This window comes from Cetorhinus maximus, chromosome 16, assembly GCF_964194155.1.
Source record: "Cetorhinus maximus chromosome 16, sCetMax3.hap1.1, whole genome shotgun sequence".
In the NCBI taxonomy this organism is placed as follows: Eukaryota; Metazoa; Chordata; class Chondrichthyes; order Lamniformes; family Cetorhinidae; genus Cetorhinus; species Cetorhinus maximus.
The window spans coordinates 87,810,647-87,954,825 of record NC_135894.1 but is presented as its reverse complement, the minus strand read 5'-3'; the positions used below and the strand labels follow the sequence as shown (position 1 = coordinate 87,954,825).

The window sequence follows — 144,179 nt, the reverse complement described above, 5'->3', positions numbered from 1 at the left end:
CTTCATCATTCACTCTACAGTGTGACTAAGTGTATTCTCTTTGCACAGGTGGAGCAGAAAACCTTTTGTGTGACCAGGAGTGCAGGGGGAATGCAGAGTATTTCTCCCTCAACCAATGCTACTTGATCACCAGATAGGGTTCGATGAAGTAGAGCGAAAGAAAGCTCATGTGGAATATAAACACCAGCACAGATCAGTTGGGCTAAATGGTCTACTTCTGTGCTGGGAATTCTATGTAAAAACGGATTAGCTGGCCCTTCAGCTTCTTGTGGTTTATGGAACTGTACTATACACAAAATGGTTGTTCCTTTTGCCAAAATAATATCAGTCACTGCACTTAGAAAAGTAATTAATTGTATGTGAAACACTTCAAAATATTTCAGAGAAACAAGATGAGATCATATTAATGCGAATGTAGGTGATTTTACCAGAAGGGCAATGATCCCCTTTGTTCCCTTGCTTCCCTATAATTTTGTAGCGGTCACAGAATCACAGAATCACACAGTGCAGAAGAGGCTCTTCGGCCCATCGAGTCTGCACCGACACGTGAGAAACACCTGATCTACCTAATCCCATTTACCAGCACCTGGCCCATAGCCTTGAATGTTATGACGTGCCAAGTGCTCATCCAGGTACTTTTTAAAGGATGTGAGGCAACCTGCCTCCACCACCCTCCCAGGCAGTGCATTCCAGACTGTCACCACCCTCTGGGTAAAAAAGTTTTTCCTCACATCCCCCCTAAACCTCCTGCCCCTCACCTTGAACTTGTGTCCTCTCGTGACTGACCCTTCAACTAAGGGGAATAGCTGCTCCCTATCCACCCTGTCCATGCCCCTCATAATCTTGTACACCTCGATCAGGTTGCCCCTCAGACTTCTCTGCGCCAACGAAATCAACCCAAGTCTATCCAACCTCTCTTCATAACTTAAACGTTTCATCCCAGGCAACATCCTGGTGAATCTCCTCTGCACTCCCGCCAGTGCAATCACATCCTTCCTATAATGTGGCGACCAGAACTGCACACAGTACTCCAGCTGTGGCTCACCAAGGTTCTATACAATTTCAACATGACCTCCCTACTTTTGTAATCTAAACCTCGATTGATAAAGGCAAGTGTCCCATATGCCTTTTTCACTACCCCACTAACATGCCCCTCCTCCTTCAGAGATCTATGGACACACACGCCAAGGTCCCTTTGTTCCTCAGAACTTCCTAGTGTCATACCGTTCATTGAATACTTCCTTGTCAAATTACTCCTTCCGAAGTGTATCACCTCACACTTTTCAAGGTTAAATTCTATCTGCCACTTATCTGCCCATTTGACCATCCCGTCTATATCTTCCTGTAGCCCAAGACACTCAACCTCACTGTTAACCACCCGGCCAATCTTTGTGTCATCCACAAACTTACTAATCCTACCCCCCACATAGTCATCTATGTCGTTTACATAAATGACGAATAATAGGGGACCGAGCACAGATCCCTGTGGTACGCCACTGGACACTGGCTTCCAGTCACTTTTGCAAATGATGATTGGATTCTCTCTTGTTGGAGATGGTCATTGCCTGGCACTTGTGTGGCGTGAATGTTTCTTCCTACTTGTCAGCCCCAGCCTGGTTATTGTCCAGGTCTTGCTGCATTTGGACATGGATTGCTTCAGTATCTGAGGAGTCACAAATGGTGCTGAACATTATGCAACCATCAGCGAACATCCCCACTTCTGACCTTATGATGGAAAGAAGATCATTGATGAAGCAGCTGAAGATGGTTGGGCCTAGGACACTACCCTGAGGAACTCCTGCAGTGATGTCCTGGAACTGAGATGATTGACCTCCAACAACCACAACCATCTTCTTTTGTGCTAGGTGTGACTCAAACCAATGGAGAGTTTTCCCCCTGATTCCCTTTGACTCCAGTTTTGCTTGGGCCTCTTGATGCCACACTCAGTCAAATGCTGCCTTGATGTCAAGGTCAGTCACTTTCATCTCATTTGGTGACAATACTTCAGCCTAACCAGTGTTTTGGAAAAGTTTATCAGACCTGCCTTGATGTTTGTACTCTATGCCTTTATTTATAAAGGCAAGGATCCCATATGCCTTTTTAAAAACAATCTTCTCAACTTGTACTGCCACCTTCAAAGTTTTATGTACAGAAACCATCAGTTATCTCCTCCGCCAGTTCTATTTCTCTCTTCTCTGGTTAAAAGGGATGAGCATCAAAGATAATTTGAAAATGGAAAGCTAATTTAAAAGTAAAAACCCCAGGAATGGCTACCTTATGGGTTGTTGTGGGGACCTGACCTGTGGTGTCACAGATTGGCTAATGTTGGACTCTGAATGGTTAGCAGCATCATACAGTTAGCATGTATCAATACTGGAATATTAATAAAAAATATTGCAGTATTATAAACATACAGACACAAAACTTGTCAGACAGATAGACAGACAGACGGAGTACTTAGCCCATGCAAGAAGTAGTGGTTATCCTCATACATCTGATGTAGAAAGAGGCCACGGAGGAAGTTGCAGCTCTCTGACCCTGTCAGGCGTGACACAGATAAATTTTTTACCAGACTGTCCAGCATGCCAGCTGGAATGATTGTCCGCATACGAGGTTGTTGTAGACTTGATTCTGAACACTTATTTGTTATCCTGATAGCTGTTACTTGCATTTTTAAATTCAAAGCTTCTCCATCGATGCGAGCCGTACATGCTCATGAAAACGAGCAGGTTGTTTTCCTTAAAAGGAACTTCATTCCTCCCAATAATTTCATGTTGGTGAGTTGCCTGTCAGGGTGGTAAAGCCATGGTTGTGCTTTTTTCCCCCTCTCCCTGGCAACTTTCATTTTTTGGTAAAGAAACAATGAGGAAAGTCAATTCTGCTCAGCCTCTGATTTTTGGAAGTCTCGCACAAAAGCTAGACTTCCAATAAGTCTGAATTCATGAAATTATATGGTTCAAAAGGCCAAATTGGAGCTGAACAATGCCGTCAATTATCAATGGTTACTACAAATGGGGGCGCCTGTAAGATAGAAGCTGTGGGAAGATGGCCTCTCAACCACTCTGTACCTCGGGAACAAGGTTTGAACAACTTCCAAACACTCATGACGTGCAACCAATAGCTTTGTTTTAGTGGGCCAGAACAGAAGACACCTAATGCAACAGTAGATTGAAAGCTTCAAGAAAATGCAATTAGACCATAATTAGTTTGATTTGTATTTGTAATTTTTGTTTACACCACTGGTTTACTCGTGCTCCTAATTCGTTTGTTCATATGCAAAGTGTCTCTCTTTCTCAGTCTTCTGAACCACTCAATGCCAAGATTCTCAGTGAGGTCACTTTAGACTAAGAAGTGGCTTCTAGATTAATTCCTGGGCTGCATGCCACATGCTTTTATCTGCTTAAAGGGAGCACAATGTTCTATTGTCTGGAGTTTGAATTAACCTTAGCTTTTCCAAAGGCTTAACACTTAACCTGTGGAAGTCAAAAAACCCTCCAGGTTAAAGAGTAATTCTTGGCAGCATATAGGCTGACTTTTTGACACTCCATGCACTTTAATATTGTGAAATAATACAGTTTCCACCCCATTAGCATTTATGTTCTATCAAGCCTGCTGCTTAAATCTATGATTTTTTTAAACAAAAAACCCATTACAAGCATGGAACAAAGACAGTAAATTTATGCAATGAATTAGGGAACTGGCCAACCTCTAACAGCTTCATATTTGATATTATAGTCAACCTGATTCCTGAACAGAATGCAAGTAAAGGCACTTTTCTGTACTTAAAGGACCACAGTATCACATGAACATGTGAAATTGAAGGACATGAAAAGGCCATGGTGCTGGTCCATCAAATCTGTTCCTCACCATAATGGCCAGGTCATCATGACTAAATAGTTCTTTCTACTGTCAGAACCATGTAATCTCCTAGGAGAGGTTAAAAAAGAGAAAAATCCCAGGACCAATAAGGAAAAAAAACCCAGAAAATTCCTCACCAACCCCCTCAGGCCATGGAAATTAGTCCAGGAGATCACATAGGTTAGGTATTACCAATAAAGGTAACTTCTGTAAGGTATGACCTCTGTCCCAAGCAGCAACTGATCCAGCTCCCTCTTGAAAGCATTAAATGAATCAACTCCCACCCCACCACCCAGCAAGGTATTCCCGAGGATTGTTACTCTCTGGGAAAAGAATATCCCCCCAACATTCATACCATCCGCAACTCCTCAGAGACTGAAGCTGTCCATGTCCACAAGCAGCAAGATCTGGACAACATTCAGGCTTGGGCTTATAAGTGACAAGTAAATTTTGTACCACACAAGTGCCAGGCAATGACCATCTGCAACAAAAGAGAATCTGACCATCTCCCCATGACAGTCGTAGGCATTACCATTGCTGAATTCCCCACCGTCAACATCCTGGAGGTTACCATTGACCAGAAGTGTAACCAGACTAGTCATATAAATACTGTGGCTACAAGAGCAGGTGAGAGACTGGGAATTCTGTTGAGAGTAACTCACCTCCTGAATCCCCAGAGCCTATCCACCAGCTGCAAGGCACAAGTCAGGAGTGTGATGGAATACTTTTCACTTGCCTGGATGAGTGCAGCTCCAACAAGAAGCTCAACACCATTCAGGACAAAACAGCCTGCTAGCCTGGCACCCCATCGCTTTAAACATTAACTCCCTTCCCCAATGGCACACAATGGCAGCACTGTGTACCATTGTTAGTAAGAAATGAAATTAAATCGATAGCAAAAACGACGTAGGGTCAGATGATGTAGAATCTGTGTGGGTAGAGTTGAGGAATCGCAAAGGTAGAAAAACCATAATGGGAGTTATGTACAGGCCTCCGAACAGTAGTCAGGATGTGGGGCACAAAATACACCAGAAGATAGAAAAGGCGTGTAAGAAAGGCAAGGTTACAGTGATCATGGGGGATTTCAATATGCAGGTAGACTGGGAAAATCAGGTTGGTAGTGGATCCCAAGAAAAGGAATATGGAATGTCTACGTGATGGCTTTTTGGAGCAGCTTGTGGTGGAGCCCACTAGGGAACAGGCAATTCTAGATTTAGTGATATGTAATGAGGCAGATTTGATAAGGGAGCTTAAGGTGAAGGAACCCTTAGGAGGAAGTGACCATAATATGATAGAATTTACCCTGCAATTTGAGAGGAAAAAGCTGGAATCAGATGTAACGGTATTACAGTTGAATAAAGGCAACTACAGAGGCATGAGGGAGGAGCTGGCCAGAATTGACTGGGAGATGAGCCTAGCAGAAAAGACAGTGGAACAGCAATGGCAGGAGTTTCTGGGAGTAATTTGGGAGACACAGCAAAAATTCATCCCTAGGAAGAAGAAGCATACTAAAGGGAGGACGAGGCAACCATGGCTGACAAGGGAAGTCAGGGATAGCATAAAAGCTAAAGACAAAGCATACAATGCAGTGAAGAGCAGTGGGAAACCAGGGGATTGTGAAGCTTACAAAGACCAACAGAGGACAACTAAAAAAGAAATAAGGAGGGAGAAGATTAAATATGAGGGTAAACTAGCCAGTAATATAAAAGAAGATTGCAAGAGTTTTTTTAGATATTTAAAGGGTAAGCGAGGGGCAAAAGTGGACATTGGGCTGCTGGAAAATGATGCTGGAGAAGTAGTAGTGGGGAACAAAGAAATGGCGGAGGAACTGAATAGATACTTTGCGTCAGTCTTCATGGTGGAAGACACGAGTAACATACCCAAAGTTCAAGAGAGTCGGGGGGCAGAGGTGAGTATGGCGTCCATTACCAAAGAGAAGATGCTAGGAAAACTGAAAGGTCTGAAAGTGGATAAATCACCTGGACCAGATGGATTACACCCCAGAGTTCTGAAGGAGATCGCTGAAGAGATAGTGGAGGCATTAGTGGTGATCTTTCAGGAATCACTGGAGTCAGGGAGGGTCCCAGAGGACTGGAAAATCGCTAATGTAACCCCCCTGTTTAATAAAGGAGTGAGGCAAAAGACGGGAAATTACAGGCCGATTAGCCTGACCTCGGTCGTTGGTAAGATTTTAGAGTCCGTTATTAAGGATGAGATTTCAGAATACTTGGAAGTGCATGGTAAAATAGGGCAAAGTCAGCATGGTTTCATCAAGGGGAGGTCATGCCTGACAAATCTGTTAGAATTCTTTGAGGAGGTAATGAGTAGGTTAGACAAAGGAGAGCCAATGGATGTTATCTACTTGGGCTTCCAGAGGGCCTTTGACAAGGTGCCGCACAGGAGGCTGCTCAGTAAGATAAGAGCCCATGGTGTTAGAGGCAAGGTACTAGCATGGATAGAAGATTGGCTGTCTGGCAGGAGGCAGAGAGTGGGGATAAGGGGGTCCTTCTCAGGATGGCGGCCAGTGACTAGTGGAGTTCCGCAGGGGTCAGTGTTGGGACCACAACTTCACTTTACACATTAATGATCTAGATGAAGGAACTGAGTGCATCCTGGCTAAGTTTACAGATGATACAAAGATAGTTGGAGGGACAGGTAGTATTGAGGAGGCGGGGAGGCTGCAGAAGGATTTGGACAGGTTAGGAGAATGGGCAAAGAAGTGGCAGATGGAATACAACGTGGGAAAGTGTGAGGTCATGCACTTTGGTAGGAAGAATAGAGGCATAGACTATTTTCTAAATGGGGAGAGAATTCAGAAATCTGGAGTGCAAAGGGACTTGGGAGTCCTAGTCCAGGATTCTCTTAAGGTTAACTTGCTGGTTGTGTTGGTAGTTAGGAAGGCAAATGCAATGTTGGCATTTATTTCGAGAGGACTAGAATATAAAAGCAGGGATGTGCTGCTGAGGTTTTATAAGGCTCTGGTCAGACCACATTTAGAATATTGTGAGCAACTTTGGGCCCTGTATCTCAGGAAGGATGTGCTGGCCCTGGAGAGGGTCCAGAGGAGGTTCACGAGAACGATCCCAGGAATGAAAGGCTTAACACATGAGGAACATTTGAGGACTCTGGGTCTATACTCGATGGAGTTTAGAAGGATGAGGGGGGATCTGATTGAAACTTACAGAATACTGAAATGCCTGGATAGAGTGGACGTGGGGAAGATGTTTCCATTAGTAGGAGAGACTAGGACCCAAGGGCACAGCCTCAGAGTAAATGGAAGACCTTTTAGAACAGAGATGAGGAGAAACTTCTTTAGCCAGAGAGTGGTGAATCTATGGAATTCATTGCTTCAGAAGGCTGTGGAGGCCAGATCATTGAGTGTATTTAAGACCGAGATAGATAGGTTCTTGATTGGTAAGGGGATCAAAGGTTACGGGGAGAAGGCGGGAGAACGGGGTTGAGAAACTTATCAGCCATTATTGAATGGCGGAGCAGACTCGATGGGCCGAATGGCCTAATTTCTGCTGCTATGTCTTATGGTACATATACAAATTGCACTGCAGAAACTCAACAAGCCTCCTTCCACAGCCTCTTCCAAATCTGCGACCTCTACCACCAAAAAGAACAGGAGAAGCAGGTGCATGGGAACACTATTACCTTCAAATTCACCTCCAACAGATACACCATCATGACTTGAGACTGTATCAGTTTTCATCACTGCCATTAGGTCTTGCAAGAAGTCGGCATGAACACAACGGGCCAAATGGCCTCCTCCTGTGCTGTACCTGTTCTACGATTCTATGGATAACATTAGCTGCTCTCTGGTTCTACTCACTTTCCTACTGAATTTTTATATTTATATAATAATGCCTCTGCTATCTCTTCCTTAGCTCAATTTAGAGTGCACAGATGTATCCACCTGGACCAGGAGTTTTATCCTTTATTCTTCTGTAGTTTATCAACTATCTTCCTTCTTTCTATCTTAAATATCTTGAACTGTATTTTCTCATGATGCAACCTTGCCCTCACCTCTCCAAGCAGGATTTCAACCTTGACTACACCAACTAATTACAATCTCAGTAATCCACTCCCATACCCGTTCCCCATCAACAAGGTTTCCTTTTCTCAACATGTCCCTCAGCCTATACGCAAGTTTGAATTCATCTTCAAGTTATGTAGAATCCAGAAATATTTCCAAATCTAAACACTTTGGGGAAAGTAGCATCAATAACCAATGTTTATGTTAGTACCTGTGGAAGCGTCAGATGTGACAATGGTTATAAATACCAGTGACTGACACCACAGCTTTCTTGCAAAAGTCTTTAAATTGGGGCCTCACTGATGATGTGAGGCTTCAAGGAATACAATGTCTAACTCCTTCCAGGGATAGCTTGGAATAGTGATTACATTTGCTGCCGATTAGCTATGAATTTCCAGAAAATCTAAACCCATTGCCTTGTTCTAAAACAATAATGTTTGGTAGACTTTTTCTCTCTTTCCCCTATCTCCCCTCACACACACACATCAATAGTTATCTATTGAAACTTAACAACTTGAACTACAATATGACTTCAGGATTTTATGCTTGAAACTTTAAGCATCAAGACATTCAGTACCTGAGAAGTTAAATGTGATCTGTTCTTCTTTACTATTTTAGGTGCATTTTGGGGGACCATATTTTAAATGAAATGTTCATCTGAATGGGCTGGGGTTCTGATTTTCTCACCCTTTCCACTTATCAAATAGTTCAGTGCAAAAACTCCACATACCTTTTGCTTTAGACATTTTACTCTCATTCATAATTGAAAGGGTTACCTCCTTCAAATCCTAAAGAAAAAAAAAACTTGGGTAGTCTCATTACTTATTCTACGATGCCTCCTTTTACAAAAGAATTGAAGTTGATGAAATTAAGACAACAGAGTTGGTCTTGTAAGATTCAGTAAGAGATTGAATGCAGTTTCCAGCTAAAGTACTTCTTACAGGAACCAAGTCCTGCTGATTTTATCAGTTGTATTTTTTTAAGCCTTCTTACATCTTCTCTTCTATAAGCATTGACTACTGTTTGAATTGCAACCCTCTCGCAGTTAACCCAGTTCTCATTCTTCATATGTGAGCATTAGCTGTAGGCATTGGCAGACTATTTGTCAATGGAGGGTTACGGTTATGCCTGATCATGTCCTTACACAGGACAGAGTAGACAGCTCCAGCTAAAGAGACAGCACTGGCATGGGCACAGTGGGTTAAATGGCTTCATTCTATGCTGTCACCTCTCTGTATCACTTTCTAACAAGGGTAACAGAACAACAATCAGAAGTGAGAACCTCAACTGATATTTCCCCTCACCTCCCCTTCTTAGATAGAGATGCTGAGGCCAATTAAGATCAGCTAACTCAACGCAGACTGGAAACATAAGAGCTTTCGGGTCTGCACACTTAATACGATGCAACATAGTAGAATTAGCCACTAATCCAAAAAAAAACATTTTTAATAAAACAACATAATCAAAAACAAGTTCATGGACTACAACAGTTCAAGAAGGCAGCTCACCACCATCTTCTCAAAGGCAATTAGGAATGGGCAATAAATGCTGGCCTAACCAGCGACGCTCACATCCCATGAAAGAATTTTAAAAATGCTAATTAACAAGTTAACCTCCCAATGAAGGTTATTATTTTCACATTGGCGAATGCCTAATCAGGCTTTCATTGTCTGACTTGTCCACTTATGACTTTATATGGAGCCTGTCTCAACTACTGAGGGACACATGGAGGCAGGACAGAACACCTTCAAAACTAGTTTTACTATTAAAAAGGTCAGACTAATAATTTTATAGGAATTTCTTTGGATGTGATTCCCTCCTCACTTTTACATGGAATACATAGAATACACGATTTACAAACAGGCCATTTCGTCCATCTAGTTTGTGCTGGTGTTCATACTCCACATGAGTCTTCCCCCATTCCATCTATCTTAGCTCAGCTTTCCACCAGGTCCTTCTAATCCCTTTTCTCTCATATAGTTTCCTTCTGAAAGTACCTAAGCTATTTCTGTATTCCCCATCCTAACCACTCTGAGGAAAGAAATTTTTACTGATTTCCCTTTTGAATTACTGAATAACTGTTTTGCATTTATTGCGAGAATTTGTTTTAAGAAAATGTTTATTTTCAGCAGTAATTTGTATAAATAGATAGATCCTTGGTAAGGAAAGGGGTGATAGGTTATGCGGGGGTAAGCGGGATGCAGATTTGAGGTTACTATCAGATCAGCCATGATCTTAGTAAATGGTGGGGCAGGCTCGAGGGGCCGAGTGGCCTCCTCCTGCACCTTTTTCATATGTTTGCTGAATTTCGCATCAATCACTTATTTTTATAAATAGGCAAGCTTGAAATGATGATAACTTATAAAGTAATCTGACAAGGATGGAGAGAAGATTCTATCTTAAAAATAGAAATGGATATCTCAGTCTGAAGAACAAACAGTTCTTCAGGGTGTCCAGATTCTGTAACTTTGGATGTTTGACAAAATGAGGAACATTTTGCACAGGTTTTATGAATGTGTACTTTGCAGCTTGTGAACTGCTGCTTGTCCGTCAGCAAAAAGCTGCAGAGCTGGAGAATTTCAAAATCTTCCACTGACCAGAGACGGTTGCTATGGTGTGTGTACTGCAAACAGCTGCAAGGACAGAAAAAGAAAGAGGGATCTGAGAAAAAAGAAGTGATGTAACAGAAGGAAAGAATGAAGGAAAGCAAAAGTTAGCATCAAACATAATAAAAGTATAGATAAGAAAAGTTTTATATATTCTGTGATGCTTGCCCTCCTTTTGATATTTTGGGCACTTTTCCCTTTTGACAAGCTGTGACAGGGATTTGCAAGTTAACCACAGAGGCATTGACCTTGGATATTCCTGATTTTTTTCCGTTCAATGTTGCAGCTGTGAAATGATTGTACTCTTGAACTTTTATAACAGTTGTAAACTTTTGTTTGAGAGAACAAGGGGACAGTGGATTGGGCTTTCAGACAAATAGCATTATTGTTCAAGTTTTGTGAATGTGTCCAGCAAAAGACGTGGTCGCACTTTACTTGGGACTTGGCTTTCAGAGCTTCTGTACAACGCAAGAGACAGTAATTTTTGTGTATGGTTTGAAATTGTGAGCCAGAATGTCAGAATTTATCCGTGACAAATAAAAAATACTTCATATGTGATGTTTTCCTTTTTAAATAAGGGACACATAGAAATCAGGGAAAAATCCAGTCTGAATGAGACTGGGACAGGGACGAACAAAGCATCCACACATATACAAAGCCACAGAACTGAAGAAACACAGAGAGTCAAATGAAACGAACAATGGCAATGTGACAAAGTAAGGAGGAAATCAACAGAGTTCTTTTGAGGCAATAAAAACCAACAAAGAACAGAATAGGGAAGAAAAGAGCAATGAAATATACTCAGAATTGTCCCAACTCTTTTGGCTTCCACGACTACATTAATTCTCCTTCCATTAGTCTCACACTATCAATTTTAATTCTGTCTATACTTTAAATAATTTGATATCTTTTACTAATAATGATTTTAGAAAATCCATTGGGGAACTTTCTGTCGTATTACTAATGCAAAGTATAAGTATATTTTCTAATGTGCTAAAAACACTTGCCTTTAACTATCTCTGCTGAATTACTTTGTGTACATCCTTTTAGAGGATGTTATTTGTTCCTCATCAGTTAAACAATTGTTTCTTTTCCTCTTCAATTTTCCTAATTACCTCCTGAAAGTTTTGACTCCTTGGTGGGGGATGGTGGTGGTTTCACAGGTGTGCCTTGAGTTTTGGGGAGGTTCTTGTTTAACTGGAGGACTTCAAGGCTTTCTTGTTATCATCCAATATCCATGCACTCGCAGGAGAAACCAGACAGTAATCAGAATACGGAATAGTGGACAGTCTTTCTTCTCCAACCCAGGGCTATTGAGGCCAGATGAGGTGTCCCCACTGCACTTGGCTTTTGAATCCTGGAAGCCAGAACTCTTGGGTACTCACCTGAAGTGAAGGATATTTGGGGAATATTGTATTTATGTGCTGGCTTGAAGATCAGTGTCAAAGGTTATGGGGGAGCTGTCAGGTGTAGCCCCTGAGTGTACAGCTTTCATTTGTGGTAAACTTGTTGCAGGCTCAATGAAGAATTAGCAGCTTCATTGGAATCTACTGCAGGCCCATACCTAAATGTCAGCTGTGGCTCAGTTGGTAGCAAACTCACCTCTGAATTACAAGGTTCTGGGTTCAAGTCTTACTTGAGCGCAAAAATCGAAGCTAGTAATTCAGTGCAGTACCAAGGGACTATTGCATGACTAGATGTGCTCTCTTTCTGATGAGAAGTGAAATTGAGGGCCCATCTGCTTAGACGAATGAAAAAGATCCCATGGCACAGTTTCAAAGAGCAGGGTTATTTTCCTGGTGTCCTGGCCAATATTCATCCCTTAATGAACTTCACAAAAAAAACCAGATTATCTGGTCATTATCACATTGCTATTTGTGGGAGTTTGCTCAGTGCAAATTGGCTGCCACGTTTCCTACATTACAACAGTGACTACACTCCAAATGAATACAAGAGCACCTGAAGCAGGAGTAAACCATAAGGCCCATTGAGCCTGCTCTGCCATTTGATTCGATCATAGTTGATCTTGGACTTCAACTCTATTTTTCCACCCCCCTCCCCATGTCCAATGAGAAATAAGTCCAGGTCTGTGTAGGCAAAATGCCAAAAATAATAGCTGCAAAAAGTCACTCCTAGTTGCACAAATCTCATTGAAACTCTTCAGACCCACAAACACCTCACTTCTGTCCATCTCCACTGACCTTGACAAAAAAACCTTTAAAAATTCAGTCTAATTTATCCTGAGTGTTTGATGAGTCTAAAAACAGGATACACTGTACTTTAATAATAATACTTGCTCTTCTAAGCTCCTTAGGTAAACAAGTGCTCACTCTGGACTTGGTTGGCAGAAAAGCCGTAAAATGTGTAGGAATTCAGGAGCATCAATTTTGGGGCAGCACACTGGCAGGAGCAACTTTTCCCCATTTTGTCACCAAAATAAGTTACATTCCCTGTTTATACAATGAAGATAACCGTGCTAGATTTCTAGGTTCTTTAGTGATTGCCTGCCTGCCACAGCATTGGATATACGGAAGCTCCTACCTTCTATATTAATTGCAGGTGGGATCATAGACATTAATAATTTGGAAATCATTTGGCCAGCTAGGTTATTACTACATTGGAATATCAAGTTTTGTCGAACATGTTGATCAGCAGAACATTTTGAGTGATGAGTTCACTCTCATATATGCTGCCTTCCTATAAACGGCCATTGTTACTGTTGCTGTTTTAACTCTGCTTATGATCCTCCAGTGATGCCCATGCCTTGTGAAAGAATTAAAGAAAGGAACAAATTGAACATATATTTAATATAGCATCTGACAATCTGTTTATTGATGTATGTTCAATGCCTCAGATCCTGCAAATGGTCCTACAACATACCTCAGTTGGCTTGATTCCAATCTTTTGAGGCAGTGCTGGCTAACAGGTGACAATGGTCATGGATTGAAATGTTCCCTCAAGTATTCTGTAACTCAGTAATCTCATTAAAGAGAGATAAAATTGGGCATTCTGCTCATTTTTCAGTGTTATTGAAGCACCTGAAAAGTTGTTAAAATTCCTTACAGGCATCTGGAGGAGGTTCTGTACAACAAACAGTTTTGAAGAACTTCAAGTTCCTTGCAATATGTACTTTAGTAGAGGCAATATCTGGTTTCAGACAGCAGCATCACATCTCCTTCTTTCTGTAGAGGCTGTGTTTGCATGAAACAGAAATTCACATACATTGATTCAACAAATCTTCAGCAGACTGGGCTGCATCTCTTTCAATGACAACTAATTGAAGAGGAAAGGTAAATGAAACCTAACATCAACATGTATCATCTGGAGGAAATGAATCCTCTTCCGAATTAATATGTGCCTTCATCCTCTCTGAAGACGAAAAGATGACCTCCACTTGTGTTGGTTCTTCATAGATGAAGTCTGAATGGCGCATGGAATTGTCCTTTTTAGATGTGGTAGGCTACTGGTTGCAGGAAACTCCACTTAACTGGTTACTGGAACTGATGTTGTGCATGATGTTTTTAGAACTTATTTTAGTTTGAATAAACATTGGCAAGAACGTCAATTAAGATGTTAATACCACTTAACTGGTTGCCCAAATGTCTAGCATTATGCTTAAAGTGCTTAGTGCTGAATTTGAGTATCTGAACACCTGACTGGATATCTAAGAACCTACCTATCATGCAGCATACCTCAGGCACGATGGGCCAACTGATTGCAAGTTTTGATAGCACATTGAGTGTCATCTTGGTATCGGGTTCACTCTCATATATGCTGCCTTTCTATAAACGGCCATTTTTACTGCTGTTTTAACTCTACTTATGATCCTTATTAGACTCCACATCTCTCTTAATTTTGCTCAAATTATCATGGGGTACTTGTGTCACTGTTAATAAACCCCGACACCTCATCCCACCAACTCTCCACCTCTGCTTCCTGCAGTTGTATTGAATTGTGGCTGCTTACTTCAGCAAACTATTGTTATGGACAGGAGGGCGGTGGGGGGGTTAATATAAACAGCATTAATTTCTCCTCTTGCCTCCCGTCCATAAACAGAAAGGTGTTTTGATTAGTTTCCCTCTTTATAAGCATTGGTGTATTCTCAACCCCTCAGTTTTGGTGTGATACAATTTTCTATGAATAACCCCACAGCAAACTTGAGATAAGATCAACTCAACAGGTTAGTTTATTTGCACACACTCAACATGCGAAAAGAGGGTTTACAATGTCCCCATGGCCTTCAGATAGTAAAGAGAGGGCTAGAGAAAAGAGAGATTTACAGTATAGAGACTACAGAGAAAAGAAATACTGGGCAGGATTTTCTGGCCCCGTCCATCACCAGGATTGTCCAATCCTGCTGAAAGTCAATGGACTTTTGACTGGGCTACCATATCTCCCACAGCGGGTCCCATGACAACAGGGCTGGAAAATCTTGTGGGTTTCACATGGGTTCCAGAGTCCAGAATCAAAGTACAATTAGATATTTCTTCATGGAAGTTGGCATGCAGAGGTCAATCAATCTTGTAGGTAATGTTACAGAATTTCCAGCAGAAGCAGTGTAAATGGGGCCAGGTGTCCAACCAGGGCCATAACTCCTTTGGTGTGGCCTGCCAGCCTGATGTTAAACAGCAGACTGAGCTTTTCAGTTCAGCAAGGCAATTTTACTTGCTCCACAAGCCAGAGGCTTATGTTACATGACTCCTACCTCTACACTTTATTTGACAAATGATGTGTATCCTGGGTCTGGAATTTGGCTTGGACTTCAGGACTTCCATTCTGGGTCAAAAGGAATGTCTGGGAGACCATTGTCTTAGTAGACATTCCATCTCCGCTGGCAAACTGGGATTATTAAATGCAAAAGGCTTTCGATGTAGCTCCCTTTGACATTGGGCTAGCAGTCCCAAAGTGATCATGAGTAGCTCCTCAGAGATAACGAGGCATGAGGTTTTTTAAACTGCAAAGTAGCTTCTTTTGTTCTGGGGTCATAGATAGACATAAATTTTCCCAGAATTGCACTAAGTACGGTACTGGCGGGTAAAATGGAGTCCTACCCGCCAATGAAAATGGCAGGTTTTCACACTGTATTGTCCCAAGCCCACCTCATTATTTATTCACTCCCACAAAACATGCCGTTTCCATGGTGAGTGGGCTCTCATTCGCCCACACGCCATCATCCCGCTGTTGCATCATGCCGACTGGCATCTTTAAAAGGCAGCCACATGCAAAGCACTCATCACCACAAGCTCACCATTGCTCTGCAAGACATGGCCAGCAAAGGAAAAAAGACTGCAGCCCCCCACTTCAATGATGGGTCCCTTGAGCAACTGCTGGATGCCAAGGAGGCTCGCTGGGATGTGCTCTATCCCCTCGATGGCTGCAGGATGGGCGGCAAAATCACCAACCCAACTTGGGAGGCGGTGGCAGCCATGGTCAGTGCAAATGCCCTGCAGAGGAGGACAGCCACCCAGTGCCGCAAAAAGATGAATGATCTTCTCCGTTCAGCCAGGGTGAGTTACTTTTCATCACTCCCAATTCACACACCCACAAACCCATCACACATCCACAGGGCCCTCACTCACTGCCAGTGCAAGGGACATCACCATTCATTCTTTCACGCACATCGTGATTGCCCTCATCCTGTCCATGGGACAACTCACCACCCACACAGGCCAGGCACATTTACCGTCTGGCCCAGCAGGCATCCTGATACACTCTCCCCATTTCTATACATGCATGAAAAACTGGCACACAACAGGAGGGAAAGGTCGTGGATAGGGGGAGGGATGCCAGAAATCAAAATTCTGACAGAATTCAAAAACAGAACCATCCAGCTGGCTGGCGATGGCCGGGACCGGTCCTGTGCTGAAGGTGAGGTCGGCACTGCTGTACCAAATGAGGATCTAGCAGTGTAACATCCATCAGACAACCATGCTGTGAGTGATGTGTCCTCTTTCACAGGCCACTGCCAAGCACTTATTATCTCCCCTTGCTTTCACAGGCACATCTGCCAAACAGCCGACAGAGTCCATGACCCAGAGCCTCCAATCAAGTCTTGAAGAAACCTCTGAAGTGGAATCTGAAGGCACCCTCCCTGAAGTCCCGTCACAGCGCTCACCCACACCCTCCACAAGCACAGACACACTCCTCGGTGGGACCTAGCTTTAGTAGATCCTCGGGATCACAATCTGGTGAGCACATCGCACTTCCTGATCCACAGCAGGTGGAGGCAGGGATTTCCCAGGTCCCCGGCACTCAGAGAACTGCTGGAGGCCAGAACACTGCTGAGTCTGAGTCAGATGATGAGACCCTGGACTCGGTCATGTTACAGTTGCTGGAGCTGCAAAGGCAAGCTCGGGAACATCAGGAAGAGATGCCCGCTGCATTCCTCAGAATGCAAGCCATGATGGAGGACTCCGTCCATCTTCAGGTTGAGGTGACAGTGCTGGCATTGCAACGCACCGAGGTCAACACTGGCAGGATGGCGGCCGCCATGGAGACCTTGGTCCAGGATGTCACTCCTGCACTGCTGCGCGGGCTTAACTCCATTGCTGATGCCACAGTTGGCCTCCAAAGGTGCATACCCGTTCACTGAGTCAAGCAGACCCTGGGCACAAATAGGGAGGAGAATCAGCAGGTGCACACTCCGGGGCCATCCACCCAGGTGACTCTGGGAGTGACCGGCCCATCTAAATCCCCTCTTCCTGTGACCTCCGCAGCTCCAGCTTCACAGGCCGAGGAGGGTGCCATTGCCACAAAGGAGGACCCTGAAAGCAGGCCGGGGCCCACCAGGTCTTGGCCCTCCAGAGGATGCCCACCAAAGTCATCACAGGCAGGGCGTCACAGTCGACAGGCTGCCTCCACCTCTGCTGTGGATGTCCGAGGAGCACCAAGACATAGCGGCAGTGTTAGGAAAGTTAGGTAAAAGTAGTTGCACAGCCTGACCACGGATGTTGATCACTCGTACACGCTGTTCACCATTGTCAGTAAACTACCAAGAATGTCACCCTGCCTGTGCCTCCTTGTCCTGATGAGCAGTGTTCTTGTCACTCAGATGTGAAACCTTCTTGCACAAGATAAAAGGCAGGTGTCTCAGTCCAGGGCCTCTTCCCTGTGCTCTGTGCAGCCTTCAGACCACAGTGATGGTCCAGCCTCACACTACCTGGAAATATTACTGATGCCTGCACCTCGGTGGTGTTGGTCATTGCTGCCAGAATGTAGTGGGCATGCGCCACAGAGTTCTCTCACACTCTCTGTGTGCTCTCAGTACCCCACCACACCAGCATCTGTGACCAGTGATGCTGTGCACCAGCTCCTGAGGGGCTGAGGTGCTGAAGGCGGACACAGCATCAGATGTATCTAAAGTTTCATGGTGCGTCTCTGAGATGGCCCTGATCATGGAGCGCAAGCGAGCTGCCCTGGGCCAGACAGGAGCCAGACATCCTCAGAGGATATGTGACAATCTATGGAGTGTCCTCACTGCATGTTGTCATCATCCTCCTGCGATTGAGCAACTATTAGGGCCTCCACTGCATCTCCATGACAGGAGCATTCTCACAGAGGGTATTGGCGCTGTCATAAGCCAGACTGGACTCAAACATTCACAACTGCGATGTGAGGATCTATGGGGTCTCCTTACTGCATGTTGTCATCATCCTCCACAAAACTGGCAGCTATGAGGGCATCCTGAGCGCGCCTTCCTCATGTAGCCAGTGCGAGAGCCTCATCCCCGTTATCGTCACCACCGAGGACCCTCTCACCCACATCCCCGTCATTGTCCTCCTCATCCAGGGAGACCTCCAGCTCCTCCATCTCCTCATCTCTCTGTTGGAATGCCAGGTTGTAAATGGCGCAGCAGATGATGATGATGCGTGACACCCTCTGTGGACTGTATTGCAGGGAGCCACCAGGCTGGTCCTGGCACCGGAACTGCATCTTCAGCATCCCAATGGTCTGCTCCACCAAGTTGCGAGCCAATCCTGCAGCCTCTGTGGACCCTGAAAGACTGCAGGATCTGCGAGTAACTCAGGATGTCGGCGTCGTGCACACTCCCTGGAAACCATGCGCACACCTGCAGGATGCATTTCTGGTGGTCGCATACCAGCTGCACATTCAGTGAATGGAACCCCTTGCGGTTGATGAAGTCCACTGAGTGTAGCGACAGAGACCTGAGTGCCACATGAGTGCAGTCAATTGCACCCTGCACCTGTGGGGATCCCGAGATAAGGACGAATCCAATGGATCTTGCATTCTGGCTGTCCCAGTCCCAGGCGAAATGCACAAAGTTGTGTGCCATGGAGAAGATGGCATCCATGACCTCATGGATAAATTTGTGGGTAGCAGCTTGTGAAATCCCACAGAGGTCATCTGTGGAGCCCTGAAAGGAGCCATGGCATAGAAATTGTGCACCACGGTCACTTTCACAGCTACTGGCATTGGATGTCCCCTTGGCGCTAAGTCCTGCAGTAAGTGGCAGATGTGAGTCACGAGGTCCCTCGACATGCACAGTCATTGGCGACACTGATTCTCGGTCATCTGCAGGAATGGTAGGCCGTGTCTATAGACCTTGGGTGTCGCTAGGCACCGACCAGACACGGCTCGCTGTTGCTCCTGGGCAGCTGCCGCTTCTTCATGAGGTTCTGCTCCTGCCTTTGCGCGGCCAAGTGCCTCAGTCACTCTCTCCTCAGCCTTCTACGGTCTCTGTAGGCCATCAGGCATACAGCTAGGTCACGAGGATCCATGATCTAGACATGGTCCTCCTGCAGCATGATAGAGAGAGAGATGTGGTTATTATGGCTGCACTTAGCACCTTTCCTGACCCTGTGTGACCGCCCTTAACGCTTCCCGGAGAGTGCTGGTCACCACTCGGATGGCCAGAGATGAATGTGCTGTATGGCTGCCCTGTCATCCTGTGACATACGGGACACTGGTCCAAACCAGGAAGCTGAGATTGCAAAGGGCTGTGAGCACCTCCAGCAGTGACTATTACATGGCCAGCGTTGGTGAGGAGACTGTACAATGTGTGCAGACCAACTGCTCCGCGGTGGCGGACTTAAAGTCTATGCTGGGAGGGCGGGGCGCGGGGGGTGGTGGTAAGGTATGGAGTGCTTGGTGGCCCTTTGGTGCCTCAGGCTGTGCCTGACCTGTCTCAGTTGTAGAGGCATGGTCAAGTTTTGCAGGTGTCCCGAATGTATTGGCCACTTCGCTCGCTTACACTGACCCCACCACGATTGCCTATGCGCAGGATGCAGTGCCAGGGCAGCACTTGACCGTTCCCCCCCCACCGACAATGGTCACCTCCAAGGCTGGGCAGCACTTGCCCCAAGACAACCCCCACTCAGCAGTCGCCTCTGGGGGCCAGGCATCAGTTGCCCCCGCACCCCCGGCGCCCCTGAGGCCTGTAAACAACAGGCAAGCTGCGGAGAATGCTGGTGCTCACTCACCCCAGTTCACCCAAAATGAAGGCTGCCAAGTGCACATCGGCTGTGTGCTGTTGTGAAACCCATTGGCGTGCTTTCCCGCCAACGTGGACGGACGATACGGCAGGGTTCCAAGAGCCTGGCGGGATGGTCTTTTAATTATATTCTGATGTATTACAATAAGTTCCCCGCTGACCAATGGTGGGAAATGCAGCCCACCGTTGGTGGGCTGAGCAGACGATGGCAACCTGCCTTCGTGCCGTCGTGAAGCAGGTCGCGCCGTATTTTCCGTGCATGCCGCCTATCACGCCTGCCGCCAGCGGGCCCAGAAAATTCCACCCATAGTTTCGGCCACTTTAAGGATCTTTGTTCAGTTTTATAAATTTTAGAAATAGCCATGAGGATATCTATGTATATTTTATAAAAAATATGCAGTGTGAGGCCTTGGTCCCTCACAATATTAAAGAAATACAGAAACACCAAAACACAGAAACTGTAGCTTTTACACTTCCCTTTTTTATTACATAATTTGAGCTGTCATTGCGCAATTAAGCCTTGTTTGACCCTTGGCTTTCACTGAGACTTTATGGTGGTTCCATTGGTGAGGATCACAGCTTGCATCTCATCGGGGAGTACCTGGAGGATGATGACAAATTTCTGTGTGTAGCCAAATTTGAGGAGGATACTCCACAAGCCTCCGTGGCTGACAGGGTCAAAGGCTTTTGTAAGATCAAAAAAGGTCATGTTCAGCGGTTAATCCTCTCCTCCATTTTCCTTGCTGCAATACTCATCTCACCTCCTACAAATTATCCACAGGCATGGAGATAATCTCAGAACAAGTAGGAAACTGTTCAAACAACGCCGCCTTCAAACCAAAACCAAAATTCCAACCTGTCATAGTATTTTCAGCATGTGGATGATGCATGTGCATGAGCTAACTGAGAAACTGAGCTCCAGGTCATTGTCGACTTCTTCTCAAAAGCATATGAAAAAATGGGCCTTTCACAAAACACCCAGAAAGCTAAGATCCTCTTCCAACCAGTTCCCATAGCAAAACACCTCCCCCCATTGATTAAGATCAATGGTGAGATCCTGGAAAATGTGAACCACGTTCCATATCTTGGGAGCCTCCTCCCGACGAAGGCAGACACAGACAAGTAAATTTATCATCACCTCCAATGTGCCAGCTCAGCCTTCAGACGACAGAGGAAGAGTCTTTGAGGACCAGGATCTCAAACCCGAGACTAAGGTCAAAGTATACCAGGCTGCAGTGATCCCTGTGCTTAAATATGCTTCGGAGACTTGGACAACCTAAAGCAGGTAGCTCAAAGCACTGGAGAAGTACCGCCGGCGGTGACTCTTCAAAACCCTCCAAATCCAGTGGCAAAAAAGGACTTTCAACCGCAGCATCCTCCCCCAAGCCAACATGCCCAGCATCAAGGCACCAACTGTTCAAAACCAGCTCCAGTGGGCGGGCGTGTCGTTCCTATGCCTGACACTAGGCTCCCAAAGCAATTGCCCTACTCTGAACTTGGTCACACAGGAGACTCCCAGGACATTGGAACACATTAGTGATATCCTCAAAGCATCCCTGATGAGGCCAAACATTCTGGACTATTGATGGGAGACCTTGGTTTGTGACTGACCAAAATGGAGACATCTCATTCCTGAAGGCACTGGACACATTGAAAGACTTCATTGGGAATGTGTTGAGTCAAGGTCAAGGTGTCAGCATAAACCTCTATTTCCTTCTCCCTCTTACACTTGCCTACCTCCTTAAATGTATCTAGACCATTTGCCTCTACTACTCCCTGTAATAGTGAGTTCCACATACTCACCACCAACTGGGTAAAGAAGTTTCTTCTGAATTACCTATTTGATATCTTGGTGATTATTTTATATTGATGGTCTCTAGTTTTGCTGCTTCTTTCCTGACTCTGCATGTTACTTTACGTATCAGTGAAAATTCAACATCTTAAAGGAGAATTCTGCATTAAGTGTGAATTTTGGTAGAACCCATCAAAATCCACTGGTGAAATGTGTACAGGTGCTACAATTGGTTTCAGTACCCTTAAGCTATGGGGGGACTGAAAAAAATCAGCTACAATTCAACTCCTGACTGTAATTCAGTCACTCCTGCTTGAAAGTGCACATGTGGATGTTGGGTAAAGACAGAAATGGCTTCAAGCTGGAGGAGCTGCCAAGGCAGAATGGCCTCCTGACACTCACTGTATGGGCTAAGGTATGAAAAATGACCATTTGGGTGAGATACTGGGGGGGCTACCCTTGTACTTAGCAGGAGGGGAGAAAATTGGCAATGAATAAGTATAGAGTTGTATTATTTTGCAATATGCGATTATAGACTAAATACAATGACTATTGTGACATATTCAGTCTTTTAGTGAGGACGTCATCGCACATCAGTCAATGAGCTACCCTGACTTTTGATGTTGATCATGATGCTAGTGATCATGATGCATCAGTTATCATCTCATAGATATATTTGAGTTATTATAACACTATGATGTGTGTTAAATAAAAATGATTGTGCGTGATTACAGGGAACATAATTAACCATGGAGTTGAGGCAGGATAAACCGTTTGGGCATTGTTCTTTCGAATTGTGATGTTATCTGAACTGCCTTGTGACAAATTCAACAGTATTGACGCTGTATATAGACAGAAGCAGAACTTGTATGTGTAAATATGTGTAAATAAAATGCGTCATGCTCAATACAACTGTAAAGCAAAGACTCAGGAAAATGTAAGATGGTCACCTGGCTTTGGCATGTCCAGTTTCCAGAGGTAGCCTTCGTCTTCAATTTCTATGCAACATTATTGTGTTAGTTAAATTGGGGAAAGTCTTCTGGTTGTTGCGAACAACATCCTCCAGATCATTCAACGCAGAGATGGGGCTAATGGAGGAAGCATTAACCCATCAATATCCAGTTTTTGTGTATCTACCTGGAATTTGAAATGCTTTCCAGGCAGTTCAAAGACAAATGGGACATTTAGATCTCTGACATGCAGACAAAATGGGAAAGAGAGAAAGAATGAACCACAATGCATGGGAACCAGAGTGGTCCTGGATGAAAGCAAAGCTGACCAAGTTACCAACTGTTGATAAAGCAAACCTCGGCATTGATTGTTCATGAAGCAGGATGGTAGATTTGAGGTAGTTTCTGGTGTCATTGTTCTACTTGTTGAATTTCTACAAATAAATATGGTTGGTTAAATTGGCATGTGAGCCCAGCCCATGTATTGTATGCAGATAATATTATTTCAGAGTGACTTGGAGAGAAATAAAAATGCAATGGCCGCTAACTATCCAGCATTGTGCAATATGAGTCCTAAACAATATGAGATCTTGCAGCAGCAGAACACCACAATGCTGTTGCTTCCAGTTCACATGGAGTGCAAAGTCCTGTTTTAATAATTGTGGATGGGCCACAGGAAGAGGGAAGAGTTCATTAAAATGCGTTTAATTTATACACACTGGTGGCAGTGAGATGCAAGAGGTACCATGACATTTGGTAAAAGCAGTGAGATTTTTGTATGTTTGTTCTTGAGATCTGAGTGATGCTCACAATGTACGATTATTGCCCATTGCTCGTTGCCCTCAGAAGGCAATGGTGATGGTACAGTTGAAGTCAAATGGCCCTGGCAGAATCTGAAGTGAGCACTGCTCGGTTTGTGCTGTTGTATGATATTATTGATGACTCCTTCCATTACTTCACTTTTAATTGACTATAAATCCAGGTATGTAGGTGCCAATGGGCACAAGTCCATTGAGACAGACATTGAAGCTAGTACTCTGCTTAAAAAACTTTCACTGGTTGGTTTTCCAGAGTAATGCCATTGTTAAGTAGCTTTGAACCACTCCATATTAACATAGCCAAATGGATTAGTGGAAAGGTCCAATGGCACAGTGGGAAGTCCCATAAGAGTAGACAAAATTCTCCCCTTTTCAGTTGATGTGCAAGCACAGCGTTTATGGCCCACTGACAGCAATGAAAAGGATGTGTTATAGGAAAATCCCCTGGCCAAGAAGTGTGTTTTGGATTATCTCCTCTGATAGAGATAGGACTTGATCACTCAGGAGAATCTGGAGCCTGCACTAAGCTACGTGTAACCCTGGTAGAGCAAAATTTCAGGAAAATATTGGGTTAGCGAGATTGACATTGACACAGAACAAGCTCTGGGCTCACTTTGAAGGCCTGTACCATGGTAGAAAATTGCAGCAATGTAAATCCCATGGTGGAGATACCATCCCAGTGGTGTCAACATTGACTGCATCGTATAAGTGTGTTGAAAGTTTAGCTCAACCACAAGGCTGAGGCCCTGTATAGCTTTATATGTCCTGTCCACCTTGGAGGATGTCAAGAACAATGGCAGAATTAATTTGGCAATGGAGAGCAGAAGTTAGGTGTCCAGTGGGGAATGTCAATTGCATCTTCTTGCTTGTCATCTGAATGGAAAACTTATTGGAGTTTGTAGCCTTTGCTATTTGGTCATCTTGTTAGTGAGCAGCAGGCTGTGCTGACAGGTTGCAGCTAACAGGATACCAATCCAACAACATGCGTGTCAGCTCCATATAGCACACAGGAATACACAAGAGAAAAAGATGGCAAGAAATGTGAGAGGTGGGAGCTATTGAACAGCATCCCCTGGACTGTGTCAATGTTGATCATGTCAAAGAAGGGTAAAATGGCATGGTTCTGTGTAGGTTATAGGAGATTAAGCAGCTGATGTATATTTTATTTCCTGCACAGAGGATATCCTTGTGAAACCAGAGGCTGCAAGGTACCCGGCCAAGTTTTATTGGCAGGTTTTACAAAGTGAGGAAGCCATATTCTGTTTCACTTTTGCAACATCTACAGGACTGTATCAGTTTGTGGTTATGCTTTCTGGGATAAAGAATAGATCAATCACATTCCAGCAGTTGGTAGATTCCATGTTAACATGAGTTTGTGCACAAAAACAGCAGAGTAATATTTCACTAAAATTGGGATGAACACCTCTACATTGAATATGTACTGGCTCGACTCCAGAAGGCAGTTTATAGTGAAAGCAGAAAAAGGCTTTGTGGGAATAGCTTTTTTTAAAGGCCAACATTTATTGCTCATTTCTTAAATATTCACTCCCTCCACCAGAAGAGTGCCAGCAGTGCGTACAATGCAGAAGGTGCACTGCAGCAACTCATCAAGCCTTCTTCAACAGCACCTTCCAAACCTGCACCCTATACAACCTATAAGGATAAGGGCAGCAGATGCATGGGAACACCACCACCTGCAAATTCCCCTTCAAGACACATACCATCCTGATTTGGAACTACAATGTCATTCCTTCACTGTCGCTGATCAAAATACTGGAACTCCCTCCGTAACAGCACTGTTTGTGTACCTACACCTGATGGACTGCAGTGGTTCCACCTTCTCAAATGCAATTAGGGATGAGTAACAAATGCTGACCCAGCCAGCAATGCCACATCCCATGAAAGAATAAGAAAGAAAAGGACCACTTCAGTCTGTGTGGTGAAGGTACTTTCACAGTGCTGTTATATAGAGAATTTCGGGAGTTTGACCTAGCGATGATGAAGGAATGAGGATATATTTTCAGCCAGGATGGTGTGTAACTTGAAGGGGAACGTAAGGGTGGTGATGTTTCCATGTGCTTGCTTCTCTTGTCCTCCTAGGTGGTAGAAATCATAGATTTTGGGAGGTGGTGTCAAAGAAACCATGGCAACTTGCTGCAGTGCATCTTGCCAATGGTACACACTGCAGCCACTGTGCACCAGTGGTAAAGGAAATGAACATGTTGGTGAATGAGATGCTGATTAAGTGGGCTGCTTTGGCCGGGATGGTGTCAAGCTTCTTGAGTGTTATTGAAGCTGCATGTTAAACTTGTGACAGCCAGATGGTGAAGTAGGAAACCAGACACCAATCTTTTACTTAACAATAGATTTATTTACAGAATGCAACATTACAAATCGCTGCTCTTCCCTTACCAACACACAGCATCCCAGAAGTCTCTTTTTATGAAGCCATTTTTATACATATTTAACCAATCAATGCCTATATAACCTTAGCTTTAATAATACAATTAAAATACAATTAACAGATTCCCCCCTTCTTTAAATCAAACCTTCATAACACAAACAATATTTCAAAACAAATGTAAGAAAAGGGAAGGGGAAAAAAAATGATTTTCCATATTTTGTACACCACAACATAATGCAAGACCCCCTTCTCCAAGGACCTCCCATAATCTCTTTCTGCAAGCATTCCTTTTTGTAAAGCAATCCGCCAATTGATGACTTGCATCAACCAATTTGATCTTGAAGATTTCTTTTCTTTCTAGCATCTCTTTCACATTCGCAAAGTCAATCCTTAACCTTTTTTTTCAGTCACACATTTTGTCATATTGTACGTATCCCACAGGGAACAATTATCTATATAACATTCAATAGAAAAACTATTCTCAGAATGCCCCTGTATAGCATTTCCCCTAAAATATTTGACAAGTAAAACCCCCTATCTATTGCTTCAACAAGTGCCAGTGTTTTTGCAGCTAAAGTACTTTGAGCCACCATTTTTATTTTCTTAGCTTCCCAGGCCAAGGGACAACATTTTCCATTTTCACTCGTCGAGAATATTTTGAAACCAGCTGTACTCGAATGCCCATCAGAAGATTGGCATGAGAAGCATCACTAAAATTGATGAATTTCATGCCCTTCAGGTCTCCCAAGGCTGGAAACTTGAATACACATTTCTCCGTATTTAATTTTTCAATGTTTTATTTGCCCTTAAAAAATCCTCGACTGTAGCATGTTTCGTTACAGGAGTTAGTTCCAATGCATCGAAACTAGCATTCGGTCTTGTGTGAGTGCATAGCCAATTCAACTGTGCAATCAAGCTTCTTAACTGTTCTGTTTCTTCTTTATATGTAACATTATCTGTCTGTGATGACAAAGCACAATTTATTGGAAAACTAGATAAGGTTGTTGGTTCAAGGTTACTCGAGTCCTATTCTGTTTAATGTCTAGATCTAAATATTTAAGGCCACAAAGCCTGGCTTCGAATCCTAAATTCCCCTTCAATCTTATTTATAACAAATTGCTTAAATTCCACAGAACTTCCCCATTGAAAATCATCAACATCCATCATGAAGATGCCTGAGAGTTTCCCTTTATGGTACCAGCAGGACATTGCTGGATCTGCTTTCAGTTGAGTGCAGCCTACTTTCAGCAAGACAGATCTAACAAAGAAATACTCTTGATGCATCATTCAGTCGATATATGTATTTATTTAATTTCCATAGCTTCCCTTCTACATCGTATGCGTCTTTAAGCTGTTTCAAACATACTTCTCTCTGAAATTTTTCTCCCTGAAAAATGTAGCTTTTTTATCGATTGACCTACATTCTTACGAATATGTGGCCAACAGAACTAAGAAAGTTTTCAGGCTTATTTTTCCCACTGCAGGCTAGTCCACTTTAATTTCTTGATCTCCAAGTTGGTCTTCAAAACCCTGAGCCACTATGGCTTTGCTCTTATAAGACCCATCTGGGAGGACTTTTTCCATATGAATCCATCTATGTGATGAGGCTGGCTGTCCCCAAACTAACACTTCAGAGTAGACACCAAATTCCTTCCAACTATCTAAATATTTTTTGTTTTGTCTTTCTTATTAATTTAGCTTCTAATTTGTTGGCAGCCACCAAAACTTTCTGATCATAAGGGCTTCTACTTCTGGTCACATTTCTAGATTGTTCTGTAGTCCTTGTTCTATTGCATAATCTCATCAGCTATGGCCTCTACTTGCAATTCAATGTCTTTCTGGATTACTAATGCAGGATCTCTCCCTCCCATGTTCAGAGATTCTATCGCTGGTATGTGATCATTTTCTAGTGCATGAGTCACTCTCAGATCCACTATGGGGAGTTGCATTTCATTTTCTTGCTTTCCACTCTTTCCCCCATGCTGCAGTCGATAAGACCTTACTTCATGCCCATCATCTTGGACATTTAGCCAATGTTTGAACTTACTGGTAGCTTACCCTGCTCCTCCTACAATAGTCGCATCCCTCCATTCACTGTACCCTTCTGGTATGTACATCACATCCAGGCAGTTGTCCTTTGGATGTGATGGCCCCGTCCTGTGCATCATTCTGCCTATCGCCATCTGGCACTAGAATCTACCATATTCTGGTCCTCTTAACTGTCAAACACATGAGTATATGAGGTATAGGGTCCATTATTGCCTTCTATTAACTGCTCAGATTCTGAAAGTTTGTAATAAATCCCAATTGACCATGATGAATGAAACTTAATAGTTTGACTACCATGTTGGAGAACTACTGTCTTAGCATCGCACCCTATCACCTTACCCAGACATTTCCACTGTTCATGGCCCCCTCTTTTACAGTATACCAAACCCCAGGATTTAAGTTTATTTCAGAAGGTCTTATATGATGCCATAGATGTCTCTGAATTTTCTCTGAGGCTTCAGCCCTGATGATTGCCCTTCTGCCTGCACGTAAAGCATTCAAGTGAGCAGAAAAAATTGTGATCCCTGCTAGGGCAGGGGGGCTATCACACTGCACAGAAGGTAATTTGGGATTCCAGAGACCAACTGATAAGGTCTATAATGCCACTGCCCACTGCCCCCCCCCCCAGCCCCCGCCCCCCCAACTCCCCCCCGCCCCCCCCAACCTGCCCTCCCCGCCCCACCCCCCCAACCAACCAGCACCCCCCCGCAACACCCCCCAGCCCCCTCCCCCCCAACACCCCCCCCCTCCCCGCCCCCCCCCCCCCCCCCCCCCCCCCCCCCGCCCTGTTTTTTGCAGCCCAAGACTTTTCTGGCTTGACTGGGTGGCTGATTCAAACTGCATCTTCTCCCAGCCTAAAGCTGTTTCCAGGATATCTTCCTCACATAGCCAACAGCTAACGACTAAGCTCTCCACAGTAACTCTAAAGTACCTTTTCCCCCCTTTCATTGTTCTCACACCTCTTTGAAACTCAAATCCAGCCAAATATAAAATCCTTCATTGTTCTATTTTGTTTCTGTTTTAGGGTCAATAAAATGTAATATAGTCTCTTCTATTAAACCATGGAACTCCTGTAACATGCTAAAATGTTTCTTGTAACCTCTGACTTCCCTTTGATATTCAACCGAACTCTCAACTTATCTAAAAATGCAAACGTTAGATCCAACCTATTTACTTGTACCTCAAACCACCATAATATCTCATTACAAATGCACAAACCTAACAACCCTATCTTTTTATGTCTTAAACCCTCCAGACAACCTTTCTCTCGTAACCTTTCCCCAACTTAATCAAATAATTTACACACACACACACACACACACACCCAAAGCCTTCCTCATAGAATAACACAATATACCCCAAAAATATTTTTAAAAAAACATCCATTCTCACACAAGTCCATTATCATTGATGTCTTTTTCATGGAAGGCTGGCTCAGCAGCAAGGATATCTCACTGCAGACTACATCAGCACTGATAAAGTGGCTTACTCCGGCTATTTTGCATGGAATCACCACTCTTTTTAGGGACCTCAATATGTTGTCATCCCTGTTCCTGAAACAAGTAGAACTTTCATGCTCCCTGATCTTGCTTCGATGCTCACTACTGAGTAAATCGAAATAACATTTTAAACAATGTGTTCCACACACTGCCGAGGTACAACCTCTATCTAACATGGTACAATTAAACGAGTCCACAACTAATACCCTCATTATCAGGCTAAAGCTTCTTGTGACTCGTACATTTCCCTCAGGCTGATCATTATCATCATCTTCTGAATTCTCTGTGTTATGCATTGCTTCGAAAACCCTACAGTTCCACTTTGAGCAGTTTCTAAGGCACATCTGAAGCACCTGTTACCTGTTCCCCAGCCATTTGTGGGTTTCATTTGTTTATTATTGCTAGTCCAATCCTGTCATCTGCTGTGATATGCAAATCTGCCATGCCCTCCAAAGGGTAGCTTTCTGTAGCAAGAGGCTCTGCTGCACTACCCAACAGGGCGTTCTTCGGGGGACTACTCATGTGAGGCCCTACTAGGTCAACTGGCTTGCCTCACAATCTCCAGCATTCAGCTCTGGAATGGCCTATTTTGTTGCAATGAGAGCACACCAGCCTCTGGGAGCTTTCCTTTTGGGCTGCCTTGGGGCTTCTGACACCCTATTTTGAGTTCTTTTTTTCTGGGTGGGGGCCCTTTCCTATTTAAGTTGCCCTGCTTATCTTTCCAAAATTCATGGGAATACTTTGGAAAGTACCTGGTTCAGTTTTCCAGGACTATGGGCGAGGTTGTAGCTGTCTGCTGTCACTCCTGTACCTCTGGCTGTGAGAATTCTCTGCTCCTCTAGGTGTGTTTGCAGGTTGGAGGGTAGGCAATTTTTGAATTCCTCCAACAGTACTACCTCTAGCAACCCCTCATTGGTGCATGGGATTTTTAGGGATCTTATCCGTTGTTTCAGCCGTTCAAACTCGATGTTGGTTTGGGCTGGCTTCTTACTCATAGGCACTTCAGATGGCAGCCTTAGTCTTCATATAATTCACAGACACATCAGAAGGCAGCATGAAGTAGACCTCTTGGGCTCTCCCTGATAGCTGCCCTTGAATTAAAAATGTCCAGATCTCTGAGGGCCATTTTAACTGTCCTGACATTTTCTCAAAGGTGGTAAAAAATGACTCCACATCACTCTCTTCAAATTTGAGAACGAATCTCACATACTTGAGGGCCTCAGAGAGTAGTTCCAGGTTAGGGGGATAGTCTGCTCTCTCTCTCTCTCTCTCTTCCTTTGAGCTGCTAGCTCCATTTTCAATTTTTGGAGCTAGAATTCTCTTTCCGTTTCGTCTTCCCTTGCTCACTCTTCCCACTCTTTCTCTCTTTTCCTCTCCCGAAATTCTAGCTGCAATTTAAGCTTTTCCAGCTCAAAATTGGCTAGGGGAGGGGATTTGGAGTCATGATTAAGCTCTTCATCTAACTGCTCTATTGTTAACATGAGATCCAAACGTTCTACCAATGACTGGATCAGTTCACTTTGTTTGATCTTGCTGGGCAATTTTAAGTGTACTTCCTAGCTACGGCTTTCAATTGTTCTGTGTTAAGGGCTGCCAAAGATTCACCAATTAAATTCCTTTGCTGAACAAACATCTGGGCATCAAGTTTTGCCATTTTCTAAATGTTAGGGAAAAGGAATTGGCTGTGGTAAGTTACTTTTGTTTTTAAATTTGTTCCAGCCACCAAGTTTCACTCTTTTGGCTTCCAATTGACTCTTATCTCTAACTTGGCTTGTCTCTTAACTTGGACTCTGGTCAAATTCAAATTGTGTTTTTCCCGGACTTGAGCTCTCAATTTCTGTTATGGACAGGAGGGGGTTTAATTTAGAACAGCCCTGATTTCTCCACTCACTGCTTGTCCATAAACAGAAAGGTGTTTTTGATTTTTGATTTCTCCCTTTATAAGTGGTGGTGCATTTTTCCCTAACCCTTCAGTTTTAGAGTGACTGAATTCTCTACTCATAAACCCACAGCAAGCTCGCAATAAGGTAAAATAAGAGCAGTAGTTTATTTTACACGCACGCAAAACATGGAAACATCCGCCCCTTTTTGCATTCATACAATAAAAGAGGGATAAGGGAAAGAAAGGGGTTCAGGACAAAGACCAGGATAAAAATAAGAATTTTGGTTTCATCCCGAGTCCAGAATCAAAAAGTCCAGTGGTGCATTCCTTCATGGGTTAGCAGGCTGAAACTGTTGCAGGGTGATCTGCTTATCCAGAAGCGATGACTTTCATGATGGAAGGAGACACGTGGAGATGAATTAGTCTTCTAGGCACAGATACAGAAGTTCAGATGTTCCAGCAGTACACAGTGTAGACAAAAGCCAGGTAATTTAAAACCTGGACAGAGCACTAGTTCCATTGCTGCTCTGTTAAGTGGTAAATGGCAGACAGAGGCAGGCTACTAGCCTGGAGTCCTGATTCCCTTCTGAGGTTAAACAGTGGCTGAAGATAAATCCCAAAAACTGTATAGTTAAAGAAATGTAAACAGCTCAAGTCTGGGTCATCTGACAGTTTTGGGTCGAGCTATTCAGCTAATGAGGCCCTTGTTAAAGCCCATTGTGTTTTGAGCAGGTAACTGTAGAATCATTAGCACAACTTTGGAGATGAGGTGACACAAATAGCTCTGCCTTTGACCATAGCTGGCTGGTGTAGATGTCTCATCTACTATCCTTTATGTTGGCTTGTCTGGAATGTTTATACAATGCAAGGAATTTTACATTCCAGTGGTTTGATGTCCATTTTTAAAGTGCTCAGAAATTTCCAGAAATACCATCATGTGGTTAGTGGTGACCATTTCATCAGTCCATTTAAAAAATACAGAATTTAAACAGGAGAATATGGAAGAGAAACAAATTTCTTTTAGTTTCTTCCTTCTGCCTGCTTTATTGGCAGGACACTAGCTTTATAGATTTTTTAATTGAATTATATTCCACCAGCTGCCATGGTGGAATTTGAATCCATATCTCCAGAGTATTAGCCTGGGCCTCTCGATTACTAGTCCAGTGATATTACCACTATGCCACCAGCTCCCCCTTCTTCTGTTATACTGTCGCAGCACGTTGTATTTGAACAAGCTCGAAAGGCCATAATCATTGAGTCCTCCATTCTTTGTGACACCACGGATTGTCCATTTGCTCCATCAAGGCTGTTGGAAATGACTGCTTCCCCAGGATTTTTTCTTAAAGCAGCAGACATTTGATCCAAAAGGATGTCTTTTTCTGAGAACCGAATGCCAATTAAGACCAGGAACCTATCCATATGTGACATCTGTAGCACAATCCTGCAATTTAAGAGTGAGCACTGAATAAGGAATCTCCAAATTGAATTTCTGCAATCTTTTATACAGTCTGTTAAAGTCCACGTTATATTTATCAATGGAATGACCGTCCATCCACCTTTCGAAATCTATCAAAGTTTGTCCATGCCTTCAGGTCTTTCTTGTGAATTTCATCCATGAAGCTTAATAGAAGACCCAAATCTTTGTCAGTATCCAACAGATGGGCATCCAGCTCACAAAATGCTTCTAATTTCACTTTTGTTAGGAAGTGACAATGCCAATTAAGACCATACCTTGTTTTCTCTTTGGTATGGACATAAACCGTGTCCACATACCTACTTCACTTTTCCACTAATCAAAAGGTTCCGATTTGGAGAACATTGATGGGTAATCATCCCTTGATAATTTGCACTTGCCTTCAGCCATTCTTCACAGAAGTAATTCAGATTACAATATTCTGTTTAAAAATATTTTTTCTTGTTTAAAAAATATTGTTTCCAACTTTCACCTTTAGGCAACAATTCTCTGCTACGATGTTAAACTTGTGACAGCCAAAAGTGGGAAACCAAACACCAATCTTTTACTTAATACTAGATTTTTTTTAACATAATGCAACATTACAAATGTCTGCCTTCTCCCTAACCCACACCCAGTGTCTCTTTATGTGCCCTTTTGCAAAAGCATAAACAAGTAAAATAAACTAATTAACAAATTAACAAAGGTGACAGCCCCTTAAAGGGGCACTGTAACAAAAAAACAAACTTTGAAAGGAAACTTAAATCAAATTAAAATGTCAATTTGGGGGCTGATGATGCACTCCAGCCTTGCAGTGGCCACTGGTCACGGAAGGCCTCAAGCATACCAGTCGACACCACAGGCTCCCTCTCCAGGGACACCTGGGCATGAATGTAGCTGCAGAATTGGGGCAGACCATGGGGTGTAACAACCCGCTCCATGGCCCACTGCCTGACCTGTTGTTGGCCACTTTGGACTGTCCTGGGAACAGGCTAACAAGGAGGTACTCTGCCCTTCCCGCACCACCCCCTCCCCCACCACTCCCACACCAGGTGGCCAAAGATCAGGAGCGTGGGGCTGAAATGCAGCCAAAATTTGAGAACCAGCCCCCTCAAATAGTTGAATAGCAGTCCCATGCAACCTCACACAATCTACATGTACATGGAACATGGACTCCTCAAGGCCACAGAAAATACAGGTGCACTTCAAGTCTGTGAACCATCTTAACCTGGGACCGTTGTGTGCAACATCCTCCAAGACAAATCTCTGTTGGTAAAGGGGAGAACCCTGAGGGACAAAATATATCTGCACTTGGAGAGACATGGATTAAACAAGGCTGGTCAGCAAGGATTTGTTAAGGGAAGATTGTGTTTGACAAATTTAATTGCATTTTTTGAGGAGGTAATCAGGAGTAGTAATGAGGGTAATGCATTTGATGAGGTCCACATGGACTTTAGCAAGGCTTTTGATAAGGTCCCTCATGGCAGACTGGTCAAGAAAGTAAGAGCCCATGGGATCCAAGGCAAAGTGGAATGTTGGATGCAAAATTGGCTGAGAGGCAGGAAACAGAGGATGATGGTAGAGGGATGTTTCTGTGACTGGAAGTCTGTTTCCAGTGGGGTTCCAAAGGGCTTGGTGCTGGGGCCCTTGCTGTTTGTGGTGTAGATAAATGATTTGGACTTAAATGTAGGGGGTATGATCAAGAAGTTCGCAGATGACACGAAAATTGGTAGGGCGGTTAATAGTGAGGACGATGGCTGTAAACTGCAGGAAGATATCAATGGACTGGTCAGGTGGGCAGAACAGTGGCAAATGGAATGCAAGACAGAAAAAATTGAGGTAATGCATTTGGGGAGGGCTGACAAGGCAAGGGATTACACTATGAATGGTAGGACCCTGGAAAGTACTGAAGATCAGAGGGACCTCGGTGTGCATACCCACACATCCCTGAAGGTAGCAGGGCAGGTAGATAAGGTGGTTAAGAAGGCATATTGGATACTTGACTTTATTAGCCGAGGCATAGAATACGAGAGCAGGGAGGTTATGCTGGAACTGTATAAAACACTGGTTGGGCCACAACTGGAGTACTGCGTGCAGTTCTGGTCACCACATTATAGGAAGGATGTGATTGCACTGGAGAGGGTGCAGTGGAGATTTACCAGGATGCTGTCTGGGCTGGAGGGTCTGAACTATGAGGAAAGATTGGATAGGCTGGGGTTGTTTCCCTTGGAGCAACGAATGTTGAGAAGGGGCCATAAGACCATAAGACATAGGAGCAGAAATTAGGCCATTCGGCCCATCGAGTCTGCTCTGTCATTCAATCATGGCTGATAAGTTTCTCAACCCCATTCTCCCGCCTTCTCCCCGTAACCTTTGATCCCCTTACCAATCAAGAACCTATCTATCTCGGCCTTAAATACACTCAATGACCTGGCCTCCACAGCCTTCTGTGGCAACGAATTCCATAGATTCACCACTCTCTGGCTAAAGAAGTTTCTCCTCATTTCTGTTCTAAAAGGTCTTCCCTTTACTCTGAGGCTGTGCCCTTGGGTCCTAGTCTCTCCTACTAATGGAAACATCTTCCCCATGTCCACTCTATCCAGGCCTTTCAGTATTCTGTATGTTTCAATCAGATCCCCCCCTCGTCCTTCTAAACTCCATCGAGTATAGACCCAGAGTCCTCAAACGTTCCTCATATGTTAAGCCTTTCATTCCTGGGATCATTCTCGTGAACCTCCTCTGGACCCTCTCCAGGGCCAGCACATCCCTCCTGAGATACGGGGCCCAAAATTGCTCACAATATTCTAAATGTGGTCTGACCAGAGCCTTATAAAGCCTCAGCAGCACATCCCTGCTTTTATATTCTAGTCCTCTCAAAATAAATGCCAACATTGCATTTGCCTTCCTAACTACCAACTCAACCTGCAAGTTAACCTTAAGAGAATCCTGGACTAGGACTCCCAAGTCCCTTTGCACTCCAGATTTCTGAATTCTCTCCCCATTTAGAAAATAGTCTTGCCTCTATTCTTCCTACCAAAGTGCATGACCTCACACTTCCCTACGTTGTATTCCATCTGCCACTTTTTTGCCCATTCTCCTAACCTGTCCAAATCCTTCTGCAGCCTCCCCGCCTCCTCAATACTACCTGTCCCTCCACCTAACTTGGTATCATCTGCAAACTTAGCCAGGATGCACTCAGTTCCTTCATCTAGATCATTAACGTATAAAGTGAAAAGTTGTGGTCCCAACACTGACCCCTGCGGAACTCCACTAGTCACTGGCCGCCATCCTGAGAAGGACCCCCTTATCCCCACTCTCTGCATCCTGCCAGACAGCCAATCTTCTATCCATGCTAGTACCTTGCCTCTAACACCATGGGCTCTTATCTTACTGAGCAGCCTCCTGTGCGGCACCTTGTCAAAGGCCTTCTGGAAGTCCAAGTAGATAACATCCATTGGCTCTCCTTTGTCTAACCTACTCATTACCTCCTCAAAGAATTCTAACAGATTTGTCAGGCATGACCTCCCCTTGATGAAACCATGCTGACGTTGCCCTATTTTACCATGCACTTCCAAGTATTCTGAAATCTCATCCTTAATAACGGACTCTAAAATCTTACCAACGACCGAGGTCAGGCTAATCGGCCTGTAATTTCCCGTCTTTTGCCTCACTCCTTTCTTAAACAGGGGGGTTACATTAGCGATTTTTCAGTCCTCTGGGACCCTCCCTGACTCCAGTGATTCCTGAACGATCACCACTAACGCCTCCACTATCTCTTCAGCTATCTCCTTCAGAACTCTGGGGTGTAATCCATCTGGTCCAGGTGATTTATCCACCTTCAGACCTTTCAGTTTTCCTAGCACCTTCTCCTTGGTAATGGCCACCATACTCACCTCAGCCCCCCGACTCTCTTGAACTTTGGGGATGTTACTCATGTCTTCCACTGTGAAGACTGACGCAAATACCTACTCAGTTCCTCCGCCATTTCTTTGTTCCCCACTACTACTTCTCCAGCGTCATTTTCCAGCAGCTCAATGTCCACTTTTGCCTCTCTCTTACCCTTTATATATCTAAAAAAACTTTTACAATCTTCTTTTATATTACTGGCTAGTTTACCCTCCTATTTAATCTTCTCCCTCCTTATTTCTTTTTTAGTTGTCCTCTGTTGGTCTTTGTAGGCTTCCCAATCCCCTGGTTTCCCACTGCTCTTCGCTGCATTGTGTGCCTTCTCTTTAGCTTTTATGCTGTCCCCAACTTCCCTTGTCAGCCATGGTTGCCTCGTCCTCCCTTTAGTATGCTTCTTCTTCCTAAGGATGAATTTTTGCTGCGTCTCCCAAATTACTCCCAGAAACTCCTGCCATTGCTGTTCCACTGTCTTTCCTGCTAGGCTCATCTCCCAGTCAATTCTGGCCAGCTCCTCCCTCATGCCTCTGCAGTTGCCTTTATTCAACTGTCATACCGTTACATCTGATTCCAGCTTTTTCCTCTCAAATTACAGGGTAAATTCTATCATATTATGGTCACTTCCTCCTAAGGGTTCTTTCACCTTAAGCTCCCTTATCAAATCTGCCTCATTACACATCACTAAATCTAGAATTGCCTGTTCCCTAGTGGGCTCCACCACAAGCTGCTCCAAAAAGCCATCGCGTAGACATTCCACAAATTCCTTTTCTTGGGATCCACTACCAACCTGATTTTCCCAGTCTACCTGCATATTGAAATCCCCCATGATCACTGTAACCTTGCCTTTCTTACACACCTTTTCTATCTCCTGGTGTATCTTGTACCCCACATCCTGACTACTGTTCGGAGGCCTGTACATAACTCCCATTATGGTTTTTTTACCTTTGCGATTCCTCAACTCTACCCACACAGATTCTACATCATCTGACCCTACATCATTTCTTGATATCAATTTAATTTCATTTCTTACTAACAAAGCTACCCCACCCCCTCTGCCAACCTGCCTACCTTTTCGATAGGATGTATATCCTTGGATCTTTAGCTCCCAGTCCTGATCCCCTTGCAGCCATGTCTCCGTGATGCCCACCACATCATACCTGCCAATTTCAATCTGCGCTACAAGCTCATTTACCTTATTTCGTATACTGCGTGCATTCAGATACAACACCTTCAGTCCTGTATTTCCCGTTCCCTTTTTCATTGTCGTCCCTTTATCTGATGTGCTTGAAGTTAGATTCCTAGCCCTTTCCAAACACTCTGTCCTATTTTGTGTTCTGGAGACTTTAATAGCCTTTCCTGGGCTCTCTTTTCTTTTCAGTTTTTTCATAATTTTCCATGAAGTTGAATCCACACCCCCACACGCTAACCTGCTGCTTTGTTTCCTATTAGTCATACTTCTTGGAGTTTTACCCTTCCCTCCGCCCCCCCAGTTTCTAGTTTAAAGTCCTGTTGACCACCCTACTTACCCTTTTCGCTAGAACATTGGTCCCAGATCGGTTCAGGTGGAGACCATCCCAACGGTACAGATCCCACCTGTTCCAATACTGATGCCAGTGCCCCACGAAATGGAACCCCTCTTTCCCGCACCACTCCTTTAGCCACATGTTTACTTCCCTTATTCTCGCGTCCCTATGCCAATTTGCACGTGGCTCGAGTAGTAATCCGGAGATTATAACCCTTGAGGACCTGTTCTTTAATTTAGTTCCTAGTTCCTGATAATCCCCAAACAGGTCCTCTTTCCTAGTCTTACCTATGTTATTTGTCCCGACGTGGACCACAACAACTGGATCCTCCCCCTCCCTCTCCAATATCCTTTCAAACCGGTCAGAGATGTCCCTCACCCTGGCACCGGGCAGGCAACATACCATGCGGGACTCTCGATCCTGCTTACAAAGGAAGCTATCAATTCCCCTAATTATAGAATCACCTACAACTACCACTTGTCTTTTTGCTCCCCCCTCTTGAATGGCCTCCTGTGCCATGCCCCATGGTGCCATGGTCAGCTGGCTCATCCTCCCTACAGCCCTCTTCCTCATCCACACAGGGAGCAAGTACGTCGTACCCGTTGGACAAGATCAAGAGCTGAGGCTCCTCTGTTCCTGAACACAGGATCCCGCTATCTGCCTCACTTGCAGTCACACCCTGCTGACCCTGACCACTGACCGGACTTGAGGTACTTAATCTACCGGGTGTGACCGCCTCCTGATACAAAGCATCCAGGTAACTCTCCCCCTCCCGGATGTGCCGCAGCGTCTGGAGCTCGGACTCCAGCTCATCAATTCTGAGCCGGAGTTCCTCCAGCAACCAACACTTGCTGCAGATGTGGTCACTGCGGCTCGCAATGGGATCTGCCAGCTCCCACATCATACAGCTACAGTACATCACCTGCCCAGCCATCTCTATTTAGATAATTAATTTATTAATTAGCTTTGCAGTGCTCCTCCCACCGAGTCTGCTCCCTGGAGACAAGGCCGCGCATCCCCGAGGTAAGCTAGATTTATACTCACTGCTCCTGTGCTCCTCCCTCCGAGTCTGCTCCCAGGATTTACTCACCAAATCAGCTGCTTTTTCTTTAAAATCCACTTTCAGAAGAGTGTCCCTCGCAGGTCTGGTGCACTCCTGAAGGCACTGCCTCTTGCTCTCGCTTTTTTTTTTAGGTTTGAGGAGGGAGGGATGGACACAGATGTATAAGATTATGAGGGGCATAGATAGGGTGGATAGGGAGGCATTTTTTTCCATTAGAAGAGGGGTCAATAACCAGGGGGCATAGATTTAAGGTAAGAGGTAGAAGGCTAAGAGGGAAGTTGAGGAGAATTTTTTTCACCCAGAGGGTGGTGGGAGTCTGGAACTCACTGCCTGAAAGGGTGGTTGAGTCATAAACTCTCATAACATTTAAGAAGTATTTAGATATTCACTTGCATTGCCATAGTCTCCAAGGCTATGGGCCAAGCACTGGAAAATGGGATTAGTGTAATCAGATCTTTGTTGACCAGTGTGGACACAATGGGCCAAATGGCCTCCTTCTGTGCTGTAGACGTTTATGAGTCTATCTATGAGTCTATGATTCTCATATGTAGTGCTCTCTTTATATGTGCTCAAGGTACGTAATCAATCAATGCCCTCCACCGATGTATCCTTAACCTTAATAATACAATTAACATACCATTAACACTGCACTCATCTAGTAAAGTGGAGAATATTCCAGCACAATAATAAAAACAGAAGGTGTTGTAAAAACTCGGCAGGTCTGGCAGCATCTGTGGAGACAGAAACAGAGTTAACATTTTGAGTCCAATATGACTCTTTTTTGGAACAGAAGAGAGGTAGAAATGCGATGGGTTTTATGCTGTCGAAAAAGAGGGAGGGTCAGGTGGGGTAAAGGTGAAGGTCAGGCATAATTTAGAGGAGATTAAACACCAAAGATTTCATGGAACAAAACACAAAGGGAGTGGTAATGGTAGTAAAGAAACTAAGTGTCGGTCCAGTGTTCAGCTTTGTTTCTTTACTGTGACTAATGCTTTGCTTCTTTACCACTACCATAACCACCCCTTTTGCCTTTTGTTCCATGACACCTTTGGTATTTCATCTCCCCCATCCTCTAACCTATGCCTGACCTTCCCTTTTGTTCCACCTGGTCCCCCCTCCCTTTATAGACTTGAAGCAGTCCATGTTCATATGCAGCCAGACTTAGACAACATTCAGGCTTGGGCTGATAAGTGGCAAGCAACATTCATGCCACATAAGTACCAGGCAATGACCATCTCCAACAAGAGAGCATCTAACCCTCCTTGACATTCAATGGCATTATCATCACTGAATCGCCCAATGTGGGTTGTCATTGATCAGAAACTGAGCTGGAACAGCCATATAATTACAGTGGCTACAAGAACAGGTCAGAGGGAATTTTGTGGTGAGTAACTCACCTCCAAACTCCCCAAAGCCTGTCCACCATCTACAAGACACAAGTCAGGAGTGTGATGGAGTACTCTCCACTTGCCTGGATGATTTCAGCTCCAACAACACTCAAGAAGCTTGACACCATGCAGGACAAAGCAGCCCACTTGATTGGCACTCCACCACCACCTTCAACATTCACTCTCTCCACCACTGTCGCACAGTGGTAGCAGTGTGTACCATCGACAAGATGCACTCTGCAACTCACCAAGGCTGTTTCGACAGCACCTCCTGTGACCTAGAAGGACAAGGACAACAGATGCATGGCAACACCAGCACCCGCAAGTCACACACCATCCTGACTTGGAACTATATTGCCATTCCTTCATTGTCATTGGGTCAAGAGCCTGGATTTCCCTTCCTAACAGCACTGTGGGCGTGCCTACATCACATGGACTGCAGCAACTCAAGAAGGCAACTCACCAGCACCTTCTCAAGGACAATTATGGATGTGCAATAAATGCTGGCCTTCCACCAATGGGAACAGTTTCTCTCTGTCTACTCTGTCCCAACCCCTTATTATTTTGAATACCTCTATCAAATATCCTCTTAGCCTCCCTTTCTCCAAGGAAAACAGTCCTAACTTCTCCAATCTATCTTCATAATTGAAGTTCCTCATCTTTGGAACCATTGAATCTTTTCTGCACTCTCTGTTAAAATGCAGCGCCCGGAACTGAATGCAATAATCCAGCTGAACTAGTGTCTTGTACAAGTTCAACATAACTTCCTTGCTCTTGTGCTCTCTGCCCCTATTCATAAAGCCTAAGATACTATGTGCTTTATTAACTGTGCTGTCAACCTATCCTGCAACCTTGAATGCCTTATGCACATATACATACAGGTCCCTCTGCTCCTGCACCCCTTTAGACTTGAACTTTTCATTTTATACTGTCTGTCCATGTTCTTCCTACCAAAATGAATCAACTCACATTTCTCTGCATTGAACATCATCTGCCTCCAGTCCGCCCATTTCACCAACTTGTCTACATCCTTTTGAAGTTCTACACTATCCTCTCAGAGTTTACAATGCCTCCAAGTTTCTTATCATCCACAAATTTTGAAATTGTTCCCTGTACACCAAGGTCTAGGTCATTTTATCTCAGGAAAAGCAAGGGATCCAACACTGAACTCCACTACAAACCTTCCTCCAATTCGAAAAATATCCATTAAACAACTATTATCTGTTTCCTGTCACTCAACCAATTCCGAAACCACGTTGCTACTGTCCCTTTTATTCCATGAGCTACAATTTTACTCACAAGTCTGTTGTGTGTCACTGTATCAATTGCCTTTTGGAAGTCCACATACACCGCATCAACAGCATTGCCCTCATCAACCCTCTCCATTACCTCTTCAAAAAACTACAGCAAATTAGTTAAACACAATTTCCCCTTAAGAAATCCATGCTGGCTTTCCTTAATTAACCCACATTTTTCCATGTGACTATTAATTTTGTCCCAAATTATTGTTTCCAGAAGTTTCCCCACCACTGAAGTTAAACTGACTGGCCTTACCTTAACACCCTTTTCTGAACATCTGCAATTCTTCAGTCCTCTGGCACAACCCCTGAGTCTAAGGAAGACTGAAAAATTATGGCCAGTGCCTCTGCAATTTCCACTCACACTTCTCTCAGTATCCTTGGATGCATCTCATCTGCCCCTGGTGCCTTATCAATTAATTAGTCAGCCAATCCAATACTTTCCCCTTATTAAGTTTAAACTCTTCTAGTTTCTGAATTACCTCCTCTTCCACCATGGCCTGGGTAGCATCTTATTCCTTGGGAAAGACAGATGCAAAGTATTCATTTAATACCTCTGCTATGCCCTCTGCTTCCATGCATAAATCCCCATTTTGGTCCTTAGTTGGCCCTACTTCTCATTTTGCCACCCTTTTACTAATTATATGCTGTTGCTATAATGTTGTAGCTGTTCTAGAACAATGTGGCTTGAGGGGTGTGGCTCGTCTCGAAGCACAAGACCTTAGTACTAATTAGGATGTTGTCAGGATCCATAGCCTTTATTGTATTCAAGCAGTGAGCTGTTTCTTGATAAAATGTGAAGTAAAGTGAATTGGCTCAAAAGAGGCTTCTATTTTGTGGGGACCTTGTTACAACCACGTGAGGAGAGGTAAAAATAACCCTCCATTCTACACTCCATGTATGGCCTAGCAAGGCACTCAGTTCAAGGGGCAATTAGGGATGGGCAATAAATGCTGGCCCAGTCAACAACACCCACATCCCATGAACGAATAAAAAAAAATATAGCAGGGTTTTTTGTGAAGTTAGAGAGGAAGTGCTTTGTCAATACTACAGGAGTATTTATGCTTTCAAATTATAAAGAATTAGCCACACAGGTTTTCTGAATTTAAACAATGAACAAGGTGTTTATTGAAACTACTTACTGAATTAAAACAAAACTAAGTAAATTACGACCACCATTTATACGTTATACACATTCCCTGGGCCCACATACACAGTAGTACAGATGGTAGAATAAGAGGATAGGCTTCATGATTTTTCCAGTTCGTGAGGAAGATGAAACCAAGGAATATACCGCTAGCTGTCCTTTGGCTGGTCTTGATGTGGTGATTCCATGTTCCGGCCGTTTTGTTTGGTTATCTTCCTGAGTGTAGTCGTAAGGAGCAGATTTCTATGTTTTATCCCCCAAAGATCTCGGCTGCAGTAGGATGGTTACTTTATAAAGCTGGGCACAATACTTTCAATAGAGAAAGAGAGAAAGGAAACAGCTTCTTTGCAGCCTTTCAGTACAGCCTTTCTGATCTCTGATATCTCTGGGTTGGGAAACAGTTCTCATATATTCCCGAGGAATTCAACTAATCCATGTCTGCTGCTGTCATTGTTTTTGGAACAGGTAATTGCATTTTGATGTCTCATCTCAGAAACTTTTGAAAAGTTTCAGGTTAGTGAAAAAGCCAACAGGCGATGGAGTCTTTCAAGCTCCCCAGGGGGTTTGAGTCTCTGTTCCTTTTCATCCCGCTTAGTGGAATGCAAGTTTGTATATTGTGGCTGGCTGGCAGTCCTCCATTTTCTTAATACTATTACAGTTTTTTTTTATCCAGTCATAAAAAGAACAATTATAAATTGATTCTTTAAATAAAAACACATCCTCACAATAACCTCTAGAAGAAGCTTATCCACTTGGCTAAAGATGGTCATAATCATTTCAGCCTTGTCTTTTGCAGTCAGGTACTGAGCTCTGCTATCGCTGAGAATGGGGCTGCTCATGGTGCCTCCCCCTCTTGTTCATGGTTTAACTGTCCACCAACATTCATGGCTGAACGCAGCAGGCCTGAAAAACTTTGATCTAATTCATTGGTTGTGGGCGCTTAGCTCTGCCTCGACAGTTTAACATTAGTGGCATCCTGTATTGTAGCTTCAACAGATTGATATCTCCTTTTGGGTATGCCTGGTGCTGCTCCTGGCATGCTCTCCTAAAATCATCATTGAACCAGAGCTGATCTCCTGACTTAGTAGTAATGGTAGAGTGAGGGATATGCTGGGCCATGAGGTTGCAGATTGTGGTTGAGTACAATTCTGCTGCCTCTGGCCTCACAGCACCTCATGACTCTGAAGAAGAGTCATACGGACTCGAAACGTTAACTTCTGTATTTCTCTCCACAGATGCTGTCAGGCCTGTTGAGTTTTTCCAGCATTTTTTGTTTTTGTTTCAGATTTCCAGCCTCCGCAGTATTTTGCCTTTATGCCTGCACCTCATGACTGTTCAGTTTTGAGCTGTCACATTTCTGAATCTATCCAATTTAATAAACGGAGTGGCAATGTCATACAACACAATGAAGAGTGTACTCAGTGTCACAGAAAGGCCAGTCTGGGATCTGAGTGGGCAGACTGGGAGAGTTTCAGATTTAGCAAGGTGAAAGTAGACAGCATTGCTATTTGGCTAGAACAAAATGTCCAACCATTTCTGAAAACAGTAAAATGAAAGAAAAACACTGCAGATGCTGGAAATCTGAAATAAAAACAGAAAGTGCTGGAAAAACTCTGCAGGTCTGGCAACGTCTGTGGAGAGAGAAACAGAGTCAACGTTTCGAGTTCAACATAACTTTTCTTCGGAACTCTTTTTATGGTTTTTTATTTTATTTTTGAAAGCAGTATTACCGGAGCTTCATTCTAAATTATAACAACACGGCTACATCTTTAAGCGATCTAACCTGGGAACAGCATTTAAACCAGATGGGCTGATCAGTAAGTTTAAGTAAGGATACCTTTAACCAGCTGAAAGGAACGCTTTGCGCAAATCCTCTCCCAGTCAATGCATTGGGGAGTTTGTAATCCACATGTACATGTCTGATAGGAGCTGAGCTGGATCAGTGGTCATGGGAAGGAACAGCTTGTTCTTTTTTATCTGAGCTGCAAGATATTCCACTGCGTCTTGGCATAGCCAGTGATTGAAAAAGATTGTATTCGCATACATAGTGTGGGCATTGCAGATAATGCACTGTATCCCTATGCATGCGTTTCACTATATATTCGGATCACAATCCAATGGTTTGTTTGAATTCAATCCCCGACAAACACGCGGGTTTGCTGCTATGGAGCATTGTGCTGCAGGCAGATGACATGCGCGCTGTTCCTTGCAAGGTCAGCAAGCGACGAACGCCTCACCCGTGGGGATAACTCAGGGGAGTACTCCTGAGGTCCTCTTCAAAAGGGGAGCATTCAGGGTGACAAATTCCAGTATCGTGACTGTATCTGGGTGGATAGAGGCAGGACAGGTTATCTGCGTTAACATAAATTAATCTGTTGCGCCGTTACATACATTAAACTAAGGTTGAGAAAGATCCAAGATACCTGCTTGTCTGTGACATGTCGAGTTTCCAGAAGGTCTTTAATTTCCCTTGTTCAAGTCGCCTCAAGTGCGAGCATGGATGGCAGATGTCAGTCATCCATTTGATTCTAAGTCGTATTCCGGCTGAATCTGTCTCTGTTCCACGCTCAGGTAGGAATGCTGAAAATATTTACAATGACTTCTATTGCTGTCCGAGCTGAGGCTGGACAACACCAGAATCTGGGGACTGAACCTGGGACTGTACAGGTATGCGTCATTCATTCAGCATCGCACTGTGTGATTTTTATTACAAATGGGCGATCCAGTTTACCTTTATTCACCTTTTTTTCCAGCCCCCCCTCCCACCCACCCCAAAAAAGATAATTTAACGGAGTGACATGTCTTAAATCAGAATTGCAGGTCATAGATATATTTCAATGCTAGCACGAGCAAATTAACAATGAAGCAGTGTTACCTTGCCACTGTCACCATTCAAAATACAAGCAAGGCTGTGCAAAGTCTGAAGCTTTGCATTCCTGCTCACCTACAGTTTGAGCCCGTCCCCCTACGCAGTGTGTGCCAGACACATAACTCATTAAAACTGTGAATGTCACGCCAGCTGATGAGAATGGAGCGAAGAGCCGGTCGCTTGCCTGATACACAGCACATTAAATCGTCCTTTTGTAACTAAAGGTGGTGCTGGGAATGAAAGCACGTTTTCACTATTCTTGATGGAATATAAAAAGATATACATAAAAAAGAGGATACCTTTAAAGCCAAGTACACGTTCTAATATTATTCTTTGCGTTTTTTTTTGAGGGGGGGGGCGGTTCTATAAGATAAATTGATGCCCCTCCGGCTACAGAAGTGGCTTTTGAGCGTTTAACTTGAATCATTCAAATACTTTTCATCGTTTAACCCAAGCCTGCAGCTCGACAACCATTGAGCAAATGGGAGGGAAGTCCATTCTGTCACATCGTTTATATTTGTGTGTTTGTAGGTCATCTTCAGTCGAGAAATTCTTTTTGGGAAGATGTGAAAATAAAACAAGCGCCTGCAATTTGAAAAAAAAAAATTAACCTTCACTGGCACAATTTTAAAGATTTCAGCCCAGGTCCAAAAAAAATGCACCAATATAGGTCAACGTTCACGGATGCAATGTTAATATTTTATTTTTTTGGGTGAGCGGGTAATTATAAAGTAATAAAGACTTATTAAGTCTTATAGAAAAGTTTTGCATCAATCTTTGCCGAGCAAAAGGCGAATAGAATTAAGACGATGGTTGTTTTAAGGGCAACAACAAGGAAAAAAAACATACACACAGTTGTGTAACCTTGGCACAGAGCAACCATGTTAAATAAAAACACCGCCCAGCAGGTTCCACAGCCGACCACTCCCTTGCAACAAGCCTTCTGTGGCTTTTTTCTTTGGGCCGGGTCTGATTGACGGTTTCCCATGGCAACAGGCCCCGCCCCATTAATCAGTGCGGCATCCGGGCCACTGAGGCCGGCTGGCAACGTCCTCCGCCGGCTCGAGGCCCCACCTTCCCCCCCCCCCCCCCCCCCCGCCCCCCCGGCCCCGGCCCCGGCCCCGCTTGCTGACGTCAGCGCCTCATCCGGGGCATCCGCTGTGATTGACAGTCTCCATAGCAACGCGCTCCGTCTGTCGCCATTTTGTTGTTAACCGGAGAGAGAAGAGAGAGAGAAAATTTTTTTTTTCAGGGCTTTCCCGCCTCGGAATATTTTTTTCTTCCGCGGGGGGGGGAAAATAATTTTTTTTTCAAACTCCACCTTTCCTTCCCCCCCCCCCACTCTCCTCCCCTCCATTCTGAAAAATTTCGAAGGCCAGATCGGGAGATTCGGGAGAGCGGGAGGAGAAAGTTGAATGGTCGGAGCGGCCGGAGAAGTCGGGCTGGCGAGCAGCGCAAGGAGGTGTAAAGCGGGTTTGAAAAAAGGCGGCGCCGAGGAGGTGTTTGCTGTTGCGCAGGTTTGTAGTGCGCGCCATTTTGTGAAATAAAAAAGAGAGAGGGGAAAATAGAAAGGAAGGGGGGGGGGGGGGAGGGGGTGGTGTTGGTGGGAAAGAGCAGAGGCCACAATTTAAACCCAAATAAGAATTGGCTCCGAGGGGACGGGAGACAACCTGGGGTAGGTGGGGATGAGACCATCCTGAACTCCCGCACTGGAGATTTATGTATTATTTTCCTACACTCTTTCCCCCCCCTCAAACCCCCCAGTCTTCCTTTACCAACCTCCCCCCCTCTCCCCTTTAGAAAGGAGGGGACTGTAAACCCAGGTGGCGGCTTCTCAGCAACGAGAGCGGCCTGGCGACAGACAGACAGACACAGAGAGAGAGAGAGGGAGGGAGAGGGATAGAAGAGAAAACGGGAAGAGGTTTGTCTGTTTCATTCTGATTCCTCGCCCAGTTTATTCTGTGTTTCAGTTTCCCCCCCCCCCCCCGCCTTGTCGTTTTACGCCAAAACGGCCTGACGCTTTTTAAAGACATTTCTTTTTTTTTTGGTTTGGTTGGATTGTCTTTTTAAAGCGATGGTTGTTAATTCATAGGTTAGCTCAAGAGTGAGAGGAAGAAGATGGACTCTTTTTGACAGTGCTACTGTAACTGGAAGTGTTACAGTAAATGTTGTGTACCCGAGTGTTTAGCCACAGGGCACAGCAATCAAGTCCTGAATTAGAAATATTCACGTTATTTTCATGTGTATATGACAGTTGTGTTATTTCAGTGATCTGGAGAAATTTGAATCTGAGACATTTGGCTTGTGTTTGGTTAAGGGTTATTTGGCCACTATGCACAGTTGATGTACAGTTTAAGTCAGTATTGACACCCAGCCTATAGTTGTGCATTGTATTTTTTAAAATTTTCCTTTGCCATAGTCATGTCCATTTAACAGAAGATTGTCCTTTTGTAAAACCATGATTGGAGTGATGCCTGCCAAAAATGCTCTTTACATGTTGGACTGTAATACAAGACAAGGGCAAGCCACTTAACATGTTAAACATTTAAAAAAAACCTTTTCAATATGCAAAGCGTGTACAGGTGTTAAAATTAACCTGATGTGTACAGGTGCAAGGTCCTATGGCAAATTGTTAAACATTACGAATTATGACAGTGCACTAATTTCTAGTATGTTGAGATCTGGTACATCTGCAAACAGCAAACTATAACGTCAGTAAACATTTAATGAAACTTGTTTTAATGGTTGAATGTTTATTCAAGAGCTCCTCAATGCCGACTAACTTAATTTTTATTTGACCAAGGAAACATATGGGTTTTGTTTTGATTGTATTGCCAGTGTTATCTTCAATAAGTCAAATGAAAACTGTTCATAATTGTCCATTTTGGGATTAACTTCTGGTGTCCTAAGGCAGGTTCAGACCTGAATCTCAGACTAATTTCAGTTGGTCTCAATAAAGCAGCCCTTCCAAAAATATCTTTTAACATTACTTTGCTTTCTATGCTTAGACCTCTGGTGAAAAAGATATTCTATACAGAACTGATACTTTCACTTCAGCACCACAAAATATCAGTTTGTTGTGATTGGAATTGGATTGTCAGTCACGTGATTTCAACACTTGTAGAGTTGAAATAGGGAAAAGTTGTCTTTGTGACAACATCTGGCTAGCAAAAAAAGCATTGTTGGTAGAATTCTTGCTGTCTTCATCCAGCATCAAAATAAATCAAGCAAAAATCTGTTTCTGGCTCTGTGTACTGTATATTGAGATACTATGCAAGTTGGCTATCTGACTTTTATTTTTATATTTGATTGTGCTAGCTGTTAGCCAGCAGTAACACACTCCCATAAGTCAAAAGTTTGTGTGTTCAAGCACAACTCCAAAGACTTAAGCGGAAAGTATAGGCTGACAGTCCAGTGCAGCTGCATTGTTGGAGGTGCCACCTTTCGGATGAGATGTTAAATCAAGGCCCTATTAATTCTCTCAAATGGATGTGAAAGATTCCATGGCTCGAAGAAGAGCAGGGGAGTTCTCCCTGGTGTCCTGACCAACATTTATCTGTCAACCAATATCTCTCTCAGTTTAGATAAAAACAAAAAGCTAAAAGCTACTGCGGATGATGGAAATCCAAAACAAAAACAGAATTACCTGGAAAAACTCAGCAGGTCTGGCAGCATCGGCGGAGAAGAAATCAGTTAACGTTTCGAGCCTTCATGGCCCTTCGGCAGAACTGAAGCATAGTTAGAAGAAGGGAGAAATATAAATTGGTTTAAGGTGGGTTGGGGGGGGGGGGGTGGTGGTGGGGGGGGGGGAGAGACATTGAGGGTGTGGTGATTGTGGAGATGAGCAGATAATCAAAAGATGTCACAGACAAAAGGGTCAAAGAGGTGTTTTGTCTGAGAAAAGTGCTAATTAAGAATGGAAGACAGGATATTCAAAGTACAGCTCTAGTGGGGGTGGGGTGGAAAGGCTAACAAGGTTTTAGTTTTAGATTTAAAAATAATGGAAATAGGTGGGGAAAGAAGAATCTATATAAATTATTGAAAAAAAAAGCGGGGGGTTGGGGGGGGCGGAGTTTAAGATCTAAAGTTGTTGAATTCAATATTCAGCCTGGAAGGCTGTAAAGTGCCTAGTCGGAAGATGAGGTGCTGTTCCTCCAGTTTGCGTTGGGCTTCTCTCTCAGTTTAATTGTTTGTTTATTTCATTGTCGATTGTGGGATCTTACTCTGTATAAATTGGCTGTCGCATTTCCCTTCAACACTGACTCCACTTCAAAAAAATGGGACACCCCGAGTTAGTGAAAGGTGCTACATAAGTACAAGTTGTTTTATTTTTGTGCACAAGTTTGGCTTAATGCATTGTTGTAATTAACGTGTCCATAAATGCACCACAATAAACTCTGCTGCAACAAGTCTTTAAGCCTGTAAATTGAAGTGATGATTGCTAATTGAGATGACAATATAATTTGATTTTTAAGCATTTCAAAAATGTAGGCTGGTTTAAAAAAAAAATCTAGTTTTCTAAATGATTGGGATTGTTCTGATTAGAAGATGCTGCAGGTGAGATTCATCTGGTTTCAAATGTTAATGAATATGAAGATAATATTGCAGCATGTACCCACTTAATGGAATTTTAACTTCCCCTTGCGTTGTCTGTGTCCTGTGCTCTACTTCTGTATTGGTGTTCTCTCCGAACTTAATTGCCTCCCTGTTCATCTACACATGAATTTCAAAAACCTTTTCCTTGTCAAGTCCCCTCATGAGCGTGCTCCTTCCTAGCCCAATAGCCTCATTCAGTTCTCGTCCTCTGCAAATCCAGTTCTGACCTTGTATTCTCCCATCTCTAAGTTTGGATGAAATGCCTACAGCTATTTTGGCTCCACAATCTGGAACATTGTTACACCCCTCTGCCTTTCCTAACTCCTTCCCCCCCCCACTTTCAAACCCATTCTCAAAACCTCTACCACTTTGATCTTCACCCTGCATTTCTCACTGTTATTTTCACTTGAGTGATGTACTTTAGAACATATATTATTCTAGTGCTAATCCTGCAGCTACAGTGTGGTGAATTATTGGTGGAGATTAGTCCATAATCAGTATGAGTAGTTGAAAAAGTGTTGCTTACAGTGGCTGTGTTCAGGAGAAGTTTACTTTATTCTTTTGCAGTAGCCCTGTCATGATTTGTTAATGAATCTCCATTTGTAGGATATACTATTTTCACAGTAATAGTTTGGCTGTGAAATTGCAAAAGCACTTGTGCAGATATCTCTCATGAGAAATATGCTTATTATTTAGCAGGCCTCCATAAAAAGGTACTTTTAAAAGCACAATTGACTGCAATACTATTTTCAGAAAGGTGTCAGCATATTAGTTTGTGCAATTTGTATATATGTTTTACTGTAGTATTATTGCTGTTACTTTTCCCTGTTGAAATTATTAAGATGAAATAACTTAATTACAGATATCAATAACCTGATATCAATGACCTGACCAACGCACTTTTAAAACTATAAAATTGCTTGTATTTCGAGGAATAAAATTTCTCTTGTCTCTGGACACATACTGCATCTGTAAAACAGTTATGTGCAGTGCTCACTTTCTGACAAAAATATTCTGGCTTTGCATCTGGGCAATCCAATCTCTGAACTAAATCCATGTTCAGTACATAAGTTTGTTATATATAAAATAAAACATATGAAGTACTAAGATACAACGTTAGAATGATGTAGACATCATTGTACTAAAATATCGTCTGTCATAAAAAAGCTGAAGCCTGCTGGATATCCTGGCCCGTCATGTTCATATAGGTGTTTCCCTTAAGTGAGTCAGCAGTACTGATTACGTCACAAAGATATGACGTGAGAGGGGATGTGAATAAGACACATTATGAACAAGTATAGATACTTCATTTGACCTAATCATGTTTAAGATCTTTTTTTCTTCTTTTTCATCTTTGAATCATAGGAACTTATCTCAGAAGGAGGCCGTTTGGCTCATAGCTGCACTGGCTCTTCAAAAGAGCAGCCGTGCTAAGTTCCATACCCCTGCTTTTTGCATGTAACTCTGTAGGCTCCTCATCCTCAAGTACCTATCCAACTCCCTTTTAAAACTATTTATGGATTCATCTTCCACTGCCTTTTCAGTTAGAGCTTTCCAGATCCTACCAACTCTGAAGATATTTCTCCTCTAAATATTTTACTTCTCAAATGTTCTTCCTGCTGCTTCTTCGGGGCAACCCCATTTAGTAATAAGGCAATGTTAAATTGTTAATTTTTATTCCATCTTCAGCACTGTTACAAATTAGAAGGTTCAATTTCTCACTCATCTCACTGAAGATGATTTAACCCAGCTTCATTTTTTTCAAATGGAATTATTTCTATCTTAACATTGTTTGTAGATCTTATTTTATGCCACAAAGCATGCATGGATATATAGTTTGGCCAATGTGAAATTATCCACTTTGGTAGGAAACATGAAAAGCACAAGATTTTTTACATGGTATGAGACTGGGAAAGGTTGGTATTCAGAGGCAGCAAAGTTAACATGCAGGTGTACAGCAAGTAATTAGAAAAGCAAATGGCATGTAAGCTGTTAATACAAAGAGATCGACATAGAATAATAAAGAAGTCTTACTGCAATTGACTATAGGGCCTTGGAGAGGCCACACCTTGAGTACTGTGGACAGCTCTGGTATCCTTACTAAAGGAAGAACATAGTTACCGTGGAGGGAGTACAAGGAAGGCTCATGAGACTGATTCCTCAGATGAGAGAGTTGTCCTGTTAGGAGAAATTGAGCACACTTGGCTTATATTCTCTGGAATGTAGGAGAATAAGGTGTAATCTAATTGAACCATGAGCTTGACGAGAGATGCTCTGAGTATGTTTCCTTTGGCTGGGGGAATCTAGAACTAGGAACCACTGTCTCAAAATAAAGGGTCGGCCATTTGGGATTGAAGTGAGGAGCAATTTTTTCGGTGGAAAATTTGAATTTTTTTTTTTCACTTGGTGTCGATGCTCGCCATTGCACTTAAATAAAGTTTCAGGACAGTTTAGGACGCAAGTATGGTTGTCAGGATTTCACAAATTCTACTTGCAAAATATGTTGCATGAAATTATGTAGCATGAAATAAAGTTATGCACATTTAGTTAAGTTTGTACTTTTTTTAAAAACAAGGCAATATACAATTTTGGGATTGATTTAGAATACCACTTCTTAACAGTTGTCATCCACTTAAATTGCATAATGTTGAGTGTGCTTTACTTCAGTAAGCAAAATGCCCTAATTTGACACCCATAGTAGTAAGGGGCTATGTTAGCATCTTAACTTTTAATAATCACTGTATCTCATCCACTGCATCTTTAGGAGACATCATTCTTGTATGAATTATTCATTTTATAATGCAACGGTAAATTATCAACCTGAAGATTTTTCCTCCTTTGAACATGTTTAGATAAAGTGCAAAATCTGGCTATAATATTTCTGCCTATTAGTGGCCGTAGCTGCCATAAAGTGCCTAACTTTTAAAGTAGCTTTTACTTGATTACTTTTGTAATCGTAACAGGTGATCAGAAACAAACCACCTTTCTGGCTGCATTTAATGTATAATTTTCTTTAATGAATAAATTTTTATTTCACTGAACTTGTCGCACTCACATCACAGATTTCTTTCAATGTGTGTGTAAATTATATGCTCTTAAACTATTGCCAGATAGGAAGTTACTCGAGTTACTCTTATAATAATTTAAGACAAGAAAATGAAATGCTGCTTGCGCCAATCACATTATTAGTAATCCTGTGCTTTTGATCAACCAAGAGAAGCATAATGAGCTTTTATAAAGCACAGGAAACTTGTGCACAACAGCTTTGTCTCACTAAGCCGCATGTACAGCCAAAAAAAGGTCCAGACCGTTTCAGGGAGGACTTCAAAACTGAAATCGAATCTTACGTTCACCCCATTTAGAATTTTGTTGACAATTGGATGTAACCCATACCCTTCTGTTAGATGACTATCTTGTGATTTGTTCCTCCTGTGATTTAGTGTGTAATGCTTATCTGTCAGTTTTCATAAAAATCCTGTTTCTAGAGCGACAACTGACTAATAGTTGATGTTGATCTATGATACTGGCTAATTGCCTCACTGTTTGGAGAACTTGTGGACTCATACTAGATATAAGAAAATTTCTATTAATCTTTTTAATCCTATTTTTTAATTCCCATGTCACCAGTATTTGTGACTAAAGTGAAGCCTATTAATGCATTGTTTATTCACAACCAATTAATTTAATACTTTATTGCATAAAACTAAGAAGTGCCTATATTGACTTTGTTTTTGAGAATTGAATAAAATTATATATCAATGGAGGTGAGGCATTTAGCAGTTGTATAAAACAGCAAGGCCGATTTTTTTGGTTACTCCAGCAAATAGCTCCTTGTTGTAAGGTAAATAATGAATTTTTAACATTTATCTCCCGATGTTAGGATTGGTGAGAGTAGGATGTCACTTATGTTTAATGACGAGCAATTTTTATTTGTGGAAAATCTGCAAGATTGCAATGATGGATTTGGATACAGTGTTTCAAACTTCTATTTTATGTGGACAGTGCATTTTGAACTGTGTAAGACTGGGTTTAAGTATGTTGCTTATAGGTTTTTCAGTAGTGGTCAGAACACTTTGTATTATGGTATAAAGTATATTGCATAATCACAATGCCTTGTGATTTTTGTTTCTCTTGTTCTTCCCTCCCTACACCGCAATCATCCTCGAAAAACTATATTAAATTAACAAATTTCTGTGTCACCTTTGTAAGCCTTTGGGAAATACTTCGGGAAATCCTAATCAATGAGTTATTTTTGAAGTGCATACTGCTACGCAGAGAAGCTCAACAACCAATTTGCACACAAGGCATGCAAACAGAAAATCAGGTAAATGACCAGTTTGAAAAAAGTGAAATCTTTTATATCCACCTGAGAAGGCAAACAGGACCTCGGTTTAAAATCTTATCTGAAATGCAGTACCTCCAACAGTGCAGCAAATTCAGCAGTGCTTTAGTGTCAGTTTGAATTTTTCGCGCAAATCTCTGGAGTGAGAGGGTGAATCCACAACCATCTGAGTTGGAAGAGTTCCACCAACTGAACCAGTATATTTTTATTGCGATACTATAAAATTTACATTTGTAAATGTGGAAAGAAATCATTTATCAGTCGGTATGTCTGTTACTATGTAAGACAAAAGATCTGTTTACTAAAACTTAACAGTTTAAAAATTGTCATTGTAATCTGCCAATTGGGCACATAATGTTATCCCAGCCTTTATCGGCTCCTGTTAGATCTGTGGACAAGTACAGAATCCTGGCATTATTATAAAGAGACATGCATCTGGAGGAGCAGGTAATAGTTGGTGATGGAATGTATTAGCTTGTATTAAGTATGGGTGACTGATAATCGCAGCTCTTGCATATGTGGCTTGCTATATTTTGTTTTATAATGCCCCTGTCAAGCGCCTTGGGACATTTTATTATGTTATAGGCACTAGATAAATATACGTTTCCTTCAGATGTCAGGAGATTTTCAAGAGTTCATTTGCAATGCTGTGTTTTTGACTTTCTTTTAAGAAGTCTAGCCATTATCTCATTTTTATTCTTTTTGCAAAGAAATGGCACTCGTACATAATATGAAGGACCTGTACGCTACTTTGGTGATGTCCAAAAATCTTCCACAGAAATATTTCCATTTCCAGCATTTCACCTGATCTTAAGAGATGCCTCTCTATAATGCTCATAACCCAGTATTATTTAATGAGGTGGCATTTGAATCATTGAAATTGCAACATGAGATTTAAATCTGACATGTCACATTTAATGCCCTTTCAGCTTAGTCTGAATCTTGCAGGGCCAATATACAACCTGAAGCAAAGCATGTGCAGCCTGATTGGGATAAGCCAGAGCGCTGTGAGTATTAACTTGCTTCTGCTTGCCGTGCACATATTAACATTGTTGGTGCTAGTTTGGTCCTCAGGAGGCATTTGGACTTGTACTAGGAACAAGGTTGATGCAATTAATTTTATATTTACTGGCTTGAGCTGTTTACTGTAGATTTGATAGAACATGACAATACATGTACGGCCTATATTTTTTGTTCGGAGGGAAAAAAATTTCCTTAGTTCTGGAGAATTTGGTGCAGTTTGAAACCGACTACTATTTGGCCCCAGAGTGATACTGAAACTTTTGAAGTTGCAATTATGCCAACTGTATATGTTTATAAAATAGAGCTATGAATTGAGTATATAAATTCATCTAAACCAGTTAGATAAATGCAAATTTTTGTTGTTTGATATGAGATTCTACCTTTTTAATTAGGAAGGAATGTAGGAACAGGAGCATGCCATTGTTTACCCTCGCGCTTGTTCCCCCATTCATGGAGGCATGGCTGACCTGTGACCTTGCCCTATATCCCTTAACACTTTTGAGGGACAGGAATCTTTCAATCTCAGTTATATGATTAAGAATTGATGTAGCGTTTGCAGAAGAGAGTTCCAAACTTAAACCACTCTCTGTGTCTAGAAGGGTGGGAGGGGTCCAAACTAACTTAGGGAAATGGAAACCAGGGTGCAACATTATAAAAGGATAAACAAGGTGTACAAAGGATTGAGAGAGATTGATAGCACTAAAGTGAGAAATAATAAGGGATCGTGTGAGGCCAGACTATGAGGGAACGCAATATGGTCTAAATTAGGTTTGTTCATTTATGTGAAAATGCATGGAGAGTGTTAAGTAAGATTTGTGCACTACAAGCACAAATAAGCACACACAAGGAGAGGTTCTGGTGATAATGGTGATCTGGCTCACAGAAGAGCAAGACTTAAGTATTAAATAATCCTGGATACAGGGTGTTCAGGAAAGATAGGGAAGGAAAGGAAGGAGGTGGTGTGACAGTATTGATCAAGGAGAATATCGTAGTGCTGGTGAGAGGGATCAAGGACAGAATCTTAAGATAAAGGTAAGATATTGCAGATCCTGGAAATCTGAAATAAAAACAAAAAATGCTGGAAAAACTCAGCAGGTCTGACAGCATCTGTGGAGAGAAAGACAGAGTTAACGTTTCGAGTCTGTATGACTTTTTCAGAAGGACAGAATCTGTTTGGTTACTTTAAGAAACTAGAGGTATCGTTACACTACCCAGTGAATTCTATAGCCCACCGACTAGAGGGGAAAATATAGAGGAACATATTTGCAAGGAAATTTCAGACAGATGCAGAAACAATAGAGTAGTTAGAACGGAGACCTGTACTGTGCCGGTATATATTGCTGTAGAGAACAGAAGGGGAGGAGTTTTTGAAGTTTGTTCAGGAGAGTTTTCTGGATCAGTATATTTCTGGCTCAGCGAAGGAGGCATTGTTGAATCTGGATCTGAGGAAAATAAGGTGGGATGAGTGGCAAGAGGGAAACATTTTATGGGAAAGTGGTCATAGTATCATAAGGTTTAGGTTAACTATGGAAAAAAGATGAGCAATCCAGAGAAAAATGTAATTAATTGGTGGTGGACCAGTTTCAGTGGGATAAGAACAGATCTGGCCTAGGTGAATTGGAATAAAAAATTGGCAGACAATAATCTTGACGAAACAATGGGATGCCTTTAAAGAGAATATGGTTCATATACAGTCGAGGTACATTTCCATGAAGGGGAAAAGAAAGGACAAAAAAAGCTAGAGAGCTCTGGATGACAAAAAGGATGGAGAGCACCATGAAGCAGATGAAAGAGGTTTATGACAGGTACCAGGTTGAATAATACAACTGAAAACCACACTGAATACATAAAGTTCAGAGGCTATTTACCAATGTTACCCTATTTTAACACGAAAATTAACGTGACCTCAGATACCAGCAAAACAAAGCAGCATAGTAGCATTCACTATATTATTAGTGTATCTATTATAGATCAACATATAACAATACATCATATAAATTTGAAAATCTTTGATTTTTTTCAAGTACTTTATAAAATATTGTTTTGTGTAGATTCCAGCCAATTCCCTTGTGACAGAAAACTCAGTGAGGCCCGTGACCACCCACTCCCAACACCTCACGCATGCCCTTCGTCCCAACCCCCTCTTTTCTGGCCACACGCACGCACATTGTTCCTCTCCACATCCATATGCGCGCACACATACATATCAGCCCCTCTCCTCTTCCACCCTTTTGGTACAGTTGCTGGTGCTTGCAAAGCAGTCACTATATCCTCCGGTAGGGACCCTGTACAACAGACTGACAAAAAGCAGAAACACAGGAAAGTTTGAAGCCACCTTGAACCTTCCTGGCTCAGTTGCATGACCTCCCTGTTTTTCCTGCACTCAGTCTGTGACTGAGTTACACTTGCTTGCCTCTGTCTGCTCCATGGCAGCACACAGACATCTCGGGCCCACTTGAACTCTCTGCTAAATGTGTTCTCTGACATTCAAGGGTGCTTTGGGTTCTCTGCCCCTTGTTGTTTGGCAGCAGTGGTCCAGGGCTGTCCCACAGAGCTTCCAAACGGGGCAGTCTCCTCTCCACAGTCAGCATTGCTGCTTTGGAGAAGGGGCAGCTTGTGACCCCAAATGTGACTTCTCTGACCACATTGGGGTCACGACCCAACAATTTGGGAACCTCTGAAATAAAGGATTGAATTCTAAAAAATGGGTGCAGGAGCAGAGGGACCTGGGGCTATGTGTGGCCAAATCGTTAAATGTGGCAGGGCAGGTTGAGAGTGGTTAATGAGGCATATGCTTGGGATTGAGGCAAAGAGCACAAAATCCCGTTATCTTGAACCTTTATAAAACGCTGGTGTGCCCTCAATTGGAGTGTTGTGTTTAGTTCTGGGTAGCACATTTTTGGAAAGATGTGAGGGTGTTGGAGAGGGTGCACAAAAGGTTTATGAGAATGGTTCCAAGGATGAGAAACTTCAGTTACGTGGATAGATTGGAGAAGTTGGGCCTGTTCTCCTTGGAAGAGAGGAGATTGAAAGGAGATTTGATAGAGGTGCTCAAAATAATGAGGCACCTGAAAAGAGTATATGGAGAGAAACTGTTCGCATTGGTGGAAAGGTTGAAGACTAGAGAACACAGATGAGGTGAATTGCAAAAGAACCAAAGACAACATGAGGAAAAGCTTTATTCAATTGAGTGGTTAGGATCTGGAATGGACTACCTGAAAAGGCGGTGGAGACAGAGAGATTGTGGCTTTGATAGTTATCAGAAGAGGAAATAGCAAGGAGACAAGGCAACTGCAGGGGAGTAGGACTCGCTGAGTTCCACGTCTAGAGAGCTGGCATGAACGTAGGGCCAAATTGCCTCCTGTGCTGTACCCATTCCATAATGCACTAATTTTACTCCTTATAATTTTGGCACTAATTTTTTACATTCCCTAGCCATAGACTCCCCAGCCAGTTTAAATAGTTTCTGTCTGATCTGTTCCCCTTAATTTTTTGAAAATTTCAATTAAATCTGTCATTATCTTCTAAATTCCAGGGAATGGACCTCTTATTTGTGTGATCTCTTCTTTTAATTTTACCTTGGGAGTCAAGGTGTCAATCAGATAAATCTATCCTATGCTTCCTCCAAGGTCATTATATCCTTTCAAAGGTGTGGTACCCTGAACTGCTCACTACTCCAGGTGTGGTCTAACCAGGGCCTTGTATAGCAGAAACATGACTTTACCCCCCTTGTGTTCTTGTCTTCTAGAGAAAAGACCAGTACTCCATTAGCCTTGCTGATTATTTTCTGTACCTGTCCGTGACTTGACCACCAAGTCTCTATGGGCCTCTGCTGTTTCTACCTTTTCGCTCTTTATAAAATATCCTTTTCCATCCTTTTTTTTAGTGATTCAAAAATTTGAAATTACTTAGTCTGTTGGTATCATCAGCTGTTATACTTCAGATTTGTAGGATTTCAATGCACGTTCATTATTTCTATTTGATGTTTGTGTGAGTTTAATAACTAGTTTGGTAACTGCTTTGATATCAAACAGTCAGCTGTGGACTTAATATGGCATTAAGTGCTCATCTAGTTCGATCCTTTGATTATTAATTTTGCTAAAATGTGAACCCCAAGTAAGCTAATGGTATTTAATATCTTAGTGTTACACTAGGATACTGAGCTTGCTGGCATTCTTAGAAATTGCAAGCAGTTATTTGGTGGAACACTGCATTTGTAACCCACTTTTTATATTGCCGAGTTGACCATTTTGAAAGCCACTGTTGAAGATGATTGTGCTATTGGTTGTCCTAATTTTACAGAGAATTGCATAGAATGCACAGCACAAGAACAGACCATTCAACCCAGCTCCACTGGTGTTTATGTTCCAGATAAACCTGCTCCCGCCCCTCTTCATCAAACCTTCTATTCCTTTCTCCGTCCTGTGCTCGTCTAAGTAACCCTTCAACACAACTGTATCATTTACCTTGAGTATTCCTTATGTAGCAAATTCCACATTCTGACCATTCTATGGGCAAAGCACTTTCTCCTGAATTCCCTGTTGGATTTAGTGACCATCTTTTATTTTTATGGCCCTTAGCTTTGGTATTCCCCCACACAAGTGGAAGCATCTTCTTTGTGCCTGCCTATCAAGCGCATTCATAATCTTAATGATCTCTTTCAGGTCTTTCCTTAGCTTTCTGCATTGGAGAGAACAGAGTTCCTTTCAACTTTCCCTGAAAGTTAGAATCTCTGTTCTTGGATGTTCTTGTGATTTTTTTTTTGGGACATCTTTTCCAGTGCTGCTATATCCTTTTTATAATATGGAGACCAAAACTGCTTCATACTCTGTCGTCTAACCTCAGTTCTCTGCAAGTTTGATATAACTTGTTTCTTCTCAATTCTTTCCCTCCACAAGTGGACCCGGTGCTTTGCTTTCATAGTGGCCTTATTAATCTGCGTCACAGCTTTACTGATTTATGCATCTGTACCCCTAGATCCCATTGCTCACCCTGTTTAATTTTTGGAGGAGTATGCACTACCTCATAATTGCTTACATTGAAATTTATTTGACATAACCTGCAAGATTATTAATTTTGTCTTGTGATTTAAGACCATTTGGGCAATTCCTGGTTTACGTTCAGGCTCACAGAAAATCTAAAAATAAATTATTTTCACTCCTTTAAAATGCGCATCATGTTTAAAAATTACTTTAAAACTTAAATGGTAGATTCATTCCAGGTTATATGTAATTGTGAAATAGTGCAATATCATTCTTTCGTTTTTTTTTCATGCTTTGTTCCAATAATCCATTGATAATTCAATTCCAAATTTGAATGTAACTTTGGTTGTGTTGCAGGCTCTCTTTTTAAAATTTGAATTTACTTCTGTGAAGTCATATTTACTCCCACTATATATTTTTAAAATAGATAAATTGTACCAAGCTTTTGTGGAAAATCAAGCTATCTGGCTAATCTTTGTTAATTTAGGTGTGTTTTTAAGGCAGTAGTGGGTTGTTTTAATAAGTGCTCTTGCCCTTAATTCTTTTTAAGAATGTCAAAAGGCCATTCAGCAACTCGCTTGTGTATGTTAGGGCCTTGTCTAGAACCTCGCAGATCAACATTACCTACTGTGTAAGACTAGATTAGGTCTGTCACTTTTTCGATCACATGTGAAGATCTGACACTGTTAGTTCCTTTTAAATAATATGCAGTATTTTTTTTTGTAAGGATAGTTATTAAGATGGTACAAAATGCATCAACTAGTTTTTATTTCAGTGTAGAAGATTAAATCAGGACAAATGAGGAATCCCCTGTCCTCCACACTGGAATTATGTCTAAGCTATTTGGATTTCAGCTGTCAGTTTATTTAGATCCAAGCCCACTTGGTTGAGGAAGCACAGGTAGAGACACAGTTACTGATGAGATTAAGAATGGAACTTCAACAACAACAACAACAACTTATATTTGTACAGTTACCTTCAATGTAATGAAATGTCCCAAGGTGCTTCATAGGAGAGTGATGTAAGGAGATGTTGGGTCAGATTACCAAAACCTTGGTTAAAAAGGTAGGTTTTGATGAATGTCTGAAGGAAGGAAAGTAAGGTAGGTGGAAAGATCAAGGGAGGAATTCCAGACCTTAGGGCCTGACAACTAAGAGCATGGCCAAAAATGGTGGAGCAATTAAAATGAAGGATGCTCAAGAAGCCAAAATTAGAGGAGTGCAGTCATCTGAAGGTTGTGAGGCTGGAGGAGATAGGGAGAGGCAAAGCCATTGGGGGGATTTGAAAACCAAGGATGAGAATTTTAAAATTAAAGGTATTGCTTGACTCGGAGCCGGTGTAGCTCAACAAGCACAGGGGTGAAAGATGAACAGTATTTGACCCCAGGTAAGACACTGGCAGTGGAGATTTGGAGTACTTCAGTTTATTGAGGGGAGAATGTTGAAGACCAGCTAGGAGTACTTTGAAATTGTCAAGGCTAGACGTAACAAAAGGCATTATTGATGGTTTCAGTAGCAGATGAGCTGAGGCAGGAGTGAAGTCTGGCAATGTTACCCAGGTATAGACTGCCTTAGCGATAGCATGAATATATAGTTGGAAGCTCATCTTTGGGTCAAATGTGACACGAAGGTTGTGAGCAAGGTTTATGCTTGTTCTGTTGTTACAGAGAGGAATGGAGTTGGTTGAGTTTGAAGCAGGGACTGAAAATGATGGCTTCAGTCTTTCCAGCATTTAATTGGAGGAAATCTCTGCTCACCCAATACTGGGTGACTGGTAAACAGTCTGATAGAATACCTACAGTAAAGGAGTCCAGAGAGATGGTGGTGAGATAGAGCTGGGTGTTGTCAGTGTAAAAGTGAAAAAGCATTCTCAAGAACTTAAAGTAATTGTGGAAGTTTGTATGTTTTCAGACCCTATGAAGTTGTGTTAACGATGTAGTAATGAAGCTTTGTTGTAGTCCTACTTCAAACAGAATATCTTTGCTATGTTATTGAAATGACAAAGCTTCATTACAGCCATGCTTTTACTTCATTGCATCTGTATATTGTCAAAAGCACAAATTCTAATTGCCCGTGTGTTAGTGGTGGTCTTGGCAAGTAGTGATTGGGAAGCATGTCACAATAGAAAAGCAAAAAATTCCTTAAAAGACAGTACAGATTTTTTTACTCTAGTCATATAAGGTATATTTTTGGGATTCATAGGCTATTTTGCATTTGGGCAGATGGGAATGCTGTGGTTCTGAAACTTAAACCTTCAGAAAACTGATGACTTCTTGGATTAAGGTCTTTTTAGTATGTCAAAGAGGCCAACAATCCAACAGTTTTTAAACGTGTCGATTAGCTCCTGCCAGAAAGAAATAAAGCTGCATGGATTAGAAGTTCTACTGTTTTCCCTCCATAATTTATTCTTGGAGGGGTTGGTGTGGTAAAAGGGGATGTATGTTAAGTCTAGAAGAAGGGTTTGAAATTATCAGTATGTGGTTGTGGGCAGTAAGATGAGGGTAAGTCAGATGAAGAGTTTGCTTAAATTGCTATAATTGTGTCAATCAAGCTTAAATTTATGTTGCACTGAGCTGATATACAGACTTAGTCAGTGTAACCTTGTTAAAGTTTTATTGAGTCAAGAAATGGAACAGTCAGTTGTACCGAGTACAACTGTTATGGAATATTATGTAATTGATTAAAAAAAACTTTCAAAGCTTTGAATTAGATCAATAGTAGCAATAAAGCTCATCTTAAGGCTGCAATGTCTCTTGTATCCCTATCTTCATTTTCCAATTTACTGCTTGCCTTTTGCTCTCGATAGCTCACTCTTATCTTGCCGTCAGTTGCTCCTCACTTATATTGATTTAATGGTGGGAGCACTTGCTTAAAATTGATTTTAAAATGCAGTGCACTAATTAACCTCGGCAATATTTGATATAACAGCTATTATGTTATTGACTTTTTTATTTGACAGTTCAGTTCCAGATATCCAGAACAAGAATATTCCTGTGTTTAGTGAGGAAATGCACCCAACAAAACCTCAAAGCAAATCTGCATATAACTTATTTTTCCAGTAGGCCAATAGCATTTGTAGAAGTGATATATGTGAACTGAGTGCCTTCCATGTGAAATTTAATGACAGGAATAATTTGTCTTATCAATTGCACTTGGGGATAGTTGTACTTTGCATTCATTTATATGTAATTCATTCCATTTTCCCTGATTTTAGATTTGGAGTAAAATGTATTTGGATTGTTGTTGAGGGAAAATTTGTGAACACAACTTTTAGAATTGCTTGTACTTCTCAGTTATTCATTTGATATATCAGTGTCCTGTATGAATCTGAAAATACTTAAATATGATCTTGGATGAGCACTGAACTTTGACTTTGATCTTTGTGCTGTTCTTATTTCCCTTGGACATGATGGGTGTGTCAAGATACAATAGTGAGCTATCACCTTTTCTGAATGCAGGTACAGACTATTGTAAAGTACAACCATGTAATACAACATTGCATTCCTTATCAGTAATATTTGGGGTAGAATGCAATTGTAGACAAACGTACCTTGCCCAATAACCAGTTGAATGGCTGCTTCCTATTTACCTGATGGCTTCCAATGCCACCTGCTTTCTAGCAGTGACTACACTTCAGAAGTAATTCATTGGCTGGAAAGTGCTTTGGGATGTCCGGTGGTCATGAAAGTCACTATATATGTGCAAGCCTTTTTTCTTCTCTTCCTCACATTGTAGGAAGAAATGAATATTGCTTATATTGACTTTCATCTATTTGGCCATAGTCAACAGTCAACCAAGTACACTTTCGTCTATTTTCATGCAAAATTTTCCATTGGTTATTGTAAATTTTCATTAGCTGGAGGAATGTATGCATTGGTGTGTGTTATTCAAACTTGTCACTTAGCCTTTTTTGGAGCTAGTTGAGAGATGTAACTAATTAAAATATAGAAAGTAACCTATATCAAGTCACGAATGCTTTTTATTTGAATGTGCTTCTTGGTGATTTAAAGAGAAAAATCATGCAGGCAACAGATTAATGGGTGTAAGGTTATTGGAAGGGCAGGGAGAAGCCAAATGGCTTCAGTGTATGTGCTTTTATGAATTGAGTTTAATTCAGCCCAAACATGTGAGTAGCCTGTATTTTTAAAAAAAAACTAGGGAATGTATGTAAATAAAGCAGTTAATACTGTAATTTTTCATATTTGGTTGATTGGTGATTCACTGTATGGTACAAAATGTTAATTGTTTCCTAGTGCGGTTGTCATGGCAGTTACAGATTGATGTCATGTTTATCTATGGTGATTAGATTTTAATGTGGCTGGAATTGGCTTGCTCTAGTAATGTGTGTATAAATTATTCTTGGGCATGTGGAATCAATACAGATGTTTCGTGTGCCTAAATATATGCAAAAAGAGGATTTATTTCCTTTCACAATTTTTTGTTCCTTTATCAGCTTTTCTCCTGATATGATTGCTTCTTTGAGGTACTGGGCTATGGACACACATGATGATGGCTTCTCTAGGTCAGGATTTTTCCATTATGCCTTATTGTAAACATTAAGAATTGTTGGGGGCCTTTACAGTCAAGCCTGATCCTGTCTTATTTGTCATGTCCACACATTAGTTTAAGGATGAAACTTCACCACACTTTTTGGCCTGGATAGCTCAGTGCCAGAAATCGGAAATTTTAGCTTGAGCTTTTACATGCATCTGTTTGTGTTAGCCCATTTGTAGCTTAGTGCCAGCTGTAAAATGTTGGCTGTATTAATGATGGACTATGATTTCCCATAGTTATCCTATACAGGATTTTAAATTTCACATTGAAATGTGTGACTTGATAATGCCGACAATCTAATTGCTGCTAAAGGGCACTTGGATCTGTTTTGAGTAACATCTGTGGTTAACTTCTGATATTTTCTCAAAAGTATCCCAATATTTATCACTTCCTAGTTGTAGAAATGAAGGAAAAAAAAATCTCCCTGCCAAGCATAGTCATTTTAGTTTAGCTACATATGGTGATAAATATTTGTTTGACGAATTGAGGAAGCCATTATTGGTTTAGCATTGTTAATGGGTTTGTCTTGAAATACAGTTTGTGTACTTTGATTCACTTTTGAAAATGAGTGAAATGAATGAGAGGAGTTTTCTTTGGGCCACTATATTTCAAAGAATTTCAATCTAATGGTTCATTATACCAAATAGGTTTTCCTACACCAAGAAAAAACCATCACTACCATTGACTGTTCTTTCCATGGCATGGAGACAAAAACTTCTTTTCCAGTTCTTGAGGGATTGAATAAGAACAATCACTCTGCTAAATTTACTCTTACAGTAAGCCTTTGCCACCAGTTGTACCATGATGTTTTTGCAAGTGTACGCATGCAGAAAATTGACATCATAATTAATGTCTGCAGGCAGGTAGTAAGATATCTTTTGTGCCTGGTGACTTCACGACCATCAATGAAACCTGCGTTCTGTTTATTAGCTCTTGTTAGACCAGTAGCAACTAGGAAGATCCAGTGGAAAATGTACATTCCTCGCTCCTGGACTGCAATCTGACACGTTTTGTTTTTATGTGGCCATAGGAAGTACATAATTGTGCAACAGAAACTAGTTGCCGAAAACAGAAGGCACCTTAAAGTATTTCAGATCAAAGTAGCAACAGAAACAACTGGTATGAAATATTAGGTACAATGCGAAGTCAGGCATTAGTCAAAAAGTTAATCTTGAGTGAGATGCATCTTGCATTGTCAGATGTACATTCATTTATATGGAGAAGCTTCATGATTCTAAGTTTACTTTAACACGTCGTTTCAGCAGCACCTTTTGCCAAATGCTTAGTTCATGACTTATTTTTAAACTTGCCAGGGAACACTGTGAAACCAGGATAAGTGAACTTACGACCCATGTTATTAGAATCATTTTCTTTGACCCATGTTTTAGTATTGATTGCTCTATTTGACCTGTATTTCAATATTAAATACTGTCGTAATAAAGCACAAGTTACTATTTATTTCTCCTAACCGCAGAAAGTTGCTGGCCTAATGATATGTAATAAGACCTATATGATGATACCTCAATTTAAATTGTAATGGTGTGGTTGACCATCACACTTGAGCATAAGCTCTAATAACTATTAATTTATTTTAATGGCTTTGATGACAGCTGTAAACTTCACTAAGGAGTTCTTTTGTAAATAATGGTAACAAATTAATGTTTATGGACCTTTTGGGATGGTAGTAAATACACAGCAAGAGCTAATAATGACTAGTGTTATTAAGCTTTGCCATGTCTCTTCCCCTCATTCTTTACATAGTTGTCCTTATTACTAACCATGCTGGTGTGGGTTGCCTGATTTTCAAAAAACAATTGGCAAGAATGTGTGAACCATGTTAGGTTTAAAGCCCCATTCTAAGCTATCACAGTTGAAAGTAAGGATCACCCTGTACTTTGGACACGTGTTGGTTTGTTGTTTCTCTCGACATCCCCATCCAAAGTAAATAACTACATCATGAATGCTCTGTTTACGCTTTGTGACTTGATAAGTATCTACATTGGTTTGAATCCCCTACATCAACATGGAAGCTCAATGCTCTGGCAATGACTTCATATTCGTGTGATAGCAATATTGGTAATAAAATATTTCCATGTTTGCACTGCTGTAAATAGCTGGTTCCCGGCCTGAGACTATTGAAATCATTTTGGGTAGCAATGTAATGGAGCTTTTGTGAAGTGAAAAGGACTAATCTTTGGTTTTATAATTTTAAGAAATATAAATGGGTAAACAAGAGCTTCTTCAATTTGCACACTTGTAATAAAATTTCTAAAGCTTGACTTAGAGTAATGTAGGCAAACACAGCACAAATGTGTTAAATGACCAGTTAAGTGGTGATTTTGATGAAGAGATGAATGCGGGCTGGAATATCTGGAGACTTGTGACACCCTCCAGGTGGTACTGAGGATTTTTTTACATTTAAGTAGGCATATAGTGCCTCCATTGAATATCATTTTTTGAAAAGTAGCATCTCTGATACTGCAGCATTCTTTCAATACTCCACTGAAGTGGTAATTTGGAATACAACACCTGCTTGCATTTACATTAATGTCCTTAACACAGTAAAATGTCCCTAGGCGCTTCACAGGATCGTTATCAAACAAAATGGTGCAGGAGGCCAAAGTTAGAGGAATGCTGATATCCTGGAGGGCTAAAGCAGATTCTGGACAGGGAGAGGTTAAGACCATGGAGATGTTTGAAAACTCTGGATTTTTTGAGGCATTGTATAATCGGGAGCCATTATAGGTCAATGAACGCAGGTGTTGATATGAATTAGGACACAGGCAGCAGAGATTTGATGGCTTCAAGTTTTCAGTGAGTATAATGTGGGAGGCAGGCTAGGATTGTATTTGAGTACTCCTGAAACCATTATATATACCTTTGTTACCTCCAGACTTGAATAATGTAAAGGAGGTAGAAATATGTGGTCTTAGTGACCGTATAAGGAGGAAAACCCTACTTGGGGCCAGATATGCCACCTGGTTGCAAACTGCCTGCAGCAACTTTGTATAGTTACCAGGGAGAATGATGGCGTTGTTGGCTAGGGAATGAACTTTGTGGCAGAGTAGACAATGGCTTTGGTCTTCCTAATATTTAGTTGGAGGGAATTGCTGCTCATCAGTGGAGGGGTCGCAAGAGACAGTACGGGAGAGCTGGGTGTCGTTGGCATACATGTGGAAACCTATGCTGAGTTTTCGGGTGATGTTGTTGAAGCGCAGCATGTAGGTGAGAAATAATAGGGGCCCAAGAAGAGATCTTTGGGAGAGACCAGAGATAAGGGTGGGAGTGGCATGCAAATCCATTGCAGGTGATTCTCTGGCTATGATTGGATAGATAAAATGGGACCAGGTGAGTTCGGTCCACCCAGCTGGACAACAGTGGAGACACGATGGAAGTCAACCTTTTCAAAGTCTGCAGACTGGTTGAGAAAATATGTTGTTTGTGACTTTTGAGAGGGGTTTTGATATAGTGAGTGCAGTGTAAATTTGGTTGGAGGGATTCAAGCATGGTGTTGTAGAAAACATAGGTACAGATTTGGGATTCAACAATCCATTAAAAGACTAGGGAGAGGAGAGGTGGTTGGAGATGGGGCAATAATAAAGGGATGAAGGGTTGCTATGTTTTGAAGAGAAGAGGAATGTTAGCAGATTTTAAGGTGGGGGGAGCAGCACTTGAACAAAGAGAACCATTAACAATAGTTAACAAAGAAGCCAGGAAGTTAGTTAGGTGGTCGACAGTTCAGTGGGAATAGTATTGAAGGAACAGGAGGTGGGTCTCATAACCAAGATAAATTCTGAGAGGATGAGGTGAGCTAGGAGAGAAACTAGGGAAAGATGAGTTCAGGGAAAGGGCAAGGGGGCGTGGGGAGCCTTTCAAGCAAGTTTGGCATAGGGGAAGGGAGGGAAGAAGCAGAAACAGTTGATCGGATTTTATTAGTGACAAGTCCATGAGCTCCTTGCACTTGTACCTGAGTCCTGGTGGTAGGTCTTTCTTGGCAGATGAATAAGGGTGACACTGGGTTGCCGTAGGGTCAGTTTATCTTGGCTAGTGCCCCTTTTAGACCACCATTTATACGAGAAAGATCAAATGGTCCAATCAAGCTAAAAGAAGCCAAAATAAGCAAAAAAAGTCCCAGCAAATTCAGGGTTATCTTCCGAATTAAGTGAGAATGTTATCAGTATCCATAAAGGGGCTTGAATTTATGACTTGACTAAAGCTAGAGTGCTACCAACTGAGCTAAGCTGATTTAATGTATAATTTTAAATTGCAGATCTTTGTAACTGTTTCTTGAAACATGCTCGATTTCGGAATGATACGCAGTTACATCATTTTCATATTATGGTCAAAGCAGCAAAGTTGATATTTATTTTCAAAGCATTACAATGAACTGGAGCACCTCCAGCTGGAGAGAAGGCACACAAATTAGGAAAACCATTTCTTTCTAGCAAAGAGATAAGATAAGGTAATTGAAATGATTGAGAATTGTATTTAAATGTTTGATTTCAGTATTTGAACAGTTCTTTTTTTCAGGAAAAGCATTCTAGTGGGATTTTAGCATGGTACTACGTAATGCTTTTTTCAATGAGGCAGTCACTGGCTTAGACTCGGAATAAACCAGAGATAAAAACAAAAAGCTAAAAGCTACTGCGGATGCTGGAAATCCAAAACAAAAATAGAATTACCTGGAAAAACTCAGCAGGTCTGGCAGCATCGGTGGAGAAGAAATCAGTTAATGTTTCGAGTCTTCATGACCCTGCCGAAGGGTCATGAAGACTCGAAACGTTAACTGATTTCTTCTCCACCGATGCTGCCAGACCTGCTGAGTTTTCCAGGTAATTCTGTTTTTGTCTCGGAATAAACCATACTGAAGTAAATGCTGCAGAAATGAAGCCAAGCTCCAAATGACACAGTAACGTGATACTTGCATGTTTGATGCACCTAGCCAACCACAGTCGCTTTCGTTTGAGAGTCTGCATGTTTGCAGGTCATTTAAAAGTTCGAGAGTTGTGCCTTATGCACCAGGCTTTAAACCTTGGAATTTTTTTTGATTTACAATAGTTTAATTTGGAATCCTAAACATGATAGCATCTTTTAATTATAAATCTTGATTTCTGGTGTTCTGTGGTCCATGTAATTGGTACTTGGAGCAGGGCTATCCACACTGAAAGTTTAAATATCGCATGAAAATGGTATCTAAATTATTTTAACCAAGAGGTACCTGTATTTAAGCTTTATTTTTAAAAAGTATGCTGAAGAATAGTTGTTGTTTCTGAGCATCCCTTTGTTTTGGGACACAAGACCATGCATGTATTTTTAGAGTCTTAATTAGAATATTTTTCTGTCATGTGATATGTAAATGACTGTCTGTCTGCCTAGTTGAATGTGACCTGGATTGTTTGACCTAAACATATCCTTGGTTTGAGGTTTGTTATCTCATTGATCCCACTAGCAGCTTTTCAAAAAGGAAATATGCCATTGCTTTTCAAATGTGAAGCCAATGAGCACCAAGTTGTCCATTTTTGAAAAAAATGTTGTTGGTAGAGTGTCATCTTCAGTATGATAAAATTTTGAACGTTTAAAAATACTTTTCCTTTTTGCATTTGTTTTCCACTTAAGTGCTGATGACTTTATTGTGGGGAGGAAGTGGCAGGTACTGAGGGAACTGAACTTAACAGTTCATTTAATTTCAGTATCTTTCATAGTGTAGTCCCTCAGTCACCTCAAATGGTGTAATTAGCAGCTTGGTTAAATGTGAAAAGTCAAACAAATTCAGATGTCATTCATTTTTTTAACGTAAAGAAATGTTGATGCTGGTATGGAGTTTCCATACTGAACCTTAGATTGATTAGGAATAATAATTAATTTTATAGTTATTTTCTCATTTTTCCCAAGCACAGTGGCTGCTAACATTTAATTAGGGTTGATGTCAGTTTCCAATTCTACCAGTTGTATTTTTGTTTTCATTTCAAGTTCACCTTTAAGTTGGAATTTTAGGGACACTTCCCAAAAATGCTAACCTTGCTTCATTCACTATCCATTTTAGGAATGGGAACATTCTAGATTATTTTTTAAAAGTGCCTAAAAACTGGCTCTCAAAACCTTTTGAACAGTGAAATCCAGCAGAATTATGACTGCATGATGTTGTACTCGGAGTGAGCTGATATCTTATTCCTAACATAAAAATTATGGCCCAGTTTTGGATGACTTATTGGCCCTCTGTTCCGAGCTTGATCTAAACTTGCCTGAAAGAGAGAAATACAGTGAGAAATTTCATTGCTGATAGCTGTTCAATAATCACTGGTGAATATGTGTAAATGTTGGTTGAGGACATGATAGGGGCTGGAGTTGGCTTTGATTAATCTACCATTTCCCCTATTTCTACAGTGGTTGATTAACTTGCTGTGATTCAGTTCTTCTAGACTTAGTAAATGGGCATGACATGTGGTACGAAAAGATTATAGATGCTGAGGGAACCATCGTAAGCAAGATCTACTAAGGAGGAAATATGTGTTCCTTGGGCGAAGTGGCTCATTTAAAAACATTGTTGATATAAGACTGAAAGCTTCTCTGGCTTCTCTACAGCAATGTTATAATTGTTCACCAGCATAGTGCCGTGGGGCTGAACAAGCCTTCGGAAACAACATACACCTGCATGGGTTGAGCAGCGGCTACTTTGTCAAGAATCCCAAGGAGGTCAGTTGAGTACAACCCTTGATCCTCCTCGTCCTGCCAGGAGTGCGGCCGCATTTGGAAAGGGGCATTTGGAGGATTTCCTGCATAAAACACAGGGCAGTTGTTTAAGTGATACACAATCTCAAGGAAGTTATGACTGCTCGGTAAATCGATGGTGGCACTGTTAGCTGCGATGCTGTTGGGTGAATTTTTGCCTGCACTTCAACTTTTTTTTTGTTTTTTGGTGCTATTTTTAAGAATAAGTAATCTGTTTTTGGTTTAATATGTTGTTTTGCTCTCATTTTTAGTATTTTTGTATTTTACTTGAACTGATTGTAAAAACTTGCCCTTATCCTCTGGCAGCAACAGAAGTTGATTTTGAACAAATAAACCTTTGAGGAAATTACATTCATTTACACTCACAGGATAAATGGAGTTTAATTTTAACTTTTTATATTGCATTTGTTGGGTGCTTTGGTGGTTGGCTTCTGATGCGCAGGTTTTACTCTGCCAACAACAATGGCAGAATTTTTAACCAGGCCTTTCTGGCAGCAGCCCTAAAAGAATCTGGCAGATATGCTCTGGAGTTGCTGACAGCTGTGAGAGAATCATGCAGTGTAAATTGGCAGCCCAAGCACACGAGTTAGCATGATATAAAACCAGCTATTGCCTCATTTTCTAGGAGCCACAAATTACAGAATTGAAGAACTCTTTCTTTCGTTGATATTGCTGCCATTCTGCTCTTTGGGCATGCTCATGTTGAAACTGATGACTGGTAATCTAGGTTTATTGTACCCTCAGCTGAACTTGGAGCATCCTATCATATCCATCACGATGTAAGCTTGCTTCCATTGCAACATGGTCTGTTTCTATCCCAACCTGAACCTTCCACTACGCAACAGTCATTGCGTGCTTTTGTCACCTCCAGGCTCAACTACTTTAATGAAGCTCTTGCTTGACCTTCAGTCATCCATAAGTTCCAGCTTGTATGTATTTTTGTCAAGCACAAGTATAGCTTGCCTTCACCCTTGCCCTCATTGATCTACACTGGCTCCCCTTCCTCTAAAGCATTAAATCCTGTATAGCCCTTGAGTATATATTTCCAAATAGGTTTGCTACGCCTTATTTCTGCAATTGCTAACAATCCTGTATTCCTTCCTGAATATTTTTACATATTACGTAAGATTATACAGAAATATAGCACAGAAACAGGCCAACTAGTTCATGCCAGCGGTTATGTTCCAGTGGAGCCTCTTGTCTATCCTCAACTAGCCCTCTCAGCATATCCCTCCTTTTTTTCTTTTTTCTGTAGTATGTTTATCTATCTTACTATATATTTTTTATTACATGCTCTGGTCTTAATTTGCATCACCCTTTCCCTCACCAATATCCAGCTCTTCCTCATCCCTTCACTTTCTTCATATTTTAAAAACCTGCTGAAATGCTTCCCTGACCAAGCTTTTGGCTCACCCTTTTATCATAGACAACAGGCTTGGTTAAACCTTTCTATTTCCATTTGCCAATTCGTTAATCACTTGGGATATTCCTGTATGCCATTGTTGCAGACACTGGTCTAAACCATTCAAGATGATAGACCATGCTGCTACAAGATGGATCTAAAATCTTTTGCGCTACATGTGCTAAATTTCAACTTTTGCAAAAGTGAAAGTGGTCTTGAGTGGACATTGGTGTAAAAGTGATAGTTTAACTTGATTTCGACATGTGTGCTCCAGAATGCTGAAATGTGAGACCCTTGCTAGATCTGTCTCAAATTTGAGTTCACAAAGATTGTAGTTTATATTCAGCCTTGAAGTATATGAGCTTTTTCTGTAACTGAATCCAATTTCATAACAGGACAAGAACATTTTCTAACTTAAGATTTTAACCATTTACTTACTATTTTTTAAATTCAAATTGACCAATATGATTTTTAGGCCAAAATATCTTAATGTAAATTATTTTTAGTCAAGGCTCCTGATGTTTCACTTAATGCAAAAAGTTTGGAATAACTGGGCTAATTAACTGAAATTTCACTTCTAATGCTTTTGAAATCTGTAATTACATAATTCCTGATCAGTTTTTCAGAAGGTACGTAGTTTAATTGGTTTTGCAGCACCTGCTCTTTCTCTAGACAATTAATATTTTGGTTTTGTATTTGCTGCTACTCATATACTCTGTAATCTGCAATATTTTAATAAAATCATTCTTTATCGAGCGAGAGAAGACATGCTTTCCACAAAATTGATGCAGATTTCAAAGTTATTGGACTGATAATTTGAGTATCTTCACAATCTTTATAGTGCAGAAGGAGGCCATTCGACCCAGCGAGTCTGCACTGGCTTTCTAAAAGAGCGTTCCACCTAGTCCCACTTCCCTGCCTTATCCCCATAACTTGCACATTCTTATTTTTCAGATATCAATCCAATTTCTTTTTGAATACCTCAATCGAATCTGCCTCCATTAGCCTCTCAGGAAGTTTGTACCAGACTCCAACCAACCTCTGGGTGAAAAAGATTTTCCCCACTGCAATTTTCCAGCCTTCTGGCACCACCCCTAGTGTCTAAGGAAGACTGGAAGATTATCACTCGTATCTCTGCAATTTCCACTCACTTCCCTCGGCACCCTTGGATGCATCACATCTGGTCGTAGTACCTTAGCTATTTTAAGTAAAGATAGCCTTTCTAACACCACCTCCTTCTCAATTGTAAATTCTTCTAGTGTACCAGTTACCTCCTCTCTCACCTTGGCCTGGGTAGCATCACCTTCCTTTGTAAAGACAGATGTAAAATCTTGGTTCTTTTTTTCTTTGTAAAATCCACTAGTGACTTTAAAGGCTTGGTAAGTTGATCACAATATCAAAACGGATATAAAGTGGTTGGAAGCTTCTAGAATGAAATTTTATGGCTTTTGGGGAAGGGGATGTGATGAAGGTGGAAGTTACGTGGATGAACAACTTTTAATTTGAAAGAAAATGCAATATGCTAGAAATTTGGAACAAGAGCTGGGATAATTTTTTATTTGTACTGCCTATATTTGCTAATGATCTTTTTTGTTTTTAGTCTTTTGAGTTTTTGCTTGGGTTGGTAAAATAATGTGGAATTTAGTAGATGGTGGGTAAGTTTTTAAAATATTTGCACAATCTCTTTTTATTCCAACAGTGATAAATGCATTTCTAACAAAAGCTTAAATTCCAGTGCTAACTGCTTTTGCTGTTTCAATAACAATGTAAATGAACCTAGATGAAAAGTATAACCTCCCATAGTTCTAGTATAAAATAAGTTTTTCCCCTGAAATTTCAGACGATTAAAATCTGTGGTTGTGGTTATATGTGGAGGTGTTCTCTTGTCAAATTAGACTGCATCAATAAATTGACTTCGTCTTTAAGCCTGTACCACAATGACTTCACTCTGTAGCTAACCTTTACACCAACCTGAGAGCTTCACCTATGGAGAGCTAGCTCAGCTAGTAAAGTGAATGCACAGATTTATCTTGTAATGTTGGTAGACTGCACTTGAAAAAGTCTGATACTGTCCAGTCATTTCATAAATTGCCTTGAAGGTCCAATGAACAGCCTGAACATTATTGAATCTGGTTGCTCACTGCAGTGAGTTATATTCCACAGACTGCCTAGCTCAATTGGTGTGCGGTTTGTCTTCGTCTTATTGCATTCTGGAGTTAGTGCACTTCCAACGCTGGAATCTACCCAACAATGTGCAATATTACTGAGGTCTGTCCTGTCCACAAAAAACAGGACCAGTCCAATACTGCCAATTAATGCCCCATCAGTTTACTCACAATTATCAGCAAAGTGATGGAAGATGTCAACAAAAGTGCTATCAGGTGGCATTTACTCAGCAACAACCTGCTCAACAATGCTCAGTTTGGATTCTGCTAGGACTGCTCCATTTCAGATCTCATTATAGGCTTGGTCCAAACGTGGATTGAAAAAAAAAAAGCTGAATTTAGGAGATGAGGTGAGAGTGACTGACTTTGACATCAAGGCAGCATTTGACCAAGTATGCCATCAAAGATTCCTAGCAAAATTGGAATCAGTGGGAATTGGAGAAAAGCTCTCCACTGGTTGGAGTCGCATCTTGCACATTGGAAGCTGGTTGTGGTTGTTGGAGGACAATAATCTCAGCCCCAGGACATGGGCGTGGGGATGTTTATCATTGACTAGAAACCTAACTGGACTAGCCATACAAATACTGTGGCTACAATAGCAGATGAGAGACGAGATTCTGCAGCAAGTAACTCACTTCATGAGTCCCCAAAGTGTGTTCACCATTTACAGGACACAAGTGAGGTGTGTAGTGGAATTTTCTCCACTTGCTTGGATGAGTGCAGCTTCAACAACACTGAAGAAGTTTGATACCATCCTGGACAAAGCCTGCATGATTGATGTCCAGTGCACCATCTTAAACATGCACTTGCCCCATGAATGGCACAAATGCAGATTTTTGTGCCTCTTTCAACAGCACTTAACAAAACTGTGGCCTCTACTGCCTCAAAGAATAAAGCCAGCAGGTGAATGAGAACACCACCAACTTAGGCCAAGCTCCTGACTTGGAGCTATATTGCTGCTGTTCGACTGTTGCTAGATCCAAATCCCAGAGCTCCCTTCCTAGCTGCACGTTGGGTTTGCATTCACTATGTGGACTGCAGTGGTTCAAGAAGGTGGCTCAACACTCACCTTCTAAGGGCATTTTGGGAAGGGCAACAATGCTGGCCTTGCCAGCGATGCCCACACCCCATGAAAGAATAAAAAGAAAAGTCAGATCATCTGTCTGAAGTTATGCTGCAACTTTCATATTGATATGCATCCAGGATAATTTTACACATAGCCTGTCTGTATATGTGCAGTTAAAATAGCATCACTAAATTATAATTTAAAGATTATTGGCCAGATTTACATATTTATTTTAAACACATGCTAAGTAGGATAATTTGTAAATGATACATAGAGAATACTTCGACCTGAAAATTCAAAACTTTGAGAGCACTATTGAATTTCGTCAAAATGTGCGGAATTCCATGTTGAAAGTAAACACTACCACGATTAAAGCGAAAAAGGCAATCAAATACTTGCCACACTGCGAGAAGCATTTGGAATAAGATGTTTGAGTTAGAAGTCTATCTAGTGGTAAGCAATTATGATTGCAATCCTAAACCCATGGTTTTCCCCTCATATGGTAAAGATGCAATTTGAAGGAGCATGGTTTCTTTGGAGAATGATGGAAAAGATGGGAAAGTAGGAAGCTTTCAATGGTCAGAAAAAGTTGAAGCAGAGTATGCTGAATCAACCTAAGAACATGCAAAACAAAATAGTTTGGCTCAAATTAACAAATGAGTGGGAAACGAGGTTAACAACCGGATACTGCTATTTTAGACAAACTATTAAAAATTACTATTTGTTCCCATTCGTGACACTCTGCCTTAGACAGGGCAGGGTGGGTTAGCAGCTAAATATTATAACTATGTTGCATAGAGTCTAATTTACAAATTAGGAATAAGTGCACAAGCACATGTACAGACAAGATATTTGTAATGATGAGTGATTCAATTAATCCAATTAAGCTAGTGTCCAAATTAAAGTGAGGCAGAATAAGTATCAGCAAATGTTGTCAGGAAGTAGTTAAGCACCCTGTATGTTATAATACCTACTCGGAGTAATATACCTTGACATTTTATTGAGTGACCAGGGTACCATCCAAATTAACAAGTAGTGGTGGCATTGGGGATGGTCACTTATGACACATTTATTTTGAATTTTTGTGAAAATTTCCAACAAAACACACAAGCTAAATAGGCAACAAAAATAGAATAATAAAGTAATAGACTGTACATGGAAGGTGAGGTAGAAGGGTGAATTATGTGGTGACTGTAGGAAATCATTGAATCAGGTGAAAAGATTTGGCAGATGCAAAAGAGACCTGAGATGATTTTATAACTCTGCCTTAGAATCCACTTATGGTAAAGAATTCCCTTTTATTTTCCTGTGTCGAGTTCTTTTAACTTGCCCCTTTTGATCTTTTTATGATTCTCAGTCAATTGCATCTTTGTTACCAGTTTGTCAGCCAGTTGAAATGTTTGCATTGCTTACTCTGAAAATGTTTGGTTTTCTTTGTTTATCTGCTCTAGTGTGCAGGGGTTAAAATAAAACACAATTTTCAAATCTCTTCACGACTAACTTTTCTTTCTTGATATTCTAGAGAATTTATCAACTTTCCATCACTTTGCTAAATTACAGGAAATGTATTACAGGAATTAGACAGTTTGGTCACAAATCAAGCTGTCCTGTGCAAATTCAATATAGTTTCTTTTTATTTTGAAGTCTTCTATATAAAATACATTGAATCTCAAAGGCAGAAATGTATTTGTACCTTTTTAGATTTCTTTTCCCTGTTAAGAATCCTACCATTTCATTGTTTTTGCAAACATGTGCAATTTCATAGTTCTCTGCATTGAGTTACGTCTGCTATTTATCTGCCCACTCAACTGGCATGTCTGTAGTACATGGTCTTCCTCAGAATTTGTCATACTTTTAATTGGTCATTATTAAAAACTTCAATATTCATTTTGTTCCAATGTCAAATTGGTTAAAAGAAATTAAAAAGACATACCTGAATCTATCTACAAAATAAATGATACTGAGGATAAAATGATTAAACTGAGTGAACAGATTTGAGTCTAGAAGGAGTGGAGTGTTCAAATTCAAGTTTTTAAAATAGACAAGTATCTGGAACATGGACCTTAAAAACAGAGCTTTTTCAGGCCATTCAGGAGTGAACTGAGGAAACACTTTTTCAGAAAAGTTTTTAGTTGATGTCTGGAAAGCTTGCTCACCAAAAGCTATGGATGCTGGCTCAGTTGACATTTTCATGACTAGGTTTGATAGACTTTTGATACTGAACTACAGAAGGAGATATATGATCAGATGACCAAAAACCGGCCAATGAGGTAGGCTTTAAGGAGTGTCTGAAAAGAGGAAAGTGAGGTAGAGGGGCGGAGTAGCGTAGGAAGGGCATTCAAGAGCTTAGGGCCGACATAGCTGAAGGCATTAGTACCAATGATTGAGTGATTAAAATAAGAGGATACTCAACCCAGAATTAGAGGAGCGTGGATATCTCTGGGAATTGTGGGGCTGGAGGAGATTACAGCGAGGGAGGGGCAAAGATCATGGAGGCATTGGAGATTTTAAAATGAAGATCTTAATTGTGCAAGCCTGTGAACACGAGTGATAGGTGAATGGGACTTGGCGCAAGTTAAGACATGGGTAGCAGAGTTTTGAATGACCTCCATTTCCAAAGGGTAGAATGTGAAAGACCAGCCAGGTGCTTGTTGGATAATAGAGTTAGGGGTAACAGAGGCATGGGTGAGGATTTCTGCAGCAGATGAGCTGAGGTGGGCAAAGCCAAGTGAAGCTCTGGAGGTTGAAATAGGTGGTCTGACGGTGCGAATATGTGGTTGGAAGCTCATCTTGCGATCAAGTATGACAGCAAGATTGTGAACACACTGGCTTAGTGTTGGACTGTTGTCTCGAAGAAGGATGGAATTGGTAGCTCAGAAATGAATTTGTAGTTTTGGGAAAATTGATCAAGGATCAAAAAAAGCCCTTCAAGTTATTCAAAATTAAATGGCCTTTTAAAATCTTTTTAATGTTCTGAGAGTTGAACATTCTTGTAAGGGTGTCGAACTATCTCCTCAGGCAAGTTTCGGGGGAAGGACAATTTAAATGCGTATCAATTTCTGCCTTTACTGAGTGGCTCAATGAACAGTTCAGGAATTTTTCAGTGTTGGTGATATGGGTAGTTGCTCCTCAAAATTAGCTTTTGTGCTTTTCTTGTGGGCTCCCAGAGTGCGTCTAATTTTATTTACTTTATGATTTAGCACAAGGAAGAAAAACAGGATTGAATGATGCACAGATTGCCTGACGAACTTGCAATCACATATCTACCAATTATGTTGTGGTTTCCTCTGACAGTGGATCGTTCAGACTACATTGTGCTAGCAGTTTCAAGTATATTCAGCAAAATCTCTGAGGGTTTGCTGTAATCAGATGAATGTTGAGAATTTTCGCAACTATTTGAATTTTCTTTTGATTACATGCGTAAAAATAACACCCGTCCTCCAAAACTAAAACTGGCCAATGCATGCATGTCACAAAGACATTTGGTAAAAATAACTTAGTACAAGATTTCTGTATGTGTAAGGGCAGTCCTTATTTGAGGCATTGTGAAGCTTTTACTTTTTTCAACAGGTGCATTTCTGGCATTTATATCTATATATCTATATTGATCTCTGACCTATCATACGAATACATAAACGTATGGATTAGGAGTAGGCCTTTTGGCCATTCAGTAAGATCATGGCTGATCTGACTGTGGCCTCGATTCCACATTCTGCCTACCGCCGATAACCTTGGATAATTTCAAAAATAGAAATGAGAGTAAATTTAATATAACTTGATAATTGCATTAGCCTGTTCAAGTGGAAAGATTTGAAAATGTTAAATTTAGCAAAGCACAACAAAATAATCAAGTGAGTACCTTCACATAGGAACGAATGTAGAAACAGTTGTCGAATTGAGTTATATTTGTTTTTCTTCATTGCTAAACATGCAGACGTTCCAGATTTTTTCAATCACAAAGTTGTATAAGAGCAAATTTGCTTATTAGTCTTATTTTTCAATGTTGCTATTGATTTGTAGCTTAAAATATTGAGGTGCTCCAGGCAGCCCTATATGGATGGGTACAAGTTTAAAATTATGCACATCCATTTCTCTCCCTCAAACTTAAGAGCATGGTGCAACACTTAAAATAAATTGTAGTTCACTGTGACCTTGTCCTTTTTAATGTCAGCCTAGTGTGACAATAATAACTAATTAGCATGTAGTCAATATTTTTGTCAGATTTTGATGTTTTAAAATAACTTCTACATTTCCCTCTCACTTATTAACTGTTTTTGTTTTTGTAGAGCGTATGGTTTTGCAGCTGGATCCTCCACCAAGAATGATATGAGACTCGACAGAAGAAGACAATGCACACAGGTATTTTCACCCTTACGATATTCTGGGATTTTGATCAAAGGCAAGTACCAGGAAGGAACTTGAATCTGCAAAATCTCTTGTTTTTCTACTTGCTGAGTTACTTTCTTAACATCAAATGGACTTGTGCCCAGTCAAATCAGAGTTCATATGCTAACTAATTCTTCATTTGGCGCTGATGAAAAATGTAGATTCATTTTATAGAATGAATGAAAGGCATTGGAAAGGCTTAATATGAGATTTACTCAAATGACCTCCTGGACTTCAGTTATGTGGTGAGAGTAGAGAAGTTGCAATGCTCAGCAGAGAAGGTTAAGGGGAAGTTTAACATAGATGTTCAAACTATAAAGGATTTTGATAGAGAAGATAGGGCAAAATTGTTTCTGATGGTTTGGGGTAGGTAACCAGTGGACACTGATTTAAGTTGTTTGGCAAAATGATTAAAGCCAGAGATGAGAGCATTCCTGTGTACCTGTTTACGATTTGAAATGCACTGCCTGGAAGAGTAATGGAAGCAGATCCAATAGTAACTTGCAAATGTGGGAAGAAGAGGTGAGAGTAACTATTGGGTAGCTCTTTCAAAGAACTGGCACAGGCACAAGAGACTTAATGGGTGCTTCTGTGTTGTTTGATTAAATGACTCATTCTAAGCTCAGGATGTTATTGGCTGTCTGAATCAGTCATTTATGTCCCATTTACTGAGCAATACTGTCCCACACTATAGCAATTGTGGAACAAATCAAAGCTTAATTGGGGTTCTTTTTTAACAAATTTAGTAACACTTTAAAACAGCTTCAAACAAAAATAAACTGAAGCATATTGGGCTAGAATATTGTATGAATTTAAAACTGCAACTGAGCTCAACTCCTCAATCAAGTAATATGAATTAGTTCTACTGGTTACAATCAGGATTAGAACATCAATATTCTGCTGGTGATACTTTTGTGTTAAAATACAAGTGCAGCACAATTTGACTTGCTGATGGAGCTGTGTAAGTGAAATTGCAGAATGAGGTTCTTTTGGGGAACTGGAGCACTAAGGGATTAGGTAGTTTGAGGTGTCTGGTCTAACAGGAGTTGCTGATCCTACCAGAAATGTAATGGAGCCATTGTTGTCAGAGACCTGGACTGTTTGAAGAAACATGCTGCTGCGAGGGGGATGTAGGCACAGTTGCACAAAATTGTCCCATTCAGGATGAGGTGCCTGAGTATGGAAGATGTTGGAGCAAAGGATTGGTTGCAAAGGACAGAGTCGCTTTGATTTTTAGAAATTTGTTTGTAGGTCTTTGATTTTTTTTGTTTATTGAGCAGGTTCTGGCAGGGTGCCTCTGGGCCCCTTTATTTGGAGAATGGACAATTGAAACAATGGGTCTGGCATGAAGGGGTGAAGAGAATGTTATTTGCGGTGTGCAATATATTACTAATTTCCCACACTGCTCCTTTTGAATGCTTTATTATAAATTATTTTGACAAAGATGTTAATAGGATTATTGGTATCACTAACTCAAGCCAATTAGTAGCACTCTTAAGTATATGGGGTTTATTTTACCTGCTGTAGAGGAATCTAACCATGTTCTGTTTTACAATGGAATTTTTCCGAAACCACTTTTTTTTAGTCCAATAAAATGTCTCGACTGCAATGGAACATAATTGCTGATTTTTGAGTTCAGAACTGTGGATTCAATGTGCAGATGTAACGAGTAGCAAGAGTATTTTAACAAAAAATCCATTTTTAAAAGCAAATACAACAGCTGCTTATTTTCAGAATGCTTTAAATGCATTAATTTTGATTGGTAAGAGCGCAGTGTAATGGTAATTTTATAAAGAGAAAAACTCACGAATTGTGCCATCTGCTTTTCCCCCAACCATATTATGATGCATCTGTACAAAACAGTTTAAAACCATATCCAGGATTTTTTTGTTGTTAAAACAAATTTTTTCTGGTGTGTTTGCTTAATATACCAGTTGAATACTGATCCTGTTCGTTGCAGCTTTTGGGACTCTACTTTGTAGTCTCAAGAGTTTTGCCTAAAACTTCCTAAGGGTGGTGAGTTTTCAATCATATATGCTATATATTTGTTTCCTCCATATTGATATCCATTAAATATCTCCTCCCATGTTTCTGAAGTTTGAGTCTTTTACTTGGATATTCCAAATATAACTTGCAACCTTCAATTAGAAAAGAAAATAACTTAAAGAATAGAATCAAGAAGAGTTACAGCACGGAAGGTGGCCATTTGGCTTATCCTATTCATTCAGAGTCTATGCCAGAACTATTCAGTTCCACTCCCCTGCCGTTTCCCCTTAGTCCTGCATTTCTTTTTGCCTCAGATGCTTATCAAATTCTCCCTTGAAAGCCATGATTGAATCTACCTCCTCCACACTCTCAGCATTCCAGATCCTAACCGGTTGTTTTGTGAAATAATTTTTTTCCTTGTGTTGCCTGTTCTTTTGCTATCCTCCTTGAAAATAGTGTCCTCTGGTTCTTGTCACTTGTTTATTTTAATATTTAACCCGTCACCTGTTCATTCAGTACAAATTAATGCTGTATACTGTGAAAAGTTTTGTTATACACCAAGAATTAATAGTTATATCTTTGAAAAGATAGAAACCACCCTTTGTGTAAGCTATACATTTATTGTGGTTGTTAAATGTCCAAGTCTTTTGAAAGCTTATGTTACTCTTTTTGTTATTGGGACATAGGTGACACTGACTTGTCCATCTCTGCTTGCCATTGAGAAAGGTGCTGGTGTTAGGGCTCACACAATGGTACCCCATATTTCTTTGGACTTCCCTATTGATTATGAAACAATGGTGATGTATGTCCAGGAAAGATGATTTGTAACTTGGAAGGAAACATGGAGATCATAGCATTTCCACAACATTGTTATATGTGATGGTAGAAGCTGCATGGGAAGACATAGCTATTGGAGTAATATTGGTGATTTGCTGCACTACATCCAGTAGATCATACATACTGCAGCCATTGTACACTGGTAGTGGAGTGGGTGGATAATGAGACCACTAATGGGTCCAGGATGGTTGAATGTTGCAGCTCCACCCATCCAGGGGAGTGGTAACACCTCTGTACAAACCTGAATCTTGATCGATGGAGATAGGCTTTGAGGGGTCAGGATCTAGCCACATATCCAGCCTCCTCTACTCCTGGAGTCAGAGTTGGTATGACTGATCTAGTTAAGCTTCTGGTCACTGGTGACTCTCAGAATGTTCAAGATCACAGATGGCTGTGCTTTCTATTCAAAGTTGTCATTACCTAGCCACTATGTTGCATAAATGCTACCTGCCATTTGACAGTCATAGCCTGCGTGTTATCCAGGTCCTGCTGTGGCTGACACGGGCTGCTTCATTATTGGAGAAGTGACTGGAAATAGAATTCCAGGTTAAGTTGGGAATTCATTGATGACATAAAATTAGTAGTCCCAATGACAGAAGTTGCAAAATTTCAATATAGCCAGAAAGTTTGTTGAAAACGACCTGAACTGTCTGCTTGCACTGTGGTTGGACTCATCCATCTTCATTTTGGAGAATGCCCGATTGAACAGTGAGCTTTGATTTTACATCAATAAAGAAGACTGTACAATAACTGTAAATGAATAAGAACAATCCTACTGTTGTCCCTCCTGCTCTACCAATGAGTGTATTTATGCTACACATAATGTACATTTTGTGATTTTAAAATATTACGTCACAAACCCTGAGATGATTGTTGGTTCCTCATTTTTCTATAATTAACTAATTTTTAATGTATAAGTATGATATGCCAGTGCATGTAATGTCTTGCTCTTTGCATCACTTAGCACTGGTAACATTTGTGGATATGAGTGAGTTTGTGGTAACATTTGTGGATATGAGTGAGTAGGATGCCAGCCATGTACCTTGTAATTTAAATGTCTGATACATTACAATATTTCTGTAGTGAGTTTATCAATGTTGAGGAAGAGGTTAGGGTTAACAACCCATTATGGTACAATCTGCTAGATAAGGAATCAATTTTAAGAGATTTTATTTTCTAAATTTCCCTTCGTGTTTTTTCTGATGAAGGCAGTATAGGTTGCATGAGTAGTGATGTCTTCTCGATACTTAAAAAAATAAACATTTGGACACAAGTGAAAAAATGTTTTAAGAGTTTTTATGTTTTGGTAAATCACAGGCAGAACTGATAAATTTGATTGTCAGTGTATGCACATTAAATAGCAATGAATGGAAGTAACTCCAGCCGTTTCTCCCTTCCTTAGTTTAGAAATGCTAAAGCCAACTGTATCTTGTCAATGCTGGTAACTCTGTGTAGATCAGAGACTAACTCTTTTATGGCACCTGCAGATGAATGTAAGACTGTCAGCTGTATTACTAATATGTCATCAGATAGATTTAAGTAGTATTGTAAAGAAAATTTAAAAAGAAAACAGAATTTATGTGGCACATTATCCCCTCAAGATTTTAGGCGTCAGCCTTGGCTTAGTAGTAACCTGATCTCTGAATCAGAAATAACTGGGTCAAGCCCTACTCCAGAGACTTGAGCACATAATCGAAGGTGCCGTGTTGTGCAGTACTAAGAAGGTGCTGCATTGTTGGAGGTGCCAACTTTCAGATCAGATGCTAAACTGAGGTACTTTCTCAGGTTGGAGTTAAATATCCTCTGGCAATACTTGAAGATAAGGAAATTCTCCACGTCCTGACCAAAATGTCATATCCAACAAATTGTTTTTGATTTGTAGTCAATGTCATGTAGGCAAATGTGGTAGCAATGTTCACAGAACCTACAAACAATGCAGGAATTGAGTAACCAAGTCATCTATTTTTTCATGGTGGTGTTTAGCAAAATCTAGCAATTTATCTCTTCTTGAACAATGCCATTGAAAATCTTTTGTGGCCATTTTGAATAGTGACGAGGGGGTCTTAACATTAACAAGCATGCTATTGTTGGTTAATACAAGTTAAGTGGCATCTAGTGCCCTGGGGAGAGTGGGGTGGAAGTAGAAAAGCAAGGAAGAAGATCATAAATATATTATCATTATCATTGTCATTTTGGTTCCTATTTTATTCGTAAGCCCCTAGCTAAGCTGATTCTGCCTACCTCCACGTTCGCTGGAGTAACTGACAGGATAGTTGCTGCTGAATACTGAGTACATTTATTGTATTGGTTCCTTTTCCATGTTCAGCTTTGACATTTGCAGAGAGTCTGCTCTTCTGTGGGAATGCTTGCTGCAATATGCCCACCAATAGGAACCTGCGGGAGTGTGCTTAAAATTTTAAGATACGCTTGTTTGTAGATTGCACGATAGGTAACACTGTCAAAAGATTCTCCTGCTTCTGCCAGGTTTACAATGATTTTTAAGGATGCTGCACCATTTAAAGCCAAACGTAAACTCAATTCCCTGCACTGCTTTAGAATGTGGTGTTACCATCGTAAACCTGCGGTGGTAGTTCTGCTCTTCCAAAACCATTTTGCAGCCTCCATACTTAGACGTGCATTTTGATACCAATATGTTCTGTTATTGCAGTTACAGTATTGGATAATGTTTGTTAAGACTTCTGGTTTAATGTAAACATTTTATTTATGGTGTGTTTTCCCTTGGAAGGAGAACAAAGCAATACAATAAATTTTGAAATATCTAAGATGAAAGTGCCAGCATGATGCTGGCTTTAAACTCTGGTTGTGTATTCCTAGTTAGGGAAAAAGTATACAAGTGCTCATCAAACTCATTTTATAAAGTTTGCTGAGAAAGGTGTGAGGATCATAATTCCAAACGTATCAATTTTGATTTGTCTCTTTTCACTACATGATAATGTAGTGAATTTAACATTTTACTGATGGTTTTCTGTCTGTAATTTATAGAATTCCATGTTTGTGTACTGTGTATATAGTTTATTCTGGTAAAAATTGTGAATATTTTGCCTTTGTATTTTTGCTGGCTCCATGCTGGTTACTTCAAGGGTTAAAAGCAGCTTGGAATTATGACAAAGCATAATTTTCACTTGTTTACCTCTTGTTTTCCTATTGGGCACAAGTAGGCGGCTGTACCCTAGCAACAGAAGTATGTTATTAACATATCTCGCTGTGATTTGACCAGCAAGTTTGAAAGGCAGCCAATCATCTGGTGCTATTGCTGTGGTAGGCTATGCTAATTAGATGCTGTTGCTGGGATCAGGGTGGTTACTTCGTGCAGTTCTGCTGCATTGTGTTGCCTGGCAGAGACGTTGATAAATGAGTAGTTAATAATCTGCAACGTTCCTGTTTTCTGCAAGCAGGCGGAGATTTAAAAGTAGGATTGAGAAGATCTAACTGCAGGGCAAATGTTTTCAGAAGCTATGTTTATAGAGCATGGCCAAGCTTCCGAATAACAGTATTGAAAGTTTAAGCAAACACTTTTTTCTGTACAGGAGAGGAAAGTGAAAAAAATTGAAGTTTTTTTTAAAAAGGCTAAATTTAACAAGTAAATTTGTGTTCGCCTTCGTCAACCTTGCACCTCATTTAAAAAATATATTTTTCAGGATCAAGTGCTTTGTGATGAAATTATGTTCCTCTTATGATCTTTTTGAATGATTACTGTCTGTAGATTTCTTAATTTATGCTGCAAACTTATTTTTTGTTAATGGTATGTTCTGAGCTGGAAAGATTGTGGTGCCTCAAGCATGCTTCTGCACATTTGAGTTAAAAAAGAAAGTCAACTTTCATTTCTGTATCACCTTTCACAAATTCAGGACATCCAAAGCACTTTCACAGCCATTGAAGTTCTTTTGAACTATAGTCACCAATGTTCCCTCTGAGCTGTGCGGGTGCATTGCTAGGCTGGGCATAAGCAACCCTCCCTTTAATTTACAGACATACACAGCTGCCTGTCAGTCTTAAAGGGGCCATGCAGTACAACAAGCCAACTGCATACAGCAAACACAATCAAGAAAGCTCCTGTGCAACTGTGACAGAGGTAAACTTTCTCCCTCACCTTCTTGACCTGTCTGCAACCTTTGACACAGTTGATCACATTCTCCTCCACTTTGTTTAGCTGTGTGGGACTGCTCTCATCTGGTTCCATTCTTAACTATTTAATTGTAGCCATAGAATCAGTTGCAATGGCCTCTTCCTGCTCCCGCACTATCCTGGTGTCGCCCAGTAATCTATCTTTGGCCCCTCCTATTTCTCATCTGCTTTAAACTTCTCATCCTCATGTTCAAATCCCTTCATGGCCTATCCTCCCTATCTCTGCTTTCTCCTCCAACCCCGCAACCCTCTGAAATATCTGGCATCTTGAACATCCCCAGTTTTAATCACACCACCATTGGTGGCCTTGCTTTTGAGTTGCCTAGGCCCTAAGCTCAGGAATTCCCTCCTAAATTTCTTGGCTTCTCTATCTTGCTTTTCTTCAAGACACTCCTTGAAACTTATTTCTTCGACCAAGCTTTTGGTCAACTGATATATCTCCTTATATGGCTCAGTGTCATATTTTGTTTTGCGCTGTTTTTGTTACAGCACAGAAGGTGTGTCCATGCAGGCTCTTCTAAGGAGCAATTCATTTACTGCCACACCACAACTCCTCTATCTCCTCTCATTCCTACACATTCCTCCTTTTCAGCTGTTAAAAAAATTAGATGAATTTTGGCATAGAAGGAGGCCAGTAGTTCTGGCTGAAAAAGAAGCCACTAGTTCTGGCTGAAAAATGAGCATCCCCCACTGCCCTCTGCCTAATACCATTTTCCAGCAGTTTGGTTCATAGCCCTGGAGGTTACAGGACTTAAGATACATATCCAGACACCTTTTAAATGAGTTTAGGGTTTCTGCCTCTACTCCCTTTTAGGCAGAAAATTCCAGACCTCCATCACCCCATGTGTGGAAAAAAAAAAGTCTTTCCTCATCTCCCCTCTAATCCTTATACCAATCACTTCAGATCTATGCCTCCTGGTCACTGACCTCTTTGCTTAGGGAAATAGGTCCTCCCCATCCACTCGATCCAGATCACTCACAGCCTTGTACACTTCAATCAAATCTCCCCTCAGCCTTCTCTGTTCCAAGGAGAACAACCCCAACCTATCCAATCTTACCTCATAGTTGTAATTTTCCAGTCCTGGCAACATCCTTGCAAATCTCCTCTCTAGTGCAATGACATCCTTTCTGTAATGTGGTGATAGCTCCAGCATAATCTTCCTGCTCTTAAATTGATTCCATGTCTCGGCTAATAAAGGAAAGGATTTCATATGCCTTCTTAACCACGTTATCGACCTGTCCTGCTCCTTCAGGGAACTGTGGACGTTCACTCCAAGGTCCCTCGACACCTCACAGTATCCTCCCATTTATTGTGTATTCTTTTGTCTTGTTTGACCTCCCCAAATGCATCACCTCACACTTCTCTGGGTTGAATTCTGTTGGCCACTTTTTTTCATTTAATTTTTTTTTGTCACACACTGCCCGAAAGGGTGGTAGAGGCAGAAACCCTCATAACATTTAATAAGTATTTGGATGTGCATTTGCGATGCCATGGCATACAAGGCTATGGGCCTAGTACTGGAAAATAGGATTAGAATGGTTAGGTACTTGTCAGACTTGATGGGCCGAAGGGCCTTTTTCTGTGCTGTAGACCCCTATGACTCTGGCACTTTTCTGCCCTCCTGACCAGTCCAATGATATCTTTCTGCAGTGTATAGGTTCCCTCCCCAGTCCTTCCTCAACCATGTGGCCCATTTTTCACCTGCAAACTTCTTGATCATACCCCGTACATTTAAGTCCAAATCATGAATATGTACCATTAAAAAGTACTGAGCCCTGCATAACTACTGGAATTAGCCTTCCAGTCACAAAAACAGCCATCCACAATTAGCCTTTGTTTCCTGACACTGAGTCAATTTTGTATCCAGCTTGCTACATTCTCATGGATCCCACAGGCATTTTTACCATCATATTAAAGGTGCTATATAAATATAAATTGTTGTTGGATGTTGGTCATTGGAGAAAGCAAGTTTGGAAAGCAACTTGATGTGAAGCCACTAGAATTCTAAAATCCTGAGGTTTCACAGGCAAGGTTCTGCGTACACTTAAGATAAAACCTAGAGAGGCATTAGAAATTTTTTGAAGGCACAGAGAATGGGTATTTCTTTTAGGGTAGGGCTATCTGGTTTGGGATGAGGGACTAGATCAGATCTTAAGCAGATGGATTAGCGGTAGATGAATATGAAGGAGTGTAAGATATTGCATGTTGCAAGAAAGAATGGATCATGTCCTCTGCGGTGTTGAATAGGAACATAGGCCACTTGGCCCCTTGAGCCTACTGCACCATTCAATAAGATCCTGACTGATCGGATATTAACCTGAGCTTCACATTCCGGACACACCTCCTCCCCCCCCCCCCCCAAAACCCCTGATAACCCCTCACTCCTTGCTTATCAAGAATCTACCTACCGCTGTCTTAAAGATACTCGAGGACTCTGCTTCAACCACCTTTTGAGGAAGAGAATTCTAAAGTATCTCAACCTTCCAAGAGAAAACATGTTCCTCATCCCAGACCTAAATGGGTGACCCCGCCCCCCACCCCCCCCGCCCCCCCAAATCTTATTTTGAAACAGTGACCCTGAGTTCTTTGATTCTCCCACAAGAAGGAGCATCCTTTCCACATCCACTCTGATCCCTCAGGATCTTGTATGTTTCAATCAAGTCGCCTCTTACTCTTTCTAAATTCCAGTGGATGCAAGCCTAGCCTGTCCAGCCTTTCCTCATAAGACAACTGGCTCGTTCCTGGTATTGGTCTAGTAACCCTTCTCTGAACTGCTTCTAATGCATTTACGTCTTTCTTAAATAAGGAAACTAGTACTGTACACAGTACTCCAGATGTGGTCTCTCAAATGCCCAATATAACTGAAGCATAACCACCCTACTTTTGAATTCAATTCCCCCTTGCAATAAACGATAACATTCTATTAGCTTTCCTAATTATTTGCCGTACCTGCATACTTATATTTTGCAACTCATGCTCCAGGACACTCAGCATGCTCCAGGACACTCAGATCCCTTTGCATCTCTGAATTCTTCAATCTCTGATAGTTTAGATAATATGTCTCTTTTCCTGCCAAAATAGACAACCTCACATTATCCTACATTATACTCCATTTGCCAGATCTTTGCGCATTCACCTAGCCTATCCATATTCTTTTGTAGCCTCCTTATGTCCTCTTCATAACTTAATTTCCTACCTACCTTTTGTGTCATCACATTTAGCAACCATACCCTCAGTCCCTTTATAGAAATCATTTATATAAATTGTAAAGAGTTGAGGCCCCAGCACTGATCCTTGTGGCACACCACTCACCACATCCTGCCAACCAGAAAATGAGCGATTTATACCTACTGTCTGTTTCCTGTTAGCCAGCCAATCTTCTATCTATGCCAATTTGTTAACCCCCTATATCATGAGCTTTTATTTTCCGCAATGAGATTTGAAGAACCTTATGAAATACCTTCTGAAACTCAAAGAACAGTATATGGACTGGTTCCTCTTTGTCTACAGCACCTGTTACTACTTCAGAGAGCTCCAATAAATTGTTTAAACATGATTTCTGTTTCACAAAACCATGTTGACTCTGCCTGATTACCTTGAATTTTTCTAAGTGCCCTGCTATAACATCTTTATAGAAACGTATAGTTTCCTGCTTTGTGTCTGTCGCCCGTTTTGAATAAAGGAGTTACGTTAGCTATTTTCCAATCTAATGGAACCTTCCCCGAATCTAGTGAATTTTCGTAAACTAGAACCAATGCATTAATTATCTCACTAGCCACTTCTTTTAAGCTCCTAAGATGAAATCCATCAGGACCCGGGGACTTGTCAATCCGCAGTTCCAACGATTTGCTAAGTGCCGCCACTTCCCAGTTATTTTTTAATTTTCCCGAGTTCCTCCCTCCCTTCCAATTCCTGATTTACAGCTATTTCTAGGATGTTACTTGTATCCTCAATAGTGGAGACCAATGCAAAATACCTATTCAATTCATCTGCCATCTCCTTATTTTCCATTATTAACTCCTCAGACTCAGTTTCTATAGGCTCGCTTTGTTAACTTCTCTTTTCAAAATATCTGTAGAAACTCTTACCATCTGTCTTTATATTTCTATCTGTCTTTTGAATTTTTGCCTCCTTATCAATATTTTAGTCATTTTTTGCTGTGTTTTATATTCTGTCCAATCTTCTGACCTGCCACCCATCTTTGCGCAATTGTATGTTTTTTTTCTATAAATTTGTTGCTTTAACTTTTTAAATTAACCATGGATGGTGGATCCTTCCCTTGGAATTTTTCTTTCGCGTTGGAATGTATTTATTCTGTGTATTCTGAAATATCCCCTTGAATGTCTGCCACTGCACCTTTATTGACCTATCCCTTAACTTAAATTGCCAGCTCACATTCGCTAGCTCTGCTTTCATACGATGGTGACATTGAAAATCTTGGAGTGAAGTAGACTTGTGGAGCAGTGATCAATATGGAATGCGCAACTCTGCTGTTGAATCAGTGCAATATAAGAGAAAAAACAAATTGGTTCCCTTTTTCTGAACATGTGTTGCTTTAATAAACAAACTGGGTCCTGTGTCTGAACGCAGACTCCGAAATCATTCAGTCTAAGCCAAATAGAGCCCTAGATTTGAACAAGCCACTTTTCTTTTAACCAAGGGAAGGCATGGGAATCAGCCGATGTAGATTTAAAGGTGTATGAAACTCCCCTGTTCTCAATTGCTGAAGGAGTTGACTTTTCACTCTGAGCCTCCCGCTCTGTCCATCTTGCTCCATTTGAGTGCATCAAAGCCTTTATGTCACTTTTAATCAGCTACGCCTAATTGAGCTTGTGACCCCACCCCCACCAACATAACCTGTAATTCTAATCCTGATTAACTCTATCGACTGCGTACATTTCCATGGTGTTTTATTCAGAAAATAACACAAAACGGAGAATTGTGGATCTACAATTTATAGTCACTTCCTACACAAAAGGCTAGAGGACAATATACCGTTATTTGAGATTTGGGATTGAGAACCAGAGGGCACAGATTTAAGTTAATTGACAAAACAAATAATGGTGTGATGAGGAAAAAGTATTTTGCACAACGAATGGCTAGGATCTGGAATGCACTACCTGAGTATGTGATGGAGGCAAGTTCAACCGAGGCATTCAAAAGAGAATTTGATTGGTATGTGAAGAGAAAGAATGTGCGGGGGAAAAAGGCAGGAGAGTGGCACTTTTTGAATTGCTCCTTCAGAAGCTTGCACAGACATGATGGACTGAATGGCCACTTCTTGTCCTGGAACTATTGTACTATTCTATGCTGAAACTTTACAGTGCTATTTTGAAACCATGCCTTGAGTGTTTTGTCCTCCTCTTAATGGGAAACATTCATCTCTGGAGGGAACGCTGAGAAGAGGTGCAAGGCTGAATTTCTAATTTTGGAGAATTAATTGTTGAGGCAATGCTCGAGAAATTTGTACACTTAAGCCTTGCAAGGACCAGACTTTGAGTACAAGAAAGATAAATCAGCACACTCAAAGATAAGCTGTTGATAGCAAGATAAAAAGTAAAAGTTCCAATTGGTGAAAGGAAAAATCAGGATTGATATTAGGAAGTTCTTCCATGCATGTAGGGATAAATATTTGAATTGGACCTCTGCATTGTGTAGCGTCGGCAAAAACCTTTATAATAATTTGAGACAATAGATGCTGAGATGCTTGCTTTTGGCAGTAGGGGTCAGTAATTTGTTCTGGATTGGTGGATTCAGATGATTTTGTTCATCAATATTTGTCTGTTGCCAGATGCCTTTCACAAAGATGAAAATGCGATGATGTGTAACGCAAGTAAAATTGGTGATTAGTGTGTTTTATGGTGGTTTTTGTTTCCACCAAGCTTTGGTTTTGATTAAATAGCTAAAAAATGATTTTCACACACTGTCCACTTCTGATGTATGCAATTAAATGCTTTAATGCTGAGCTCTTAAATGGAAATTAGATTTTTTTTTGTTTCGTTTTGGCGCATTTTGTGAATTTTGCTGAATGTGCAAGGGTAAATCTGTCCGAAATAAGCATGAAACTAATCTGTTAAGCACATTGTGTGTTCATAGAATATATGGAGAGGACTGGTGGCTTATTCAAAATAAACTGGTGGTGGACCGCCATTTCACAGTTTTCAGTTGTGCGGTTAGAACCAGGCCAGTTATTTTGCATTAACTGCCATTAACATATGTTCTCCTCATGTAATATAAAGGATATTTTGAGTTTAGAAATGTCCCTAAGCACAATATTAGATAGTTCTTAATGCACATTTTTCAGACTTTTTATTTAAAAGCCCTTGCGCTTCTAATTTACTGAAGACAAACTGCCAAGACTTAATTGTTATTACCTGTATGTATCCCAAATATAGTTTCCAATTTTAAACTGTTAATTAGGCTTGATCACTGCTTCCTATGAATTGAATCCAAGTTGCATCCCTAACTAAACTGTTCTGTAACAGTGCAGACAACTGGGCAGCATTGTCAATAGATGATGTCACCCCCATTGACAGAATCAATCATACATGCTTCTGAAAAGAAGCTGCTGTTGAATTACTTGCTTGTGGCACAGCTCCACACCAGAGTGAAAGTCCATTTTAGTGCTCTTTTGGAATTATATAAAAACTGTGATAAGCACTGTATGTCATATTGACTTCAGTAAAGAAAAAAGATAACAATTAACCAGCAACCCAGTGAATCAAATGGATGCCTTAAAGTTTGCAGGGTAAAGTTTGAATAGAAGTATGTCTCTCTTATCATCGTTGTTGAATCTTTATTGAAATCATTCATAGTGAAGTCATAGTGATTCTAAAAACCTTTCAATGAAATAATAGTCTTTCTTGAAAGTTTTATATTTGATACTTTGAAGAAAGTTCCCAAGATGTTGAATTATTTTGATTTTAAGGAACAATATAATTTCTCATTTTTAAATTATTGGGTGGTGTCATAATATGTAAGTGGCCCTTGTAATTTTTATCTTAAAATAGCGACCAACTGTTAAGGTGGTGTGCAGTCTAACCTGTGTAGATGTTGTGGTGGAAACTCCTAATTGCTTGTATAATTTAAAATTAAGGTATTGATTGTAACAGTATATTTTGGGAAATAATGCAGGTTCTATCTTCAATGAATAATCTGACTACTTGGCGGAATAATTTTAGAAGAACTTTGCTTATTTGCAAGATTTCTTTTTCGTCGTCTGTATAAAACGCTGATCCAGAATGAAGATTTTGGGCGGAATTTTACACCAGTGGGATTTTATGGTCCTGCCAGAGTTGCTGGAGTTGTGAATGGCTCGCCCATTTTATGGCACCCCTCCCCCCTGCCGAGACGAGAATGTAAAATTCCACCCTTGAAAACGGCAGAGTGCGTGTTTGACACCTGAAGATTTCACGATAGGTATATCAAGATGGAGCACGGTTACTTTTTAAAAAAAAACTAAGCACCTTTGAATAAAGCTTTGACTATATAACAATTTGACAACTGTTTGTTTTCATAGTTGATCATAACTTTAATTTACAATTATAGTCATAAATATATTCTAGTCCATTTGGTAGCTTCATTATGAATCCTGTGTATTTTTCCCGGTCCACACACATGTCTGGCTTTACAGTTCCTTTACTTGGCTTCCCAAAAACTCGTTTGCCATTTTGACTCACAAGTGTCTTATCATGGTTTAGATTTTGCATTAACGAATTAGAACTAGCAGAATTTATTAAAGCCACAGAGGTTACTTTTTCCCTGTTTTGGCACGTTATCAACTATCTAAATAAAGATGCGGGAAGAAAAATAATAACTAAAAGATGGTGAATTAAGGGGGTTGAGGGCCAAGATAAAGAATTAGTAAGAAAAGGAAAGCAACACCAAACAAATTATCAAAAATAGCAGGGTCGAATTGAGGTGCAAACTAGAACGGAAAATATATGGAAGGATTTTTCAGTCTTAAGAGGCGGTGAGGTAGGTATTTTATCAATTTTGTTCAAGTTGGTTTGTTTTTAAAATAAAACATTTGTTTTCGTTTGAAATATGGGATGTTAAACTGGATGACTAATTTCTTCGACTTTTTTTAGTTGATCTCACTTCTCAATATGTTTTCAATGTTATTTGAAAGCATCATTTGACTCAATCTTAAGAAAAATGCACCAAATACCACTTTACACACAAAAAGAAAAGCTGGGAGAAGTCGAGCCATCCTCTTTTCACATCTTTGATTGATCTGATCTCTGCATCATTTAATTTTTTTTTTGCTTTACCGATCATCCTTCCTGCCCCATCTTTTCTCAAATCACTGACTCAATCTCTTGTGCAGGCGTGTTAACAACTTCCAACACCAAGTGACCATCATGTAGAACTTTTCCTATTATGTTCTCGTAGGCTGTTCAGTTGAATTTTGATGTACCTAACCTAAACTTCACATGCAAATATTGTAGGAGGGCTCAGTGAATGTTTTGTTAATGGGGAGGGGATAAGCAGTGTCATCAAGTTGAATCCATGATGCCACATCTACAATGGAAATTAGTATGGCAGTTCCACTAGTGTGATACAATAGCAAGGAAAGCCTGCTACTGCAGAGTCCTGATTTACAAAGCACAAGTGGAAAGCAAGGGAGCTGGATATCTAACCTCAATTCTAGATACCCCGGCAAGCTGTACCATAATGTGGGAGGTTGCACTTAGTGGATAAACAGTGGGAATGTTACCTGTTCTCTGTGATGCTGAGTAACATTGCCTTAGCTGATTAAATTCTTCTAACCTGGAGGGTCCAAAGTTTTGACTTGTTCCACCCGCACCAAAGCATGCTCAACTTCAGCTGGATGCATCCCTACTGAAATTGTGCTTCACATTGGGCAAATAGAAATTGCACTTGTGGATTTGTCAGTAACTTTTAAAACATGCTGAGGTTCATGATGCCAAATGAGAAATATTTCTAACCCCTTCCCTGCCCTTGGGCTAGATACCAATTATGCTGAGGCCAATTTTAGTGTCTGAGATGAGCTAATGTCACAAATCGGGGATTGAATTCCTGCCTTTGTTGGTTTGCACTATCCACTATCCTGCTGGCAGCAGGTAAGATCTGCTGAGCCATCTATAGTGCTTATATAACAAATCTGTTATTGACTAAAGTGTTTTGCTATAGAATTTTCAAACCCCAGTTTATCATAACAAAATAAAACCCTCTGTGTGCAAAATATTTTCATTTTGCTGCATTTTCCCTTACACAGAGGTAAGTATTTCCTCATTTTCTGCCCCTCTTCTCCTGAAAGTGTTAATTCTTGCTAAAGTATTTTTCAGGAGAATCTGCAGTACTGCACCCGAGTGGTCATCCTTTAACAGTTAATGATGGCAGGCTATTTTATCGTGAGATGTCACCACAAAGCTTGATCCTATCCAGTTGTATCTGCAACTTGGCTGCCACTCATAACCTGAGTTCTCCAATTCCCACTTTCATTGTTGACTACTTCCATTTCACCATCCCTGCACCTTCCGTATCCTCATCTTTCCAGTACCATAAGATTCTGAATCTTCTCGCCAGCCAGCATCACTGTCCAGTCAACTGTTAGTCCTGTTGACAGTTCCAGATTCCTGTCTCTTGAATGACTGTACAACCTCCCTCTCTCTGCGCCTTGGTATCTTCCGCTATACCAGTCACAGGAACACATCCTCTTGTTCTGTTTCCATGAACTATCACATCCAGCTCACTGATTATGGGTTATTCCAAGATTCTACCCATCTCCTATTTTCCACCGCAAACTTGCTTTTTGCATGGTCTAATTGTTGATGAATTTATTGCCCACAATAAATTGACCCCAACTGATTTCTCTTTCATCAAATCTCCTGCACCTGCATGCACATAACTTAATCCAAACTGTATAGCTGATATGTTCAAGTTCTTTAGTCAACTTTAGTACTACTTCCTAGATCTCTCAGCACCTTCTAATTCTCATATAGTCATCTACCACTTTCCTCCTTCAAACCATGTAACTTTTTATCTTCAGTCATTTGGATCTAAACCTCTTGATCCCATTCTTTTCTGACTTCTCTGCCATCTTGTCCCTACAGTGCACCCTTTACACAAATTTTGGAACCAACAGCCACTCCTTTGATCTTGCCATCCCACGTGCCCTCCTTCTGAGAGCTTGATCACAGACCACTATTCCCCCACCACCACTTGCTTGTTGCTTTTACTACCCATATCGCTTTAGTATAATTCAACTCCACTACTTTCATGGTTTTCCTTGTGAGGAAGGAAATCCGCAGCCTCTTTGTATCCTTCAATTTGCAACTCCTACTGCTGTGGTTCTCACCCTATGATGCTGTTGGCCTGTAATTCCTTTGCCACTGTTCTATGTTTCTGTTACTACTGAAGCACTAACTGTCTCCTACTCTGTTATTTCTCTTGTATGATACCATCTTTTAGTCTGAGGACTGCAAACTGAAGTGTAAATGGCACGCAGCTGGCCCAATAATTCTTCACCATATCTGTATCAATCACATTAAGCTCTACTGTGCCTCATTCTCCTTGACCCAATTCTTGAGTTGTCCTGGAGGACAAAGGCAGCCCATGGTTCCTTTATGAAGCACTGACTTACCAAGCCCTTTTCCCTGTTACATGTCCCAAACAAGCTATGAAGTAATCATGAAGAAAGTGTCTGTAGAAGTTCATGTGTGTCTGTGAAGAGTCAAATGGACTCGAAACGTTAACTCTGTTCCTCTCCGCAGATGCTGCCAGACCTGCTGAGTTTTTCCAGGTATTTTTATTTCCGTACAAGTGTGTTGGGCATTTTCTTTTAAGGGGGATGCCTGTGATTGTTGTTGTAAAAACTTGCTGCATCCTAAACCAAATTACCTGGCACATAGTTTTGTTCGTGACCCAGTTTTGTCTTCCAACTTTAAACTGTTAGCAATGGGATTGTTGAGAAAGTAGTGAATGAAAAATCTAAAAACAAAAAATGCTCAAAATAGTCAGCAGGTCAGGCAGTACCAGTGGCGAAACAGTTACTGTCAGTTGATAACATGTTTTTTTCTTTTTTTCATCTAAAAATGCAAAACTTAGTTCACAGGATGAATTTGTTAATTTGACAGATTTTGGCATTGGGTAATGATTATGGTTCAAAGTATAAGAGATAAGAATCAAATGACTAAATACTCTAGAGTTTAGAAGAATTGATGATGTCATTGAAGCATAGAAGATTCTGATGGGGTTTGACAGGGTGTTGTGCACTGAGAGGTTGTTTCCCATGGCTGAGGAATCTGGAACATGAGGGCAGAGTCTCCGGATAAAGGGGTTGATCATTTAGGGCTGCAATGTGGAGAAAGTTCATCATTCAGGGGATTGTGAATCTTAGGAATTTTACACCCCAGATGGTTGTGGGTGCTTCATTGTTGAGTATGTTTAAGGCTGAGAGATAGCAAGTTTTGGTCTGTCAGGCAATTACGGGATATGGAAGTGGGCAAGAAAGTAAAGTTGAGGCTGAACTTCAGACATGGTTGTGTTGAATAGCAGAGCAGCTTGATGGGGCCATATGGTCTACTCCTACTTATGTTCTTATGACTGAAGCTTGTTAACTGACAAATGATGAACATGAAAGCTTTATTGCCAGCAAAACTGAGATGATCACCTTTGTAATAGAACCAGTCCTTTTTTAATGATACATTACTGTCTTAAATGAATACTTTTGTTGACCAAAACAATTGAGTTAGTATACAAATTGCTACTTAAATTAGGTTTGATATTTGCAGACAGCATGGAAGAATATACTAAAAGTTAATTTTTCAAGTACTTCAACTTGTAATTTTTTTAATTAATGGGATTCCTACAACTCCCCGCTTCTCTTCCTTGCTTTCTTCCTCTAAGAGACTATTTAAAACCCGCCTCTTTGACCAAGCTTTTGGTTATCTTATCTAATATCTCCTTAAGTGGCTCGGTGTCATAATTCTTCTGTAAAATGCCTTGGGACGTTTCATTAAGTTAAAGGGGCTGTGTAAATATAAATTGTTGTTCTATTGAGTCATCTTAACCTCTACACTGTATGGCAGCAGAAATTAGTTTGTCTAGTAATCTGTACTTCACAGATTATAACCTATTCATAAATTTTAGCAATTGATCAAGCTTTCATTCAGAATAAAATATTTATTGATGACACAAGTTGGAGCAGCAAATTTGCATTGAGCCTATCAAGCACCAATGGGGGACTGCTTAAATTTGATAAATCTGTTTTCAAGTTTAATTGTACTTCTAAAAAGTATTCATTCCGTGTTGGCCACAAGAAGCAATTGGCCTTGAATTAAGTATGAATTGATTTCAGATCTACCGTACCAACTGAAGAAACAAAGCCAACACGTGTTGAATTGATCTTGCATGCCATAGTTTCTAATTCAGGCATTTGCTGTAGTTTACCTCTGTTCCATCAAAAGGTCAGTAAAACTCCAATCACCTGTTACCATAATTTGTAGCCAATTACTTAATTAGTGAACTATTTACACAGCTGAAAGCCATCTATAACTATACTTAACTGAATAGAAGGGTGACTGCGGAAACATACAGCACTTCGCAAAAACATATGCACCATATATTTTTGTCAAACTAATGATATGGCTAAAAATTAGACATTTGCAGTGAATCCTTTTCAAACAGACATTCCCAAAGGAAGAGTCTCATTGAGAAATGCAGATAGTTTACATGCTAAAATATCCAAGATGTAATCCGAATCCACAGATTCCAAACTACAGACGTCCTTCAACACACCAAGCCAGTTTATATTTTAAAACAAGGGACAGAAACTGTTGCTAAGTTGCAGTATCTGGAAGGGCTGGAATCTCACTGGTGCTTCCTCTTGTAGCTTCCTTCCTTTTTGGCCCCAAATTCTTTTGGGGCCCGTTGCTTTTTTGAGGTCATTTTGTGAAGGTCAGCATGAGGTCGCAGCCTCACGTTGGTTTTGTGTAAGTAATGGCTTTTGTTAGCATTCATCATGACAGAGAAACCATTCTATCTCTGTAATTGAATTTGAATATATGACCATATCCCAGGGATAGAGTGGTTTCGCTAGAGCAATGAATGTTGGGTAAAGAACTCTCCATTCGATAAAAGCAGCTTGTTTCAAAAAGCTCGCTTCGCCATTGTGCTGACCTGCATGTTCACCAGCCTCCTGAATCAAGGAGAGCTTGTGAACAGTGAAAGACTGCCCTTTCCTGCTCTGTCACTGAGCCTATACAGTTTTTCAGCAACTGCTGATGGGCCCTCTCTCTGACCATGCTATCATCTTTTGCTTGACTGTTGATTGTGTATCTGCGTCTTTAAGGAGCTTTGACTTGGGGGTGTGCAGGTAGATGGCTGTTTAGGTTCATAGTGATGTACTAGTCTTTGAGTCTCAGTTATCAGCAACACTGCCAACAATTTACATTTATACGATGTAATAAAATGCCCCAATGTGCTTCATAGGAATGTTGACAAATAACATTTGACACTGAGTCACATAAAGAGGTGTTAGAAAGAAAGATTTGTATTTATAAACACTTTGCATGATCACTGGAAATCAATAATCTTTGAAGTGCAGTCACTGTTGCAATGTGGAAATGCAGCAGCCAATTTGCACACACAAAATTCACACAAACAGCAATGTGATCATGACCAGGTAATCTGGTTTTTGGAAGGTGGAGATGGGGGTGGGCGGTAAATGTTGTCCAGGGCAGGGGGATAACTCCCTGCTTTTCTTCAAAATCATCTTAGAGGATCTTTTACATCCACCTGAACAAGTAGATGGGACTGCAGTGTAACATCTCAACTGAAAGGCAGCAGCTCTGTGCAGCACTCCTTTCGAACTACACTGGTGTCAGCCCTGGTTTTGCACTCAAGCCCTGGAGTGGGACTTGAACTTGGATACCAGTTGAGAGTGTTATCAACTGAGCCACAGATGATGAGCAGTTAGGATAGGTGAGGTATTAAGAAGCATGTTAAAGAAGGAAAGAGTTTTAGGAAGAGACTTGCAGACCTTAGGGTCTTGGCAGCTGAAGGCACAAGCACCATTGATGGAGTGATTAAAATCGTGGATGTTCCAGGGGCCAGAATTGGATGAGCGTCGATTATCTGGTAGGGTTTAAGGCTAAAGGTAGAGAGGAGCAAGGCTGTGGAGAGATTTGAAATTAAGGATGATTTTAAAATCGGTCTTCCTGCAGCCTCAACCAGAAAATTGCAGTTTCACTGCACAAGCAGCACACACTGTTTTCCTCTCAAACATTCTCAATCTGTCCCATGATTTGCCTTTGGATGCTTCAATGTACTGGCAGCCTTTTGTTTTGCCCTGTGACTAAAGTTACTTACACCCTACTTGAAGTGAAAATGGTTTCAACTGAAATGGGAACTAAGGCTGCAAAATTAAGTGAACCAAATTTAACATTGACCTGTGGGAGGGGGGATTCTTTGCAATGTTGCAAATGATTAGGTGCTGATCATAATTTCAGCAGGTTCTTCAATATTGTTGGAAATTTTTATCCATTACATTGTGGCCAATCTAAAATAAGGACAGCTGTGAAAAAAACAGGGACAGTTTTCAGCCCCTAAGTTTTTCGTAATTTACCAGTTTCACTATACCTTGATACTGAATGGAAACCAGTCAGGTATTTTTTGGGAGAAATTAATGTGTTAATTGCTATGGCTATGATCCTGCACCTTCAGTAGCAACAACTTACACTGCTGCATAACAAAATCAAATCAGAGAGAAAGCATTGAAAATGTAAAAACTTAAAAGGAAGTTGGTCTTTAAACTTGAGCACTAAGGTGTCTGAAATTCTGGAGTGTGAGGATCTGCTGCAAAATTTCAGTTTTGGCTTGGAAAGTCATTGTGTATGATGATCTCAGACTGCTGTGAAATACAAATTTCTACCATCTAAAGCTACTCCAAGTTCACTGTTGATTCTATACATGAGTGATCAGAAAACCTTTGCACACACAAGTGCTCACAGGTTTAGTATTCCAGAGCAGTGCAATGCAAGAGCAACTTTTTCCAAGTTTTTTTACATTTTCTATGCTCTCCCTCTGGTTTGCTTTTGTCTTGTTGAGCTTAATTTTTTTTAAAAATTGTATCTTAAACACTTATATTTGTATAGAAAACATCCTGTGGTATTTTACTGAGGTGCAAGTGGGGAAACAATGAATTGAACGGACACTAAACTATGGAGGGAACTTCAGAAAAAGAGAATTTTGGATGAATACATTGGTTTTGAGAAGTTGGAGAGCAATGTGGGGAAGCACAGCAAAAGGAGTGCCCGGAGTAAAGGTGAGGTGGCTGAAGCTCTGTCCCCAGTGCTGGACTGTAGGGAGAATAAGATGTACGAGTGGCTGAGTTAAATAACTGAAGGGTGTGCGAGGTGGCATAAGATGCATCTCTAATACAAAAAAAGGGTTTACTTTTGTAGGGGTGATTTCTGAAGTCCTAACTTTTATGAAGTGGCATTAGAAGCTTATGACCAAAAGTTGCTTAGAGTATCTCCTGCGGCATCTTGTGAGTGGTAGTGCATAGGAATGTAAAATACTGCCAATTTCTTGTAGATTAATTAGTTTTGGAGTATTGTCACTAGGTTCCCAGTGAAGTATAATAGTGAGCTTGCACAACTTTTGTACTATGCCCACTTGAACTGAAATCATCTAGCAGCACAGGTACAGATTTTATTCTTGCAAATGCTTGGACTGAGCATTTTGAGCTATATGTGACAGTAGGTTGAAGGTACTGATGGTTAAGGCCTATCAATCATGGTGATGGCAGCCATTTGAGAGGTAAATTAAAGAGCGTCACAGGCAGCAGCAATTATTTTTTGTATATTATAATGTAGTAGCATCAATGTATTCAGTAAGTCCATGACAGTACAGGTATATTCCGTGTCTCACTTTTAGTTACGTGAAACTGAGTTTGTCAGTTTTGTAGCAAGTTTCCTCTAAAATGAATGCCTGGAACAATGGGTTAATTACTTTGTATTTGCTCTTGTGTTGCATTAGTGAGTTAAGTCAGGTAAGTTAACCTGAATTACCACTTAAGACACTACAAATTGATCTGGCAGTGTTTAAAAACAAAACATTCAACAAAAGTTGTGCAACTCAGCCATTTGAGTATTTGCTTCAGACAGAGTAAATCTCTTAGATGAGAACCTGTATAGAAATCTCCCACCATTTATTGATTTTGTGCTCAGAATCCAAGCAAAGAAGATAGTAATAATTGTTGTAACTTGGTGGTATGGTTATCAAGATTTTGCCTAAATGATAGGAGTGTCCAAAGTTAGTACAAAATCTGTTAATATTATGGAATCCAACATCAGTTTGGTGGTGTCCAATCTAAAGCCCATTGATCGTTTCCATTGAACCCTGAGCGTTCTGGGACACAAAACCCAAAATCATGAATGCTCTGATTCTTGCAGTGTGGAAAAGGCTGGTCTTAGTGTTGCCTCTTTGGTGGTTGATAACTATAAATCTTGCATAAGGATGACTTTCTCTGGAATTTTCATGAGTTGTGATTTTTTTAAACAAATCAACTGGTTACCCAAAGAATGTATTGTACAAAGAAACTCACTTGGATTTTATTTTAAATGGGTTGCAGCACAGAGATTAATGTTCAAGTCCTTTTTGTGGTTTTGAGTGAAACACATCTGCATGAAATGCTCGAAAGCATGTATCGTGAATTGAGGGCAAGGTTTTCATCAGTAGCTTGACAGTCATTACATGTTTCTTATAAAAGCATCCATGAAAATTACTTTTTAACGTAGCCATTTTCACTTATATTTTGGGGAAGCTTTTTAAAAATGTTGTCATGGTTTTCCATCAGTTTACCTAATAATAGGTGAAGGCATTATTATATAACTGTAGAGATCAGGTTCTAAACTTGGGGAAAAATACACAGCCTGAGTGAGGTACTCGGGGGAGGGGGTTCCTGTACAACACCTTTTTAAAAAATTCATTCACGGGATGTGGGTTTCTTTGGCTGAGCCAGCATTTATTGCCCATCCCTAGTTGCCCTTGAGAAGATAGTGGTGAGCTGCCTTCCTGAACTACTGCAGTCCATGTGGTGTAGGCACACCCACAGTGCTGTTAGAAAGGGAGTTCCAGGGTTTTGACCCAGCGATTGTGAAGGAACAGTGATATATTTCCAAGTTAGGATGATGAGTGACTTGGAGGGGAACTTCCAGGTGGTGGTGTTCCCATCTATCTGCTGCCCTTGTCCTTCTAAATGTTAGTGGTCGTGGGTTAGGAAGGTACTGTAGAATGATCCCTGGTGAATTCCTGCAATGCATCTTGTAGATGGTACACACTGTTGCTACTGTGCGTCGGTGGTGGAGAGGGTGAATGTTTGTGGATTTGGTGCCACCCAAGTGGGCTGCTTTGACCTATGCTGTGTCAAGTTTCTTGAGTGTTGTGGAGCTGCACTCATCCAGGCAAGTGGGGAGTATTCCATCAGACCCCTGACTTGTGCCTTGTCGATGGTGGACAGATTTGGGGAGTCAGGAGGTTAGTTACTCGTCGTAAGATTCTTAGCCTCTGACCTGTTCTTGTAGCCACAGTATTTATATGGCTAGTCCAGTTCAGTTTCTGGTCAATGGTAACCCCCCAGGATGTTGATAGTTGGGGATTCAGTGATGGTAAAGCCATTAATCATCAAGGGAAGATGGTTGGATTCTCTCTTGTTGGAGATGGTCATTCCCTGACAGTTGTGTTGTGCAAATGTTACTTGCCACCTGTCAGCCCAAGCCTGGATATTGTCCAGATCTTGCTGCATTTGGACATGATGACTCGGGCACTGAAGCAGCCCCGTGAATCAGCGAACATCCCCACTGCTAACCTTATGATGGAAGGAAGGTCATTGATGAAGCAGTTGGTTAGGCCGAGGATACTAACCTGAGGAGCTCCTGCAGTGATGTCCTAGAGCTGAGATGACTGACCTCTAACAACCACAACCATCTCCTTTGTGCTAGGCATGACTCCAACCAACAGAGAGTTTTCCCCCTGATTCCCCTTGACTCCAGTTTTGCTAGGGCTCCTTGATGCCACACTCGGTCAAATGTGGCCTTGATGTCAAGGGCAGTCAGTCTCATCTCACCTGTGGAGTGCAGCTCTTTTGTCCAAGTTTGAGCCAAGGCTGTAATGAGGCCAGGAGCTCAGTGGCCCTGGCGGAACCCAAACTGGGTGTCAGTGAGCAGGTTATTGCTAAGCAAGTGCTGCTTGATCGCACTGTTGATGACCCCCTTCCATTACTTTACTGATGATCAAGAGTAGACTAATGGGGCGGTAATTGGCCGGGTTGGATTTGTCCTGCTTTTTATGTACAGGACATCCCTGGGCAATTTTCCACATAGCCGGGCAGATGCCAGTGTAATAGCTGTACTGGAACAGCTTGGCTAGGGGCACAGCAAGTTCTGGAGCACAAGTCTTCAGTATTATTGCTGGAATATCGCCAGGGCCCATAGCCTTTGCAGCGTCCAGTGCCTTCGGTTGTTTCTTGATATCATGTGGAGTGAATCAAATTGTCTGAAGACTGGCATCTGTGATGCTGGGGACCTCCGGATGAGTCAACATGAGTTTCAGGAAAGATAACTTGGTTATTAATCTTAGTTTCAATAGCCAAGAAGCAAAACTTTGTGATGAATAACCTTGTGGCTTTTTATTTCTTTCCTCAGGCGGAGAGACCTCAGCATGCAAACCTTCGACTGTTCGGCTTGCACCCTCATTTTCATTTCATGCTGCTGGCCTTCAAATGGCTACGCAGGTGCCTCATTCTCACCAGCAATACAGTGACCGTCACCAACAAACTATAAATGACCAGCAGGTGCCTGCATTATCCTACACTGACCAGCTTCAGCCAACTGTAACGAATCAGGTATGGATCCCAATTTTGAGACCATGCACGACAGATCTGTTTATGCAGTACTGCGCCAGCTGATTTCTAAATCCTTCAGATTTACTGCTGAACTAATATTTTCGAGTTCTTTTAAAAATTAGGCAGACGCAAGAAGAATGTACCAAAGGGTTCTCCTACCTGCTTTAGTTAGTTAAGTTAGAACGATGACTTTTGCATAGGCTATCAAAGATTACAGATGCTGTAATTGCTTGAGTAGGCTTGCATTGTCTTTTTAAATGTTTAACAGCCTAAAATTTGACCGCCAGATTTGCAGCTTTGAAGAGTTTGTGAATATTACTATTCTATAAAGCTAATGCAGACTGCAGTAACAAAAATGATGGTTATTTCAAGTTGATTATAAATTCCCAGCAAGATTAACAGGGAGGAGTGTCATATAATTGGAGGATGGAGTTGGTTGTATTTGAGAATCATTAAGTTAAAATTTTAGTTTCAGGGATGTACAGTGGGCTAAGTGAGTTGCTATGACTTCTACGCCTGTAAATTTTGTTTGAATACGATGGGGTAGGTGATTGTCGAAGAGTGGGGTTGTGCATAATTTTGGCGGAGTATGATGGATGGGGAGGCTCGTTATTTTCTCATTTTGTTACTCATCACTGAGGAAAGAGAAGACATTTAAACCAAGGCTGAATCAGAAAAGGCGCCTAACCAATGGCCAAAGAGGAGAAGCACTGCAGTAAGGAGGGAGAAAAGACACTCGATCTGTGAGGAAGAAGGAAATTGGGAGATTTAAAGATTGTAGTGTGTATAGACAAGTAATTTAATTATGAAGATGAGACATACTTGTCTTTTTTTGTTGTCATAAATGTCTTGCTTGAATTAGAATTTCTGAAATTTATGACTTGTTTGAACATAATTTACATCCTTCTACTTAAAATTTAGGAATTTTCTAAGCCAACCCATTCCTCTCAGTTCATGGAACCTCACATTCTTGACACTGATTCCATTTCTTCTATTTCAGCCAGACATTTGTAGGCACTGGCTGTCAAACCGTTCTGTAAGTTTTTAAAATTCATTTATGGGTTGTGGATGTTGCTGGCTATGCCAGCATTTATTGCCCATGCCTTCTTGAACAGCTGCAGTTCTTAAGGTGTAGGTACACCCACTGTGCTGTTAGGGAGGGAGTTCCTGGATTTTGACCCAGTGACACTGAAGGAATGGCAATATATTTCAAAGTCAGGTAGCTGAGTGGCTTGGAGAGGAACTTCCAGATGGTGGTTTTCCCATGTATCTGTTTACCATGACCTTGTAGATGGTAGTAGTCGTGGGTTTTGACGGTGCTGCCTAAGGAGCCTTGGTGAGTTACTGCAGTGTATCTTGTAGATGGTACACGCTGCTGCCGCTGTGCGTCGGTGATGGAGGGAGTGGATATTTGTGGATGCGGTGCCAATCAGGTAGACTGCTTTGTCCTGAATGGTGTCACGTCGTCTTGTGTTGTTGGAGCTACACTCATCCAGGCAAGTGGAGAGTATTCCATCACACTCCTGACTTGTGCCTTGTCGACGGTGGACAGGTTTTGTGGAGTCAGGAGGCGAGTTACTTGCCGCAGGATTCCTAGCTTCTGATCTGCTCCTATAGCCACAGTATTTATATGACTATTCCTGTTCAGTTTCTGGCCAATGGTAATCCCCAGGATGTTGATAGTGGTGGATTCGGTGATGGTAATGCCATTGAATATCAAGGGGCGATGGTTGGATTCTCTCTTGTTGGAGATGGTCATTCCAATGGTGGTGCGAGTGTTACTTGCCACTTGTCAGCCCAAGGCTGGATATTGTCCAGGTCTTGCTGCATTTGGACATGGACTGCTTCAGTGCCTGAGTCGTCGCGAATGGTACTGAACATTGTGCAATCATCAGCGAACAACCCCACTTCTGACCTTATGATAGAAGGAAGGTCATTGATGATGCAGTTGAAGATGGTTAGGCTGAGGACATTACCCTGAGGAGCCCCTGCGGTGATGTCCTCGAGCTAAGATGATTGACCTCCAACAACCAGAGCCATCGCCCTTTGTGCTAGGTATGACTCCAACCAGTGGAGAGTTTTCCCCCTGATTCCCATTGACTCCAGTTTTGCTAGGACTCCTTGACCCAACAGTCGGTCAGATGCTACCTTGATGTCAAGGGCAGTCACTCTCACCTCACCTTGGGAGTTCAGCTGTTTTGTCTATGTTTGAACCAAGGCTGTCATGAGGTCAGGAGCTGAGTGGCCCTGGCGGAACCCAAACTGGGCGTCATAGAGCAGGTTATTGCTGAGCAAGTGGGGAAATGCTGATCCATGAGGGATTGTGGTTAAGTCCAATTCTGTTGCTGCTCATAGCCCACAGCGCCTCCTGGAGGCCCAGTTTTGAGTTGCTAGGTCTGTTAAAAATCTATCCCATTTAGCACGGTGGTAGTGGCACGCAACATAGTGGAGGGCCTCCTCAATGTGAAGACGGGACTCGGTCTCCACAAGGACTGTGCCCTGGTCATTTCTATCGATACTGTTGTGGACAGATGTGTCTGCGGTAGGCAGGTTGGTGAGGATGAGGTCAAGTATTTTCTTCCCTGTTGTTGGTTCCCTCCCCACCTGCAATAGACCCGGCCTAGCAGCTATGATTTTTAGGACACGGCTAGCTCGGTCTGTGGTGATGCTACTGTGTCACTCTTGGTGATGGACATTGAAGTCCCCCGCCCAGAGTACATTCTGTGCCCTTGCCACCTTCAGTGCCTCCTTCAAATGATGTTGAACATGGAGGAGTACTGTTTCATCAGCTGAGGGGGACAACATGTGGTAATCATCAGAAGGGTTCCTTGCCCATGCATGACCTGATGCCATGAGACATCATGGCGGCTGGATTTGATGTTGAGGACTCCCAGGGCAACTCCCTCCCAACCATATACCACTGTGCTGCCACCTCTGCTGGGTATGTCCTGGCCCACTGGCAGGAAAGATGGTGATGGTGTCTGGGACATGATCTGTAAGGTATGATTCCATGAGTATGGCTGTCAGGCTGTTGCTTGACTCGTCTGTGAGACAACTCTCCCAACTTTAGCACAAGCCCCCAGATGCTAGTAAGGAGGACTTTGCAGGGTCGATAGGGCTGGGTTTGCTGTTGTCGTTTCCGGTGCATCGGTTGATGCCAGGTGGTCAGTTCGGTTTCATTTCTTTCTATTAACTTTTTTTAAGCGGTTTGATACAACTTAGTGGCTTTCTGGGCCATTTCAGAAGGCATTTAAGAGTCAACCAAGTTACTGTGGATCTGGAGCCTTATGTAGGCCAGACCATGTTAGGACAGCAGATTTCCTTCCCTAAAGGACATTAGTAAACCAGAAGGGTTTTTACGACAATTGATGACGGTTTCATGGTCATCATTCCAGATTTCTAGTGAATTCAAATTCCACCTACTGTCATGGTAGGATTTGAACCCGGACCCCCAGAACCTCTGGTTTTCTGGATTACCAGTCCAGTGTCAGTACCACTGTGCCACCACCTCCCCTGTTCCTCAGTTGCCTTACAGTAATTTTTTAATGGTACCACAGTTCCATTTCAAACAGGGATTCGTAATTCCCTTTTTTAAATTTTTATATAAATCTCTTATCAGAATTGGAGTTAGTTGTACACTGTGACCTAGGCCCTAAGGTTAGGTCATACCATAATGGCTCAGTGGGCTTTAGGATGCATTCTTCACTGTTATGTTCTGGCTAATGCACTGGGTTCTTTAGCTGGTTGGGTCAAACTGTGAAAAGGTTTTAATCTGGAGCATTTGTGGAGAAGCTAATTTAGAGTTGGTGATTGGAGTGCAATTAATCTGTCTAGACCAGAGTTGTTACTTCCAATAAGAGGCCCTCCCTTTGCTTGAACCTCATGGGCCATGCTTTTGTGGTATGTATAGAATGAAAAAGAAATCAATTACCTACAAACATGATATTCATTCTTCACAACAGAAAGATCATCTATGTTCAGAGCTTCAATCAAAACATATTTGGTGGCCACCTTTCTTCTGGTTAAAAGAGAGTGGAGGTTATTAACTTTACCTGTGCCATTTAAAAGCTAAACTAACATGTGCCAAAGGTTTCCCATGTCTTCCAGCTTGATCTTAACTGGGATAGCCCTGCAATATATCAGATATGCTTCAGCTAAAAGAATGAACAAGGCTACCAGATATACATCTTTTTTGCGCACTCTGATCCAGGAATACTTGCAGTTGGTTCTGCCTGTGATAAGTATTCAATTGAATACTTCATTGCTATCAATGCATTTTTTTCAATCTAAGCTTTCAACAGGGATTTCTGCTTCATAAAATAGTTTGGATTTTTAGTTTATTTCATTTGGTTGTTCAAATGTGTACATACGTCAGACCGATCACAAACTACAACCGTGAAATACATTTAAGGGAACCCCATTGCCATAATTCAGAATTTTGTAATAGCCTGAGCAGAATTTACCTATTAAGATCACAACGCTGGCTTCTTGGAAAGTGACCATAACAAGTCCTAATTGCTTTCATATTCACATGTATGAGTGCATTTTTGTAAGCAGTTGGGGGAAGGGGCAGCATCTGATTGATTGATTGACTTTCACATAAAGTGGAATAATGCTTAACTTTGGAAAGTGTATTTATTTGTTTTCTTTTTAAACTTGTTTTCTATCTTTGCACTTTGGGACTGTACAGTGGGTTTTTCAGTTTGTATCTCTATTTATGGAAACTATTGGCTTTTAGAATATTTTCAAGAAGTTCAATTTTTTTTTTGCTCATTTTTTGTAAGACTTTCAGCATAATGGTGAAAATTATTGGTTCTTGGATATCATCTTGAATATACTCCATGAAAGGTTGGTAGAAGCAGATTCAAAACTTTCAAAAGGGAATTGAATATATACTTGAAAAGGAAACTATTACATGGCAATGGGGAATGAAAACAGTGGGATTGATTGGATAGCACTCCCAAGAGCACCATGAACAAAATGGCAGCCTCCTGTAATGTAAGGTGCTATAATTACACAAATGCTGTTTATTAATCTATCAAGTGTGATAAATATCTTTTCATGATCTGATGCATAAGTTTTCTAACGTGGTTTGTAAATATATTGTGTCTTATGAAGGAATGTTACTTGAAATAATAAAATTTCCCTATTTATTTCAGGTAATGCCTGATGTTGTCATGTTGCAGAGGCGAATGCCCCAAACGTTCCGTGATCCTGTCACTGCTCCGCTGAGGAAACTCTCCGTAGATTTGATCAAAACGTACAAACACATTAATGAGGTAAAGCTCTCAATTTTAATGAGTTCTACTTTTGAACTATATTAATGAATTTTCTGCAATTGCTGGAAGATTTTGCAATGTTCAGTTACTTGTTTGAAGTAATTTGATTTGTGATTTCGGTCTATTCATAAATAACAATTTTTCGAGTTAGAAGGGCGTTTATCAGTTTATTTTTGCATAACTGTTGCTAGCTAAGAAGGGAGAGAGAGAGAGAGAGATGGTGATGTGTGCAGATCCCCCAGCTTGAGCTCACCATCTTGCACCCTCGTTCTGCCAGGCCGCACTATTTCTTTCCCACCCCACCACCCTCATTTATCCTAATACCATACTCTGTGGGTTATTGTTTTCATCTCCCCTGGACTAAATGAGACAGTGGCTCATCTGCTTTTACCCCTCACTCCTTGAATCCTCACACCATTGTATGTCATCAGTCAGTTCAAGTATCCAACACGATTTGAAACCAGCTAATGATGGTTCCACACACGTGCATATGTAGCTCCATTTCAGATTTGAGTTTTCGCTGTCTTATTTTTGTTTGTGAGATTGAAATAGTCAATTAAGGGGTAAGGAAATAGGTCTCAGCTGCAAGGAGTAAAGTAGCTGTTGGGGTCAAATGGGGTGAGTTACTATCTTTGTGGAGGTTGAAGAGCAGTATATGTCAGCATTAAACAACAAGGATTTACACTTAGTATCAACAAAATTGAAACAGTTCACAAACTCATTTAAATAATATGGTCTGTAATTTACCTCCCAATTGCCCCTGGACATTGTTGTGAGTAATTCACCGGGTTGGTGGGGTGGAAAAATTATACAGGCCTTAAATCTTTTTTTTCATTTCTTTCATTTGTTCTCTTCAGTATTTTTGTAACTAAAATAAAGGATATGAGGGGAAGAGGTTGTTTGACTGACAATCAAGCAGATAAGCAGATCGGGTGGGGTAGTCGGGGGTTGAGGAGAAAAGGAGACTTGTTTGGAGTCAGGCTTATGGGAAGAAAAGATTGAGTGGGATGTGTGTGGGGGACCAGTATTTTCTGCAGTGCCAGGATAACAGCAGCAGTAATACGGTGAGTGGGATGGCGCTGGGAGAATTTTTGTACAGAAGAAACACTTGTTACAGGATTCCGTGGAATTTTTAGAACACAGGAGGGGTCCTCAGAAGCGAAAAGGTCAGGTATAGATGGAAGCAATAGATGAAGTGAATGTGCAGAACTGTGGCAAATGGATTTCCATATAACTAAGTGTGAGATCATCACTTTGAACCTAAAAAGGATAGATCAGAATCCTTTATAAGTTGTGCAAAGCAAGAAGCACTGAAGATCCAGTTAGATCATCAAAATGTCAAGGACAAGTACAGAAAATAATCAAAAAGGCTAATGGAATGCTGTACTTGACTTTATATCCAGAGGACTAGAGTATAAGGGTTGGAAGAAAGCAGGCTGCAGCTATACAAAGCTCTGGTTTAACTATTCCTGGAATACTGTCATCACTTCTGTGCACCACACCTTGAAGGATATATTTGCCTTAGAAAGTGTATCTTAAGATTTTCTCAAATGATGATCCACACTCTCAGGTGCTCAGTTATGAGAAGAGATTACACAAACTAAGGCTGTATTCTCTGGAATTTAGAAAATTATGGGGTGATTTGAAAGAAGGTTTCAAGATATGAACAAGAACTGGTAGGGTAGAAAAGGAGCGACTATGGTGTAAAATTTAGGATGAGGAGGACTTGGCCAGGCCTTTCAGGAGTGAAGTTAGCTTCAATGTGCAAATGATGATAGAACTTTGGAACTCTCTTTTGTTGAAATTGAGTCAATTGTTAATTTTAAATCTGAGATGGATAGATTTTGTTTCTAATCAAAGATATTGAGGGATATGGTGCAAAGACAGGTGTTTGGAGTTTGGCTGCAAATTAGCCATGATCTAATTGAATGCTGGAACAGGCTGGATGAGAGTTAAATGGACTACTTCTGTTCCTATGCATTCTATGATTCGACATTAAGTTGGTTATTTGAATACCTTAGAACCTTTTCTTTCAATTACCCAAAATGATGCTGATTTGTGTGTGACTTAATTTTTATAACCAAACTGAATTTCTATACTTCCCAGTAATCTGGTCGCAAAGCAGTGTTGCATTCTAACAAGAATAAGAATAAAAAAGTTTTTGCTTCAGTCGTAGACCTTTAGGCCTTTTAGTGTTTTATTTGATCTTTAGTGCTGCATGGCCACATGTTTAATGCATGGCTCTGATCATTTCTCAGTGCACAGGAGAAGTAGTTCATCTTTGGTTTTGTGAAAAAAATACTCATTTAAAAAAAATATATGGTTCTGTTGTTTGCACAAGTGACAACATTCGCAAACTAACTCGTGCAGTGCCACAATTATCAGTGCTGGGACCTCGACTATTTACAATCCATATTAATTACTTGGATGAAGGAACAGTGGTGCATTGTCAAATTTGTTGCTGACATAAAGGTAGGTGGGAAAACAAGTTGTGAGGAGAGCACAAGGTCTGGAAAGGAGTATAGATAGGTTTTCAGTGAGTGAAACAACCTTGGAATGTTACTGTGGTGGTACAGTTATATGAAAATGCGATTGCTGTAACATAAAAAGGTTATAAGAACATATTTTCCTATTATTAGGAGGTAAAGTGTTATTTTATGTTGGAATCGCTTAAACACTGCATAATGTTAATCATGACAAATGGGAGCTGGGATTATTAAAAACATAAGAAATAGGAGCAGGGGTAGCCATTCAGCCTCTTGAGCTTGCTCTGCTGTTTGATAAGATCATGGCTGATCTGATCATGGCCTCAACTCCACTTTCCTGCCTGCTCCACATAACCCCTGACTCCCTTGTAGGAGAAAAATCTATCCAACTCAACTTTGAATGTATTCAATGACCCAGCTTCTACTGCTCTCTGGGTTAGAAAATTCCAAAGATTAACATTCCTCTAAGAGAAGAACCTCCTCATCTCTCTTAAATGGGAGGCCCATTATTCTGAAACTGTGCCCCCTAATTCTAGATTACCTATGAAGGAAATGTCTTTTCAGAATCTACTCTGTCAAGTCCCCTTAGAATTTTATATTGTTTCAATAAGTGACCTCTTGTTCTTCTAAACTCCAATGAGCATAGGCCCAACCTGCTCAACCTTTCCCCATAAAACAACCTCTTCATCTCAGGAATCAAGTTAGCGAATGTCCTGTAAACTCTCCAATACATATCTCCATCCAATATGTCTCCCTTCTTGAGACCAAAGTGCACGTGTGTCCCTTCTTTAGGAGACCAAAACCGTACACACTACTCTAGGTGTGGTCTCATCAATGCCCTGTACAATTGTAGCAAGACTTCCCTATTTTTATACTCCATCCTCACAATAAAGGCCAATATTCCACTTGTCTTCCTAATTACTTGCTGGGCCTGAATGCTAACTACTTGTGGTTCATGCATGAGGGCACTCAAATACCTCGGTACTGCAGAATTCTGTAGTCTCTCTCCTTTTAAATAATATCCTGTTTTTCTATTCTTCCTGTCGAAGTGGGCAGCCAAATATTTTCCCACATTATGCTCCATCTGCCAAATTTTTGCCCACTCACTTAACCTACCTAGCACACAGAAAGATTGTTGTGGTTGTTGGAGGTCAGTTATCTCAGTTCCAGGAGTTCCTGTGGTTAATTTTCTCGGCCCAGCCATCTTCAGCTGCTTCATCAATAACCTTCCTTCCATCATAAAGTCAGGAATGGGGATATTCACTGATGATTGCACAGTGTTCAGCACCATTCACGACTCCCTAGATACTGAAGCAGTCCATGTCCAAATGCACTTATCAGGACAATATCCAGGATTGGGCTGACGAGTGGCAAGTAACATTTGTGTCACACAAGTATCAGGCAATGACCATTGACCAGAAACTGAACTGAAATAGCCATATAAATACTGTGGGTACAAAAGCAGGTCAGAGGCTAGGAATCCTGTGGTGAGTAACTCACCTGACTCCACAAAGCCTGTCCACCAAATGTAAGGCACAAGTCCGGAGTGTGGTGGAATCCTCTCCACTTGCCTGGATGAGTACAGCTCCAACAGCACTCAGGACGTCGACACCATCCAGGACAGTGCAGCAGCTCACTTGATTGGCACTCCCTCCACCACCGACTCTCAGTGGCAGCAGTGTGTACCATTTACAAAGATGCACTGCAGGAACTCTCCAAGCTTCCTTAGACAGCACCTTGCAAACGTACGACCACTACCATCTAGGAGGACAAGAGTAGCAGACACTTGGGGACACCACCACCTCGAAGTTCCCTTCCAAGCCACTCACTATCCTGACTTGGAAATATATTGCCGTCCCTTCACTGTTGCTGGGTCAAAATCCTGGAACTCGCTCCCTAACAGCACTGTGGATGTACCATCACATGAACTGCAGCATTTCATGAAGGCAGCTCACCGCCACTTTCTCGAGGGCAATTCCGGATGGGCAATAAGTGCTAGCCTTGCCAGTGACGCCCACATCCCATGAATGAATTTTTAAAAAAAAACCCTCTGCAGAGGGGATGCTCTTTGTATCCTCTTCACAAACTGGTCGCTTCATCCAAGTCATTGATATAGATTGTAAGTAGTTGAGGCCCCAGCATTAATCCCTCGGCACCCTGCTAGTGTCAGTTTGCTAACCTGAAAATGACCCGTTTATCCAGACACTACTTCCTGTTCGTTGGCCAGTCCTAATACATACAACCAGCAGCATGAGCTATTTTCTTGTGCAGTAAATGTTTGTGATACTTTATAGAAACACACCAAGGAAATACTGTTTGTATTTTGAGACAAGGGGATATCACCTGATGATGATGCCTTACTGAAAATGCCTTGTTCCCTTCTCATAATGCAAGCTTTCATACATTGTCTGAAGAAGCAAACTAATTTTGTGAAGATCTGGGTTTGTCAGCATTTTGTCCTTAATTTCGGCAAAGTATATCTATCCTTTCTAGCTCTGATCCATGCCTCAGACCATGTCTGTATATTTATCCATGCATATACAAAACTAGAAGACAATAGAAAACCCTTCAGAAAGCAGTTAACAGACATCAGCTTAAATTTGTCAACATGTAACATGAAAGTGGCTTGACCTAAAAACAAAGACTTAACAGACATGCCAGGCAAGATTTACATTTTAAAAATCCCTGATCGCCTCAAAACTTATATTGTTAAAACATAAATATAATTTTGAAATGGTGCGCATCCCCATTTCTGTCATTCTATGGTGGAAATCGTATCTAAAGGTTCAGTTTATTGGGCCGTATCTTCCGATCTCTCCGGTGTCGGATTGATGGAGTACCCCAAAGAAGCACTGGAGATTCCCCTTTGGAAGTTCACAGGTAAGGTTTACACGGCAATTGCCCAGAAGTGCAAATCGCGCCCCCCCCCAGGCAATAGCCCTGCACTGGGACCCATCTGAAAATGTGATTTAAATCGTAAAGTTCGGATGGCCCTGACTGGGTTATACCAATAGTTACTCAGAAAACAGAAGAATTAAAACCACTTCTAACTTCTGGGTTACTACTGTTTAGACCCAAACTGACTCCCACAAGACTCCCTCACCCACTGGACCCCCCCTAGGAGTCTCTCGCTTGTCCCCCTCCTCCACCCTCCAGCCCGCCTCCCCTGAGGCCCATCACCTACCTACCCACCCTGGGGCCTGACACCACCACCATCCCCCAGCTCCGGTCCCCCAACCTCCGACACCGCCTGACCTCCCACTCCCCTGACTTCTGACTCCTCAACCTCCAACTGCCCCCCAAAAGAAAAAAAAAACGTCCTGGTACCATAAAAAAGAGGGCATGGTCTCCTTCCCTTCGACTCTCCTGCACTTCGATGCTGGGCCTCAAGGACTGCTGCACTGCCTGGATCTTACCAGCCTGAGTCAGAAGATTGGGTGAGATTGGACCAAGCAGAGTTTGATGTGTAATTGGGCACGGAGCGGCAATTTGATGCTGATTGCCCTTCTGTGGAAGTTCAGGCTCAATATTTGCTTGAAATCACTCCCACAATTTATTGTTTGCTCAGTGACTTGACACAAGTTATCTTGCTGGAAACTTCTTCACAAAAGAAATGGCCAGTGTATCAAATCAACTTCTACACACCTTGGTGTTGGTCATTGTTGGATATTTCTCTTTAACAAGCCAATGACTTAGACTTGGGTATAGACGATGTAAACACTATTTGATCAAGTGGTTTTTATTTTCTGTATTTCAGGTGTACTATGCAAAAAAGAAAAGGCGGCACCAACAAGGCCAAGGAGATGATTCAAGTCATAAAAAGGAAAGAAAAGTATATAATGATGGTTATGATGATGACAACTATGACTACATTGTAAAAAATGGTGAGAAGTGGATGGACCGTTATGAAATTGACTCCTTAATTGGAAAAGGGTCCTTTGGACAGGTGAGCATTGGTTTTATATGTGAACTAATGGCCGTTCAGATTGTTTTCACAGTGAGAAAATAATTTCACTGTGCTTGGGTTTTTTTATTCGTTCATAGGATGTGGGCCTCACTAGCCACACCAGCATTTATTGCCCATCCTTAATTGCCTTTGAGAAGGTGGTGCTGTGCTGCTTTCTTGAACTGCTGCAGTCCGTGTGTTGTAGGTACACCCACAGTGTTGTTAGGAAGGGAATTTCAGGATTTTGACCCGGCGACAGTGAAGGAACAGCAATATAGTTTCAAGTCAGGATGGTGTGTGACTTGGATGGGAACTTGCAGGTGGTGGTGAGCCCATGCATCTGCTGCCCTTGTCCTTCGAAGCGGTAGCGATCATAGGTTTGGAAGGTGATGTCAATGTGAGTTGCTGCAGTGCATCTTGTAGATGGTGCACACTGCTGCCACTGTGCATGGGGGTGGAGAGAGTGAATGTTTGTGGATGGGGTTCCAATCAAGCGGGCTGCTTTGTGCTGGATGGTGTCAAGCTTGTTGAGTGTTGTTGGAGCTGCACTCATCCACGCAAGTGGAAAGTATTCCAACATACTCCTGACTTGTGCCTTTGTAGATGGTAGACAGGCTTTGGGGGGCCAGGAGGTGAGTTATTCTCCACAGAATTCCCAGCCTCTGACCTACTCTTTTGCTACAGTATTTATATGGCTAGTCAAGTTCAGTTTTGTGTCAATGCTCACCCCCCAGGATGTTGATAGTGGGGTATTCAGCGTTGGTTATATCGTTGAATATCGAAGGGCGAGGGTTAGATTCTCTCTTGTTGTAGATGGTTATTGCCTGGCACTTGAGTAGCACGAATGTTACTTGCCACTTATCAGCCCAAGCCTAAGTATTGTCTAGGTTTTGCTACATATGTATTGAGACTGCTTCAGCATCTGAGGAGTCGTAAATGGTGCTGAACATTGTGTGATATCTGTGAACATTCCCACTTCTAACCTTATGATGGAGGAAAGGTCATTGCTGAAATAACTGAAGATGGTTGAGCCTTGGACACTGTTCTGAGGAACTCCTGCAGTGTTGCCCTGGGACAGAGATTATTGCTGTCCTACAACCACAGCCACCTTCCATTTTGCTACATATGACTCCAGCCAGTGGGGAGTTGCCCCCCAATTCCTTTGACTTCAGTTTTGCTTGGGCTCCTTGATGCCACACTCTGTCAAATGCTTGTTCAACTAACCAGAAGGTTATAAATTGTATCCACTAGGCATAGGTTGACTTTTTCACACTGCTAATCATCCTGTTCCTGGTGGTTGCAATTTTTTGTGCTGATCTTTATCAAAATGACGAGTGGGAATAACTTTCCATTTCACCTCTGTCTCCTATTTAAATCAAATTGGTGATTACTTTCTGTCTGAACTCCCATTACAGTATGCTCTTTGTTGCCCATGTGACATCTGCAATGAAAATGTAGGAATGTTAGTTCAAATGGTAATGACCTTTCTCAGATTGCAAACTTTCTACACTATTTCTACATGCAAGATCTACTTTATTGCATCAGGCTGCTGCAATACTGTCTGGATGGAAAAGACCATGACAACTAAGTAACTGAAAATAAGGCGGGAAAAATAATCATCTTTGATTCTCTACAAGATCTCAGGCTTCCTAATGCCAATGGTCTAATATCCCTTAAGTCTGGATTCCAGTTTAAAATTATCATTATGATGCTCCATTCCCCCCTCAGTATGGTACTGTAAGGTGCTTTCATATCATCAGCTTTTAACTTCTTCGACAATTGTAACTTATCATTAGTGTGGATTCAGTTACTCTTCTGTGATGTTTCTGTGGTTTTACTTGTTTAGATTTTAAAAACACTTGGCATATGCTGTTTCAAAAGTGGGTCATGAACCACTAAAAAGTAGGGCACAATTAACCTGAACCTGTTGCTTTTTTCCGCCCTGCTTTTACTTCCAATTCAACATCCAGCATGCACTCTCAGGCCTGAGGAAGGGAGTTGAGGCTTTCATACCTGGGATCTCTCTTCCCCTGTATCAAAATTTTGTTGAATGCTGAACATTTGGTAACAAGAGCTTGTTAAATTTAGTCATTCGTTTTACCAAGGTATCACTCGGTGAACACACTTTACAAGATGTGCATTCACAAATCCTTGAAGATGACAAGCTGATAGGGCAGTTCAAAACCATGTGGGGTACTTGTCTTTCTAAGTTGGGACAATGAATACAATAAAATAAGGAAGTCATGCTAAATCTTTGCAAATCTCTGGTTAGGCTTCAACTGTAGTATTGCTATGGGCACAATATTTTAGGAACAGTGTCCAGTCCCTGGAAAGGGTACAGAGGATTTTTTTCAAGTTTGATGCCAGGGATAAGGGATTTTAATACTTGACAAAATTGGAAAATTTGGACGTGTTCTTTGAGCAGAGAAGGTTAAGGGACCTATTCAAAATTTGCAGTATTTTAATAGTGCATATGGGGAGAAACTGTTTCCGCTGGTATTGGGTCATAGATTTGAAATAATTAGCAGAAAGAGATAGAGGAAGAATTAGGAGAAATTTCTTTAGACTAAGTTGTTGACATGAGGTATGTAGGTTTTGCATGTTCACTATATCATCAGCTCTATTCTCTGTTTCACTTGAGAATGAGAGACTATTGGCGATGAGAAGAAGTTATGTTGAGTATTTGTTATAACTCTAATCAGAAAATAAGTTCAGAAGTTTCATCCCTGTTGAACAAAGGTGACTACTTTGTGCCCATCAAAAGGTTTTGGTTATGTATTTTGTCGAATTAAGAGGAGCTCCTTTTGCACTACTTTGCAGTGCTGCAATAACTTTGGTGAAACTGCAAGCTCTAATTTGAACAACTATGTTTGAAGTGACAAGTTAATAATAGCCATTTTAACATCCTTCAGATAGTAGCTATTTGGTTGGCATCCACAAATCTCAAAAATGAATGCTTACTTACCTGGGATGGGTACAGCCAAGCATCACTGTTGGCTTCTTGTGGAATATTATGTGATCTATTTGAAAAAGCAAGGATTATTGCTGAAAAAAGAGACATATTAAAGCTTTTTGTCTTGCACTCATCAGGACATTTCACAAGAATAACAATGTAAGGGGAAAACAGCAGTTTATACTGGGCGAAGAGTGCATCAGTGATAGCAACTGACAGTTAACTGCCAAGCATTGGCTGCCTGGTTGAAATTTCAAACTATGCTTGGCAGTTAACTGTCAGTCACCATCACTGATGCATTCTCCATGGCAACGTCTCTACCAATCAGAGCCCATTTGCCAACCATTCAGCACTGTTCAATACTCAAGTTCTGTACTACCAAAATAGAAGATTATTCTTCATTTTTATAGCCAACAAAAAAAACTGTCGGGAGTGGAGGGAAGCATATTTCAGAAATAATTCAGTGCAAGCCATCATTATTCATCTACATGTATAGTATAAAGTCAAATGATATGTACAAAATTTAGTCTTGTCAATGAATCTGGTATTAGATTGAATTTTGTTTCATTTGCAATTCCCTTGTGTTTAGTCAGATCATTAATGTGAAGGGCATTATTTTCTGCAAGCACATTTCTATGTAAAGTTTGATAACCCTTCTCTCTTGCTTATAGGTTGTCAAAGCATATGACCGTGTGGAACAGGAGTGGGTAGCAATAAAGATCATAAAAAACAAGAAGGCGTTCCTAAATCAGGCACAGATTGAGGTTCGACTGCTTGAGCTGATGAACAAACATGATACTGAGATGAAGTACTACATAGGTAATGGCTGACTCTTTTGCTTTAAATTTATTGGCAGTTATTCTGTTATGTATATTGTACACTGCATGGATAACTGCAATTCAAAATTTTAGTTCCCTCTGTTTGGGTTACTCATACAGCGTTTGTAGTTATTCTGAACTCACTTGAAAATTACTAATGGATTAAATTTTATGATGACTTCTAGATTTAGTTGCTGAGATACTACATGATGTTTCGTTTTTGATCTGTATTCCATTTAATAGTCACTTTTAAAATTAGTGCCTTTTTACTTAGCTCACCTTAAGTTACTTGCCAATTAATGTGAAGAAATCTTGTATATACAAGAATAACAATAGTAAACACTAGTTTATCTAATGCAGTTTAAAATTGACTCAAGTTGTTGTTTCCTATAAGTTCCTATCTTAATTCTTTCCAAATTTCAGACTTAGACTTCATTCATACAGGTTTCTGGAAGCTTGTCTTGCAGATCTCTCTCACTTCCAACTTCACAAATAGCCAAAGCCCAAATCAAATTGTAAAGGCAAATTTGAACAAATTGCACCATTTAACAGATGCAATGTTAATAGCTTCCCTTTTGGATGTTCCTCTAAAACCAACAATCCTTTTAGATTCTGAGTTGCTTTTGCAGCCATTCTTTCCATGGCCACATTAATCTTTTCACTTTTGGCGTTTGACTGACTGGAAACAGCTTCAAAGACATCAACCAGTTGGAAACAACTTCTTGGATGTTGTTTCCACCATAGATGTATGGCAGGAGCCAGAGGAAAGAAGAAAATGTGCCCATTTTTGCAAAGTTGGGTAGATTTAGTTAGATTGAATAAGATGAAAGTGAAGTTCAAGTAATTGAGATAAGGTAAGAAAAAATGAGGATTACTGGAATAATCTGGCAAGGAGAAGTGTTTTGTTTTAAGTTTATGGCAATATATTAAGTGTTTAAGTAACCTTATTACAATATTGTTTACCTCAGTGTTAGTGTAAGGTGAGAACATTTTTCTTTAAATGGTGGGCTTGCTGCTGTTTAAGACTAAAAGTGAATTTATACCTAAATATCTTTGACGTGTGGCCTTGGCATCCTGTCAGTAAAACCGTTTCTCAAACCCACATTTTCAGAAATAAGTTTGTCAAAACTTTAATGTTCTACCAAATTTAATAGGTGACCTTGTCTGATTAGACTGAGACATCATGTCCAAAAAAGGCATGCTGGGAAACCTTTGCAAAAAAAGTCACATCCCCAGGCTGATATGAAAGTAAAGTACAATGTAATACCGTATAGTGCAAAGAACACTTTCGACCTGAATGTGTGGAGAAATCTTTCCCTGTGTGTTATAGAAATTAATATTTGAAGCAGCTTTTCAAGCCTGGTCTCTAGCTGTGATGGACCTGAGCAATGATGGACCTTTGTAGGCTGGCAGATGCTGGGTTTCATTCAACTTGCACACAATTGTTCTGACTAGTGCTTTAAGCTTGGATATTTTGGTAACATGTTTCTTTTTAGCTTAAGTGAGATGTAATTAATTGTTCACTCCACACATTGCATTTGTAATTTTTAATGCTTTTCAAAGCCCTGGATTGACATGCATGCTTCTAGGAAATATTTTGTGACCGTTCTTTTCCTAATTTTATTGTTGTGTATACCTTTATAATTAACACTGTATAGATTATTTCTGAATATAGATGCAAAATAGAAAATAAAATTTCCAACACTATATTGTCAAATATAAAGTACTTGATCTACGCAATTCACTGCATTAGCCTGAGTGGGAGCTGTCCTCATTGGAAACATGAAGAGTTAGTGAAATAAGGACAGTAAATTTTGGAAATACTCAGCATGTGTGGAGAGAAACGGTTCATGTTTCAGGTCAATGACCTTTCAGTAGGCGAAATAGTTTATTTGTTAACTTCGATAAAGCAAAATCTTGTATAAATTCTTCCCAATGCACATGTATATGGAACATGCATGTAATAGCTACTGATGGCCAGTAATTGACTAATACTTAATTATTTTGTTTTGTAATAGTTGCACGAACAATACACTTAAACATACACTGCACTTTATTTCCTCCTCTACAGTTCATCTGAAACGACACTTTATGTTTCGAAACCACCTCTGCCTTGTCTTTGAGATGCTGTCCTACAACTTGTATGACTTGCTGCGCAACACCAATTTTCGTGGCGTTTCCTTGAACCTTACACGGAAATTTGCACAGCAGATGTGCACAGCTCTGCTCTTCCTCGCTACACCAGAGCTCAGCATTATCCATTGCGACCTAAAACCTGAAAATATATTGCTGTGTAATCCCAAAAGGAGTGCTATCAAAATAGTTGACTTCGGCAGCTCCTGTCAACTTGGACAGAGGGTACGTGTTATTGCTTTAATGATATTTTTTTTAAAAAGTTTGGAAAATACAGCAGGGAAGAATTTGCTTTTAGAAAGTAATTGCATATCAGTAAGAGTTGCCACTCCTATTTGTGCTCTTAGGTTGTGTAAGATAATATTTCAATCTTCCTCCAGCCCAAAGAACATGATTTCATTTTTTCTGAAACACTAGATACAAAAATGATTGTTATTGTTTTTACAATCCTCAAAGTTTAAAAATTTGGGTTTGTATGTGCGCATCATGAATGAAGTCTCAAGTCCCTTTTACTTAGGAGTCGCAGGAGAAAGGAACATAGTTGTCACCAACATGAGGGATAGAGAGATTATGATTGGAAATCAAGGCCACAATCAATGTGCAGAATTTTGAGGTTTTTTTAAAGTGAGGGCAGAGAGGAGTATTTCAGAGGGCAGGAATATGGTAGCTGCCATTTACAGAGCTGAGAAAGCGAGCTAAGCCTGATAGAGGATTAAAGAGCATGTAACTATGTAAAGGCAAGGTCAATCACCAAGAAAGAGAGAGGGGAACGGCTATGAGTAGTTTTAAAAAGGAAAGTGAGAATTGCTGAAGGGGAGTCTGTTAGCTTGGGAAGGATGGATATGGTAGCATGCAATTATTGTGGATGAGTATATTAGCTCATGTGTTGGATGAGTTAAAGCTTGTGGAGGTAGACGGGCATAGAAGTTGAGCCTTGGGTTGACTGGTTTTGATAAAACAGGAGAAATGGGGCAGAGGCGAATAATGTTGTGGAGGTGAAAATGACTTTGATAATAGTGAAAGTGTAGGGGAGGAAGCTAAACTTTGAGCAGGATATCATGGTACTGTGCTTCCTAACTGTTTGAGATGGCATCTGGGTTGGTTGTTTGCTCACATCAGTATCTCAGCATCACCGGACCATAGAACATGGCTTCACATTTTCTGTCTTTCAGCTGGAGGAAATTCTGGTTCATCCAGGTCTTGATATCAGTGAGGCAATTTGGATCAATGGGGAAGGGAGAAAGATAGATTTAGATGTTGTCCTCATAAATGTGGAAACTGACTTTACTTCCAGGTAATAGTGCCATAGGAAAATCATGTATACTGTGAAGATGATGGGGCAAAGGATGGACCATTGGTGTATAGCAGAGTTACCTGCGTAATCAGAGGAGAAGCCATTGATCTCAAAATAGGGCCTGCATTGATTCGATTGTAAATGGAACTAGGAGAGAGAGCAGTGCCCTGGACATAGGATATAGAGGATCAACATTGAAGGAGAGTGGAGTGGTCAACTGTTGAAGGTGATCCAGAAATCAAGGAGGATCCGAAGAGACAGGGAATCATGGTTCCAGTCACATGAGATAATGTTTGTGATTTTAACTGGTGCAATCATAATCCTGTGGGTGAGACGATGCAAATTGAAAGGAATATGACTGAGGAGCAGAGGAAGAGGTATGAGCATAATTTCAAGGCACATGCTAAGTGACTGGAGAAAGAGGAAATGTTTGAAATGGAGCAGTGATTGGAAGAGTTTAAAATAGGTTTTGAGAGAATCGATGGCAGTAGTTCTGAAGAAGGTGGGAACTGCCGGGTGAGAGAGAATTGGATGGCCATGAGGTGAAGTTGGGTGGTCAGAACCTGACATCAGGTCTGGGGTAAAACCAGAAAATGCTGGAAAAATTCAGCAGGTCTGACAACACCTGTGGAGAGAGAAACAGAATTAACGTTTTGAGTCCATATGACCCTTCTTCAGAGCATTTCTCGCAAAGGATATAGTTTATAATCAAGACCATTCACGAATTGCTGCCATACAATTACAAATGCTCTGAAGAAGGGTCATACGGACTCGAAACATTAACTCTGTTTGTCTCTCCACAGATGCTGTCGGACCCGCTGAGTTTTTCCAACATCTTCTGTTTTTTATTTCAGATTTCCAGCATCTGCAGTATTTTGCTTTTATCAGGTATATTATGTTGATTGAGTGGCTGAACAAAGTGAGCTCGGAAGATGGGGGAGATTAATGCAGCGGGGAGAGCATATTTAGTTTAACATAGTTAGGGGTGTTGATGCAATTGTATGGCAGCAGTTAGTGAATGGTCTTGATTATAAATTGTATCCTTTGCCAGAAATGTAAACTCTTGATTAAGACAAACAATTGGTAAGGTATTTAAAATGTATTTGTATTTCAATCAGTATGAGACATTTCCTAGTATAAAAATGTTCAAGTCTGAGAAAATACTTTATTTCTTGGTTACCCTGTTGCTACAGCATTGTTGTCTTAAATGTTCAGCAGTATTAAAGCAAACATTGTTGACACACTTTACATCAGTACATATGGAAAGACTGAGGACAATTTTGTTCATAGTAAAAGGTTGAAATGTTAGTTTAAATGTTTCACGGAACCTTGTACTAGTTGAAGTTTGTTACATAAAATGAAGCTTTTATTTTGTTTTTAGGTTCAATTCTGAATGTCAAGTGTCACGAATCACTGACAAAAATTAACACTGCAAATGATTCATTTTCCATCCTGTTTTTAACTTGTGCAAAATTAAACCGCTTTTTTCCTACCATTTTTGCTCACATTTATCTCTTGGGTAGATGTGAAGAAATATTCTTCTGATTGATGAGAAGAGATGACTTGATTTTAAATGATGCTCAATTTTGAACAAGAAGCTGTACGCAGTTTTGACAGTGATTTTTTTATTAATGGGATGTGGGCTTTGCTGGCTGGGCCAGCATTTTTTGCCCATTCCTAATTGCCCTTGGGAAGATGGTGGTGGTGAGCTGCCATCTTGAACGCTTCAGCCCATGTGGTGTAGGTACACCCACAATGCTATCAGAAGGGAGTTCTGGAGAGGTGATGGCATACTGGTATTGTCACTGGATGAGTAATGCTCTGGAGTTCAAATCCTGCCACGGCAGATGGTGGAATTTGAATTCAGTAAAAGTCGAATGATGACCTTGAAACCACTGTCGATTGTTGATGGTTCACAAATGTCCTTCGGAGAAGGAAATCTGCCGTCCTTACCTGGTCTGGCCTGCATGTGACTCCAGGCCCACAGCAATGTGATTGACTCTTAAATGCCCTCTGAAATAGCCTAGCAAGCCACTTAGTTGTACCAAACTGCTACAAAGCCTCAAAAAAGGTAACAAGTAATGAATTGTAATGACTTTCAGTAGCTCCAGTATTAACTGGTACTTTTATATTATAGATATATCAGTATATTCAGAGTCGTTTTTACCGTTCACCGGAGGTGTTGCTGGGAATGCCCTATGACCTAGCTATTGACATGTGGTCACTAGGTTGTATTCTGGTGGAAATGCATACTGGAGAGCCACTGTTCAGTGGAGCTAATGAGGTAGGAGAAGTTCTATAACAAATTTGGATTGTTAACTGGAACAGATAGTCCAACTGCTGGAAAGGCAAATACTGGGTGTGGTCTGTGGTGTGAAAAGTTTAGAAGATCCAAATTCACTGATATAATGTGTAAAATGCTGTGTATTTTATTTCAAAGTATAATTCCTTGATAGTTGTAAAGACTGTTGCTTCCTTACTACTATGCAATGACCTTACAATATGTCTTAAACCTACGTGATTCCTCACATATGATGAGCAGAAGTGATAATAGCATAGAAAGAGGACAGTCAGCTCATCGAGCCCATGCAGGCTTTCTGTTGAGCAATCCAGTCAGTCCCATTCCCCTGCTCTATCCTGTAGCCCTGCAAGTTTATTTCCCTTGGGTGTCCATCCAATTTCCTTTTGAAATCATTCATTTGCTTCTACTGTAATTGATAAAAGATGTACTTAAGGGTACTTTTCATCTTGGCATATTCCATAGGTACTTGAAGGCCAAAACCCTTGACTTGGAACGCTGAAGTAATAACTAATCACCGTGTCACTCATGATGTGTTTTGGAAAAAATGACTTTTCATTATAAATAAGTTCAGTAGTAATTGTGACTGGAAGGACAAAAAAAATCAAAATATGTACCAATTCTGTACAAATACAAAGGACAATATTATTGTGAACTGTTAAGAAATTGCCCTTTTATTTTGTAATGGGACTATTTAAAATTATTTAAAAATAATTGTTAATAATCATAATTGTTAAAATGTTGGAGAATTGAACATTGGGTGGGAGTTAAAATTGCAGTTAATGCTTTGGTGTACCTTAATAATGTTGCGATTAAGCAAAATGGACCTTTTTCTGCTCATTTTTGTTGGATTTTAGTTTTTCATTCATCACTTAGCCCCACTATAAAATAAAAGGTTTACCCAGGTATTCATGTGCAACTAAACTTTTGTGAGAAAGCTCAGTATCTGGTTAGAAGTTTGTAAATATGTGCGCTCATGTTGGGGGCATTATAAATCTGTATTTAGTTTGGTTTGGCAAAATGTTGAATGGATATAAATTTATGCCCAGCACTAACTCTGTAATTCCACTTCAGCTTAATGTTTAGAAATGAAGACAAGGTTCCTGAGATTAATTTAGTATTTTCACTGGCATGTTCACAAAGTATTATGTATATGCACTATCCACGGAGGACCATAATTTATCTTCTCCCGGTCAAGTGAAGGCATGTTGTCTTATCTTAATCTATCAAAGAAAAGCTAAGACTTTATTTCAGTAGATCTGTAGCTTGCTCATGTGTGACCTGATTTACGTTTGTTGATTTTACCATTCCTGTTCTTTACAATTGCTCCTTAGGTGGACCAGATGAATAAAATTGTAGAAGTTCTGGGAATCCCCCCATCTCACATTTTAGATCAGGCTCCCAAAGCAAGGAAATTCTTTGAGAAATTGCCTGATGCCTCATGGACAGTGAAGAAGACCAAAGATGGCAAGAGGGTGAATATCAAGAGTAACATAAAAAAAATTGGAAACACAGTAAGGACTTGAACTTATTTGAAATATTATTTATAGTTATATGCAGTAGCTACTGGAGTTTTTAATTTTTCTTTACAACACTTGCATCCTTTCGTGAGGATGGTGCAGTGAACTGAATTATTAATAGTGATCATGAAGTTAATGACGCTTCCAGAACTGGTTTAACAAAAGATCCAAAAATTTATAGTGCAAGTTAAGTGAATGTTAGTGTTTAACTTCATTATATATGGTTCCTAAATTTATTTTAGTAAGATGAGCATTTTTGTTTCCTGGCAAGTTTGCTAATTTGCACATGGACAGTGAAATTGATTAACGACTAAGATATTTTATATAATACTCAGATGGTTATCAACTAACCCCTAGCTTCAATCACAGCCATGTTTTTTTTTAAACTTGAATGTTAAACTGCACACTAAGGATTACAATCCTGATGAAGTGAGTTATTTTTCTGGCAGCTGATTAAAATGCACATTTTTGTGGACTAAGTTTAGAGATCTATTGAAACTTATATGTCATATTTTCCTCGCTTTTGCCCTGCTTTAGAGATGGCAGTGTGATGGAGACTTGTACCACTGGGTGTCTGCCCAGTTTATAACTGACTACGTGATGCTTATGTGAAGTGCCCGCTAAGTACAAAAATAAATGGCAATGGCAGAGTGATTGTCATGATTTTTGCCACTATTTCCTTAGCAATGCTCATGTTAGTAATATTGGTATACTAGAGGAGGGAATGCATGCACAAAATGCAAATGATAAGGTTGGTGTTTATATTGAATGCATGAAATCTGAAACTGAAACTCTAGCTTGAAAAATGGTGTTGTTCTTTGTGGCTACTCAAGTGCCTGCAACATTGGCAATTTTCTGCTGTTCGCCCTCCTATGGTGAGCTCTTGGATGCTGGCAGGAATTTTACAAGCAACCTGCTGAAAATATCTAAATAAGGCTGTTCTTGAGAAATTGACTGCAGCCAGTAGCAGGCCAGCTTAACTTAATGCCAGTTATCCTGGTTTTTGTATAAATTGTGACATCTGACTGTAGCTATGGCTGCAGCAGGACCTTTACACTGATTGTAGTTCAGCTGTAGTCTTACACTTACTTTTCATAAATGTTAATGATATGATGACTACTTGTGAATACTTCAAAGCGAACATTACTGGAAGAAAATTTTCTCCCACTATGTAGTGGTTTTTCTAAGAGAAAGGGAGAAGTAATGATTAAAGCAACGATCATTGCTGATTGGGAAAAATCTAGTTAAACTTGCTATAGTCTAAGGAAGATTTTGCCTGATTGACTGGGTAGTCTACTGGAGATTTTGCCTGATTGACTATAAACCAGGAAAATGTACTCTGTTTACTTATGCAGCCTAACGATGGATAACTCTCATAGTATTTATCATGGCTTAGCTGCTGTTTTAGAAACGTCAGCACCGTGTCCAATTGCAGCAAGACCTGGACAGTATTCATGCTTGGGCTGATATAGACTCATAGACGTCTACAGCACAGAAGGAGGCCATTCGGCCCATCGTGTCCGCGCAGGTCAACAAAAATCTGACTACACTAATCCCATTTTCCAGCGCTTCGTCCATAGCCCTGGAGGCTATGACAACGCAAGTGCGTATCTAAATACTACTTAAATGTTACAAGAGTTGCATGGCAAGTAACATTCATGCCACACAAGTGCCAGACATTGACCATCTCCAACAAGAGCGAATATAACCATCTTCACTTGACATCCAATGGCATTACCATTGCTGAATCCCCACAACCAATATCCTAGGGGGTTACCATTGTCCAGAAACTGAACTGGACCAGCAATATAAATACTGTGGCTACAAAAGCAAGTCAGGCTGGGAATTCTATGGCAAATAACGTGCCTCCTGACCCCCTCCCCAAAGCCTGTCTACCATCTATAGGAGTATGATGAAATACTTTCCACTTGCCTGGATAAGTGCAGCTCCAACAACACTGAAGAAACTCAACACCATCCAGGACAAAGCCTGTTTGGCACCCCAGCCACCATCTTCAACATTCACTCCCTCCACCACCAAGGCACAGTGGCAGCAGTGTGTACCAACTGCAATAACTCACCAAGGCTCCTTCCAAACCTGTGACGACCTCCGCCTAGAAGGACATGGGTGTTGTATGCATGGGAACCCTACCATCTGTAAGTTGCCCTGCAAGCCACACACCACCCTGACTTGGAACGATATCACTGTTATTTCGCTGCCAAAATCCTGGAACTCCCTTCCTAATGCACCCTGGGTGTTCGTACACCACATGGATTGTAGCGGTTCAAGAAGGCAGCTCACCTTCTCAAGGGCAATTAGGGGTGGGCAATAAATGCTGGCCTAGCCAACAACGTCCACATTCAATGAACAAACAAGTGAGAAAAAAATTCAGCAGAGCAAAAACTGATCTTTTAGTACTTTTGAGTTGCTGAAAAAAACACTTCCTAGCATTTGTTATTTTCATCGAGCAATATACGGAAGAGAGAAATGCTTCTATATTTTCCCTCCCACAGCGAGATTCCTTTTTACATTGTTTTAACCCAATGAGTTTGTTTTCAAAATGCTTTTATGTATGGATAGAGAACTGATATTCAGAGAAACAAACCAGCAATGGAAAGTGAAAATGTATTACATTTCCCTAATTGATAGGACCCTTGAAGTTATCATTTATACTTGAGTCAGGTTTTTTCTGTCTGTACACCAACATGGCTGCAATCTTAGCCTGCGATCTGCTTTTAGACTTCTGCCTGTACTGTTGTATAGTCAACTGTTGAAAGTATAAGAGTGGTCCAGTGTGACAAGAAGATTTTCAGCTTTTTATTCCTAAAATCCTCCTTCCTCTGTATTGGCAATTACTTGACTTTTGTTGCCGCCTTGTGAACAGCATGGTGCAAAACTGAAACGTGCCAAATGTATGATTACAATTATAAATCCATCATTCGTCACATGTTGGAACATGAAGTTTGTTGCATGGTCCATAATTAAGTTTAATTCTGATTGAGGTGCTGATGACTTGCTAAAGCCCTCCAGAATTCAGCTTCCATTGATGTATGAATATATATTGTATATGATAAATTATCTGTCCCATTGCATTGTTTCAATTAGTGAAGAAGGATTTATCGTAATCAATAAATTTTATTATAGGAATATAAACCACCCGGAAGCCGGAAACTTCACAATATCCTCGGAGTAGAAACCGGTGGTCCTGGTGGACGGCGAGCTGGAGAATCGGGCCACACTGTAGCGGATTACCTGAAGTTTAAGGACCTGATTCTGAGGATGCTGGACTATGACCCTAAGACCCGGATAGCCCCCTATTATGCACTGCAACACAGCTTTTTCAAAAAGACAGCAGATGAAGGGACAAACACAAGTAATAGTGTATCAACAAGTCCTGCCATGGAACAGTCGCAGTCTACAGGCACCTCTTCTAGCACATCTTCGAGCTCAGGTATACGTCTACAAAAAATATTATAGATTGTAAACTACTTCAGTGTTTGCTTTACAGACAATCTTTAATTGCTTGAAAGAATGATCATTATTGGATGACTTTTTAAGGTGAGGACATTAGCGCTGGAGAATGAATATTTTGTCTCACTTTTCAGATCCATTATTGAATGTGGAAGCGGTCAGATACCAAATGTAGATTGCTTAGTTCAGAAGAGTACCTATAACTCAATTGATTATTTTTTGAATATTACCTGGACAGTGTGTGATGTGTTTTTTTAAAGATTAAACCTGGGTGCATTTCCCAGATAATCTTTTGAGTGAGATTGTTGGTTTGTCAGATTGAGACACTTTTTGTACAGTTTGTGCAAACCTCCTTTGTGCTTTGACCTGTTAATCTTAATAAGAGGAAATGTTTTAAGTTTGTGTAGCATTGTATCCTGTTTCCAAAATGAATGTGAACAATTTTTCTAACTCAAGAAGTGGATTTTGTAAGGTTATTTGACGTTTTATGAAAGCAAAGAACAAATGCACACAACTTGCGCAGATGAGAAATTTAAGATTAAGCTGCAGATTCCAGCCTAATTAGTAAGATGTTAAAGTACATATGTAAAGTTTCCATTTCCACATAAATGCCAAATTTCAGCAAATAAGGGCAAGTAGTCAAGCATATCTGATTAATAGCATTCCCAAATTTGAGAATTACCTTTTTTCATATAAAAGGGTAGTTTCTCAAATGTATACAGGCAATGTCATGAATATATTCTGATAAAATTTGCTTTTTCCAATGAGCAAAAGCATACATGTGGGATACGAAAGCAACATTTGCTCAGTTATATAATTTGCTAGCTCTTAAAGGAATCATAGTGCTGTTTGGAAGTTGTGTATGTTCCAATACTGAGAAATGTCAGGGCCTCTGCCAGGAATGTCCCAGTAAGTCCAGGCTACAATATTCTCTGATAGCATTATTAAATTTGAAGTTCCAGTTTTGCTACTTTAATCCCTCTCCTACTGAACTGTACCATATCCAGATGGGAGGAGGCAAAAAAAAATGCTCAGTGAGTGCAAATCTGGAAAGACAGGTGCTTCTTTGTTTGGTGTTTCTTTGCACTGGATGGATGCACACAGATAAAATTTTAGTTTTAATTTTTGTTCTTTAAATATAGATTATCTGATCAGCAGGAAATCTTTTAGGCCTGATCTCCAACTGTGCTAGGACACCAGGCCATACGTTCTCCAAATAAAATGGGGAAATATTTGGAATAGTTTAACTTCCGCATAGACTTGCATTCTCCTTTTAACTTGTTTTTTGCATATTAAATGTGCATATGCACACTTGAATCTATTCCAAACCAGTGACATATTTTTGTGTAGAAATAAGAATGAACAAACTGAGCATCATTCTTGTGGTTAATGACGTCAAGTCTGTCTCTTTTTGTGTTACTGCTTTGTAACTCATTGCAAATTGTGCATTGCCCTGTGTTTAATCTGTGAACACGTGACATGCTAAAACAGTAAATGCACCTGCTTACCGTTGAGTATTTTGTCTAGTACTCAACACTTATGGATACAAATCCAAAGCTAATATATTAACAGTATTTTAATGGACAGCTTGCAGTGTTTCGCTTAATGTTGCTGTACATTTAAAGGATATACACAATTTCAGTTGATTTGGCATTCCAACACACTGACATGATTTCCCCCTTTTTCTTTCCCTCTATCTTCTCACCCTCTTCCACTCCTCCCCCCCACCCACAACTTCCACTCCTCCTCTGACCACCCTCCAACTTCCATTCTCTCCCCCGTCCACCCTCCAACTTCCATTCCACCCTCCTTTTCCACTCCTCCCCCCCGCCCTGAACTTCCACTCCCCCTCCACCCTGCCCTCAACTTCCACTCCCGCCCTCCTCCTTCCATTCCACCCCCCCAACCCAACCACCTTCTCCAATCCTGCCGTCCAACCCCATCGCACACCACACAAGTAATACTTTGTTTTTGTGTTCTGTTTTTAATGAAACCCATACTAATGCTCATATTTAACAGGTGGCTCTTCTGGGACAAGTAATAGTGGAAGGGCAAGGTCAGACCCAACGCATCAGCATCGGCATAGTGGTGGGCATTACAGCGGAGCTGTCCAGGCCATGGACTGCGAGACACACAGCCCACAGGTGAGCTCTGTGTTTGAAAAAAGTCTCCAGTGCTCCTTTCACATCCCTGTGGTTGCAGGTTTGAGTTCAACGATGTCTGACACTTAATTCTGTCAGCCACATGTGATTGGTTTTGTCAGTCCCTACATGCTGTTTGATGGAAATTTTCCAGACCAACAACATGCTGTATTTCAATGAGAAATAAAATTAACACCTGTATCATCCATAGTAAGCATGCTTTCCATCAAATGGCACAATGACATTAACAAAAGTGACCATGGAAAAGCTAGCAGCCACAACTTCTAAGCCAAAGAAGGATTTGTAGAGGCAAGCAGCCTTAAAGTGAGGTGGGTGGGGTGTGGGGGTGTTGTGCAGGGGTAGGAACACTGAGGGAAATAGTCTGCAGTCTCTTATTTCATTAATTCTAGTGTGTAAAGGAATGTGATTCAGAGCTTTTAATTTTGTCCTTACTGTTTCAAAGATACGTGATTTTTTTTTTGCCCATTCATGCATGGTTTACATACAACTATATTCCTATCCCAAGTTCTTCTAAGCCATCACTAGTGATCCATCACTACATGAAATATTTGATTTTGCTATTAACAGCAACCTGTCCATGTTGTTTGTATTTCTGTGGCTGGTAAATACTTTGTTTTTCCAATCTGATCTTGTCAAACCCATATTGTGATTTACACTTTTACAGGTATGTATTATACGGCTAACACATGGATATTAATTGTAGTATTAGTTTCAGGATGAAATGCCAATTTATTTAGAACTTGTTTATGCTTGACATCTACTGGGTATTATAGTTCCTCTGATACTTTAAAACCATGCAGTTAAGAAATAAAATCCATGTTTTGTTACAAAGTTAACTTGTGAGTTTTGATATAATGGGAAATAATTAACTTTTTACTGTGCATTTTTAAAATGTAGGTTCGACAGCAGTGCCCTGTAGCATTGGGATGGACGCCTGGTGATGCCACGACACAGATCTCGATTGAAACTCATCCAGTTCAAGAGACAACGTTCCACATTGTTCCCCAACAGCAGAGTGCATCACACCACCACCACTCTAACAGCTCCCATCACCACCTCCACCATCATCACCACCATCACCATGGACAGGCCATGAGCACCCGGAACAGGCCACGAGCTTATAACTCCCCAACAAATGGCTCCGCTGCCCAGGACTCGATGGAAGTGGGACATAGCCACCACTCCATGACGTCCTTGTCTTCCTCAAACTCCTCTTCATCCACCTCCTCTTCATCTGTTTCTGGCTCTCAAGCTTATCACAACCGGCCTGTCGTTGCCAATACTTTGGACTTTACTCAGAATGGCACTGTGGACATAAATTTGGGTACGTACACCAATCCCCGCCAAGAGACGGGAGTGCCTGGCCCACAAGTGTACCAGTTCTCAGCAACAGCAGGTCCTGCCCATTACATGACAGAAGGGCATTTGTCAACGCGGCAAGGAATGGATAGGGAGGAGTCTCCGATGGTAGGTGTTTGCGTTCAGCAGAGTCCCGTCGCAAGCTCGTGACTACATTGAGATGGGGTTTGTTTTTGTTTGTGTGTCTTCAAGGTGGGGGTTTTAACAAAAAAAAAGTGCATTGAGAACAGTGCTGCTTTGGAACAAAGGAAACAGGATGGACAGGTCAAGAGCGCAGAGCTAATTATATTTTTAAATTGAAAAGGAATTTGCTAATGGACTGTGGAGTGAAAGTGCTTAAGACTGGATTTATGGCCAGAAACCACCTTACACTTCATGCTATGGGTCACCCTGAAGTGTAGCCTCACCTTACGCTACAATTCTCTTTCACAGCATCCTGCCACCTGTGTTAGCACACCTTGGCATGGGTGAAGTAGCAGCATTAGTTTAAAAGCCACCTGGGAAAAAAAAAAAGAAATGGAACTGCAGATTGTTTTTATGAATGATCAACACTCTTCAGTCTTTCCTGACCTATTTTGTGTCAGCTTTCTTTAAAAAAAAGTCCCCAAGTACCGGAACATCCTAAACACGGTCCTGTGATGTACTGCAGAACAGGAGATCTTGATAAAGTGGAGCTTGCTGCCATCAGAGCAGTGTATGAACTGAGAGGACACTGTAAATGAAATTTCAAAAGCACATCTGGCATGCTGAGTGGTGGTTAGTAAAGCAACCTTGTTCTAATCCTACAGAAACTTTGGAGTTTTTTTTTGGCCCTCATCGGTTGAATCATTCAAAGGCTCTGAGTAGCAATTGAATGTTCATTTTGGTCCGGTCATTGAGATGCAGTGAGTGGCAATCATCTGGTCATTCTTGGCCTACTGCTTACATTTTTCTGAGTGGCAGTCGGATATCCTTGGCCTTTCGATTTTGGACATTGATGGAAAAATCGTTTTAAAAGAGGTTTTATCATTTAACATGCCATTGTGCAGAGGTCATTGAACTTTCAGTCCTTAATTTTTAAGTAAAGCAAGCATGGGTAATTAATGAGGCCTTTGTTGGAGAAAAAAAAACTGACCCTGTCCCATCTTTTCTCTCTTTGCTCTTCTTCCCCTCCCCATGCCCCACACCAGTTGCAGGGATTGAAGAGGTCATGTGTGTCATAAAGGTTACTTCCTCTGTTATAGGTCACAGAAGTAGCAATCTCAATTTGCTGGAATAACTATAACTGTCCTTTCTTGGACTTTTTTCTCTCCCTCACCCACCCCACCCTAAATTGCTTTTCCTTCAGCACGACAACTACTTCTGCGCAAAGACAACTCCTGTTCATTGTGAACATTTTTAAAATGCAGAATTTTATGTGACTGCTCTCGCCTCACGATTATGCTGTGAATTTTACAAGAATTTATTTTCCTTTTTTGATAATTTATTGTACCAAAGCTGTTTTTATAGCACATAGATGTCTGTAACCAATAATGTAGCAGTTCTGCACTTTTGACAAGGTATATTTAGATCATTTTTTCTTTTTAAATGTTAATTATAATTATGGCTATACCTATTGCTTAACAAAACTGGAACTGATAGCTTTATGCAGTACTTTCACAACCTAAATATGTTGTAATCTCATTTTACTGTCTTTTTCACCCCAAAAGGGATTCTTTTAAAACCTGAGGAATAGTTTCTGATTTTATGCAAGTCCAGTTATTAGATGTTTGTTTGGCAGGTCTTGGGACGTCAAGTATCCATTGATACAGACTAGCTAATTAGATGAGGTCTAGTTCATGTAAGTAGGTGGGAAGGACCAACCATTCACAATGCAGTTGGTGCAGAACGATCAATCTAGTTTTGTGCTAATACCCATATATTTTAATGGACCATTCTGTGTATTGCGCATGCTAAATAAGAGACTCATCTGTAAAAACATGTAGATGGTACAAACTCACCTGAGCCAAAATAAGCCATTTTTTTTTTATTTAAAAGGGCACATAAATCTGCGGACAGAAATTGCAGTACAACAACTGCAACTGAGAGATAAATGCAACCTCTTAATAAAACTTGAAGACAAGATGTTATTAAAAATGCTAGCCTAACTTGGGGTTTGTTTTAATGTATATAAGCAGTGATTATAAGACCTGCCATCAGAATTTATTAACAGATTGGTTATTGCTCTCTGCAACTGGTCCTTATAAGCTAATAATTTTCCAGTTGGTCTGTAATCTGAAATGGATCTCTGTAATTAATAAATGGATCAATGGCCATATTGTCTGATTCAACTGGATCAGCACCAGGTGGGGAAAAGCAGTCCACTTTCAGTCTGCAGTAGTGTTGGTAGGCTATGAAATTTGAATCCATTTTCACCAATCGCCAAGCAGTAATAGCTGGCCTGTGCCCAGTGATCGTCTTTCAGAGGAGCCCAGTTGGTGGCTTTGACTTCAGTGTCAGTTAATCGTTGACTGTAGATGCTTTTCTACAGCTTGGACAACTATATACGGTATGATTTCACTCAAATCAACTTTAACGGTACAGCATTTTATTCCAAATATTATGAAACTGCAGCATGGAGTAAGAACCTATGTGATGTAGCACAACTCTTATTCACTCTCTGTTGTGGTTGTAGATCTGTCCTTGAATTTTGGGAAGTGGAGTCCAGAGTGATGGGACATTGAATTCAGCCCTCAACAGGGCTATTGTTTATTTTTTTTTGAGGGAGTGTTGATGGCTAATACTTGCTGCTGGCCTGTTCAAATGCTTGGATCTCCATTGGCACAAGCCCCAGAGATCAAAATCTCACTAATTTTGAACATCCAAGGCCAGAGAAGTGCAGCGTACTGTCATGGGTGCAATGTTAGATCTTGGTTAGGATCTTGGATGTTAAATAGCAATGATCAATACTGACACACTCTATACCTAAGTTAGGAGGAGTGCTTAACGCAGTATAATCAGCTGTTAATCTAATAAATGCCAAATACAAATAGCTATTATGTGAGATCTGTTTCTAAATGAAAACTAGTCAGATTTGTATCCGAATCTTAACAGTTAACATCTGTATTACAACCAGTCACTTAATATACACACTTTTTTTCCTCGCGTGTGTGCCTCTTGTCTCGTGTCTGCGTGTGTTTCATTCGTGTCTTGGCACTGCCTTGCTCTAGGCACTCTCATCTCAGCATGCGCTCTTGCTCGCGTGTCTCCTTTTCTCTCCTGTTTCACCTCAATTTACAGTCCAGTTTTGTTTGCTTGACTACACAGTTTGGTTACAGGACTTCTGACTGTGCATTGTAAACCATAAACAGCATGGAAAAAGGTTAAGTACCTGTGTCCAGAGATTGTAAGACCTAGTCAAGACTTGCTGTGTATATTGTAATATGTTAAATGACAAAAGACAAGCCCTTTGTATTATAGTCATGCAGTCTTATGTATGATAAATAATTGAACAATTGGTCCTCATACTGTCCTTTTTGTGTGTGTTTTGTTTCTAAGTTTTCAAAAGTTTGGAGGGCTCACAAAACTCATGTTTCATCTGTTTCTTTGATTAAAATACTACCCAAAAACATGAACATACGAACAAAACATGGTAAGGGTCCATTAAAGTTGTTATTGGGACAATATCTAGCTAAATTAGCAGAAACGGCATACCTTATGCTTGAATGATTCATCCTTGACATGAAATTTTATATTTTCTTGATTTTACTCCCTTGATCTCCTTGGATTGACTACCATTTTCCCCTCTTGTTCCCAAGTGGTACATGTTATATATAGCTGTTAAAGATGGAATGGATTGGTCCCTCTGGTTTACATGTCTTCTGTTTGCTGTTATTTCTACCAAATGGCCCAACGTTTTAATTTGCTTATTGAGTTCATCTTTCTTCCTGTTAGGAATGCAATGCATTATATAACACTTAGCTTTACATTCCCACTTGCTCTACTACTGTCTCTCCCCCACCCCTCCCACAAAAGTAATTTATTTTGTCTCTACTTTTATGTAAAAGTGGTGCATCATAACGATAACATTATACAGATGAACAACAATATTTGCAAAGCAAAGTAGTGATTCTCACCAGTGGTCAACGACTTGTTCTGAGGATGGAAATAATTCTGAAACACCACTCGTTTTCGCAAGTAATAAATCAAAGTGTTTATTTCACACTGCAGTAAGTACTAGAAGCAGAGAATTACTCGTTCCCCTTTCAACTATTCACCAAATGTTTCAGTTATTGTTTAAAAATAGCACAACTCTAACTTATTTGTCACTGTTCCACCACAAAGAAATGGATTGTTAATTCTCTTGTATGGTTAATCTTATTTTCGAAGTTTTATGACCACTGCAAAGGTTTTCCTTGAGGATGCATCTTAGAGTGCCTTCATTTGGATTCTCAAGTGGCTAGTTTTATTGCATCAGCTAATCCATTCAAAGCTTGAGTAAATGTCTCTGAAGCCTATGATTTAGACTCTGGGTATCAGTGCTTGTGCCATAGCTTTTATTTTATTGCTGTTTCATGTGTGCATGGCCAATAGTCTTAATACATATATTTGGTATTTTTGCATAATTACTGAATTTATCAAGGCTTAACTGACTTACTGATCAGTAATGGCATTAAGTTCATGGTTGCTTGAAGGAAGGTGGTGATAGAAAATGATTTTCATCTATTCTGAACACGAATGAGGTTATCAGCTCAAGAAAAATGACAGCAAAGAGTAATTATCTTTCATGGATTTGCCACCTCAGTGACATTGTAACATATTTTGCATTTTCACAAAAGTTGAGCTTGTTCTAGCAAATTCCACGCGAAGTTGTAAATGGTATCTTATAATGTTTACAGGTTCACAATTCTTGATTGAAGGCTTCGAGTTTAAAACCCTTTTGGATTTTTCAGCCTTTTCATATACTATTTATCATTAAAAGGTGGAATAGTTTATATCTTTGCTTATCTAATTACTATAAATCAATAGTAATTATTGACAAAAAATGGTTAACGTTAGAACTAAACCTTTAGTTATCAAAACAACCATCTACTTATGTAATTGCACCCCATTCCCTTGTTGAGCCCTACTCCAATCCTCTGCCAATGCTGCTTAGTAAATGGAGGATGGAGTTAACTTTACCCACCAGTGACCTGATCAAAATCGGCTATGCAACTAGCCAGTACTCTTCATGTTTTCACCGTTAAACATACCTTGTCATCAGTTTACAGACCACTTCATGTATTGCCCCAGGGAAGCTTTTAATACAGACCTTCCCATTTTAATGCATTTTTTTTCAATGAAGTTCAACAAAAAAACCTTTAAGAAAGCTGGGTAAAGGTGCTGTGGAGGAAGGCCTTTGGTTTAGAAAAGGAAACATGTCATAGGCAGGTTAAGATTAGATCAGTCAGCTTCTGTCAATTTGCTGACCTCACTTGGGATTTTACTTATGCATTAGTGTATTGCTTGACTAATTACCATGGCAGCCTTCTGTGGACAGACCTCAAAATATTCCAGAACCTACATAAATGAGCTTTGGCCCAGATGGCAAAGCACCATTGGTTAAGCCTAGTAAGGAAATATAACTTGACCCCTCTGCTTGTGTCAGGATTCAAAAATTAGCCTGTTTTTCTAGTTGGAGCACAAAGGAATAATGAGCTTGTAACATGTTCACCATTGATGTTTCTGACTGCCAGTTGAGTGGAGAAAGATTCCTGCAGCCTGCTATTATTAAACTCGTTTTTTAAAAACAATGACATGATTTTACTTCAAGTAACCATTCGTGGCAATCTCCCAGTTTTCCCTGAAGTGCAGGCTGAAGTCCTTCCTAGTATCTTTTTGGGGTGGTTATGTGCCCCTGAGTGGCAGGTGAATTACATTTTGTAAACAACACACTGGGTTAGTGACACCCAGTCACAGCCTGGATATAACTAGATCTAAAAGCATAAAGTTTAGCTAAATGGAGAATACTAACAGGTATCCAAAGGGATCCAAATTACATAAACTAAAAATCTGGTACATTTCAATACTTAATGATTGAAAAGGAGTAAAACTGAACTTAAAAAGGTAGATTGATGAGGCAGATGAGACCTGTTGCCTGCAATTCCAATTATAATGCCTCCTCCAATCCTTGTGTGCAGGAAGTGCATACAGTTTCTCAAACTCGAGCTCAAGGTTTCTGAGCTTGAAGTGCAGCTGGAGTCATTCCAGGACAAACCAGAGGCTTAGAATTTCTTATTGGGACAGAGATGAGAATTTTTTTCGAAGGGTTGTGTGACTTTGGAGCCTCCTGCCTCAGAAGGCAGTGTAGGTGGGATAATTGAATATTTTTAAGGCAGAGGTAGATAGATTCTTGTTAGGCAAGGGAATCAAAGGTTATCGGGGGTAGATGGGAATGTGGAATTCAAAACACAAACAGATCAGCCACGATCTTATCGAAAAGCGGAGCAGGCTAGAGGAGCTGAATGGTCCACTTATGATACTATTTTGTATGTTCCTGGTGTGCCACTTCCACAAGGTGGGCACACCACAAGTACAAATTCCAGGGGAATACTAAGAAGGTGGCCACCTGGCTGGCAAGGAAGAGGCAGACGGTGCTGGAATCCTCCTCAATGCTAGTAATATCTGGATTTCTACCAGAAATCCTCCATAAAATAGGGTAACACACAGCTGGAGAAATAGTGCAAGAGGGGTCTTAAGGTTCCTGGGCATTGGGACCAGTTTCAGATTGGACAAGTTGTGCCTCAACAGATCTGGGACCAGTATTCTCATGGGAAGCTTAACTATTGCTGTGGATGTGGGTTAAAAATATACAGGGGGTTGGACACCAGCATGGAAATTAGGATAAATGAGGTATACAGAGACATAATGTAAAATAAGGAATAGTTTAAAAATGGGGCAAATGCAAAATGGGTTTCGTGTGCAGATACATAAATGCATGCAGTGTGGCCAATAAGGTTGGTTAGACCATAAGACATAGGAGCAGAAATTAGGCCATTCGGCCCATCGCGTCTGCTCCGCCATTCAACCATGGCTGATAAGTTTCTCAATCCCATTCTCCCGCCTCCTCCCCATAACCTTTGATCCCCTTACCAATCAAGAACCTATCTATCTCGGCCTTAAATACACTCAATGACCTGGCCTTCACAACCTTCTGTGGCAATGAATTCCATAGATTCACCACTCTCTGGCTAAAGAAGTTTCTCCTCATATCTGTTCTAAAAGGTCTTCCCTTTACTCTGAGGCTGTGCCCTCGGGTCCTAGTCTCTCCTACTAATGGAAACATCTTCCCCACGTCCACTCTATCCAGGCCTTTCAGTATTCTGTAAGTTTCAATCAGATCCCCCCCTCATCCTTCTAAACTCCATTGAATATAAACTCAA

At 40.9% G+C, this 144,179-nt stretch overlaps 1 protein-coding gene across 6 annotated transcripts; it reads left to right on the top strand.

Annotated features, from left to right (window-relative positions):
• Nucleotides 1–45,339: 45,339 nt before the first annotated feature.
• LOC144691802 (dual specificity tyrosine-phosphorylation-regulated kinase 1A) lies at nucleotides 45,340–137,493 on the top strand. Of its 6 annotated transcripts, XM_078560297.1 has the most exons (13): nucleotides 45,340–45,694; nucleotides 47,367–47,509; nucleotides 81,137–81,209; nucleotides 106,881–107,080; nucleotides 112,240–112,359; nucleotides 118,603–118,791; nucleotides 122,416–122,563; nucleotides 124,634–124,920; nucleotides 128,127–128,273; nucleotides 129,623–129,802; nucleotides 132,953–133,259; nucleotides 135,299–135,423; nucleotides 136,339–137,493. In XM_078560297.1, exons 3-13 carry the CDS (start codon nucleotides 81,200–81,202, stop codon nucleotides 136,948–136,950), a joined length of 2,325 nt encoding a protein of 774 aa, XP_078416423.1. In that variant the 5' UTR covers nucleotides 45,340–45,694; nucleotides 47,367–47,509; nucleotides 81,137–81,199; the 3' UTR covers nucleotides 136,951–137,493. The 6 variants fall into 6 exon arrangements, with proteins under 6 accessions (XP_078416423.1, XP_078416426.1, XP_078416422.1 ...); XM_078560300.1 differs by lacking the exon at nucleotides 45,340–45,694 and having other exon boundaries at nucleotides 47,199–47,509; nucleotides 129,623–129,763; XM_078560296.1 differs by lacking the exon at nucleotides 45,340–45,694 and having other exon boundaries at nucleotides 47,199–47,509.
• The last annotated feature ends 6,686 nt before the right edge of the window (nucleotides 137,494–144,179 follow it).

Coding starts and splice junctions, on each gene's coding strand:
- LOC144691802 (XM_078560297.1), top strand. Junction 122,564..124,633: donor TGAGATGAAGTACTACATAG/GTAATGGCTGAC, acceptor CCTCCTCTACAG/TTCATCTGAAACGACACTTT. Junction 135,424..136,338: donor GCGAGACACACAGCCCACAG/GTGAGCTCTGTG, acceptor TTTAAAATGTAG/GTTCGACAGCAGTGCCCTGT.